At 54.3% G+C, this 140,343-nt stretch overlaps 3 protein-coding genes across 12 annotated transcripts; 1 reads left to right on the forward strand and 2 right to left on the reverse strand.

Annotated features, from left to right (window-relative positions):
* Positions 1-707: 707 nt before the first annotated feature.
* Positions 708-20,717, reverse strand: CBS (cystathionine beta-synthase). 3 transcript variants are annotated; one of them, XM_081026807.1, is made up of 17 exons: positions 20,610-20,717; positions 18,881-19,094; positions 15,656-15,762; positions 13,729-13,863; positions 11,714-11,793; positions 11,468-11,602; positions 10,859-10,928; positions 9,611-9,702; positions 9,030-9,155; positions 8,609-8,693; positions 7,077-7,182; positions 6,456-6,530; positions 6,181-6,315; positions 5,525-5,633; positions 3,258-3,342; positions 2,920-2,961; positions 708-1,574 (listed from the first exon to the last, which is right to left on the reverse strand). In XM_081026807.1, exons 2-17 carry the CDS (start codon positions 19,084-19,086, stop codon positions 1,414-1,416), a joined length of 1,749 nt encoding a protein of 582 aa, XP_080882933.1. In that variant the 5' UTR covers positions 19,087-19,094; positions 20,610-20,717; the 3' UTR covers positions 708-1,413. The 3 variants fall into 3 exon arrangements, with proteins under 3 accessions (XP_080882933.1, XP_080882934.1, XP_080882935.1); XM_081026808.1 differs by lacking the exon at positions 20,610-20,717 and adding an exon at positions 19,873-20,003; XM_081026809.1 differs by lacking the exon at positions 2,920-2,961 and having other exon boundaries at positions 20,610-20,691.
* An 8,028-nt stretch (positions 20,718-28,745) lies between these two features.
* U2AF1 (U2 small nuclear RNA auxiliary factor 1) lies at positions 28,746-41,120 on the reverse strand. Of its 3 annotated transcripts, none has more exons than XM_081026864.1 (8): positions 40,970-41,120; positions 37,830-37,917; positions 34,042-34,108; positions 30,867-30,916; positions 30,612-30,710; positions 30,068-30,201; positions 29,885-29,977; positions 28,746-29,020 (listed from the first exon to the last, which is right to left on the reverse strand). In XM_081026864.1, exons 1-8 carry the CDS (start codon positions 41,011-41,013, stop codon positions 28,879-28,881), a joined length of 717 nt encoding a protein of 238 aa, XP_080882990.1. In that variant the 5' UTR covers positions 41,014-41,120; the 3' UTR covers positions 28,746-28,878. The 3 variants fall into 3 exon arrangements, with proteins under 3 accessions (XP_080882990.1, XP_080882991.1, XP_080882989.1); XM_081026865.1 differs by lacking the exon at positions 34,042-34,108 and adding an exon at positions 34,936-35,002 and having other exon boundaries at positions 40,970-41,108; XM_081026863.1 differs by lacking the exons at positions 37,830-37,917; positions 40,970-41,120 and having other exon boundaries at positions 34,042-35,002.
* A 185-nt stretch (positions 41,121-41,305) lies between these two features.
* Positions 41,306-73,556, forward strand: CRYAA (crystallin alpha A). 6 transcript variants are annotated; one of them, XM_081067398.1, is made up of 9 exons: positions 41,306-41,851; positions 44,222-44,331; positions 54,579-54,771; positions 65,492-65,670; positions 67,118-67,309; positions 67,673-69,319; positions 69,940-70,220; positions 71,407-71,529; positions 72,758-73,556. In XM_081067398.1, exons 7-9 carry the CDS (start codon positions 70,032-70,034, stop codon positions 72,965-72,967), a joined length of 522 nt encoding a protein of 173 aa, XP_080923524.1. In that variant the 5' UTR covers positions 41,306-41,851; positions 44,222-44,331; positions 54,579-54,771; positions 65,492-65,670; positions 67,118-67,309; positions 67,673-69,319; positions 69,940-70,031; the 3' UTR covers positions 72,968-73,556. The 6 variants fall into 6 exon arrangements, with proteins under 6 accessions (XP_080923524.1, XP_080923526.1, XP_080923522.1 ...); XM_081067400.1 differs by adding an exon at positions 70,465-70,551 and having other exon boundaries at positions 41,331-41,851; positions 65,489-65,670; positions 67,118-69,319; XM_081067396.1 differs by having other exon boundaries at positions 41,331-41,851; positions 65,489-65,670; positions 69,148-69,319.
* The last annotated feature ends 66,787 nt before the right edge of the window (positions 73,557-140,343 follow it).

The following is a 140,343-nucleotide window of genomic DNA, read 5'->3' on the forward strand; positions in this document are numbered from 1 at the left end:
TGTTGTGCACCAAAGTTCATTATCAAGAAAGGGAAAAGACACCCAACAGAATGGGAGAAGATATTTGCAAATCATAATTCTATGAGGCTCGAGCATCCAGAATACATAAAGAGCCCTTACAACTGAACAACAAAAACCCAATTTTAAAATGGGCAAAGAACTTGAATAGACTTTTCTCCAAAGAAAACATACAAATGCCCAAGAAGCTCATGAAAGGAAGCCCAATATCACTGGTCATTAGGGAAACACAAATGAAAACCACCAGATCCTAGGTCACACCCACTATCATGGCAAAAAATAGAAAAGGAAAATAAGTGTTGGTGAGGACACAGAGAAATCGGAATCTTCATGCATTACTGGTGGGAATGTAAAATGGTACAACCACTGTTCCAGTTTGGCAGGTCCTTAAAAAATTAACCATAGAATTACCACATGACCCAGCAATTCCAGTCCTGGGGATATACACAAAATAACGAATGATTGTTATACACAAACTAACAGTCACTCAAACAAGTACAGCATCACAATTCACAATAGCCAGAGTGGAAACAACCTAAATGTCCATCACCTGGTGATGGACAAACAAAATGAGGTCCATCCACGCAATGGAACAGTATTCAGCCGTAGAGGAGTGGAATCTGTTACCTGCTACAATGTAAACGAACCTTGAAAACATTTAGTTAAGTGAAATAAACCAGACACAAAGGTCACAGTTTGTATGATTCCCATTTATCTGAAATAACCCCAATAGGTAAGATCCATGGACAGAAAGCAGATGAGAGTTTGCCAGGAGAGGAGGGATGAGGAGGGGGTGGCTGCCTAGGGGTGATGAATGACAAGAATTTGGAGCTCGATGGACGTGGTGGCTGCAACATTGTCAATGTCATAAATGCCACTGAACTGGACCTTTCAAATGTGTTCACTTTAGGAATGTGAATTTCACCACAATTTAAAAACCCCCAGACACTCAAGCCACTGTAACCAGCCCAACCCCAAGCAGACAACACTGCTGCGAGCGGGTCCCTGTACTGCCCCACGCTGCCCGAACTCCTTCCTGCTGCTCCCATTCTGGATTCTTCTCTGGAAAAGGCACTTCCTTCTGCTAATGTCCCCTCTGCCCCAGTCATTGCATGGGTTCATCACCTGGCGAGTTCTCTTTTAATAAGATTGTCTTGTAGAAACATTTTAAGAGAAAGTTAAAGAAAAGCACATCTAATCTACTAAATCAGATTCCTTTAGGTCCCAGGTGTTTCTAAAAGGGAAGCTGCACCACTGCCGCTGGCCCCAGGCTAAGCACCCTACACCTGCTCCCTGCTCCCTGCAGGACCGAGCAATGCCCAGCGTCAGGTGGTGAAGCAGCACTGTGCTTGTTTGCCAGTGTTCGCGAAAGCACGACGGCAGGTGGCAGGGGCCTCAGAGCTGGGCCGCGGCCCCGCCGGCTCTGGGTTCCAAGGCACTTGCTGACTTGCTCGTCTTCTGGTCCCGCTCCTGGGCAGCCACGAAGTTCAGCAGGTCAATGGCAGTGACAACCCCGAACACCGTTTGCTTCTGACTGGATTTCCCATGACTGTGGTCTGAGGAGGGAAGAAAGCAGCAGGCTAAAGGCATGGCCACACGGGCCGGTGGGGGCTGAGCCCCAAACCACAGCCCTCAGCCTGTCCCAGTGCCTACAGGCACCTGTGTGCTGTGGGAGCCAAACAACAGATGCCATTTTCTCCCCACAGGAGTCGTCTGGGCGAAGCCACAGAGAACAGCTGCTGACCTCTCAACCGTGTCCAGTGGTCAGACGCCCAAGGGCCTTGCCAGTTCACAGCAGCCTGTGGGTCTGCCTAGGTGCCCAAAGAAGGACATTCCAACACCACTCACACCCACGAGCTGCACTGGCTCACACCTCTGGCTTGTGATCGTCTTCAAACCCACGCTTTGCTCTCAGGCTTAGAATGAGAGCTGGCCCTGGCCTGCTAAGGGCAGACAAGGACGTTGAGGTTAAATACATGTGTCAACTTGACTGGGCCACAGAGAGCCCACACGCACTGAGAAATTCCTCTGGGTGCTTCTGGATGAGATCATTTGAATCGGCCCACTGAGGAAAGCAGATTGCCCTCCCCAGTGTGGGTGGGCCTCGTCCAATCAGTTGAAGGCCTGAATAGAACAAAAAGGTTGATGCTCCCCGAGTAAAAGGGGACCTTTCCTGTCTTTGGACTTAAACTGAAACATTGGCTCTTCCCAGGTCTCAAGACTGCCCAGCACCCTACAGGTGCTGGGACTCGCCAGCTAATCACGGGAGCCACTTCCTACGGCACATCTTTCTCTCTACACACATCCTGTCAGTTATCTGGAGGCCCCACCGCTGCTGTAAAGTGCACAGAGGGCCAGGCAGAGCTGAGGGGCCCAGGTTACATTTCATCCTCCAGGCCCCCTCTCAGCACCTCCACAGCCATCTGTCCCTAGGGTAGGGGTGGGGGACACGGGGCTGGGCACCATGGTGGCCTACTCTGAGCACCTCAAAAAATCAAGGGGAGCCTGGAGACCAGCTACCAGCATTTAAGGGACTTCTAGGCACAGAGGCACTTTGGAGAAGAGTGACCCCCACAGCCTCTGCCACGTGGCCCTGCAGACCCCTGGGAGGTTCGGTTTGGGCATAGCCAGGACCCGTCTGTCACAACCCTGTGGCTCTGACAACAGCAGTGTCAGGCGTAGCTCTGTCCAAGGACACTTTATTTATAGACCCTGAAATTGGAACTCATACCCCTATTTTGGAAATGTTCAAATAGGAGTAAATGTGGGAGGAAGCAGAGGGACCCTCCCACCTGCGCTTGGGGGTCTGGGGATCTGGGACCCTGGACACTCTCCACGGCCCTCGGAGCCACAGTTCTGACTGCAGAGCCATTTCTGAGATGGGACAGTGGGCGTACATACCTGCAGGCCCCCCAACCACTCCTGCCAAGGCCTGGTCCTGCGCTGTGGAGCCAAGGACGGGAGAGGGGTTAGACTCGGCCCTCAGCTGTGGGGGGAGAGGACGGTTCCAGGGTGCTCCCAATTCTCATTTCTACAACCCTCGCCCTGCTGGGCACCTGGGTCGACCCACACAGGGGTAGCTCTGAGAGCTGTGCCCAAGCCTAGGGGTGGCTGACAGTCGGCGCCAGGACTCCCCAGCGCGTATGGGGGAGAAGGGCCTCGCTGCAAACCCGAGCAAAGTGCACATGGAAGGAAGCCTGGGGCGGGTCTCCTGCTTCGCCCCGGCCCCGCCCACTTACACTGGATCTGCTCGTGGATCACCAGGGCGAAGTGGTCCATCTCCAGGATGTGGGACAGCTTGCCCAGCGGGTCGGTCAGGCGGATCTAGAAGGGAAGCCACGATCAGTGCCCACTGGGCATCCCAGCAGGCCCTCCGTGGAAAGGCGCGTGAGGCAACAGGAGAGGGGCCTGGCATCGCTAAAGGAGGTTCTTCTGTAGCCATTTGCTGATTTAGAAACAATGCAGAAATCGGAGGGCGACGTGACACCCAGAGAAAGACACTCGGATGAGCTATCTACCCACGGAAAGACATGGAAGAAGGCTCCCTACATATCGCTAAGTGAAGGAAAGGCAGCCACCAAATCCAACTCCGGGACATTCTGGAAAAGGTGAAACTCAGAGATCAGAGGCTGCCAGGGTTGGTGGGGGGTAGGGAGAGAGAAACAGGCAGAACACAGGACACAGGGCCATACAAAGTGTCACCCAGACGCTGTCATGGGCACATGTCACTACACTTGTAACAGCCACAGGGCTTTAGAACACAGGTCAATCCCTCGTAAACGTGGGACTTCACTAGTGACCCGGTAATGGTGGCCACCAATGTTAAATGCAACCACCAAACGCCATCACCTGGGAGGGGGAGGGGAATGGAGGACCGGCTCTGTGCTACCTGCTCCACAGACAAATCATGGGGCCTCCTAATAAAAAGGAAAGAAGGCACTGAGGGTCCTGCTTTCAAGGATGAGTACAACTGCACTCGCCCGCAGTGCCATGGGAAGGGAGTTTGGGGGATGCGGAAAGGCGAAGGCCCAGGAATCAGTTAAGTGGCAGTCAGGGACAACAGCCGATGCACAGACCTCGGTCCTCCCCGGGTGGAGGAGGGGCGAGGGTGACCATGGTGGCTCCTCTCCCGGTCGTCACCCCACTTGGTCAAGTCGCCACCAGCTGACCCAGAGGCCCCGCGTGTCAGACCCTGCCCTGCTCCCTTCCGCCCAGTCTAGGTGGGTCCACGTGTAGCCCCCCCACTTGAGAAAGGATGCCTGGACCCCCTCCCACCACATCACCAGTGACCGGCCTGCAGTGGCACCTGGCACAGCTCGTCTCAGGGAAGACCCTAGAAATGGGTGGGGACGACCGCGGGGCCCCTCTCTCAGCCCGGAGCTGGAAAGGGGACGTTTGCTATGGGCAGGAGGCCTAAAATGGCCCCAATCGCTGTTTCCCTGTTCTTTCAGAAGTCACGCTGTGGCTCCCTGGCCCCGGGGGGACTGGGCAAAGTCACTGCTGGCAGGCACCCCACGTGTCAGAGGGCGCGGCCGGCAGCTGCACTCAGGTGAGGACAGAAACGCCTTTCCTTGGGGAATCTGGCTTGGGGCAACAGGTTGAACTCATGTGAGGCCATAATTCCATTTTCAAAGGTCTTTTCTGGTTTTTACACGTTCAGAAATTTCAAAGACAAGGTTAAGGGAAGAGCAGAGAAAACGGAGCAAGCTCACTACACACCCCCTTAGCTTTTTAAAAAGTGCCAGCGACCTGCAAGATTTGGGTGGCCCAGTCCCCTGCGGCCTCTCCACTTTTGGGGAGTTACGGGAGAGGGGGTGAGGCACAGGCAATGGCCACAGGGCTGCAAATGGTGAGAATATACAGATTCTGGTGACATTTCAGCTGTGTGTCTGTGACAGTGTGACGCGTAAAGAGGAAGGTCAAGTTCATTCCTAGGTTGGGGTTAGTCCCCCTCACCGGGCAGTCGGACAAAGCAGGGATGGAACCTGACCCAGGGATAGGGGCTGACCCGACGGCACGGCCCTCAGGGACATTGAAAGCGCGTCCAGTCAGCTCTGCCCAGACCCGTCAGACAGTGGCCACCTTTGTCTCAGGACGACCAGCCCCAGCACATAAGGGGCAACGCGGTATTTCTCCCAGAACATTCTGGTTCTTAGCACATCACTAAGCGTGCCAGGCATTCTTAAACAAATGCTGCACAGGAAAAACTGAGGGCCCGAAGGCGGGAGACGGAGCAGACTGGCAGATGCTCAAGTCCGCTGAGACGAAGGTCTCTGCGCTGGCTGCTGACCCCAGTGGCCAAAACTCAGTGGGCACTGACGCGCCCTCGCCAACAGGGCGTCGCCCCACCTGGGCTTTGCCGTTTGCGAAGCTGGGGTGAATTCCCGGATGTACGGTTCGATGGGGTGCAGCCAGCTGACAGCCGAAGCAGCCCCTCACTCCATACCCCGCTTTCCAGAACAGAGCTGGGTGTCAGCACCCACTGCTCCAGCTGCAGAGCCCATACCTGCTTGAACTGCTTGTAGAGGACTCGGTGAACCTGGTCGGACGGCTGAACCTTCCCAGCGAGCAGGTACGACAGCATGTTCCCCAGGGTCACCATCCCGACGACCACCCTGGGCAGCGGGGGAGGGGCGGGTCAGTACAGAGCATGCCCGCCTCGCCCTCACCATCCATGCGGAATTTTGGCCAAATGTGCTGAGTGCCCACACGTGGCAGGAAGACAGCGGTGACCAAATGCCCTGCCCTGGATGTGCCCATCCCACCTGGGCAGACAATAAAGCAATGAGCCCACTGGGTACTTTCTGTCTGAGAGGAGTCATGGGTGAGCAGCAGCGGTGTCCTGGGACATGGGACTTTGGGTGCTAGAAATGGGACATTCCCAGGAGAACTGGACGGTTGGTGTGCCCACTGGGGCATGTGTGCCATGCCTTCCACTGTTAGACATGTCCTCAGAGCAAGGCCACATCTGTCCCCTGCCTCCCGTGCTCACACTGCGGGGGAGGTGAAGGACACAGCGGTAAGACCCTAAGGGTCGCTGCGGCCAGCCCCCTGCTCCAGCGGTCCAATGCTCTGGACGTTTCTATGCAAAGTGGCCAAGGCCAGCTGGCCAGCAGTGGGGCCCACTCGGTGGCCCTGTCCTGGGGAGTGGCTGAGACTGACCCTGATTCATCGACGACGGGCGCCTGGTCGAAGCCCTTCTCCCGGAGAATCTGGATGGTGTGCTCACAGGTAACCGTGGGCAGTACAGTCAGCGGGGCCGACAGGCTCAGCTCCTGGACCCTGTGGTGCCACCACCTGCGGGAGGAGGGGGCAGCGACGGCCGTGAGCTGGGCGGCAGGAGCTGAGAACACACGCTCGCAAAGGGCAGCACCACACAGGGAGACCACGGGGACGCCAGCCAAACGCGGGCGGCACGGGTGGCCGGGACCTCTCACCAGGGCTTCTTCACTGCGAGGTCCTCCTTCAGGAAGCCCTTCTGCAGCATCCACTTGTCACTCAGGAACTTGGACCTGCGGGCATCAGGGGGCCGGCAGCACCAGGGAGAGGGTGTCAGCACTGCCTCTGCCCACACCGAGGGCTTGCTTCTCGCAGCCAGTGCCACCCCCAGGCCCTGCGGGACCAGCACAGACCCCACGTGGCTGCAGCTCCAGGGACAAGCTGGGAAAGACCGCAGGGGACTGCGTGTCGCTGGGGCACCTGGCCCACCAGGGCCGAAGGCGCTCAGAGCACAGAAGGTTCTCCCCGGGGCCCCTGCTGTCAGCCCCCCTGAAGCTCCCTGGGCGACGTCTCCAACCCACCCAGCGTCCAAGCCTCCACACCAGGCCTTGGTGGCTGCCGGGGACCTGCGTGGACTTTAAACGCGTCTAGAAGACCCAGATGAGGCAGTGAGGCCGAGAAAACATGAGCTCGTGACACGTGGGCGGAGCCCTGGCCCAGGAGGTGGAGCAGAGCTCAGTGCCCCTGGGACCCCCCCACCTCCCTGCTGTCAGCGGGCAGGGGACGCCCAGCGGGAAACAAGGTGCCAACGGGGGGGACAGGAGGAAGGAGGTTCTCACATGTAGTTCCGGACAGAGTCGGGCAGAATCACCACGCAGCGCTGGCCCTCCTGCAGCTCCTGGGCGGCCTTCACAGCCACCGACATCGCACTGCCCGAGCTGCCACCTGCCGAGGGCCAGAGTCAGACCGTGTGTCAGTGATGGGAGGAAGTGGGGGGAGAGGGAGGGGAGAGGGAGAGATGAGCGAGGGGGAGAGACGGAGCACGAGCGCACACAAAACGTTCTGCAAGGATCTGTGGGAAGCCATCAGCAGTGGCTGCCTCTGGGGAGAGGAGCTCCATCCAGGGTGCTGGCAGCGTCCCCACTTCTCACTGTCCACCCCCACTCTCTTGCACCACTGAGTATCCTACCTGCTCAGGGTTTCACAACTGAACCCTGATCATGGAAACACAAGGACCCCGAGCAAGCGGGGTTCCTCTGAGCCAGGGTGGGGCTGTGCTGGGGAAAGTGCCACCATGGGCCTGAGCCCCCAGGCAAATGCCCCAGAGACCGAGGCCAAGCACAGGGACAGCCTTGCTGAGGGCGCCCCAGCACGGTCTCACGCCACTGACCACGCAGAGCCACCCACTAGGCCGGTGCCGCAGTTCCCGCTTTACAAAGAGCCGCCGAGTTAGAGCCAGAGGGTGGGTGCTGAGAGGTGGCCCCCATGGCCCCGCTGGGCTGAGCTCATGGAAGTGCCATGTGGCCACGGAGGGGGCCCCCCTTCCAGCATCGAATGCTCACTTGTCACCCACTGAAAATGGGGACCAGGGGAGGCCTGACACTAAGTCCAACGATTCTGAAGAGAAACTTCCTTCACAGGACATTTTGGAAATTCCTTTTCAATCAAAAGCGGCTTGCTTCCAATCTCTAAGCGGGGGCCTATTTCCTCCCATTTCCTCTGTCCCAGCCCCAAGGTGACGCAACACAGGGCAGGCACATTTCAAATGACTGCATGTTGTTTCCCCACATAGGAGTTCTAACGTGGGTGCGGGTGTCCCTTCTCTGCACGGTAAGTCCCCTGAGACCTAAGGGAGCCTGGACAGGCCTCAGGCCTCCAGTGGAAAGTGAGCTGGCAGGAGCCTTGTCCCGTCTCAGACCCCCATCGATGGGGAGCCCCCACCCCAAGGACAATGCTGGTCTTGACTGAAAACCCCAAGGGGCCTCAGAGCTCTGGCCCCAAACACAAGTGCACAACAGTGCTGCAGGCCACCGGCCCCCACGGCCAACTCTGCTGGTCATGCTCTCGGGGCTCCTGTGTCCCCACCCCTCGCATCTCAAGCTCCTCCCCTTCCGGGTTCTCAGTGAGGCCATCACACAGAAAACAAGACACGTGGGCCACAGGGAGCCCAGACCCCGGACACTGACCCAGAGCTCCGGCCAGTGCGGAGTGGCAGGCCCATCGGGAAGCAGGCAGGCGACCTCCTAACAGCCCAGCAGGCGGACGGCGCCGGGAGAAGCGCGGCCACAGCCGCCACACAGCCTCAGTGGAGGACGGCGCCATGCGTCTGCACTGGGAGCCCAGGTGCCCGGGCAGCCTGCCCGCCACTCACCACACAGCAGCCCCTCCTGTGCGATCAGCATGCGTGCGAAAGCGAAGGACTCCTCATCGTTGCTCTTGAACCACTTGTCCACCACCTGAGGAGGACGGATGGTGCGCAGTGTGGGTGAGGGCCCCACGGCGTGTCAGCTGCAGACGGCCTTGGCCTTGTTCTCCGGCTCCCCCGACCCTGGCAGGGGCCTGGTCTGTGAATACCACCCAGAGCTGGGCCTGTGCGGCCCGGCCCAGCCCAGCGGGGTCACAGCGCAGTGGGGTACTGTGCCCTGTGGTGGCCAGTCTTGACTTCATGACTACGCAGTCTCTCCCTGCTTGTACAGGCGCCGGAGGAAAGCCAGGCCGGCTCCTGTGCTCAGCGGGCGAGCGGCTAACGGGCGAGACCCAGGGGCTGCCAACATCACCGCGGCCCCACCTACCGTCCGGTCCAGCACCGTGGGGAGGAAGTCGTAGCCGATGCCTTCCACCTCGTAGGCGGTCAGCTCCGTCCGGTTCAGCTCCTCGGGCTCTGCGAGGATGGAGCCTTCAGGGTCCACCCCGACAATCTGCAGAGGAGCCATGTGAGCGCTGGCGTCTGGCAAACCTCACGTGGACGTGCCTGGCTTGCCGAGTGGCCCAGACCACCCTACTGAGGTGCCCGCAGAATGCCCGCAGGGGAGGTCACTACTCAAGGGCATGGCTGGGGAAGGAGTTTCCCAGGGAAGCCCCTCCTGCGCAGCCCCAGGTGCTGGGCAGTGACCTCTGGACGTCAGGGAAGAATCAGAGGGAGTGGGCTCAGCGTGACCAGCCGGCTCTCCCCACAAGCCCACCCCGGCCCACTTGCAGCTCCAAATCCAGGCCCTGCCCAGGCGGGGTGGTCACAGGATCCGAACACAAGAGCTCAGAGCTTCTTAATGGTCCTTGGGGGCCACGCAAATCCACTCCCACCTCCAGCTCATTTGAGCACCTAGGTGGTGGGTCGCTGGGTTTGGCCCAAGGGCCCACAGCCCTGCTCACTCACTTTGCACCCAGGGCACTTCTCCTTTAGCTTCCTGGCAATGCCCGTGATGGTGCCGCCTGTGCCCGCTGAAGCCACCAGCATGTCCAGCTTCCCTAAGAGGGGAGAAGCCGCATCAGGGAGACCATTCTGAGAGTAAGTGAAAACACACTCAACCAAAATGAAGGCAGGCTATCAAAACGGTCAAAAGAGAAACTATTCTCCAATTTCCACAGCCTCTCATCACCGCCCTTCATCTTTAAGAAGCATTTGGTCACAGGGATGCAGTGAGCTTCAGCTAAGTCTTTGCCAAAGGGCACGTGGCCACCGAAGCCCTCCTTGGTACAGCTCCATAAGCCCGTCTGGAAGTGTGGGCAGGACAGACGTGCTGGCTGCCTGGGCGGACGGGGCCCAGGTGCTCTCCACGACGCACCTAATATGCTGTTGGTTTTGGACGATGTAAGTGAACTGAGTGATAAAGCAGAGTCAAGCACTCGGGCTGTGCTCAGAAACCCGCTGGGCTCGCCCGCTGCCGAGCGCCAGCCCAGGCCTCCTGCAGACAAGTCCGAGCGGGCCACCGAGCCGAGGCACCGCTTTTGCCGAGTGATAGAATTCTCACCCCCGAAAACCTGGCGAGCAAATGCCTGGACTTCGCTGCCTGGCTTCTGGGCACTGAATGAGCGGGCACTGAAGCCACGGCCAACACCACCTCCAAACAGGAAGCCAGGGTGCCAGCTGCCCAGCAGCACCCCCCTAAAACCTCAGCCCATCAGAAAACACCAGAGCCCTGTGGGCCTTGGCTCTGGCTGCGTGGAAGGGTTCCAGGGAGCCTCCCTCCATACAGACAGCAAGCTAATCACTGGCATCACCACCCCAGGCACAGAGAACGTGGAATTCAACACCAAGTTGGGGTCTCATGCCCAGTGCCACTGAGCAACGTGAAACCCCAGCTGTGAGCCAGCACCACCAGCCAGGACACTCACTCCCTACACTCAGGTCCTGCAGCTCTGGAGGACAGACCACTGGGTAGACAAATACAATTGCATGATATATTTGGTGTTTAGAAGAGGCACACACAAAATCCAAGAAAGCACAACAGAGGGAGGAAACCACTCTAAGGAAATACTCTGGAAAGTATTTCAGAGGGGACATTTGGTCTGGGTTTTAAAGGATGAATAGGAGTTTACCAAGGAGCTGGTAAATGACCTGTGCATTCCCAGGCCACCAGGGAGAGAGGTGGTGCAGGTGGACAGGTTACGATGAGGTACCCACCATCACACTGCTGCAGGATCTCCTCGGCGGTGCTGTCGTAGTGAGCAAGGGGGTTGTTGGCATTGCGGTACTGCATGGTGGGAGCACAAAGGGCGTATGAGTGAAGGTCAACGGCACCAAAATGGCGGCAGCCAGAAGGCATCAGGCAAACAGATCAGTGCAAACAGAGAATGCCAGTGGCATAGGGAAGGGGGGCCAATGGCACAGGCAATTTTAGGAGCCTCAACAGACCCAAAATAGTCACCTCAGCTCTTCAGAAGATGCAATTCCTGAATTTAACCAAGAAGCGAAATGAGTGAGACAGAAGAGCTTCCCACAAAAAGGTTTTTATGCGTTTGACGCCTGCACAGAGCTTCTAGATCCTCAGCACGGGGCATTCCCACCCAGTGTGCCACGCTGAGCCTGAAGCTGGTACGGTCAGCAGAGACCAAGGCTCGGCCCATCAGCCAGCTGCCCGCTGGAGGTCCTACCGGCTGGGAGAAGCCAGCGGCCACATGCCAGAGAGTCAGTCGCCTTTGTAGCCCCCACTCCTGCTGCATGTGCGGCACCACCCCACACCCCAAGAGACCCAGGAGCATCCCACGTCAGCCCACACACCCTGAGCCTCACCTGGTCCAGGATGTGAGAATTGGGGATCTCATTCCTCAGCCTCCACGCCACACCCACATGCGACTCTGGGGAGTCGAACCTGGCGTTGGTGGGCGTCCTCACAATCTCAGCCCCCAGGGCCCGCAGGACATCCACCTGCAGAGGACAGGTGCCTTCACCCACCGCCAGGCCTCTGGCCCTGGGCGGGCGGGCGGGGGTCCCGGGGCACAGGCCCCCCCCCCCCCCCCGCGCCACCTGCCGGCCTACCTTCTCCGAGCTCATCTTCTCCGGCATGACGATGATGCAGCGGTAGCCCTTCACCGCGGCGGCCAGGGCCAGCCCAATCCCTGCAGCCGGGGATAGCACTCGGCTCAGTCCCTCGCCCTGCAGCCGGGCTGGGCCCTCGGGGCGAGAGAACGAGGAGGCCGAAACGAAAGGCAAGGAAAAGTGGGGCACAAACACAAACCCCAATGCCTCCAGCTTTCACTGGGCACCCACACCACGTCCTGGGCGCCAAGGGAGGTGACAGTAACAACCGCAGCACTGAGAGCAAAAGCGATGGAGCTCACTGAGCACAGGGGACCTTCCCAGGAGGGAGAAAGGCCCTGAGGGCGGTGAGAGGTGGGCAGGGCGGCCACTCCCACCACAGCCCCAAGGGCACAGGCCTGGGGGCAAGGCGGCCTCGTCCCTGGTTCCCACGGGGTCAGGGCCACTGTCCTGAGGACACAGCATCTGGCCGCAGAGAATTACCCTGAGCCCCAGACCCATGGCATTTGCCTTGCTGGGTTTCAGGCTTGCTGGGACAGTGACCCCTGCTCCTTCCCGACGCCTCCCTGAGCAGTGGGGATTCTGTCCTACGCCCGTCCCACCTGAGCAGTGGGGATTCTGTCCTACGCCCGTCCCACCTGAGCAGTGGGGATTCTGTCCTACGCCCGTCCCACCTGAGCAGTGGGGATTCTGTCCTACACCCGCCCCACCTGAGCAGTGGGGATTCTGTCCTACGCCTGTCCCACCTGAGCAGTGGGGATTCTGTCCTACGCCCGTCCCACCTGAGCAGTGGGGATTCTATCCTACACCCGCCCCACCTGAGCAGTGGGGATTCTGTCCTACGCCCGCCCCACCTGAGCAGTGGGGATTCTGTCCTACGCCCGTCCCACCTGAGCAGTGGGGATTCTGTCCTACGCCCGTCCCACCTGAGCAGTGGGGATTCTGTCCTACGCCCGTCCCACCTGAGCAGTGGGGATTCTGTCCTACGCCCGTCCCACCTGAGCAGTGGGGATTCTGTCCTACGCCCGTCCCACCTGAGCAGTGGGGATTCTGTCCTACGCCCGTCCCACCTGAGCAGTGGGGATTCTGTCCTACGCCCGTCCCACCTGAGCAGTGGGGATTCTGTCCTACGCCCGCCCCACCTGAGCAGTGGGGATTCTGTCCTACACCAGCCCCACCTGAGCAGTGGGGATTCTGTCCTACGCCTGTCCCACCTGAGCAGTGGGGATTCTGTCCTACGCCTGTCCCACCTCGTATTTGGGAAGCACGTGGCTGGGCAGGTCTCACAGGTTCCCAGCTGGAGAGGCGTCGCCTCAGGAGGGATGTGCCCAGTCCCACCCCTGTCTGGTTTCGATGTGGCCTCGGGCTTTAGACTGTAGAGAGGATGCCGGGAGAGTGAAGCCCCTGGGGGCTGTTGGGATGAGTGCGGGTGCTTTGCATTCGAGAAGGATGTGCATTTTGGGGGGACAGATGGCAACGTTAGGGGCTGACCTGTTTTCCCCAAATTAACAGTGTTAACTGACATCACCTCAGAGTGTGAGTGTATGTGGAGACGGGGTCTTTAAAGAGGTGTTAAGGTAAAGTGAGGTCCCTGGGGTGGGCCCTGCTCCCTTCTGACTGGTGTCCTTCTGAGAAGAGGAGATGGGGACACAGACACTCACAGAGGGACGGCCACCTGAGGACACAGAGAGCAGATGGCGTCCACACACCCAGGAGGCTGCAGGAAGCAGCACTGTGCCCAGCCCTGGACTTTACGCTCCAGACAGTGAGGGAATAAATGTGTGTTGATTCAGCTGCCGTCTGTGCTGTTTGTCACTGCAGCGCGCGGCCACCAAAATCTTACTGCCAGGTGGCCCTGCTCGTGTGAGCGACCCACGTCATCAGTGCAGGCCCGAGGGCCAGGGGTCGGCAAGTGGGGTGCAACACGCAGCTGCACGCGGGCATCCGGGCGAGCACACGGCCAGGGCAGCGGCCGGCCACCGCGGCCAGGGGGCCTGGCCCACCGCAGCACGCACCTGTGTTCCCGGATGTGGGCTCGATGATGGTGTCCCCCGGCTTCAGCGTGCCCGAGCGCTCGGCCTCCTCCACCATGCGCAGGCTGATCCGGTCCTTCACGCTGCCGCCCGCGTTGAAGAACTCGCACTTGGCCACTGGCAGCGAGAGGCGCGTCAGGAGGCGGCGAGGCCCCCACAACCTGACCCGCCCAACGCAGCCGTGGGACAGACCTTTGCTGGCGCTGTAAGCCGCCCCCTTGGCGCCCACCCGCCAGCACAGCTGGAGGACATGCTCCTCCCACGGGGGGGGGGGGGGCGAGACAGAGTCACGCCCAGGAGCCCCTGGGTGGATGGGCCGGAGCCACATCCCCTCCCACAGGCCGCCAGTCCCGCGGCGACTTGCTGGGCGTGCAGCGGGCAGCTAACTACCCTAATGCCCGGCCACACGCACAGGCCCTGCCAGCCACCCCCAATCACCCCCCAGCTGACAGACCTGCAACCCCCACCGTGGCCTCACCTGTCCTCCTCCCCGCAGACACATGTCTCCCAGGGCTCTCTCCACCCAACATGCTGTCCTTGGCTGTACCCGCCCTCGGGGCAGCTCTTTCCTGATGGGAGGACACCCGCCCATCTCTTAAAAATACATGGTGTTTGTAGAAAGGGCAGGCGCTGTACCAAACGGGATCTGAGGACCCCAGGCCAACCTACGACACCCCAAGAATCACCTCCAACCTAGTGTGTCCTGGTTTCTGAAATCCCACTTCTGCTCTAACGCTGTCCCTAGAGCCAGGAGAGGCCCCTGCTGGGCCCGTATATGTGGTGTGTCCATGTGCACGTGCGTGGTAGGCAGGGGCCCCCAAACGCCTGACCGCTGAGCAGGCCAGAACCCCAGGACCCTTCCGGGTCTCACACTTGAATTGTTTCATTAGATAAATCTAACTAGCCCCACGGGAAGACCAGCCCGTTTGTCCATCAGTAAAACAGACACATGAGAAAGTACAGTGGGGTCACTGAGACGAGGCAGGCCTGTATCTGCTGGGTACTGGTCAGTGGCCTCCACTATCCTGGCCGTTCCGAGGTGACCCCAGCACCTCTGCAGAGCCCGGGAGTGTGCACTGACCTTGCATTTCTTAGAGAAGTCTTTCCCCAGAGGGGAGGAGAGCGGAAGGTTCTGCTGTCCCCAAGGTGATGCGGCCACGTGCTGCCTGTCCCACCTCAAGCCCCGCCCCCTGCTCCCTCGGCTCACAGCCCCCCCCCCAGAAACCCCCTGAGGGCCTCTGCAGCTGCTGTTTCCTCCGAGACAAGGTGACAGTCTACTTGGGCTCTGCCTGGGAGACTGTGATAGGGAAGAAATCCCCCACCCTCTCATATTGCTGGAAACCTTCCTGCAAAGCAGCCCCGTCCCCAAATGACAGATAAGACTCTTGGAGGACCCCCGTGTTTACCTAGGACAAGGTCAGACACAGACCCCCATTCCCACTTGTCTGTCCCTACAAAACCAGCTAAACAATGAGACAACCACTTCCTGCCCAGCTGGTGACTGAGACCCTCATTACAAAAACTGTCCTGTTGTCACATGGCCCAGCGGGCAGTGTGTCTACTCCTCCCCAGAAAAACCTAAGACAAATGACTGCACTCTGCTCCTGGGAGCTGGGCCACCCCTGTAAGGGCTGGATGAGGTCGCTCTCCTTCCTGCGACCTCTACCTGCACACGCTTCCTGGGGTGCCATTCGCTGCCTGCTTCGCTCTCAGGTCACCTCCTTGCCCACCAGCCCCAGAGCGGCCCTCTCGGTCACCCTGGAGCACATGACCCTCTCATCTATTCTTCCTGATTGTATCTGACAAGGTCTTAGTCATTCCTTAGTCCCCCACAAAGGTTTCAGGGGACCACCCGCACCCCCAGACACACTGAGCCGAGCTGGGCCGAGCGCAGCATGGAGGTACTCACGGAGCTCACACTTCAGGCCGAAGTTCTTCCCGATCTTGTTGATTCTCACCATGGGGGTATCCCCAATTTTCTTCAGGATATCTGGCAAGATTTTGGGAGACTTTGCCCTAAAATAGAGGAGCCCACAAGTATTCAGCAAAAGAAAATGAAATAGTACCAGCCTTGGCAATTCAGCACATTGTTTTAAATAAATCAAAAAATAAATAAAAGGACTGGCTTTGACGAGGGCCCTGGGTGGTGATCACACAAATGTACACGCAGGATCTAAAGTCACACACCCACCCCTAAAAACCCACGACATGAATGTCTGCAGTTGAGTGAATAGCTGCACCAACGTCACGGGCTGGGTTTGAAAATGCACTGTGATAACAGAACACGTCATCAATGGACAGCGGGGTAGAGGGGACACAGGACCTCTTTGTACTGTTTTTGCAACTTGCCAATGTTAATTTCCAAATAAAGTTAAAATAAACAAACACTGACTTCGAAACAGGTCTGGTCCATCCTTTCAAAAAGGCTTTACTGGGGACTTCAATTTCTGTCATCGCTCAGCCTCTGACACCTGGGGTGCCTCCTCCTTTCCTCTTTGATCAAAAAACGGGTGCCAACCCCAGAGCAGAGACCCCTCGGGCTGCGTCACCAGCAGGCAGTGACAGTGACTGCGAACAGCCCCTGGCATCACCCCAAAGTGTCAGGCACAGGTGGTGCGAAGCGCAATGCTCAAGACAAAAGAACAGACCTCGGAGTGGCCATTTTGTCCTTGAGACCAGGGTCCCGATTCCCCCAGAGGACCTCCAGGCCCAGAGTGGGGTTTCCTTTTCATGGGTCACTGTCTCCCTTCACTCCCTTCAGTGACTGGCCCCCTTTCCCCAGCAATTCTCCTCTTGACAAGCTGGTGACAGGCAGCACTAGGGTGGGTGCAAACCACGCAACAGGCATTCCCTGTGTGGCCGCCGGGGTGTTTCCTCCCCTCACCCTCGGGGACCAGTGCCATGTGCCAAGGACATGCTCCCCAAATATCCACCCAGGAATATCCACCCACAACTGACCTGAGCTTCAAGACATGCAACAGCTTCCCGTGCCCTTAACATACCACTCTGTGGTCCTTAATCTTTAGTGAGCCTGTCACCACCGCAGGAGACCGTTAGACACCCCGCCTGCCCCCTGGTGGCTCTGCGCCCCCCCCCCAGGGGTCCTGGGACAGATAAGGAATGCTGCATTCTAGGGGGGAAGGGGAGAAGACTCGGCCACAGAGACGAGCTCCTTCCAAAGTGGCAAGGAGCTAAAAGGATCACCCCTAACCACACTGGAGGCTGGATGACGGGGAGGAGAGCCGGGGCTGGGGGCAAAGAGCTCCTGACCCCGCCTTGCAGGTTAGGTCCTCGGGGCCACACGGGGGGGGGGGGGGTTGATTCATTCACTAGTTAAAGCCAAGGCCACACAGAGGAAACACCTGCACCCTCACGTGGGGGAGTACTAGAGGGCTGGCGGGTGGCTGGGTGGCCCTGGCCCAGCAGTGGTTGTGGCAGCCAGAGCAGGCCAAGGCCCACCCCCACCGGGGCAGGCAGAGAACTCGGGGTTCCGGACTCAGTCACCTGAGAATTCTGCCTGAGGTCAGGACAGGAGCCCAGGGAAAGAATTGACTAGGGATGGCCCTGGACTCACCTCCTCTTAATTGTTTTCACTCTGACAGCACAAGAGGCCTCCAGGAGGACCACCCCACAGCACCTCAGAATAAACCCCAATCCCTGCCTGCCCCTCAAGCCCTCCTCTTACTCTGCTGCTCCCACTCTGGCCCTCTTTCTAAGCTCACCCCACCTTAGATCCATTTGGAACCCCCTTCCCCAGACACCCACTTGTAGCACCTTCTGCTTACGCAGGTACCGGCTCCAAGGTTTGCCCCCAGCCACCCCCCAGGTCACCCTCTCTCTCATCAGCCCATGTGTTCTCACCACCAGAACCCTCTAGGCCTGTCTCCTCCAGGGGACCTTGGTCTAGTGTCCTCCCTCGTAACTGGGACGAGTAGCACAGGGCTCAGGAAGGGCCAGGTGTCCCTTCGGGGCTTTTAAAGAGGGGTAATCAGGCCAGGAGATGAGGTGCTCATGTGTTCTGTCTGACAACCAGGAAAGGAGAGCGTTCTCTCCACTCAGGACACAGAGTGAGGGAGGCTGGTCTCTTCCCTGCCAGCCCCCACCCCACCCCCACCCCCAGCAGCCACACCCCAGCTTCTACCCACTGCTCTGGTTTGTTTTGGCACTGAAGGTTATCCTGTTTGGCCAGTGAGCAACTGACCTCCAGCACTGAGATCAATCTAATGCTTGGAGCTTCTGGGTTTGTAACTTTCCATTTCTATCTATCGACTGGCCCCACTTAAGGAGCGTACCCCCTTCTCACTCCCCAGTTCTCGTGTAAAAATCAATAATCAGAAACGTGTACATGAAATAAGAATCAAGCATCTAAAAGACAAGAGTCTCCCACTCACTTATTCTACTTCCGGGAGATTATACTCAGGAAATAAAGATAATCCTAAAATTCAGTTAGCTTGATTTAAGTTTCTCCGCAGGTCAAGGGTTTCTGTGTCTTTTCTTTGCACCTGCTAAATCTCCTACACCTAGACCAGGGCACAAAATACAGTAGGTGCTCAACAAAAATGCATTGACTATATGAATGCATAGTGTTTTCTACTGCAGTTATTCATAATGAGATAATTGCAAACATCTAAATACCCCCTAGAGGGCTTAAAAAAGTATGGTTTATTCGTCCAACAGTCTCTATCCAACCACAAACGAACCCACTATAGAAAAATATTTCATGACTGGGAGAAATGTTTACAGCTCAGTTAAGTGGAAAGGTGCAGGTATGATCCTGGTTGCTGAAAAAATATACCTTCACCTCAAACACGAGTGTGCAAGCAGGACCCGCGTTAGAAAGCTCCCCTCTACCGCTCACTCAGAGTGTGACGGGGGCACCTCCACTGATGTATTCAGCATCTACCCTTTTTGGGCACTGACCTAGGTGCTGGGCAGCAGCACCGACAAGCCTTGGCCTCTCTGAGCCTTGGTGGCTCATCTAAAAAGGCCCCTCCACCCCCACCCTGCAGCTCACCACCCATCACAGCGCTTACAAGGGGGAGGGTCACAGCCACATGGCTCGATGCCCTCCAGGTACCACGGTCCTCCCCTCAGGTAAGCATGGAGGGTCCTGTGACGGTGAGCAGGGACTTACAAGGCAGTGTGGTGATGAGGCGAGTCGGTGATGGGCCTGCCCAGCTTCCAGGAGCACCTGCTCGGCACATCGGGGCTGATCCACAGGCGCTCCCTGGCATCCTTGGCCCCGGGGGGCACCTGCTGCATGCTCCCTTTCTGGGAGTTAGCCTCTGACAGGTGGGGGCACCGTGCCAGCCCTTCTGCTTGGGGGGTCTCGGAAGGCATGCTGTGATCTGTCAGGGATGGAGAAGAGATGTGGCTCAGGCCCTTTCCAAACACTGCAGGGGAAGGTCTGCCAGTAGGCCCCTCCGGGGGTGGGACTCCACGCATCCAGACAGCTCAGCAAGTACAGGCACAGACACGCAGGCACCAGCAGCTGTGGACGAGTTTGCTGGTTTCTCAAAAGGTGAACCGTACAACTACCACGTGACCCCGCAACCCCACTGCCTCACATCTATCCAGAAAAACGGAAGCAGGTATTTGCATATCACATTCTCAGCAGCACTAGTCACAACAGCCAAACGGTGGAAACACAAGTGTCCATCAGAGGACGAATACACAAAACGTGGTCTCTCCATACAATGGAATATTATTCTGTCAAGCCCCCGCTGTACGGGGAGCAAAGCCTTCCCTCTGTCATGCGCCCCCAAAGTGGCCGGTGGAGGGGTGATTCTTCCATCGTGCAGAAGCTCCCGGGTCGTGGACCTCCCTCCCCATCAGACTTGGACCCCCAGGCAACGCCCTGGGGGTGGGCACGCGCCGGGTTGCGCCACCGCGGTCCTGCCGCTGAACACAGGCAGCCGGGCGCCCCTCTCGGTGGCTTTCTGCGCGCGGGACCCACGCCGACAAGGTAAGGGGCTGCTGGGCACATGGATGGAACCGCCCTGGTCTGCGGAACCCAAAGGCTCTCTCTGGGCCTCTCGCTTGGCGACAGTTCGGAACCCGCCGGCTGTGGCCGCCCCCCGAGCGCCCCGCGGGCCCACGCCCGTCCATCCCGGGGAGGGGGCTCACCTGGCCCCGCCCGCCGCACCTTAAACCGCAAGACCCGCCGGGGTCACGACGCCCCCAAGGGCAGCCCTGCACCCTGCACCCTGCTCGCTGCACCAGTCGCCCGGAGGGGGCCAGGGTCACGCGTGCGAACGGCAGTAAACTCCTTTTAAAGTGGGAGCTTCCACGGGGGAGACGGAAACCCTACAGTGAGTGCGGGCACCGCCCGGTCCCCGGCCTTCGGGAGGGCACTTGGGGACACAGTTTGGGATAAACACTGCGACGTAATCCTGAGGCTAAAAGTTTTGCGTGTCCCCCTCCCCCACCGGAGACCGTGCCCGGGGCAGGGACTCGCGTGCCCTGGGCACCCTGCCCGGCGGGCACCCGCTTCGCAGGCGGTCCCCGCAGCTGTCTCAATATTTACCCACACCCCACACCATGGCGGAAGAGAGCCATTTAAGAAACAGCCATTTTCCATCCAAAATGCAGTGAAAAGTCAACCATCGCCACCATTACAGCGCACCTCCCCCAAATGCCCCCCCGGTCCCGGCTCCGCGCTCCCAGGCGCGCGGCCCCGCGTCCGCTCCGCAGCCGCGGGAGTCGGGGTGCGGGGCCGGGGCCACGTGGACCGAAAGCCCGGCTTCTCGGGGGTCTGGCCCTGCGGGTGGGGGAAGGGTCCCGGCGCCCGCCCCGCTCCCCGCGTGCAGGTGCGGCTGACGCCACCGCGGCGTAGGGTGGGCGGCCCGGGCCCGCGGGCTCACCTGGACGGGGCGCGTCCCGGGGCGGCGAGTGGCGGCCGCACAGCTGCGGGGCGAACACGCAGCTCGGGGGGACCCCGCGGCGGCGAGGGGCTGGAAGGCGATTGGCTGAGAGGCGGGGGCGGAGGCCGGCACCTGGCCAATCCCGAGGCGCGCCCCGCCCCGCCCCGCCCCGCCCCCCGGCCGTGGGCTGGCCCCGCCCCTCCCGTCCCACCCTAACAGCCGCCCGCGCGTCTGGAGCCCGCCCCGCGCGGGTCCCGGAACCTGCCCCCCCGCCCCCATCCATCCCGGAACCTGCCCCCCCCCGCACTGTCCGGCGTTAGGACGGACCCCCGCCCCCGCGCTGCCCCGTTCCCATCCCCCACTCCCCGTGGACGCAACTGGGGCCCCGGCCCTCCGGCCCCGATCCCGGCCCCCCCGCAGGAGCCTGGCCGCCAGGGCTTGGGCGGAGCTCGCTCCCCGAGGTCCAGACGCCCTTTTACTCGGTTAATTGCCCGCTCGCGCGGTGTTGTAAACATTTGTTGCGTTTTAAAACGTGCAGTCTGGAGACGGAAGGACTGGTAAGGCCCTGAAGATGACCCTCAGCAGATGTCGTGCCCACCGGGTCCCCTCACGCTGGCCATGGGGACTCTGCGCTCGCGTCCTCTGGTAGCGGGACCCAGGAGCCTAAAGCTGGGGCGGGTACCCGGGCTCTGGACGGACCCCGGCGGGCGGGGCTCTCGGGACGTGTATTTCCTGCCCTCGTCGTCGAAGTGCGGAGCCGGGGGCGCTTCCACTGGCCGGGCGGGGCACCCGAGCTCGCGTGAGCCTTGGCCAGAAGTCACAAAAGCTGCCTAGAACAGATGTCACGCAGGCTGTCTTCATCAAGGGACGCAGGGGCTGCGGGCCAGGAGGGGCCCAAGGCGGCCACGGGGGGGCCACAGCTGACAAAATTCCCAAGAGTGTGCTCTGGGGCCGCGCGGGCTGAGTGGAGAGCCTCGCACCCTGAGTTTCCCCGGGCCCACTAGTCAAGGGCCGTGCGTCAGCTTTGGACACAGGTGGACTCATTCGGTGACTCTGCTGACACCTGTGCCTGGGCTCCCTCCGGCCACAATTAGTTAGCAAGCGGTGGCCACCTGCTGGCACTTGTCCCAGGCCCCGGAAACAGAGCTCAACGCCAGGGAGCAATGCCTCTGCCCCCCGCAGTGTTTCTATTCTAGGGAAGGGGGCTCAACCACACAGCAATTTATAATAATGAGTAGGGACGCCAACGGGAGCTAGTCTTAGATCACCTTGTTGGAAATCGGGACAGGTGACGTGGGGCAGAAATCTGAGGAGCTGCCTCTTGTTCTGGGGCAGGACATGTTCTGGCCTGAAACAGCCACTGCTAATGGCCGGGGAAGCAACCAGCTTAGGGCATCCAAGAGCCCCGAAGGTTGACAGCAGGTCTGCGTGGCTGCAGCCAGGAGCCCCTGCGGTCAGAGAGGGTGGGAGGGGGCGCAGGGGCCTCAGGGCTGTGGGCCAGCGTCTGGACGTCAGCCTCAGTGACATGGGCCCTCGGCAAGGAGTTTCTGATTGTGCTCCGCATTATTTTATGTCGGCATAATGTTAGACTGTCACAAAAGTGGCAAAGAATTCCCCGCTACTCACCCGGATTCCTAAATGTTAAACTTTTACTAACCTCTGGAATTGGTGTGACCTTATTTAGAAATAGGGTCTTGGAGGATATAATCAACTTCACATGAAGTTATACCGGTGTCCTCATACAAAAAGGGAAATTTGGACAGACAGACAGAGAGGAGAAGGCTGTGGGCCCACAGAGGCAGAGACTGGACTCATGCAGGCACAAGACCCAGAGAAGCTGGAAGAGGCAGGAAAGACCCCTCACCCCCTGGCCCCCAGCCCTCAGAGGGAGCAAGGCCCTGAGACACCTTGATTTTGGACTCTGGCCTCAAGAACTGTGGGAGACAGTCAATTTGTGTGGTTTTAAGGCAGCCAAGTTTGTGGTACTTCGTTACAGCAGCCCAAGTACTAAAATTTTTTTAAAAATTTGACTCAATTTCAGACTGTCAGAAAAGTGGCAAGAATAGTACAAAGACTTCCCAGAGGCCCTTCATCCAGATTTGGCAACTGTAACACTTTTGTTACATTTGCTCCCTCAGGGACATGTCTAGTCTGGTCGCTTCTCTGGCATTGTTAACTTTGAACACTTGGTCTCTCTACTATAAAGTTACTATGTTTGCTCTTTATAATTGATAAGTGTCTTGTGTGGAGATACTCTGAAACTGCATAAATACCCTATTCTCAAACTCTCACTCTACTTCCAGCTTCCATTGACGACTTGTATCTGAATCAATTTCCACTGAAATGGTGGTCAAGAGGCGATTTTTCTAATCCCATCATTCCTTCTGTATTTATTATTTGGCATTCCACTATGACAGAGTTTTTTTTTCTCCCCCCATTTATTCCCTTATTCATAAATAATATACCAGTGTGCATTCACTGATCCTTGTATAAGAAGCACACACATTTTACCATTAAAAAGCACACAATCCAATGTTTTTTAGTATGCACACAATATTTAGTATTCATGGAGTTGTGCAACCATCACAATTTAAACATGTTTGTCCCTCCAAAAAGAAACCCGGTGCCCATTAGCAGTCACTGCCCCTGACCCCTCCAGCCCTAGATAAATCACTACTTGATGCTTTTATTTATGTCATGTGGATTCATGGAGGTTTTTTTTTTTAATTTTTAAATTTTTATTGGAGAATATTTTAATAAAAATATTAAATTTTTATTGGGGAACGGTGTGTTTCTCCAGGGTCCATCGGCTCCAAGTAGTTGTCCTTCAATCTAGTTGTGGAGGGCACAGCTCAGCTCCAAGTCCAGTTGTCATTTTCAATCTTGAGTTGCAGGGGTCGCAGCCCACCATCCCATGGGGGAATCGAAGCAGCAAACTTGTTAAGAGCTTGCGCTCTAACCAATTGAGCCAGCCGGCGTCCCCGATTCCTGGAGTCTTGCCACACCAAACAGATTATACTCTTTTACTGCCATTGTTTTGATGCCCACATGGCTCCAGGTCAGGACTCCAACTGGATGCTGCATCTTTTTGTCATTTCTGTGTTGTTCTTTGCACACCTGCTTTTGGCACAAGCTGTTTCAGGCTCCTCTTGATTTTCTCTGCCCATCTTGGCAGCAGACATTTTTCCAATGGGTCCTTATTATGGGCTGGATTGCATCCTCCCAAAAGGCACATGCGGAAGTCCCAACCCCCATACCTACAAATGTAACTATGTTTGTAGGTAAAGGCTTTAGAGAGGTGACTAAGTGAGAACGAGGCCATTAGGGCGACCCAGACTCTCCTGGACCAAACTGGGGGCAGGTTCCTCTGAGCCCTCCTCTCCACTAGCTCTCCCACCCCCACCCCCACTTGTCTTGGGACGGCCTAGTTCAGTTTTAGCAAGAATCCTGCTAAGTCGTTTAGAAATAAGCCCCCACCCCACCCCCACCTCCTTAGCAAGAATCCTGTCAGGTCATTTTAGTAAGACTGTCCAGTCTTGATGACACCCACTCTGCTCCTTAGCTGTGAATTCCCAGCTGTCTTTGTTGTCAAGCCCCATCTCCCTGCCCTATTCCGGTCAATAGTCTTAAACTGTCCTTATTTAACAATTGTCAGATGGGGGAGGGCAAGCTCTTTCCTGTCCTGTCTATAAGGGCACGAATCTACCAGACAGCTCCATCTCATGAACGCTCACCTCCCAAAGGCCCCACCTCCAAACACCATCACCCTGGGGGGGAGGGGAAGGGTAAGATTTCAACACACAAGGTTTTGTGTGTAGGGGAGTGGCCACAAATATTCAGTCCCTAGCAGGCCAAGGCCAGTATGACTCGTGTGTTAGGGCATATTGAAGCCCGGAGCAGAAACCTTATCCTAAAAGCCATCTTGTACCTTGTACCTGCCGGCTTGTATTTGTCTTAGGCCTGGAGAAGCCGCCTGGAATGTAGAAACCATCTTATGCTAAAAGCCATCTTGTCTTGCTTTGTACTTTGCACCTGCTGCCTTGTGTTTGTCTCCCAGAGGTTTAAGATCAGTGGGTCTGGGCAGTCCAGATGGTGGCCTGGGGGCTTGAGCGTGGGGCCAGAGGGCTTGGACAATGCAACGAGAACCCCCCGAAGCACTGAAGGGGGAACAGCCTTGCTTACACCCTCCTATAAACCTCCATCCCTCTTTGCTCGGGGAGGTGATGATCTTTTCCCTCTGCTCTCGCCTGACCTCCCGCCGCTCAGACATGCCCAATAAATTCTAATAGACCAATCTTGGTCTCCCGCGACTCATTCCTCTGGCTGCACCTCACATCGTGTCCTTAGAAGCTTGAACTGAAGGAAGAGCATGAAGACTCAGGAAGAAGGCTGCCCTCTGCAAGCCAAGGACAGAGGCCTCAGGAGACACCAGCGCTGAGGACTTCCGGTCTCCAGGACTGGGAGGGAATTAATTTCGGCTGTGGAGGAGACGGCTGCCGCTGCACTGAGTCCCCGGGGCCAGCGGGCGGGTCTGCAGCTCAGGAATTGGCAGGCGCCTGGGAGATGCAGGGCTGGCGGCTGGGTCTCCCAGGTGAGGACAGTGGGCGGCAATGCCCCGCAGCCACAGGTGACAAAGCAGCAGCCAGGTGGTGCAGCCTGCCACCCCTTCCCACCCCGTTCTAGGTCTCAGGCAATCTCAGGTGTGTGGACGCAATCCACATACCACACAACTCACCCACTCAAGTGTACATTTCAGTGGTTTTAGTACGTCCAGAGTACTAAAGTGACACCACCAGAGTCAGTTTTAGAAGATTCTCATCACCATAGAAACCCCACACCCCTTAGCCATCACCCCCACATCGATCCTTCCCCACTCCCAGCTCTGGCAACCACTGGTCTACTTTCTGTCTCTCCAGGTTGCCTGTTCTGGAAAGTGCGTGTAAATGAAATCCTATCACGTGGTGCCCTTTGACTGGCTTCCTTCACTTGGTGGGTTTTAAGGTTCATCCATGTTGTACCGTGTGTCGGCACCTTCATTGTTCACTGTCGAATGTGTTATCGTGTGGGCACACCACATTTTACTTATCCATCATCAGCGATGGACATTTATGTTGTTTCCACCTTTTGGCCATTGTGAATGTTTCTGTGGATGAAGACACAGGTATAGTTTCTGTGTGGACATGTCGTCGGTGCTTTTGGGTGCACCACTGGGAGTGGAACTGCGGGGTCACACGGTGTTTAACTTGTGGAGGAACCAGACTGCCCCACTGCACCCCCCCAGCAACACAGGACAGTTCGTTTGTCTGCAGGCACCCCACCACTTGCTTCCATCACAGCCATCCGTGTGGGGGCCAAGCGGGAGCTGACTGTGGTTTGGATTTGCAGCTCCCTGGTGACAAATGATGCTGAGTGTTTTTCATGAGCTTGCTGGTCATTTGTGTCTTTGGAGAAATGTCAATTCCAGTCCTTTCCCCGGTTTGAAATCGGGCATTTGTCTTTTTGTTGCTGAATTCGAGTTCTTTATATATTCTGGATACTAGACCCTTCTCAAGAGAGAGGATTTGCAGATATTTTCTCCCATTGGGTGGAGTGTCTTTTCGCTTTCTTGATAGTGGCTTTGGTGCAAAACACTTTCAACTTTGATGAACTAGCATTTATTTTTCTTTTGTTGCTTGTGCTATATATATATATATATATATAAAACAAACCATTGCCAAATCCAAGGTCACTAAGGTTTACCCCCATTTTTCTTCAATGAGTTTTATGGTTTTAATTCTATTTTTGATCCATTTTGAGGTAGTTTTGTATATGGTGTGCGGTACGAATCCACCCTCACCCTTTTGCTTGCAGGTGACCAGCACATTAGTTGGAGACACCCTTCTCTTCCCTTTGACTGGTCTTGGTACCGTCTGGACCCTCAGTTTGACTCCATTGATCTACACGCTTTCCTTGTGCCAGTGATGCAGTTACTGCTTTCACGTTGCACTAAGTTAACTTGGCACGAAGTTTTGAAATGAGGAAGTGCAACTCTTCCACCTTTGTTCTTTTAAAAGATTGTGTTGGCTATTTGGGGTCCCTGCGATTCCACACAAATTTTAGGGTCCGCTTTTCCATTTCTGCAGACAGGCTGTTAGGACTGTGACGGGGGCACCGAGCCAGCAGACTGCCGTGGGCAAGTGCCATCCTAACAACGTCACGTCCTCTACTCCGTGACTCGGGCAGTCATCCCACTATTTGGGTCTTGGATTTCTCTCGGCAATGCCTCGTAGTTTTCGGTGCACAGCCGCGCACTTCCTCAAGTACACTTATTCCTCAGTATTTGATTCTTTTTGATTCGGGGGTAAGACTCCAGGCCACGAACGTGGGGTCTATCTGTTTAGGTCTACTTTACTTCCTCACCTTTAGAGTATCAGGTTTGCAGTCGGTAACTTCACACACTGTGTCAAATCTTCTCTGTAAAACAGACCTATTAGGGTGGCTACTTATCCCTCTGCTGTCCTCACCACCCATCTTAGCAGCAGTTCCTAGTACTTTTCCTCCTAACAAGTCACCTTTACTGAGCACTCACTGTGCGCATGCCAGACACTGTCCTAAGCACCACCTGTACTACCGAATGGAGTCTCTTAAAAAAGGTGGGTGCTCCTTAGAAGACGACGCACAAAGGCCGAGTCTGCAGCTAGTGAACGGCAGGGCCAGGACTCAGGCAGGACTCGACTCCTGCCTCTGCTCTCCCCACCTGCCCCTCCTGCAGTGGCAACCGGCCAGTCTTGGGGTAGGTTGAACCACATGCACTTGCTGTTTGATCTTTACTGACCTATAAAAAACGGCAATTTCATATGATTCACCTTGTTAAACAAAAAAAAAGCCTGGGATTTGAAGCAGGTGCCTCAATCTTTGCCTCCTGACTCGGGTGGGGGTTTTCTGAGCCTAAGGTTCCAGCGTGCTCCCCCAGGGCTCTCCGGCTGCAAGTGGGCCAAGTGCACTGGATATGCCCGGAGTCTTCCGAGCAAGTCTGTCCTGAGACAGGGCCCACCTGGGGGGGTGAGAGCTCCTGTGCTTGCCTCAGACCCCCAGGGACAGAGGGTAGGTCCCCTCCCTAAGAGCCATACTGAGCCACCTGCATGAGTCATCCAGCCAGACAGACCCCACCACCAGGGACGGGTAGTGGGCGACCTCACCTGCTGGCTGGCAGACCTGAGCTGGGGACCTCTCCTGACGGGCCACATGGACTTCAGTGGCCACGTTTTCAGGCCTGTCCACGTTCCCCTCCTGAAACCTGGCATGGGAAGGCAGCCAGCTGGTTGGCCTCAGGACTGTGTGATGGAGAAGCTTCCATTATGTAAGAAGAGACCTTGGGCTTCGTCTCTGAACTTTGAATTTGACGTGGGAGGACAGGTGCAGTTCCTGCTGGCTCTGTTCCCATTTGATCTGGCTAGCTGCTGCGGGCGCGTGCCTGGACAGTGGGACCGACCATCACGGGAGACAGGATGGAGGGGTGTGAAGGCTCGGCCTTGGCTGCAGGGCGGCCCGGGGCTTAGTTTTCGCATGCTTGTCAACTGTTCAATACCTTCTTGGGTGGCAGCCAGCTGTCCGCCATGAACTAGGAGGGGCCATGGAGGAGCAGATGAGGGCTGGTACCCTCCCCGGCCCAGTATGGGCCACTCCCAGCTTCCACGCAGGGTACTGAGACAGAACACCGAGGGATACTGGGGTACGGGGGACCCTCTAAATCCAGTGCTGCACTTCTGCGACAAAGCGGCACCCACGCCGTACGCCCATCCCCTCCCCCAGGAGAGGAGGGTGCAGTGTCTAGAATGACACGTAAGCACTTATTACAGACTAGTAAGTAAAGGGACCTCACAGGCCATCAACCCCCGTCTACTCAGCCTCAGGAGAGAAAGTCTGCATTACCTGTTAATGTGCAGCTAAGAAACAGATTTAAACTTTTCCTTTGTGAATTTTCCTGCAACTGGCAGGTGTTTTATTTCAGATCCTTAAGTTTTAATATGGCTTCATTTCTACCCAAAGTGACTGATGGACATTGAGCCTCACTTCAGCACTGAAGACGTGCAGGTCTGTAAAGCAAGAGAGATGTAAAGACATTCCACAAGAAAAAAGTCACACCAAAACTACTGTATCACTACAAATTTTATTCAGAAACCCATCTTTGTTTTTTTTTGTTGTTTTTTAAAAAAAATTCCCATTATGAACTTGTTTGGTCAATCAACTACAACACTTTCTAGCAGACATACGGTAAAAACGGCACGGCTCAGAATCGCCCTGATCGTTCCCGGTCTCTGGAGCGCCTCCTGTCACGCTCCCGTCCCCCACCGCCGCCGCCACCACCACCACCGCGGCCACGGTCTCTAGACCGAGAGCGACGCTCGCGGGACCGGGACCTCGATCGATGCCTGCAACAAAGGAAAAAAAACAACACCTTGGCATCCAAACCCAAACATGTGACATGAAACCACAGCGACCAACACTTTCCAAAACTGTGCCTCCTCCAACTGATGACACTAACACAGAGACAGGAGTCGCCCATGTAACTGCAAGCCGCACTGTAGGCTGTGCCCTGACTCCAGACATTAGTGCCAGGGCAAAGGGCACCTTACAACTGAGGGATGGTGTCCATCAGGGTGATTTCAGGGGGCGGCAGGACTCTGCCTCCCACGCTTCTTTTTGTTGCCAACAGGACAGAATACCAACCAAGCACGTCTGCCTTTCCTACTGTATGTTTAATAGGAGAGGGATGCGAGCCCCTCTGGGGGCGAAACTCCATCTCTGGAGGAAAAGCGCCACATTCCACCCTCCGGTATCTGGCCTCTCTCTGTCCTGTGACACGACTGGATGCATTTAAACACCACAACCAGCTATGACTATGCTCCATTCTGCCGGTGGTCTGCAGGGGCAATGCCAAGAAACGCGCCCAAACCAACAAAACCCAAGCAGCGCCAGTGGAAATGCAGTATACAAAGGAGGTTACAACCCCCAGCTGAGAGAGTAAAACTGCACACACGAACGAGTTGCCGGTTTCCCACTCGGCCGTTCCCTCGCTGAGTTACTGAGGTTGGACCTCTGCTTAAGTAGCGAGGTAGGCACACGAATATTCTTCAAAGAGCACGTTTTCTATTTCAATCAGGCACTACATTCCAAGCAGCGCCTTGGAGAGAACAGAAATGACATGTACGCCAAGTTTTGCTTGCAAAATAGTCTGGAACAAAAAATACACACCACCCAGACCCGAGAGTCAGGGCGGACACTTGAACACTCACTTCTTGCGCCGGCGCCCGTACAGCTCCCGCCGGAGCTCTCTGGAGATTGGCTTCAGGTGCATGAAGTTGCAGAAGCCACCCCGCGTACACTCCCTGGGGAAAGAACCGGACGACTGTCATCCTGCGCGTGCGCACAGCTCTTTCTCCACACGCGCCCCCAGCAGCCAGGCTGCCCACACCTACCCCATTTCATACTGGCGGCAGCAGGCTTCTCGGAAGTCGGTCACCGGGGACAGCTCAGCATGGATGGGCTGTCCGTTGAACCAGCGGTTGTTCAAGTCAATCACGGCCTTCTCCGCATCTTCTTCACGGCGAAACTGAGGAGACGCAACAAAAATGCTTGCCACCCACCTTCACCGCACCTTTCCAATTACTGATCCAAATATGTTGTGTGCTCATGCAGGTAAGGTAATTAAGGCGGAATAAGTTGTACAGCAATTTAACCATTAGATAACTTTGTCATGGTCCAAGGTCATGCCAAATGTTGCCTTGGTTTTGCAATTCAATTGGTAAAAGAGTAAATGTAATGCTTTGTGCAGGCAGCCAGTTTCATTAAAACCCACCCAGCCCTCCTGCTCCCACACTCAAGCTACAGCCGGAGCACCAGAATTCAAACAGTACACCAAGCAGTAGCAAGTTCAAGGTTAACGGCTAAAACAACAGGCGAGCTTTCCTCATCCCTCGCTCGTAGCCAGTCGGGAGAACCCCACTGGCGTCTCGCGCCTACCTTCACGTACACGTTTCCGACCAGGTGGTCTCCAAGGTTATCACAGACATTCATCTCCTCAACCTCGCCGTACTTCTCCTCCATTTCTGTAAAGACCTCCTGACGGAGGGACAGTGGTGTAAGGGTCATGATACACGAAAGGTGACAGAGTAACTCCAGAACTCACGCTGGAGTGTTTTTAATCAATGGAGGAGTTTTCATTCCTCCCAAACAGAGGTGACCATGCCTATCAGTTTCAAATACTCAGTATCTCACCTCAAAAAACTCATCATAGTGTTCCTGCATCTCCACGTCGCTCACAGCACCTGTCAACAACAGAGACCTCGCTGGTTAGCGCAGGGACGGCGACCGCGAACTCTCGTGCTTACATCAACCTGCCACCGTGACACACCAGCTTATCTAGAGAACCCGACAAGGCTGTGTCCTACCGAAGCACTGACCAGACTGCACCACAGTCAACTGGTACAATCTTCAAGTGTGGCGAGACTTAAATGCCCTGATGAGCCTCAACTCTGGCTACGAAAATCACAACAGCTTTTAATTGGCATCCAAGGGCCACATTTTCAGAAAGTGAGAAAAAGGTTGACTCTCAAAAATTTTTTAAGTGAAAAATTTCTTCCTTTTAAGGTTTAAAATAGAGGCCAAGTAATCACACTGGTATTTTCCCCTTTATTAAAATGAAAGCTGCATGAGGGCAGGCGATTAAAAGCCTATGTCCTGACTACTCTTTCAGATTATCAGCCACGAAGAATTCTATAAAATTCTGATGCAATTAAAACCCAAATGACCATACTCAGTAGGATAGTCACCAAGTTCAATTACAGTATTTTGAATGCTCCTTGGATCCCAGGAAAGTTCAACGCTTTGTTGAAGGAAGCATTCTTATTTCACATTCCTGAACTATTTTCTTCAAGTTTCTTCTGTTAATTCACATGCACTACGTGAAATCACGTCCCTTCTGTGGTAATTTCGCAAGTTGACATGCCGTACACATTATCGTCTCCACCCAATTGTAGAGTTTCCTTAACCTAAATCTGGGCAATCACAAAGCTGGCGTGTCAATAAGCTGATGTTCCAAATGGCTAGACCAGGGAGCCCAGGAAGGCCCGAGAAGCTTCCAGGAGGGCCAGCTCAGTCTTCACTCATCATTTCCACAAGCCACGCTCTTGGGCTGGTGGCCTCATCTGGTGCCACCCACTGAGGGCATCTGAGCTGTGGCGCAGGGCTCTGTGCAGATGGCTGCCTTTCAGCAGTTTCTAAGCTCCCTTGAAAGCATTTTTATCTTTAAGGACAAGACCTTCAATCTTTTGATTCTGAGGGTGATTTCAGTTCACTTTCTAACCCATGTGCATGGTGGTGGGGCGCCCTCCCTGCATTTTAGTTATTTTTGACTTCCCAGGAATCCACCTCACTTTAGAACCCCAAACTTAATGAATGCAGCAACAACGATTGCTCTTGAGAGCCCGCCCCAGCTGAAAAGCTAGTGTGAGCAGGTCTCCCCCCAAGGAGAAACCAGAAGAGCGAGGCCCATTGCAAAGGGCACGTCGCAGTGTTTAAACTCACTTGCGCTCCCCGTCAGAACAGTGAGGACAGACAGAACATACCTACACGCTCAAAGTCGGAGCAGAACTGAGAGCTGAGTTGGGTGGAGGTTAAAATACAAGCTGCATTCATGGCATTCCCAGTGTTACATATAACACGGAGTATTACATTTCAGTAATTTCTGGCAAGCTCGCCTTTGAAAATGCTTGATAGTGGGCGTGTTTTACCTTCTCTGTTTAAAATATTTTGAGTCAATCAAAACTACTTGAAAGGCAGAGATGAGTGATTAAAAACTAATCAACTAAAAAATTATTTACATGACTTAATATATTTTAAACACAACTTAAAAAACACCCAGTTTTCTAATAGAAACATTCTTAAACTGGGATTCATTATTTAAGTTTAACCCAAGCATAGAAAGTTTCTTTTTCTACAGATGGAAGGGTCATGTTCAAAAGAACCATTTATTTTAGGAAACTGATGAACCTAGCCGGTTAAAATTTTATTGGAAGGGTCTGTTGTCAAATATGTCAGGTTTATGAACTTAAATTGGTTTTCTTCTTAAAATGCAGAATCAGAATTTCCTTTGATTTGTGCAATCTGGACCCCAGAATTGGAATATTCAGTATAGCCAGACTTTTCTTTTGTAGTATACGCATAACAGCACTATGAATCGCAAATAAAGACACAAAGAAAACTACACAACATTCTTTTGCCAATAAAGCACCCGCAGTCCGCAAGTAAACAAGCAGGGCAAAGAATTACGAACTGTTGTTACTCCGTCACCCACTTTTCATTTATTCACCCCAGGGCAGGGTTGGTACAGAAATTATTTAATCCTCCCTGAGGGCATGGGCGGGAACCGGGAGGCCTCCGCGGGTGGGGCCAGGACGAGGGCAGTGGCTGCCACGACCATTCCACCCTGTGCAGGTCACCCACAAATCGAGGGGCTCCGGGCCAACGGTGCACTGGATGTAGGTCTGATTGCGCCTTCTGTCTGTGCTTCCGGCTTTCAAACAGACTGGTGGGTGAGAAGCACAAGCCCTGTGGTTCAGGCCCTCGAGTCTACTTAAGAGTCCAGGACAGCCAATTTATCCACAGGTGACTACATGGATTCTACAGCTCAAGGGCTCTGAAATTTCAATTTTAGTTGTGAACTTCCCCATGATACTAACATGTATCCTGTTCTCTACCCCGCAGCAAATACAATATTCGTAACTCATATCTATTTGCCAATACAGGAAGAATTGGTACTGTCTACTGAATGCCCGACTGGATCTACTTCCCACCAAGCACCCAGTATTTCCCAAACGGAGGGAGCTAGCTCCTGAAGGTGGAGGTATTTACGTCAAGTACCCTGGTTAAAACCTGAGTCGGCATAGGCTGGTTCTGGGGAAACGTGGGGGTCCACGCAACTCGGAGGACCCGCACCTGGGAAACATTCTCAGGACAACGCTCTCACAATTAAAGCATGAGCTCAAGAATGGCGTTTAAGGGGGAAAGCCTTACAAATAAAATCTGAAAAGTAATTTCGGGAGTTTAGTTTTTGAAGGGGGAGAAACTTTCCAACGCTGCTGCTCTCACAAGAGAAGCACACACTGGGCATTTAAGTGGCGTGCGCTCCCTGGGGGTGACGGCAGCCGTCCAGAGCAAGAGCAGCGCTCCAAGCGACTGCAAAGGGCGCCCTGTGCACTCATTTGCTTCCTCTTAAAACAAGTGGGCAGGGGTTCCAGCGTCCAGCAGAGGTCCCCATGGGGCAGAGGGCCAGAAGCCCCCGCCAGCTGTGGTGGAGGCGGTGCTGGACACTGCAGCGGCAGACCGGGCGGAGTGGATGCTGAGCTCTGACACGCAAGCCCAGGGCACGGGGAGGGAACTTGGATGAACTTACAGCGCAAACCGTCAGCAGACTGGGAAGAGTTTTGAGGGTTACGGTAAATGTTCAAGAGGGCAATGGTCTGAAATACAAAACGCAACAACTTTATATTACGGAAGATTGAACGTAAACACTTAACCGGCTTCCTGTGTGGTCGCTTCAGCCAAGCCTCAGTGCTGAAAAAAGAGGGAGTTATTTCCTTCGAGCAGAGACGTTTCCTTAGCTGATGGCTGTCTCGGAGCCCTACGCTGCAGCGCAGAGATCCCATGATATGCCAGCATTGTATTTCTGCTCACAGAACGTCAAGACTCCATTTCCAAGTTCCAAGCCAGCTAAGAGTGCAAACAGCTTGGCGGGCTACCACCAAAACATTCTCAGATGTTACGGAAAACTTTTAATGGACAACTGAGAAAGAAAAGCACCTGTGTAAACGATGACAAAATTATTGTATTACAGAAATACAATAATTACATATCATGAAATCTCCACTTCCTAGAGGAAAAATTATAATGGTGAAATAAAACCCACACTTATCGGGCAACTTACCGTACCGATTCCTAAATACTCCTAAGATGGATCTTACAGAAAGAACGTAATAAGTGCCCGGGGTTCCGTCACTACAAAGGCCAGTGATCGGCTGGTAACATGCGAATGTCACAGGGATGGACCCTCTCTCGTTAACAAGTGTCAACCAAGGGAAGAGAGCCAGCCCGCGACCTTCCCCAGGACAGCCGCTGGAACGCAGGCAAGTATTATGTGCTTGCTGTATATGCCAAGGAGTTCCACCACCTTGTCCTGTTTGCAACAGCTCTATGTCAGCAGCTCAGAAGCCAACATTGTTTGTCTCAATTAAGAGTGGGCTCTTTAGCACCATTGTTTTAAAAGAATTTCTCCAACTGTGGGACTTACAGTGTGAGCCGTCAGCCGTCTGTGCACTGTTTTGGGGGTTACGATAGATGTTTTGAATCAAGATGGTCTGCGGGGAAAAAAAAATAAAAAGGGGAATTCTACTGGCTGCTGTGCATATATCAGACAATTGCAAAGAGACAACTTGTTTGCAAATGGCTCAACGCTTGTTTGCTCCCCGCAAGTCAGACACTAGTTTTTCCGAGGAGTACACCCAAACCATCATATTATGAAAACAGAGTTTGAGCAGTGACTTAGGTCAAGTCAGCCAGCAACCAAGAAGAAATTACAGTTATTCTGCGTAACCCACATTATCAAAGTGTTTTATGCAAGATAAATAATAAAACATTAACATTTTCTCACACTTCAAGCTAGCAGACACTAAGAAGTCAAAAAATTCACATTATAGTCACATTGTCCATACAAAATCACTTTTTAAACCGAATGCATAACCCAACTGTATGCAGTCCATCAGCTCTCTGGTCTCGTAGGAAACAGGCACACCAAATGGGTTTCCTAACTGTCACAGACACCTATCACAGTTACATTTTCTTGGTGGGATCTCTGTTTACATAATACAATAGCTTAAAACATTTGCTCTTTTCCGATCCTTCTTTTAAGGGAAAAAAAAATCCTTTTAGCCCTTGTGCTTTAAACTGGATCAGGCAGACTTGAAACCTTACATTGTACCGTTCTTCTTAAAATCAAGTTGTCTGAAAAAACAAACCATGTTTAAGTTAGTAGGCTAATATATTACATGAATCTTAAATGTCCACATCACTGTAAGAAGCTTAAAAAGAAACCCACACTCAATTATGCTAGATTATTTACAAGCTGAACCAATAAAACACCTGATTTAGAAAAATAAATGTTCAGTTTCAACATGTATCCAAAACAGTTTTGTAAGTGGTTTTACAAAACCAGCCAGTTCCACTTCTAGTTACGTTTCAAGGGGAGTGGCTGTGTGACACTCCCCAGTCCAAGGCCTGCTGCCGGGCCACCCACCTGGGAGAACGTCCAACAGCCAGACCACACAGACACGCAGACCCTCCACTCAAGGCCCAGCACTTTCGCCAAGCCACCGAGCACTGCCCTGAGTCAACTCATCTCGGGGCTGATGTTTCCCAAAGCTGGCCTATCTATTCTCCACTGGAACTACCAGTGTGTGAATACTCTGACGAAAAGCTATATGAAGCCCAATTACGCAGCAGGAAAATTCATGTTAGGTCTCACTCAGGTAATCTGGCATGGCTGTTTAGTGAAACAGGCTCCACTTAAAGTGGGCAATGCAGTTCCATTAAAATCAGGGGTGGTTAAGATTACCAAAAACCAGCCAATTAAATTAAAACAAGATGCTCAAGTTAACACATATAACCGACCCCTCCAAACTTTAACGGAATCATTGTCTTGCTTTGATCCAGAGTACTCAAACTAAGCTTCACATTAGCCTTCTGAGGTAATCAATAATTCAGAAAGAAAATCGCCATGTGTGGCTGAGTAGCTTTAAGAAAACTGTGTAATTGGACAATTCCCCTCTCAGCCCAACACTTGGTGCATCTGTAAGTAACCACCCAAAATCAAAAAACGCAGTGGACACTTAAGATGTTTGGTTACTGCCCGACCTATGGCCACTGGCCTAGTGGCGAGATTTACTTAATAAATGAAAGCACTTAAAACATTACAATAAACAAAATTTAAAGCAAGTTCTCCAATATTCTGAAATTCGAGGCATGCTCAAAGGTATTCAAAGATATTTTTGTTATACTAACCACTTGGTGATCAGGAATAATGGGGGAAAGGAAGCTGTCACCCCACTTCTGAAAACAAATTAAATTGTGGGTTTTTTTATTGGCTTAAATTAGAAAATAATAATGTCTGTTTCTTATACCAAAGGACTGACTTCCCTAAAAACTTGTAGAAAACATAAATGTCTGTTGTGTTAGAAGTTTAAAACATGTGAACAGAAAGATGAGCTCAAAGCAGAGTCTGGCAGCTTCCAGAGGCCAGACACAATAGTTACCCAATGGTTCAGAGGCTGCACGTTCAGACTTCATGGGCGGTTAGAAGGATCTCAACAGCCCTCAGTCTGGAAAGACTGAAATATAGATTTTTCAAATTCCAAACATTCTGGTCAACATGGGGGTGTTTTCTGTTCCTCTTAGAAGTCTTTCTCCCTTTAAACCATCAGTGATCACTGAGGCACAGGGTGCCAACCCTTGCCTTTTCTTCAATTAACCAAAAATAAACTATCAAAAATCCTAATTTTTGATTGAACTGAAGCAGACCCACGCCCAAGATAACAGGCCTCTCTCAATTAATCGACTAGACTGACTACGAATAATTGAAGTAAATGCCCATCTTCTAATGTTAAGTTTCATGTTTGATGTTTGTGCCTGAGGCAACCTGCCGCTTCCCTGACTGGGGCTCTAACAGAAGGGGCACAACCAGGGTTGGAGAACCCGAACGCCCGGCACCATGGGTCTGTGGGCAGTCACCCCAGCCTCTCCCGTAAGAGGGCTCCGTGCACCAATACTGTCTGGAGAGGGCCAAGAGTGGAAAGCCCACTCTGCACATGCCGTGCCTGGAAGAGGCTGCCCCCTGGACCCACGTCTGTTAGAATGCAGAGCGGTGGCGAGGCAGCAAAGACTGGCCACAGCCACGGGCAAACACGAAAAGCTTTAACAGGATTCTTTAGTGACAACAGGGAATGGTGGTGCTCTCAGACCTGCCTCATCCTCACTGGAACGAAAGAACACACTCACTTATGAACACAAATGGAAAATGCAACAAAGAGAGAACAAAATAACCTGCCTAATACATGGAAATTGCTTCTGTAAAGTACATCAAATTTTGACAATTTACGTGAAAGCAGAAAAAAAGAAAAAAAACAAACAAACCTGGCTAAAGGTCGGTTTATTGTGCAACCGAGAGCATCTGTCCCCATGACGACATGCTCCAATTTTGAAATAAAATGAACAGTTGACTCTGTAACGGAAAATAAGAGTGGATTATTTTGATGAGAAAAGATCAAACAGATGGAAAAACACGATCCATGCTATCAAACTACTTTTCTTTCATTTCGCAAAAACACAGGCACGTTGTTTTTTATTGGTGGCACTTACCGTCCCCTTCCTGACAATATTTTAGGATGACTTAGGCTCAATTTGCCCCTCTATAAATATATGACTCTTTCAATGAAGGGCACGCTAACTCTCCTGATTCAAATCTCCTCTTCTTTCTCTGGCTCTAGTGTTTTCTTTTAGTGAAATATCAGTCTAACTATAACTTAAAACGTATCTGTTCTTCAGCCTTCTGCGATGAAATGCTCTTGGTCGACAACAGAGTATAGTGAGGGTCAAGATTCTGACTGTAGCTGCCCGCGCTCGGACATGTGCCCCTACCTACCTCCCAGTGTCTCCGGGACCACATGAAACAGGAGGAAAATGCCAAGCTGGCACTGTCCCGAGAATCAGATATAAGGCATGTGTGCTTTATACACACTACTCATTCCACACAACCATTATCTAAATAAAACAGAAAACGAAGTCCAGGTTCTCTCACCCACCAAACCAGACCAACAAGGAAATTTCCAAACACAAGTCTGAAGTAAATAATTCTGGCTTCAATGCCCTGAAGATAAGCTACTGGGGGAACTCAACCTGTACGTCCAGTGCCGATCGCAAAACCCTCCCCTCAATACTGTTCAAATACTTGGATGGTCCCGATCAAATCAAAACCAGCAATCCAGCCAGCGTGACAGCAATGCTAGGAAGCTGAGCAGAGCTGTGATGAACTATGAAATCTTACTAGATGGGTCTCATTCAAATTTAGACATGCAGAGGTGGAAGGAAGGTTACCCTGTAGGTACATTATTCTTAGCAAGTGCCATATATTTAGACAGTGAACCCCAATCCAGAGTTAAGGTCGAAGGGCCTCAGTGGAATCTGATGGACCATGAAGACTGACTAGCCACTGATGTATTATTAGGTAGCGATAGTTATTAAAGTCTGAACTTAGAGGAGGAAAGTGGTTATACTACCACATATGTCTGCAAACTTACAGGTCTTAGATCCTCTAACTTGAGTATATAACATTTTACCTTCAGAGTCACCTGAAAACGGAAGAGCTTATTATAAAAATCTAAGAACGGGCAAAACCCTGGTCTAAACAATGAATACTCAAGTATTCCATATAATTCAAATCCTTATTCCTATCCTTCCAGAGGCAGCTTTTATTTCATGGTGCCCAGTTAGAGTTTAGTATATTAGTTGGAACTTATCTAGCAGTAAACTTTGGTGATCTGCTGTTTAAAGTAGCCAACTAAAATGAAAAAATGTGAAAGAAAAGGTGACTTACTATCACAGAAGATATCAGAAAGGCTAACCCTACGCTTGGATTTAGACAATGTTCGTAACTTCAAATGTATCATAGTTAAATATCTTAGAATGGTAGAGACCTACATTTTATTTGTAGTTCAAATTGAGAAAAAGAAAAGTAGAAATCGTCTTCATTTTTTACGAGTTGATTTTGTTTCCTGGAAACTAAAACCCCAAGTCTTCCTGAAATGATGTTATGAATAACGTAAACAAAACAAGCAAATTTCTTGAATTAAACCCATGACGTTTACAATACGGGCGGTAAGTTATTTGCAGAGTCACAGAGAAGTCACCACCGATGGAACTTTTTACAAGAACCAGGAAACAACAGTGAGCGAGGCGGACACCGCCGGACGCCAGTGCAGGATGCCCCCGCTCCCAGAGGCCTCCTCCTCCGGCAGAGCCGCCCGCCCTTCAAGACCGTGTCACCGGCACGTCGCCCCCGCGACCTACAGCATCGCCCCCGCGGCGACAGCGTCGGGCGCCCCCGTCCCGCAGCCCGTGACATGCTGTATGTGCCAGTTACCCTTTCCGGGACACGCGCCCCCCGCTCCTCGAGGACAAGACCCAGGTCTTATCCGCCTTCGAGTCCCCAGGGGCTGGCTTTGGGTTGACGCCCACGTGACTCGGGCTGATAATTTCACCCGGTGCGTTTTGCCGGGAAGGAAAGGACCCCCCGCACCACAGGAGACGCCCCCGGGTAAAGGAGGGCGTTTTGCAAGACAGGCTGCCTCCTGGAAGAGAAACAATTGAAACAGCGTCTGAACAAGTGGTGGACACCGTGCCGGACGAGCGGGGAGACCCTCACCACGCCCACGTGTCCGCGCGCGGGCGCCCGGCCCGAGGACCCGAGACCACGCCTGTTCCGAGCGCGGAGTGAAGCCGGCGCGCGGGCCTCCGTCTGCAGGGTGCGACCCGCGCTCTAACTGCCCGACGGCGTGGCCGCGGACCCCGTGTCGGCGCGGCGGGGGCGGCTCCACGCGGGGCGGGGCGGCTCCACGCGCGGCGGGGGCGGCTCCACGCGCGGCGGGGCGGCTCCACGCGGGGCGGGGCGGCTCCACGCGGGGCGGGGCGGCACCACGCGCGGCGGGGGCGGCTCCACGCGCGGCGGGGCGGCTCCACGCGCGGCGGGGGCGGCACAACCAAACCTCTGGCTCGCAGCCTAAGACTCGATGGGGGGCGCGCACCTCGGCGCGAAGGGCCCCCGGACGCGGACGCGTCTGGGGAGGGGACTCCGCCGTCTCACGACACGTGCTCCCACCGAGCGTCCCCGTGACCGGCGCGACCACCATGAAACACGCAGGGCGCGCGAAAGGCAGAAACCCCGACGACCGGGACCCGACGTCATCCGACGACGTAACGCGGGCGACCCTGGGGTCACAGCTTCCCCGCCGATCGGAGGCTGCGACTCGGAGGGGACCGGTGAGCGCTGACAACGCAGCGCGACTCAAGGCGGCTCCCGACAGCCGCGGGGCCCGCGCCCGCCCGGGGCCCATCGCCCGCCCGCCCGGGCGCCCACGAGGCGGCGGCGGCGCGCGGCTGCCGAGGCCGGAAGGCCGCCGCGCCCCTCCCCCCACGCGCGGGCTTCCGCGGCCTCCCGGGGCCGGACGCCGCGCCCGCCGCCTCCCCGGCCCGAGCCCCGGCGGGAGGCGCGCACTCACTTGTCTTTCTCGGTGCCGAAGATGGAGGCCAAGTACTCCGCCATTTCCCACCCGCCGCCGCCGCCGCCGCCGCCAGTGCTGCCGACGCCGCCGACCCTGCCCGACGCCCGCGAGAGACGTCACCCGGACGCGACGACGCTCGTCCCGCCCCGACGGCGTGTCGGCGCTGCCCAATCGGGCGACACGTTGCCTGCTGGTGGGCGGGGATTGGCGCGCGCGGGCGGCTCCGCCCCCTCCGTTCGCGGCCCGCGCGCCTGCGGCCCGCGCCCTCTGCCGGCGGGTCCAGGCTCCGCGCCCCCGCGCCCCCGCGCCCGCCCCCGGCCCCGGCCCCCGCCCGGGGAAGCGGAGCGCGCACAGCGCGGCCGCGAGCGGGGGCGGCGGGTGGCGGGTTTTGTACACAGTGTGTGTGCGGCGCCCCTGGCTGCCCCCGGTCTCAGGAGGAGCGCAGCGCGGGGCGCGGCCGTTGTAAGGGCTGCGGTCCCTGCGCGGGGCCCCCCTGGGCGCCCCGGGAAAGCCGCCCTATTCACACCGGCTGCTGGTCTGCAGCCCTATTCACACCGGCACCGGCTCCTCCCGCAGCCCGGAGCCCAGAGGCGCAACAATCAGAGACGAGAATCTTGGCGCGTGTGTGGGGACGTCACTGCAGCCCTGCTTGAATTTCAGGGTGACCAGACCGGAGGGGACAGGGTGCTTACAGGAGCACTTCTGTGGGTGACAGGTGACAGGTGACGGGGCCGGGCTGCGGGCTGCGGGGGCAGAGGTGGTGCCCCGAGCCCCGGCGGCAGGCCGCACACACCGGCCACTGTGATGGCTGAGCTGTGTCCCCTGTTCACGTGTGGACGCCCTGGCTGCCAGCACCTCCGCACGTGGCTGCAGTTGGAGGTACGGCCTCCATAGAGGACTTTTGGCTAAAACGCGGCTGTTAGCACGGGCCTCGTCCCCTCTGACTGGCGTCCTTGTGAGAAGGGGACAGCAGGGCACCGACACACAGAGGGGCGCCATGTGAGGGCACGGGGACAGGGTGCCATCTGCATGCCAAGGACAGAGGCCGCAGAAGTCACCGGGGACCCCTTGATCTCAGACGTCCAGCCTCCAGGACCGTGAGGGATACGTTTCTTTTGAAAGGGGATTTACGAGGAAATTGGATAATGCATCCCATTGCTGGGGGGGCCGGAGAGCCAGGCTCCGAGGTGGCGCGGTGACACGGGTCTGGGGAGGAGCCCGCCCCCCTAGCTGTGGCTGCACGCTGAGCCCCCCCCCCCCAGTGACGCCTCACTCCATGTTGCTGTACCCCTCTGCTGCCTGAGTGGGGGGTCACCGTTGTTGCCTCTGTGTGTTCCTGGCGGGGCAGTGACGTGGATCCTCAAGGGCATGGCATGTGCTTCTAGACTGTTCCCTGAGTGGCCAAGGGGAGCTTTGGCACCTGCTAAGGCAGGAAATGGCTGAGGAGGAGCTGCTCTGAGGGTAGTTCTGGCCCCTGGGCGATGGTGTTATTTGTTCACAGATTGCCCTTCCGCCTGCCCCTGGGTCACCATGGTCAGAGGACGTGTCGTGACCCATCCACTGCTTGGGCTGGCCCTGCACCTCACTTTGACCCATGCAATGTGAGCGGGTAACGTAAGCCTCTCCTGAAAGAGCAGGTTCCAAGCGTCTGCCGCCCTGCAGTCTGGGCCTGAATGAGAAGCCTGGGGCCCAAGCAGCCCAAATCAGCCAGCCCAGCTGCCCTGCAGGCAAGGGGGCCGGGAAGACACACGTTTGTAAGCCACTGAGACTTGAGGGTGGTCACAGTAGCAGTGCTGACTAATACAGCATGGTGTGAACGCCTGTCAGACATTCGAGTGGAGTGAGCGGCCACCATTTGTATATATCAGACTGTGCAATAGAAGGTTCCGTGACGGCGGGTATGCTCCATGTCTGCACTGTCCAATGATAGGCTAGAAGGTTCCGTGATGGCGGGTATGCTCTATGTCTGCACTGTCCAATGATAGGCTAGAAGGTTCCGTGATGGCGGGTATGCTCTATGTCTGCACTGTCAATGATAGGCTAGAAGGTTCCGTGATGGCGCGGGTACGTTCTATGTCTGCACTGTCCAGTGATAGTCTGGAAGGTTCCGTGATGGCGGGTACGCTCTATGTCTGCACTGTCCAATGATAGGCTAGAAGGTTCCGTGACGGCGGGTATGCTCTATGTCTGCACTGTCAATGATAGGCTAGAAGGTTCCGTGATGGCGCGGGTACGCTCTATGTCTGCACTGTCCAGTGATAGTCTGGAAGGTTCCGTGATGGCGGGTACGCTCTATGTCTGCACTGTCCAATGATAGGCTAGAAGGTTCCGTGACGGCGGGTATGCTCTATGTCTGCACTGTCAATGATAGGCTAGAAGGTTCCGTGATGGCGCGGGTACGCTCTATGTCTGCACTGTCCAGTGATAGTCTGGAAGGTTCCGTGATGGCGGGTACGCTCTATGTCTGCACTGTCCAATGATAGGCTAGAAGGTTCCGTGACGGCGGGTATGCTCTATGTCTGCACTGTCAATGATAGGCTAGAAGGTTCCGTGATGGCGGGTATGCTCTATGTCTGCACTGTCCAATGATAGGCTAGAAGGTTCCGTGACGGCGGGTATGCTCTATGTCTGCACTGTCAATGATAGGCTAGAAGGTTCCGTGATGGCGCGGGTACGCTCTATGTCTGCACTGTCCAGTGATAGTCTGGAAGGTTCCGTGATGGCGGGTATGCTCTATGTCTGCACTGTCCAATGATAGGGTGGCTACTGGCACATGGCTAGTGAGCATTGAAATGCGGCTAGTATGATGAAGGCACCGAGTTTTATTTTATTTTAATTAATTTAGATTTAAACTTAGGTAGCCACACGTGGCCAGTGGCCCCTGGATTGGACAACACAAGTGTGTATGCATTTAAGTTCAGGGGATGGGCCCCTGGCGGAGTGGCATATTTGGATTCATTAATAAGTACAGAGTTAACACGTATAAATATGTGTGGAACCCTGGCACAGGTGTTTTCCTGGGGGTGGATAGCCCATCATTTTGTCAGATTCCCAAAGGGGTCTTAGCCTCCAAAGTTAAGAGGACCCCTAGGTCCTCCAGGGTCCTGGATATTGCCTGATAGTTAAGACCCCTGCTTTGCTTTTGTTTTGGGAGGCAGTAAAAGTTATGCCCAGAAACTGAGTCTGTTTCAGGCAAGGGGCGTTGAAGGAATAAAGTGCAAATTTCATGTCAGGTGTACCCTTTTATAGGAGGAAATGCTCAGGGAGTCAGCGACCAACCAGAAGCTGATTTCCAGCTGCCAGCGCAAAAGTCCCCTGTTGGTAGAGCACGTTGCTAGGGAACAAAGACGCCAGTGTTGGTAAGTAGCTGATCTCTTTCACGGGGCTCCTATGTGGTTTATCAGCACTGTCCAGGAGCAATGCCCCAAAGGTCTTCGGAGAGTTTTTAGATTACTAGGGAGGGGTCCCTTCACCCAAACCGAAACTTGCCAATGGCCCTCACAGACTCACAGTATTTACAGTGGCAATGTCCCCTGGCCATAGTGGCTTCTCCACTTGCTCTTATCAATGGACCCCCAGCGGGGGCCCCCAGCAGCTGGGCTGCTGACTGCTTATCAATGACAACAGATGTAGAATGAGGACATCTTACTTTATACTTGTATCAAAGCAATGTTTTTTGGTTCTTGTCATAAATAAGAGGATTAAAACACCTTCACTTAAGTCATAGACAAGTGGCTTTGAAATCATATTAAACCTACACACAACAAACTCCAAGAATTGAGGGAGCATATCAAGGGCCAGAGCCCCTCGGGGCAGCAGCATGTGGGGCTGCAGCAGGATTCCCCAGAGGAGACTGGACAATGCCATCTGGAGGAAGAGAGCCGGATTCGGGAAGCCCAGGGAGCAGACAGTCTCAACAGTAGCGGTCACAGCAGAGAGGGCAGCAAGATGTGGCTGAGAAATGGGCCACAGGGCAGGACCAGGCTCACCTTGGGCAGGATGGGGCCGTATGCTGAGGGCCAGCATTGGGATGAATTCACCTGTTAGAACAGCATCTCTTGACAACACAGCATCCCCCACCTGTGGAAGTGCCGGGTCAGCAAGCAAGAAACATCTCTTAGGAAGAGCCGGGATTCTGAGGTGAGACCAGATAAGTGACAAGACAGAAGCCAGCCCTGCAGGTGGTATCATGTCTGGAGGGTACAGCATCAGGACATGGTCCAGGGAGGATGACTGCTGAAGAATTGGAAGCTGAAAATCGTGTGTCAGCTGTGGCGTCCCTGGGAGCAGTGGCAGAAAGCAGGGATGAATCTATGTATGGGACCTGAACTGAGGTCCACCAGAAGGAATTAATGTGGTTACTAGAGCCAGGCCCACTAGAATCATTCCTCCATCTGTACACCCATCCATCCATCCATCCATCCATCCATCATCCATCTGTCCACCATCCACCCATCCATCTATCCATCATCCATCAACCATCCATCCATCCATCCATCCACCCACCTACCCAGCCAACCACCCATCCATCTATCCATCAACCCATCCATCATCTATCCATCCATCCATCCATCCATCCATCCATCCATCCATCCATCATCCATTCCACCCATCCATCATCCAATCCATCCATCCATCCATCAATCATCCAGTCCATTCATCCATCCACCCATCCATCCATCCATCCATCCATCCATCCATCCATCCATCCATCCATCATCCATTCCACCCATCCATCATCCAATCCATCCATCCATCCATCAATCATCCAGTCCATTCATCCATCCACCCATCCATCCATCCATCTATCCATCCATCCATCCATCCATCCATCCACCCATCCATCCATCCATCCATCCAATCCATCCATCCATCATCCAGTCCATCCATCCTTCCATCCATCCATCCATCCATCCATCCATCCATCCATCCATCCATCCTTTCATCCATCCATCAAGCATCCATCATCCATCATTTAATCCATCCATCCATCATCCAGTCCATCCATCATCCATCATCCAATCCATCCATCTATCATCCATCCATCCACCATCCACCCATCCATCTATCCATCATTCATCAACCATCCATCCATCCATCCATCCATCCATCCATCATCCAATCCATCCATCCATCATCCAATCCATCCATTAATCATCCATCATCCATCCATCCATCCATCCATCCATCCATCCATCCATCCATCCATCCATCTATCCATCCATTCATCCATTCGTTATTTTGGGGGCATATCTGATATGCCAGACTGAGGCAGGTGCACAGACACAAACTGGGAAGACAGGTCTCTGCTTAGAAGTCTGCCAGCCACCTTGAGGAAATGTGCCTCCAGCTGATCTCATTTTCTCATCTTACCTCCAGACCTCCTGCTCCAGCATTTAGTGAATATCAGTCATCCATACCATCTGCCCATGTGGGTTGTCCTTGGGTTTCTGACTCTCTTACTCACATACATTCTAATTCCTGGCTTCTCTCAACCATCTCTGCGTCCTTCCCGCTCTGGGCCTGGCCTTGAGGCCCTGCATCCCTGCAGCAGTCCTTGCACTATTGTCTGAGCTCAGGCTGCTGTAACAAAACACCACAGACTGGGTGGCTTGTAAACAACAGACATTTATTTTTCACAATCCTGGTGGCTGGAAGTCCCAGATCAAGGTGCTGGCAGGTCTGCTGTCTGCTTCCTGATTCATAGGCAGCTGTCTTCTCGTGTGTCATCACCTGGAGAAAGGAGCAATGCCCCTCCGGGGTCTCTTACAAGGGCACTAACCCCATTCACGAGGCCTCTGCCCTCATGACCTACTCATCTCCCAAAGGCCTACCTCCAACACCACCACACTGGGAGGTAGAATTTAACACATACATTTTCGGGGGACCGTAAGCATTCAGTTTATAGCACTTGGTTATGAACTCTGGACTCAATTTCTATTTGTTAATGGGATCAGTAGTAGTGGTTGGAGAGTGGTGCAGAGCTTGGTACTTAGTAGGTGCTCACTAAACGATAGCTGCTTTCATTGTTCAACTGCACCCTAACTGGATGTTCACATCTCTCTCCTATTAGACTGTGGGGTCTTTGAAGAGCCTGGTTTTATCTTTTCTTTGATTCTCTGGTAGAAAAGACCCACAGTCCCTTATCTATAATTTGGAAATGCAAAATATCTCTGAAAACGGAAAGGTTTTTTTCTATAAGTTTGGTGCCAAGATTCCAGTTGCTGTAAAATGCGACCTGACCTGAGGTGTTGTGTCCAAGGGCTCCCAATGGTACAGGCACCTCTGCTGGTCGCCTACAATGTGTGTGGTTTAACTTCTAAAATTTATTTTTCCATCTGTGACTTTGGGTTCAATTGCACTACGAATGCACCAAACATAGTTAAAGACACCCCATGGCTTGCTGTGACTGAGGCACATTGAAACTGTCCTCAGTAAGAGTGGAAAGTCAGTGAACTTGGAAACACCGTGACACATGACTCAGGAAATCAAACAAGCAGTTGAAGTTTTACTGTATTGGTGATGAGCACGACCCATTGGAAAATGGAAAACGCTGCTGGGGGAGAGGAAAAAGGAGCTGCCCCCCAGGATTGAGTGGTCTTGGTGGTGAACACGCTGGCACATGCCAAGGAGTCGTTTGTTGGTCCTGAAACAGCTCACAGCTCAGGTATAGCAGGAAGGACTGATCTTTTTTTTTTAGGGCAACACTTTAGGAAGCAATATTATTTATTCTCAGGTTTTAATTATCCATACATTTAAAAAAGATTTTTATTAAAATATGGCTAGCATACAATATTAGTTTCAGGGGTCCATACAATAGTTATTCAACACATGTAACTAAAGAAGTGATCACCATGAGAAGTCCAGCAGCCATCTGACACTGTACCAGCCGTCACAATATTGTTGACTATATTCCCCGTGCTGTACATTACATCCCCATGACTTGTTTTATATCTGGAACTTTGAACCTCTTATTCTTTATCTCACCTCCCCTTTTAATTTTTCAATTATAGTTGACATTCAATATTATTTTATATTAATTTCAGGTGTACAGTATAATGGTTAGACATTATATAATTTAAGACGTGATCCCCTGGCTAGTACCCACCTGGCACTAGACACAGTTACTACCATGTTATTGACCATATTCCCTGTGCTTTACATTCACATGACTATGTTGTAACTACCAATTTGTATTAATGACTTCACCTTTTCACTCTGTCCCCCAACTCCCTCCCTCTGTCACCCCAATAGATCTAGTCCCCATCTGACATCATAGTTATTACAATTTCATTGACTATATTCTTTATGCTGTACCCTACATCCCCATGTAATGACGAGCGGGGGGGAAAACGGGGTGGGACACACGCTAGAGTGGAGCTCTAATGAATTTATTTGGCAATATGTAATCTATTTAGCAATATGCAATAGTAAAAGGCAATTAATAGAATGTGCTAATGACAAAAAGTAAAGGTGGTTAAGGCTAAACTATATACATTGATAACGTCATGTCAAAGGAGTACACATACGTATAAGTTTAAGAGATCCCAACACATGTTTACTATTGATCAAAAGTCACTTGGCTAAATATACAAATAACATCAGTAAGGAGGATCCAAAAGCAGTAATAAGCTTTATAGGATAGTAACTATTACAGTAAATGCCAAAAGCTCACAAAAATGTGGACGGGGGTGGGGGGAGCAGCTCTGGAAAAGTCATAAAGCAAAACCTTACCAGGTCTGTAGCTGAGAGACACTCAGGCGTCTCCCACCGCTGCTCGCTAGTTCCCAAGAATGCTGCTGCTGTTGTTGTTAGAAGTTAGGAAGTCTTTTGATAACTGCAAACTGCATATAAGTTCCCAAAGATGCTAGAATGATGACAATTCACCAATGAAAGTCTCTACTGTCCATTGAGACAAGTTCTGATCTCTTACTCTGAAACAATCCAATCCTGAAAAGCAGTTCTGAAACAGTAAATCTTCTGAATAGCATCGTCTTGAAACAGCAATCAATCAATCAATCCACCTGAGGTTTGTCTTATATATCTCTTTAGATGCACCCCAGAGCCAAGTTTTTTTGTGTTCCTGCCTCCCCTCTCAAAGAATAGCCAGTTCTGGGAGGGTCCAGCAGTCAATGATAAAAATAAAAAGAAAATATATCCGGCTGAAGGGCTAGTTCATCCGGACAAGCAATATCTACTGTTCTTGCTTGGGACCATCAGCCCAAGTTCCTCCAAAGCCTGGCAACGTGCCTGTCACGTCGTCCTGATATAACTTAGCTACTTCTTCACTTTACCTGCTGATGTGGGCGAAACAGACAGAACAAAGAGGCAATTCTCTCAATCCCTGATCAAGAATTCCTTTAACCCTAAGTTAACCATCACCTCACAGCACAGACAGAACAGCAAACCTCATCTCATGTCTCCCCTGCTCGGGAGAATGAAACCAGAGGGGGAATTTACTCAACCCCTGATCACAGCACAGAAATCACCTCACATACAGGAACAGACAAAAGCTAACAGACAAAAGCTCACATCAACCAATGAGGGCAAATTTTCTTCAACGTCTTCCTTACACTCCACAACTACTTTGTAACAACCAGTTTGTACTTCTTAACCTTTCCCCTTTCACCCATTCCCAGCCCCCTCCTGTCTGGTAACCATCAAAATGTTATCTGTTTCTGTGAGTTTGTTTCTGTTTTGTTTGTTTGTTTTTTCTTTAGATTCCATGTATAAGCGAAATCACATTGTATCTGTCTTTCTGTGTCTGACACCCCACTCAGCACAACACCTTCCAGGTCCATCCATGCCGCTGCAGATGGTAAGAACCCATTCCCTTCCCTGGCCGAGCAATATTCCCCTGTACATATGTACCAGCTCCTCTTTATCCATTCGGGGACACCCAGGCTGCCTCCACATCCTGGTCATTGCAAACAGTGCTGCAGTGAACATAAGGGTGCACACGGCCCCTCGAAGTAGCGTTTTGGGTTTCCTCAGATAAATACCCAGAAGTGGGATTACTGGGTCTCTTGTCTCTTGTTATAGCCTTTGTTTTAAAGTTTATTTTGTCTGGTATAAGTATTGCTACCACAGCTTTTTTTGTTTGTTGTCAATTTTCATGAAACATCTTTTCTCCATTGCTTTACTTTTAGTCTTTGTGTGTCTTTTGATCTGAAGTGAGTCTCTTGTAGGCAGCATATGTTAAAGTCTTGTTTTCTTATCATTCAGCCACTCTATGTTTTCGATTGGAGCATTTAATCCATTTACATTGAAAGTAATTGTTGATAGATATGTAGTTGTTGCCATTTTATTAGTCATATTTTTTATTATTTATTTTTTGTCTTAAAGAAGTCTCTCTAACATTCCTTGTAATACTGGGTTGGTCGTGATGAACTCCTTTAGCTTTTTCTTGTCTGGAAGCTCTTTATATGTCCTTTGATTCTAAATGATAGCTTTGCTGGGTAGAGTAATCTTGGTTGTAGGTCCTTGCTTTTCATCATGTTGAATATTTCCTGCCAATCTCTTCTGACCTGCAAAGTTTCTGTTGAGAAATCAGCTTATTGACTTATGGGGGCTCTATTGTAAGTAACTAACTGCTTTTCTTTTGCTGCTTCTAAGATTCTCTTTTTGTCTTTAACGTTTGGCATTTTAATTGTGATGTGTCTTGGTGTGGGCCTGTTTGAGTTCATGTTGTTTGGGACTCTCTGCACTTCCTGGGCTTGCATATCTATTTCCTCTGCCAGTTTAGGGAAATTTTCAGTCACTATTTCTTCAAATAGGATTTTAATTCCTTGCTCTCTCTCTTCTCCTTCTGGCACCCCTTTGATGTGAATGTTGGTATGCTTGATGTTGTCCCAGAGGCCCCTTAAACTCTCCTCATTTTCAGGGGTTCTTTTTGCTGTTAGGATTGGATGTTTTCTGCTACCTTATCTTCCAAATCACTGAGTCAATTCTCTGCTTCATCTAATACGTTGATTCCTGTAATGTATTCTTCATTTCAATTATTGTGTTATTTATTTCTGACTGGTTCTTTTTAAATGTTTTCTATCTCCATTTTTATGTTTCCTATCTCTTTGTTGAAGTTCTCCCTGAGATCACTGAGCGTCCTTATAACCAGTGTTTGGAACTCTGCACCTGGTAGATTGCTTGTCTCCATTTTGTTTAATTCTTTTTCTGGAGCTTTGTTCTGTTTTACTATTCGGGAAATGTTTCTTTGTCTCCCCATTTGGCTGTCTTCCTGTGTTTGTTTCTATGTATTAGGTAGGGCTGCTATGCCTCCTGGTCTTAGTAGAGTGGCCTTATGTAGTAGGTGCTGTGGGACCCAGTGGTACAGTTTCCCTGGTCACCAGAGCTGGGTGCCCCAGGTGTGTTCTTTGTTTGGGTTGTGTGTTCTCCTGCTGTAGTTGAGCCTTGATTGCTGTTTGCATCTCAGTAGGAGGGACTGACCCTCAGGCTGATTGGTTGTGAGGACTGGTCGTGACTACAGTGGAGGAGCTGTGGTGCGAGGGCTGACCCTACAGAGCAGGACTTACTTTAGCAGGGCTCTGGTTCCTGCCCAGCCTTCCCATTGGGTGTGTGGTGCTTGGAGGTGACCAGGTGATGCTTTGGCTCAGTCTGAAGCTGGCCACTGAGCCTGCCAGCCCTGGGGCCTCTTGGGAGAGGATGTGCTGCAGTCTGTGCCCTGCCTGGGGCCACCTGGCATGAGCCACAAAACAATCAAAAGATGACCACTGCCTGCACTGTGCTTGGAGGTGTCTTGAGAGGCCAAGCCATGAACCAAGGCTGGCTGCCGCTAGTGCCGGTCTTAGGGCTGCTCAGTTAAAGGCACAGGACATGCCCAAACCAGATGCTGCTTATTTGGGGTTTGTGAACCTTTGAGAGATTTTAGGAAAGTCTGCAGCATGAGCCAAGGCAGGCAGTTTGTACAAAAAAGCTTCTGGAAGTGGCTTGGGTGGGCCTGAAAGTTGGGTGGGGTGTGGTCTCAGGGAACCACTAGGGCGGGGCAGACGAAAAGTGATAGCCAGTTGGATGGAGACTCAGATATGATGTCTGTGTGTGTGTGTGTGTGTGCCCGCATCTGCACGCAGGGCAGCGGAGGGCTCAACAAAGAAACAATGGCTTCTACCAGCGCCTCTGCCTGGGAGAATGCTGCCCCTTCAGCCCTCAGCCTGCAGCCAGACAACTCAGTTCCTCTCCATGTGTACCTGGCGCCTTTCAGGCTGCTACCCCAGCACTGGAGCTCAGAGCGAGTGAGTCCATCATCAGATAAGTCTCTGCATGGGCCTTTTAAGAGAATCACCTGGGACTCCAGCCACCCTCATCTCACTCAGCCCCAATCTCTGCTGGTTATTATAACCAGAAATTATGGGACTTCGCTCCCCAGCACTGAAACCCTGGGTTGGGGAGGGTCTGGGACATCCTTACTCCTCAGTGGGATGATCTCCACAGCTGAGATATCCGTCCTGATTTTTAATGGTCACACACAGTTGTGGGACCAGCCCGTTCTGCATCTGTGCACCTCCTACCAGTCTTGAGGTGGCTTCCTCTGTATGTCCTAAGTTGTAGGGCTTCAGTTCAGCCAGACTTCAGGCAATTCTCAATGATGGTTGTTTTGTGATTTAGTTGTAATTTAGATGTGGTCATAAGAGGAGGTGAGCACAGCATTTACCTACTCCACCATCTCGACTGGAAATCCTACCCATACATTTTTAAAAGGCAAACCTGATGGCCACGCTTTCACACCATAATTCTGGGCATGAGAGAATTGAAGTCTTATTTGGTGCTAGCTCAGGTGAGTGTAGACTGTAGTGTATGCTCTTGGTTGTGGAACTTTTGCTGTCTGTGGACTACCTCTTAGCAAACCACAAAAACAAAGCAGAAGGTTGCCTGGATCACCTTGAGAGGTGTCTGTTAGCAACTACTGGCTGTTACATGCTTTCATGCTTTCTCTTTAAAGGTGAGTATGAATATTCAGAAGGTTGGCTGTGGCAATTTAAGAAGCGTCATGGTCTAAAACAATCTGAATCTCTGTGGTGGAAAAACCTCCGATCAGGAAACATCTGAAGATGATCCTGGTGGATCTTAGTCTGAAGCAGCCTTCAGTGCTGACAAGGCAGCTGGGGACTGTGCTCTGTTTCGAGAAAGGCATTAGAATGGTCGAGGACGGTGTAGGCAGGGGTTTCAAGATGCAAAGCCCAGGCTGAGTCAGGACAAAGCTGGCTGTGACTGGAAGAAGCCCCAGGTGTGAAGGGTGAATGGCCTGTCCCTGTGTCCCACGATGCAAACAAACACATGTTGGTAACCCAAGAAACGTTCTCTGCCCCGTTGGACAGTCCCTTTCATGACTTCACTGCAGAGAAGCTGAAGTGGAAGAAAACTAACATTTATCATTTCTGCCCAACTGCTCCACACATTCCGTTTCTGAATGTCTTTTGGAAAGTGTGGTTACCCTCCCTTATCCATGGTGTCAGTTATCCATGGCCAATGGTAATCTGAAAACATTAAAAGGAAAATTCCAGAAACAAACAATTCATAAATTTTCAGTTACGTACTGTTTTGAGTAATGTGATGAAATCTTGAGCCGTCCTGCTGTGCTGCGGCCAGGACGTGAATCATCCCTTCGTTCAGCGTATCCAGGTGCAGCCCAATGGCTTCCTGGAGGCCCCTTAGGTCACTGTCTGCCTCCTTGGAAGTGGCATTCACGTAGCAGCCTGTGCTAGCACCGCCAGCCCCCGTGGCTGAAGGAGACGGGGCGCCAGGCCTCTGGGTTGAGGAAGAGCGGCTGGGGCAGTCTGCGGGTGGGGATGTTTGGGGGGTGAAGACACGCAGAGAACTTATGCAAGATTCTTCCCCGGAGGAGGGTTCAGGAGCTTGGAGTCGGCTGAAAAGGGCCCTGCAGGAGCTCTGTGCTCCTCCCTGGGGCAGCAGAGGTGTCGCTGGGCCCAGGGAGACAGTTGTTGTCCACAGACTCCAGTGGCTCAGGTTCATGCAGGAGAAAAAATAAATACAGAGGGCGGTGTGACTAGACCAGGGGACAGGGGCCCTCTGAGGGGCTGTCTTCTTTCAAGAACCTTAAATAAAACCTGTCGCCAGCCAGTGCTGTCCCCACACAGATCTCTAGTAGGAGACCGAGTCCCTCGTCAGCCAGAAGGTCTTGGAAGGAGACCTGGTTTGGTCAGCAGAGAAGTCGGAGCCTCAGGGCCCCTCGGGGTTACCGTTAGGGATGGCTCTCAAACCCTATGGGCATTTTTCTGGGAAGGTCCCTGTCTCTCACAGTGGCTGGAAGGGGGCTTCCGAGACCCAGGATCTGAGCTTCTTCCAGTAAGGCGGAGTTAGGAGGGTTTCAGGGCCTCCAGCAACCCTGGGGGAGTGTGTACCGCCCTGCAGCTTAATTCTTCGTCTGCTGGGACTGAATGTGTGTCTTCAGTGCAGTCTCCCCTGGGAGCAGCCGTTGCCTGGCCCGTTAACCACTCCAGGGTCTGGACAAATGGAAGCTCTTTGCAGTCACACTTGTCTCAAAGCTTCTCCAGGTGGTTTGTTTTCTGGCTTTAAATGGATGTCCTACTTACGTTACAGGGTCACAATTTGGTCACACTGAGTTTTATTTCAGATTCTGACACCCCGTGCTCCTAAGCGTGGCTGCAGAAGTCACATGACTGCCACCACCAAAGCAGACAGATGATGCCACTTCATACCGACGCCCGCCACACAGACCCCGCCAAGCCCAGCAGACCAAGCCCAGCCGTCCCATGAGACACCAATACGGGTGGCAGCAGGGTGAAAGCGGTCCTGCTGGGGTATTGGTGAGTCTCTTAACCTTTCTTGGGTCACAGGGCCCTTTCCGATTCTGAGTAAAGGCTTTGGTCTTAGAGATGAAAGTTTGCATGACTTTCCCGGGGGTTCGTGAACGTCCTGCCCGTCTGAGGACTGTGGACCTGGCTTGAGGACCATCAGTCTGGATCTGTGTCTTTTGACATGTGGTCAGGACCCCTCAGGTTGGAACAGCCCAGGCCTCACCCCACTGAATTAGAACTGGGGAGAGAAGTTTGCAGCTTGGGGCGCACATACCTCTCCCGCTGCTCCCACTGCTTCAGCACGCTGGTCCCATGGGAGCTTCTGTGCAGACTTGCTCACTCTGTGCCCCTTAGAAAAGGGCTTTGCAGCTCCCTCCTCTCATCGAGAGGTGCGTCTGTCTTCTTGCTCCTTGAGTTAGGTATGTCCAGGAGAGTTGCTTTAAGCAGGAGAGTGTGGCAGACAGGATTGTAGGGCGGTTCAAAGCCTAGGTCCCCAGAGGACATCACACTTCCTGTCTCAGAACTACCCACGTGTGGAGGTCACCCTGCAGGCGCTCAGAGCCCATGGCTCCCATGCCGACTGCAGATATGCGAGGGTGCCCAGCTGAGCGTGGACAACCCCGGCGGGGCCAGCGTCAATGTCCGGCCCCCAGAATCGTGATCTAAAAGAAGGGTTGTTGTTTCACGATGGTCTGTTACGCAGCTTCGAATGTGACAATAGATAAGGGACACAGTGTCTGCACCATGTTTTGCTTTACAAACTGAATAAACACTAGTTCCGTCATGGTAACGATAGTTCTACCCAGTGACTGGTGTCCAGCTGACCCCTGACCGCTTGACAGCCATCTCTTAGAACTGTCAAGGAGACAATGCCACAGTGTGTGTCAGCCGGGCCAGAGCTGATGGCAGACCCATTAGCAAGTTGATGCAGCAGAGACGGATGGATGGAGAGCCAAAGGTTCCTGAGAGCTGGCCGTGCAGCACCGCCTGGTGACGTGCAGGCTTGGGCACAGCAGCCAAACGTTCTGTCCCCTGGGTGGGAATGGCCTCCTGGTAGAACCAACAGGCTGCTTTGTGCCTTTCATGCTTCTGCTGGCCAGAGTTGTTTTCCATCCCAAAGCTGGCATGATGTGGGCAAGAGTCAATTGCTCACGTGAGTGTCCCCACTGATTAAATGGGGACAACATCTGTCCCCATCTGTCCCAGGGTTTGGTTGGGATTAAGCCAGTGCAGTGCTGAGCCAGGCCTGGGCGTGTGAAAGCCGCGGGTGGGGGGGAGTACTATGCTGGGAAATGGGGGGGGCTCTGAAAAAGTCGATTCCTTCATCTGGGCCTTGGTTTGGAGGTCTGTGCATGGACGGGGCTCGTCGATTCCTGAGGTCCCTTCTCAGACTCTGTGATTTTGTGGCACAGAACACTCTGCCCTGGTGTGAGGAAAGCCGTGACCTCACTCCCTAGTGAGGTTTAAATAGAAGACAGTGTGCAGTGCCCCGGTGGCCCTGAAGCAGAGCCGGGCCTCAGGGCGCTGGACGTAGGGCCAAGGGGCTTGGACGGTCCTGCTCGCCCTCCCCTGCCAGGCTGCTCTGATGTAATGTGATGACACATGATGGGTTACCATGAACTCTCACCAGGGGCCAGTTAACCTGCTCCCAACAACAGAGTCCGGATTTGTGTTTTCTTTTATAAACACGTGCAAGGATCAGACCATGTGGTTAAATATGTAAGGAGGCTTGCGGTCTGCTCTGGGCCCCTGGGACGCCTTTATTTCCAGCAGTAAAGGCGGGCAACACATATGACTTTCCATCGTGCGCCCTATGTCTCTACCCCTTGCATTTTCACTTGAATTAATACTTTCTGTGTAGCAATACAGTCTCATGCTTCTGCGGGCTCTGTGCCAGCCCCCCCACACCCGCACCCAGATCAGGCATGTCACCCGCTTCCTACGGGTCCCAGAGACCATCTGTGAAGCTACCAGAAGCTGCATGTGTATTTGCCCTGTTCTGGCATAAATGTTAGCACGATATGCGTTGTTCCTTACCTTTTTTGTGTAATAACTTGGAAGTATTTCTTTATCACAGCATAAAAAATTTCCGCATTTTAAATTGTGGTAAAATCCAAGTAAAATGAAGCTTTCCGTTCTAACCATGTGTCAGCGCATGGTTCAGTGGCATTGGGGACACTCACACTGTCGTACAACCATCACCACCATCCATCTCCAGAACTTTGATGTCCTCACAATGAAGCTCTGCTCCAATTAGACTCTAACTCCCCATCCCCCATCCCAGCCCCGGGCCCCCATCTTCCGTCTGTCTCTGTGGATGTGACTACCCTAGTCACATATAAGTGGAATCATACAGCGTTTATCCTTTTGTGACCAGCTTACTTCACTGAGCCTCATGTCCTCCAGGGCCACCCACGTTGTGGCATGTGTCAGATGTCCTTCCTTTTTGGGGCTGAATAATTTTCCATTGTGTGTATATTCCACATTTTATTTATCCAGCATCCGTTGACAGATATCTGGGTTGTTCCACCTTTGGCTGTTTGAGTAACGCTGCCATGAACACGTGTGTGCAAATTTCCTCATTTGCTAGAGCACGGGGAAGTCAGTGCACTGCCTTCTAGAGATGACCCTTAGCTAGTAACCGGTGTTGCCGTCACAAACGCAGCTGCGCCAAGTAACCCCATGCACAGGCTACGCCACGCACGCGCGACTCCATGTTTGTAGGGTACATTTCTGCAGCTGGAACGGCTGCTTCCTCTGGAAGGTGCTTTTGTCATTCGGTAACCCTGTGTCTTTAAATCATTTCCATCTGGCAGCTGTTGGCAGCTGGTTTCAGACGAGCCAGTTCTTGTGAGTGATGGTGTGAGGGCGTGGGTGTTTACCAGGCAATCGTCAGGGACCGACTTTGCAGATTTCAGACTTTTGCAGCAACACTTGGAGCTACATCTCTGACAGAATTGTCAAAACATAAACTGGATGCAGAAATGCCCTGATTGCTGAGGGATGGACACTGGGGCCACGATTGTCTCTCCTCTGGGCAGCGGGAAAGGGCAGGCTGCCGACGATTATTACGACCCTTGAATGGAGAAAAATTCTGCCTTTCCTCAAGTGACGCGACACAGGGTTTGTTGTATAGATTTTGGGTAGCGAACAAGTAGGGAGATGGAAACCCACTTGGGGGACTTGAGGGTCCCTTGTCGTTGTCCTGCCTCTGTCCAGCACCTGCTCTTCAGCCTCTCCCAGGGCTCCAGGGACACAGGGCCCAGGGGTTGCTACTTGTAGTTCTTTTAAACACCCACCTCCTCTTCCATTGCCCAGGACTGGCCATTTCCCCGGCCTCGCTTCTGCTGGGTGGCCTCTGGCTCAGCTCAGGCGGCCAGCTGTCCCGGGCGCAGAGATGAGCTCGGAACTACCTGGTGGGCATGGTCGCTGGGGGCCATAGCCTTGCAGGGAGGCTGTGAGAGAGGCAGGTCCAGGTCCTTGCTCCCTGGTTATCAGCGGGGGTCAATGATGTGGGTTTTCACTGACAGTACAGTCTCCCCTTCCCTTCCACCTGCCAACATAAGTGTAGGGGCTGCCCTCCCACCCCAGGTGTCCAGGGCTTCCAGGTTTCAGCATGTTAGGAGGAGCTGGGAGGGCCAGGGGGCTGCCAGCAGAGCTGCTGGGGGTGAGTGGCAAAGAGATGGGGCCGCTAGGAGGCTGGCAGGGGTCCCACGCGGCAGGGCTCCTGGGCTTACAGGGAGACCTGCTCAGTCCACTGACCAGCCCCCCAGGGCAGCTCCTCACCCACCGTACTGCCTCTTGCATGGGTCCCAGGCACGCAGCCCTCTGTCCAGCACCCCAGCAAGAGTGGACGTCTCCACTCCTCCCTCCGAGGACTCCCCGGTCATCACGTAAACGACCCCAGTCACTGCACTGGAACGGTCTGTCTTCAAGCAGGTTTGCATGTGGTGATGACAAGCTGCACTTGCTTTTGTCCTTCCCTCACGAGGGCAACTTGTCACATAGGCCTGCCTGTTTGGTGGCCCCGTCACCAGGGCTCCCTGTCACTCTCAGCTGAGCCCCACAGATGTGCTGCCCATTGGCGGGCACACGGCTGACCCAGCCTGGCTGCGCTCCCTCACCAGCCACGCACCTGCTCCTACGCACCGCTTGCAGGGAAGCCATGTGACGCCTGGGCAGCGTGGGGCCAAGCTCTGTGCTGCGCTGAGCCCCGACAGGGGGTCTTTCTGTCTAACTTGCGCTGTGATGTGGGTGCTCCCCGTGAAGAACACACGTCTGTGTGTGTCACCAGGGAGGGTGTCTAGGGACGCTGACCTCTGAGTGCACAGAGGAGCAGGACCTGCTCAGAACGGGGCTGGAATGGAAGGGACCTTCCAGCTGGTGGTTTCACCCCTTGTTTTATGGATGAGGAAAGAGACCCAGAAATGGAGATGGAGCCTGCCAGCCAGCTGGCCGTGTGTGGGGCCGAGTACGGACTCAGCTGTCCTGGCAGAGCCGTCCCCTTACCGTGCGGGGCCTGCCTCTCAGGACAGCCAGTCCCGGGGAGCATGGGGGTGGTGGTGTCTGAAAGAGGACAGCAGAAGGGGCTTGTGTTCATGTCCTGGGGCTGCTGTAACAAAGTGCCGCCGCCGCGGTGGCTCAAACCACAGGCATTTGCTCCCTCACAGTTTTGGAGGCTGGAAACCTGAAGTCAAGGTGTTGGCAGGGCTGGGTCTCTCTGAAGCCTGGAGGGAGCCTCTTTTGTCTCTCTCTGCTTCTGCTGGCTGCTGGCAGCTCCACCGCGATCTCCGCCTCCGTCTTCACATGACTTCTTTCCCCGTGTGCCCGTGTTCAATTTCTCTCTTTAAAAGAACGCTAGTCATTAGATTAGGGCCCACCCTACCCGATATGACCTCATCTTAACATGATGACATTTGTAAAGACCCTATTTCCACATAAGCCCCTGCTCACAGGTTCTGGGGGAGGCTGGCCCAGGCCATGATGGGCGCTGGCGGGCGTCGAAGTTAGAAAGAAGATGGTGCTGTGAGCTCGGTTTCCCAGAGGCCTCTGGCTACTGGACTGACAGGTGCTGGTGGCCCTGGTCACACAGCCCCCAAGGGTGAGCCTGGGGCAGAGTGAGAGCAGGTGGATAAACACTGGGAACGATGGTCCTGGACTGGCCCCCCTGTGACCGCCTGCCCGTGTCCGTCTGACCAGAGCTTTCTCTCCCTCGTTGTCCAGGTCTCATGGGAAGGTCCTCAGTGGTGAACATGCACTCAGAGAGGAATTCAAAACACATGCACTGACCAATGATGGGTGTACTGACCACGTACTCTGCGCTGGTCCCTGGGGGTAGAAACGTGAACAGGACTGTGCTAGCTGAGTTTCTGCGCCCAGACCCCTACCTGCATGTATGCTGATGTGGGCCCACCTGCTGCACAGGTTGCCTGGAGCAGGGAGGACCCTGCACCACGGTCAGCCGCCTGCTCCCTCACCTTGATGGGCGGCCCTTGGTTTTTGAGAGAGACTCAAGGTACAGGGAGAAGATGCCCTTTTTGTTCACATAGCCCTAAACTAGGTCCCAAAGAGGGTCCAACACTAGGGCAGGCCGCCCCCTGCCAGCGGGCTGGGTCTCAGCGGGGAGCTGCCAAAGCCGGATGTAGGCACCAGCTCTGGCCACTGGCCACCAAGGGTGCTTCTCCTTTCTCCCTTCTAATAGGAGAGCATGTCGGATAAATCCACAGAAAGCCTCGTGGGTAGTCTCATCTAGTCCAACACGTGAAGGACTCCTCACGAGTATCTACCTCGATTTAGAGAAATTTGCTTGTACAGTTTGCCCACGAGGAACAAGAGAATGTAAACATCATATGTGTTCATTTCACAACTGCTTTTATGAATTTATAGCGAGGCCTAGGGGAAGGCTGCAGTTCTCAGTATGACTGGACTGTGATGATTGGATTCAGCCATTTCGCTTCCAGGAATTTGACCTACAGAAGCGCGTGCACAGGCCCATGTGTGCAGGGAGAGCTGCTGGGACATTACCTGTAATTAGCTCAGCTGGGGGCGTCTCCGGGGGCTCGCGAGACCAGGTGTGGGCACTCTATACGCACGCGCAGCGCAGTCTCGATCGATGGGCAGTTAGAGGGCCAGGCACGTGGTAGCAAAGCAGGGCTCTGCATGCTGCGGTCCCCTCTGTGGGGCCAGAGGGGACTCCCACAAAGGCCGCGTGCGGTGCGGCCCCTCCAGCATCACACACACTCGCTAGTTGTATAAATAATGCTGAAAACATTGATTTCTCACAGTTATGGAGGCTGGAAATCCAGGTCAAGGTACCGGCAGGTCCAGTGTTTGGTGAGAACCTGCTTCCTAGTTCGGAGGTCTTCTCACTGTGTCCTCACGTGACAGAAGGGACGAGGGAGCCCCTTGGAGTCCTTTTTACAAGGGCACTGATCCCATTCCTGAGGGCTCCGCCCTCACGGCCTAATCCTCCAAATACCATCCCCTTTGGGGGTCAGGATTTCAACATATGAAGTTTGGGGGCACAAACCTTCAGAGTATGGCACATGCAACCCCCCTTTGTGTCCCCAGCACAACACGATGGCTGCTGAGCTGGACACAACAGAATGGTGAGGCGATCAGCAGGGTACGACAGCATTCACCAACTGTGTTGGCGCCAGTTTAGATGGTATCAGTGAATTCTGCTTGTCTTCAGTTTAGTCTGAATTTTGGTCCGATTGCCTTTTAAATCTACTTCGATGATTTTCAAAGTTAACATATTCTTATGAAGTATGTGGAGACCACTCCTGACTGTGCTTCTTACGGTTCTGGGGACAGAACCCTCAACGTGACCGAGGTCCCCTAAGCCCTGCAGACAGGGACGTTGGCCAAATGCACGAAGTGGAGTGGGGTCTGAATTAACACTCTATCTCACACAACGGCATTGGTTTCCTGTGGCTGCTGTAACAAATTGCCCCAAACTTAATGTCTTAGAACAACACGAATGTGTTGTCTTACGGTGGAGCTTGGGTGTCACAAGGTGCAAATCAAGGTGTTGACAGGTTTGCCTTCCTTCGAAGGCCCTAGAAGAGAATCTTCACTATTTCCAGCTTCCAGAGGCACCCACATTCCTTAACTCGTGGCCTGCACCCTTCCCGCCTGTTTTCCTCGTCACATCCCTTTCTCCAGCCCTCCTGCCGTCCTCTTTCCCTCATGAGGATCCCAGGACAACACTGAACCCAGCTTACGAAGCTTAATCAGAGCTGCAGTGTCCCTTCTGCCTCATCAAGTAGCAGATTTGCAGGTTCTGAGGATTAGGGCACTGACGTCTTGGAGGGGCCATCCCTCTGCCGACCACGACAGCTAATTAAAAACGGGAAGGAGAGCTGGAAATGAGCCTTGTGCCATTCTTTCAGTTTCTACAGCTGGAGTGGCAGCTGTGGCTACACTTGGGAGAGGGAGACAGGGACAGCCTGGGGCTGCTGCACACGGCACTGTGCCTGAAAACAGCTCCGCAGTTTGCCAGTTGGAAATGACTTTGGCCACAGCCACCCCTGAAGGGTCGGAGCACCTTGTCGGCCTCCAGGTGACATTTGTCACACCTCCTGCATAATCTCCAGGCATCCACATTTACCCTAGTCACAGCCTATGATGGTTAGTTTTTAAAAAATTGTGGTAAAATACATGAAACATAAAATTTGGTGTTTGTGCCCTTTTTAAAGTGTATAGTCGGTGGCATTAAGTACTTTCACATTGCTGCTGGGGTGGCCTGGCCGGCTGCCCGCTCCTTTCCGAGGGCTGTGGTGGGGTCAGCAGTGCGCTGTACACGCAGCGTCCCGAGCTCACGGAGAGTCAGGGCACAGACTTAGCTGGGCACATTCCCGCTGAGCCACAACAATGTCCGGAGGCCTACATAGTGTGGATTTGTGGTTAGCCCTGTTGGGCTGTGGGGTGGAAAGTCGGGGTGCCGGGGCTTTGTGCCTTCGCTGGCAGGCTGCTAGCGTCCTGGGAATCCTGCAGATGAAGCAAATACTGGCCTTTGTGTAGAAAGGGCTGGCATTCAGCTCACGCCAACAGAATGCCAAACTGCTGGCAACAGGCTTAAGTGGGGCCTCAGAAACAATGTGAGAGCGGATGGTATGTCTGGGAGCTCGTCCTCAAGGCCGCATTTCCTGCCGACCCAGGGCTTTGCAAGGGCTTGACGAAAATTCCTGACAGGTCCCCATCTGTCTAGATTGTAGAGAGAGATGATCTCAGGAACTGTGGCTCACACTTCCCAAACACACACACGGCACACAGAGACACACACAGACACACGTACACACCACACACACAGACACAACCAGCCAGGGCCTGCCTCGGCAGCCACCACTCCCCCCACCTGTCTGTCTGGTTCCTTCACCCCAGGACCCTGTCTTGAGCCCAGCTCGTTGATCCCCTTGGGGAACCCTCCTCTCTCTGCCTCGGGGTCACGCACTTGTGTCAGCCTGAATCTCTCCAGGATGAAGGTGCCATACAGGCAGCACTGTCCCTCCAATTTGTGGGTGGCCTCTGTGCTTCTCATGGGCATGGCAGGACCTCAACAGGTGTCTTGAATAAACGGGGTCACCTCTGGATTCAATTTCTTTTCTTGGCTATAGGAGAGATATACTCTTTTCTTTGATTTTTAGGAAATTTATCCTTTTTCTCTTCAACCTATAATGCCTGCCACACACCCTGGGCTGAAGGAAATGCGTTGGGTTGCAGACATCCGGGTGGGGTCAGGGGCCGCAGTGCCTTTGCCGCCAGGGCAGCTCTTGGCCTCTGCGCCTTGGTCTCCTTGGGGCAGCAGTGGAGGTGGTGACATCAGAGGCTCCTCAGGGCACGTGAGAATTAACCGTCTGCATGCACGGAACCCCTCGGCCTCACAGAGCCCCAGGCCTGGTGCCTCATGGTCACCTCATGGTCACCCCAGTTGCGTGTCCCATTCACCTCTTGCCAGGGGCAGCTGGCTTTGCAGGCCCCTCCCCACCCCAGGCCAGCTAACCTGTTTCTCAGGCCAAGGCGGCAGGATCAGTCGGGTAGGGGCCGGCCTCGGGGCCAGCCACACACACAGACAGCTCTCTCTGTCTCTGTCTGGTGCACAGGTGGAGGGTCATGGCTGCTCTCCAGGGAAACTGGCCAGGGGCTAAGGCATGGCGAGTGACGATGACACGCGGGCCAAGGCTGGCTGCGACCCCACAGTCCCTGGGGAGAAGAGAGCCGCTCAGAGTCACCACAGTAGCAGCCTGGGGCCGCTCTGTGACTGAGTGAGTGCCACCCTCCTCACTCAGTAGCCAACTTGGGCCTGGCCCCCATCCTGGGGTGGGACCTCCAGGGTGCCCCTGCCTTTCCCCACACAGGCCCGGCCCAGAAGTCAGAGGTCCACAGTGCACTTCCTCGGCTCCCCTGTCTGCCCTGGAGGTGGCCCAGGGCTTAGCTCTGGGGCCTTACATGTGCCATGCCGCGCCAGGTGTGAAGACCTCTGTTGGGGTCTCTAGGACAGGCCAGAGGGACAGACCTTCAGAGCACAGCCTGTCATGGCCACTAGGACTGGCACAAAGCAGGAGTCCGAGGGGGTGACAGGGCCTGGGATGATTGGACTCACCTCTCAGCGTGAAGGCAGCGGGGTCTTGTCACCAATCTGAGGCTGGGGCACCTGTCACCGAGAGGACAGGTGGCCTAGCCTGGGGCCTGACAGCCAGCACCCCAGCCGCCCGGTGTGTCCTCAGCTGGGCCCAGCCCTCCACAGTGCCTGGTGCACTGGGGTTTTGTGGCTCCGCCTTCTCTTGCACCCACCTTTTTATTGGCCCCCAGCATCCTAAGAAATAGCAACGGGTGAAGACTCGCCACACCCCCTGAGACAGCCGTTAATGACTACCCAGGATGCGGGAGGGTTCTGGGCACTTCCCCCCCACGTTTAGATTTATTTGCATTGTCCAAATTCTGCAACGATGTATCACTTTTACAATAAAAGTGTTATTTAAAATAAAATAAAAATGGCAGGTTCCAAAGCTCCTATCCATCCTCTTTTAAAACCTTAATTCACAAAGACCTTCTTACAAAAACTCATCAAAGTCTGCTTTTCCATTTGGAAATAAGAAGCAGAGAGGCTGCCTGCAGCGAGGGGCGTTCCTGGAGCTGTGTGCTGCTCAGCGTTGAAGCCAACACAGAAGGTCAAGGGCTCGGGGCCAGAGCCTGCCCCAGGGTGGTTCACAAAGGCGGCCCTGTCACTTCTGTCTCCCGGGTCCTGCAGTGGGGACGCCTGCCTCGGGCCATGCGGTCCCGTCCACTCTTGTAGGATTGCAAGGAGCTCTGGATGCCAGAGAATAGGAAGGGAGGAACCCAAGGCCAGCAGTGTCCCTCGTGCATTTGACACCCGGACCAGGCCACCAACCACTTTTTGAATACTCCCCCCTCCATAGGACAAACTTATTTCTAGTATAATCGTGCGAAACCGAATCCTATTCTTTAAAGCAAACAATTAACAATGAAAAAGAAGAACACATCTCAATCTTAGAGTTATTTGAATTCAGTGAAACAGTTCACACATGAACTAATGTTTGCACTGAAATGCGACACCTCACAGTTTGCACTTGGTGTCACAGTTTTACATTTTAAACGCCCAATAACAGTACCAGGAAGTCACAGAGAATTATAGAACCGAAATAACTCCAGCTCTGAGTCTTCACGTGGGCTGCCATCGTTGATTTGAAATCTCCTATTTAAGCAGGAAACACATCTGACCACAGGGTGGGAGGCAAGGACCTGCCGTGACCCTGACCAGTCCCCAGCCTCTGAAGCTTCCTCCAGCGCCAACGCCTGGGGCCGAGCCCCCGGGAGTTCTCTGGATGACTCCACATCACCGGTGTTTCCAAAAGGAGGAGAAGGGAAGCTCTGCCAACTTGAAGAGTACGTAAATGCCGCTGTCCGTCATCCTTTGTGCATCTCGTGTTGGCGAATTTGCTTACGGCATTAGTCTGTCCCATGGTCTGTGCGGGCTGCTGCAGCACAGCGAACACACAGGCTGGTTTCAACAACATGAATTTATTCTCTCCAAGCCTGGAGGCCGGAGGCCGAGACCCAGCTGTCCCAGGGCTGGTACCTCCTGCGGCCTGTGTCCTGGGCGTGCAGACGCCGTCTCCTCCCTGCGTCCTCACGTGCTCGTCCCTCTGTGTGTCCCGATCGCCTCTTCTCATAAGGACAGCAGTCCTACTGGATCAGGCCCCACCCTACTGACCTCGTTTTACCTTAAACACCTCTTTAAAGGATTACTCTCCGAAGATGGCCACATTCTGCGGCACTGGGGATTAGGATGCCCACATATGAACTTTTTGGGGTCTCAGTTCAGTCCATAACACCTACTCTCTAAAATTTATTTGTGACCCCAAGTCAATACTCAGCCCTTTCTCAGTCATGCACCGACCAGAGAGGCAGAGAGGTAAAAACTGTCACCCCCCGGGGACATCCCGCCACGGTTTCACTATCAGCCGGGGTCCTTCCCAGGGTCTGTATAGTGCCATGTTTCCCCATTTCTGTGTTTTTATTTTTGGTGGTGGTGACTTCGTGTCTCAGATGTCCCCACAGCATAATGCTCACATGCCGTCTTGTACCCTAAGCGCTCAAAGGCTGTGACGTGGCCCATGGAGCACATACGTGTGTTAGCACCACTTCTCTCAGCTGTGAGCGAATGCCGTTGGCTGTGAGTTCAGGGTTAATGAATCAACACCTTCTATTAAGTTAGATGTCTTTAAACAGAAACACACATCCCACCGAGGTTATTTATCGATCAGTTGGCACAACTATTGGGACCAGAGGCTTACGGGGACCTGACCCTGTATTTCCCTCGGGAGCGATGGTCCATATTTCCTAATTCAGGGGCCATGGCACCTTCATAGAACAGAACTACTGAGAATAAGGAGAATGGGTTATGTTCTTTGTACTTCGATTGCTGAGAACTTAGATTAACAAGGAGGAGAGGTGTTTTGCAGGGGCATTATTCAGAACCAACAGTGCCGGGGATAGCGAAAAGTACACAGAACTTTAGTTGGCTCCGGACCTTTAGTTGGTTTTACGATTGTTTTGAATCTCCGCAGACACCACACCCTTAGCGCGTGGCCATGCTCCTTCCCTCACCTTTGGTACAGTTGTGGCTTTGAAGTGGCGTCTTCAAGGTGACTTCAAGGAGGAACGCAGGCCCCGAGCTAAAGGGCCTTGTGTTCCCAGAATCCAGGCTGGGGGGGGCTGGCTGTGCGGAGGCTGGTTCCGGCTTCTGTGGCCCCGCCACTCCCCATCCTGCATCTGTTTTCTGACGTGCTCCTTGCCACCTGTTGTGGCACATTTTGTCTCTACCCGCTAGAACGTCAGCTCCACAGAAGCAGGGACCGCTTCAGTGTGTGGCGCGTAGCGGGACGCTACCAGGATCGACCCGTGAAGGAAGACATTTTTCAATGCAGCACCCTCTGGGGCAAAGTGACCTACAGTGTGGCCTACAGGAGAGGTCAGCAAACCCGGAGATGAGATGGGGTGGCCTCGGACAACTGGCTGAGATGTAAGTTGACCTGAATGAGGTCATGCATTTGAGCAATGTGAGCTGCTATTGGTTACGACTAGCTGGCATTTCTGGAAGCTGAAGGTCCCTCCAATTACCAGGTGTCACGAGGGAGGGCCCCTCCCTGTGGCCTGAGGAATAACAGCCTCCCGTGTCCCAATTCTAGAATCTGAGAGTGTGTTTCCTTATGTGGCAATGGGGACAACAGGTTCCTTAACATAGTGGAACTTAAGAGGGCGAGAAGGTCCTGGGTTGTGCGGCTCGGCCCAACAATCACAGGCTGCTTGTAGAGGGAGGCAGGAGGGGGACAGCCAGAGGGACATGATGCGACAGAGACTCCACTCACCTTTGCTGCCTTTGAAGGCGGAGGAAGGGAACGCGAGAGTCGAGGGACGCAGGAAGCTCCCGGAAGCTAGAAGAGGCAGAAATGGATTTTCCCCTGGGACCCCCAGAAGGAACCAGCCTGACGACCCCTCAATTTGAGCCCAGTGAGACCCAGTGTAGATTTCTGAGCTCCAAACTGCAAGTGAATACATCTCAGTTTGAATGGCAGCCAAGGGCTCTGCGGCCATCCGCTCCCCTCATCCGGGTCTCACGGTTCACTGTGCGGCCTCTCTCACTGCGGCTCGCTCTGAGGCCGCCCCTGCAGGCTTGGCCAGCTCTGTGGCAGGTGCCTGCCAGCCCACAGCACATGGAGTCCCAAACCCACGAGGGGGCGGGCGTGAAAGGGCTGCGGGTGAGAGCCTGCGCACCGTGCATGCCTGACGGACGTCGGCAGACCCTCGGCCCCCGAGCCGTCAGCCCATAGGACGATGTTGTGCCCAGCCCCAGGTTGGCACCTCAGCCTTGGTCCCTGCCTGCGGTCCCAGCCTGTTTGAATGACCTCATGGGGGCCAGGTGTAGGGTGAGGAGAACAAGGCACTCCCCTCAGTGCCAAATGTCAGGGGACACCAGACATATGCAGTCATCAGGCTAAATCATCTCTTAATGCAATGTTTTTAAAAATCAAAACAAATGCAAAAAAAAATCTGCGATGAACAAAACATCAAAATAAAGACAGGATCAGCACCACCGACTTTCCTTCTGTCTCGAGCTCCAGGGTGGCTCTGCCCAGCGCTGGTCACATGCCTGGCCCTGCAGGACCCTCTCCACCGAGGACCCAGCCCAGGAGCCGGCAGCCCGGCTGCGACGAGCCACCATGCAGCCCGCACCGCTGCTCCCATGCTGACCCCCAGCCTGGGAGCCTGCTCCCCTCCTCCAAGCCTAGTGACCTGGGCACATGGGTTAAACGTCCTAACCCCACTTTCCTGGTCTATGAACTGGAGGACATTGCGACCTGCCATCTAGGGTGGCATTTCCAGGTTTTCCAGGGCCCTTTACCACCTGGCCTGTGCCAGTCACACAGTAGGTGCTCAGAAAGGCAGGAGGGAGGCTTTGCTACCAAGCACCACTGGTTAGGGAGGAGGTGTGTCAGGGACACTCTGAAATTCCCACTTTTAACACCGATTCCATCTTAGATGTGTCACATAAAATTTTGCTTACATACCAGATAAATGTGTTCTTTCCTGACCAGCCAAGTCCAGGGGCTGGAGATGAATGTGCAAAGACCCCTGGGTGCTGTGAGGGTACACGTATTCCACAAACCTGGTATGCACTGGGGAGGTACGAGGATGAACAAGGAACTTCTCACTGTCTGGATTGTGCATTAAAAAGAAGCTAGCTTGTTTTAGGGGTGTGCGAACAGGCATTTCCGACGCTGTGGGTGGGTGTAAGTACACTGCTGCCCGGAGGCCAAGCTACTGGAAAACATCAAAAGCCTAAAAACTGGTGGGTGGCAGGTCCGCTCTGGGAATACGTGCCGAGCAATAACTGGACAGGGCCCCAGAGAGAGGAGCCGAGAAGGAGCCAGGCCTTGCTTACAGCAGTGACCACTTGGATGAGTCGCAGGTCCCACAGGGGCGCCTGGTTAAAGAACCATGCTGTCATCATGCCCAGGAGGGACAACGCCAGGTGAGCTCACAGGGAGAGCCCAGGGGGCGGGTTCCGTGCTTGTAAAACCAAACCTGCCTGCTTGTCTGGACACACACAGACCCTGCAACCGGGACCCAGGTCCTGAAATGATGGGTGCTTTTTATTGCTTAGTATCGTCTGTCTTTGCCGGGATTTTTACAAATACGTAGAATTTTTACTATCAGAAAAAGTAATAGAGGCAATGCTGTTCTGAAGAACAGTGCACCCTCACCTAATAGCTGTGAGGTTTGGGGTCTACTTGCCCAGCCTCTGTGCCTCAGTTTCCTCGCCTGTGGTGTGAGTGGAGTGCCCACTGGTTGGGAGACCGTGGGGTCACATAAGACCACATCGGCAGAAAGCTGACCCCATCCCTGCACACAGCATCTGGGGCATGAGTCTTCACCGTCCCCTAGGCGAGTGGGGACAGAGCCATGCAGAGGGATGGTCCTTGGGGATGCCGTCCTTCTGGCGTCCATCGCTCTGTGCCGGTCAGTGCTTGGGGTGGGAGTGGCGGGCGCTCAGCCCTGGCCACGTTTCTGCTGACTGGGCAGCCTCCCTCATGAGCGCACGCTTTCCGGATGAATCCCCTAATGCCTGCATTCTGCCCTTGGCGTATATAGGCAGGGCCCACACCTCAGCTCCCCAGCTGCCCAGCCCGCTGCCCAGAGGCCCCGCCTGAGTCACTGCCAGCCCGGCTCCCTGCAGCACCACCATGGACATTGCCATCCAGCACCCCTGGTTCAGACGCACGCTGGGCCCCTTCTACCCCAGCCGGCTGTTTGACCAGTTTTTCGGCGAGGGCCTCTTTGAGTACGACCTGCTGCCCTTCCTGACGTCCACCATCAGCCCCCACTACCGCCAGTCCCTCTTCCGCACCGTGCTGGACTCTGGCATCTCCGAGGTAAGGCCGACTGGTGAGAGACAGGGCCAAGCGTGGCTGGAGGGCCAGCAGGCTTTCTGAGGGCAGAGCGGCACCCCATGCTCTGGGCTCTCATCTCATTTCATGGAGCAGATGGTGACAGCACGGGACCACTCTCCCCTCACCCCAACCATTCCCAACTCCACGCAGAGCCCTCCCGCGCATCAGGGGAGGGGTCGGGGAGGGAGTCCGCCAGAGCCCGACTGCTGTCTTTTCCTCCTATCAGCTCATGACCGATATGTGGTTTGTAAAGCACCAACCACATCCTGGAAGCCCCAAGAGCAACCCCACCAAGGCAAGTTCAATAACAGGCGTGAGCTGTGTATCCACAGCCGTCCCCCTTCCCTTCCAGCAGAAGCGCGGGTGGGGGGCTTGCTGCCCGAGGTCCCCAGAGGAGAGCCTCTGCCCTGAGCTGCAGAGAGTGGAGGGTCCCACGTCTGCCCAGGTGCCCAAGGCCAGGCCAAAGGGAAGGCAACGGGAGCCTCCAGCCTTTCCTCCCTGCGCTGAGACTGACCCCAGGCCCAGAGTTCTGGAGGGCCTACGTCGTTCCCACTGCCTACAAACAGGCCTGGCCAGAGCTGACACAACGCCAATCCCCTCCAGGGGCCAAGAGGGCCTAAACGAACGGTTTCGGAGCAAGTGAAGTGAGGAGAGGCGTGGGAAAGCACTTCCTGTGCAATGCAGGCACAGCCAGCCTGGCTGTTGATGGAGAGATGAAGGGAAGCGAGGGCAGCGGGCTTAGTCCAACTAGGTCCAGCAGCCGGCCAGCCAGCCCCTAACCAACGAGCCACCCTATAAACAAGCAGTCAACCAACGCTAACCAACTAGCCAATCTGTAACCAACGCCTAATGAGCCAACCAACCTACAGCCAGTCACCTAACTTATAACCAGCCAGTCAAACCATCACCAACCAGGCATCAACAGACACCACTGCCTTGAAGCCCCAGGTTCTGGTTGTCAGCTGAGTGTCCACACAGCCCTCAGTCAAGGGTCCCTGGGACTCTGTCCCCGGGGTGTGTGAAGGAGAGGTGTGAGCAGAGACCACAGGTTCTGTTCAGTTTCTGTGCTCCACACGGGCACTCTGGTCAGCCCCGCAGGGACCACAGCCAGCTCCCTCAGGCCCTGAGCCATGGCTCCGGGAGACCCACACGAGTGTCTGGGTTTCAGGTCCGATCCGACCGTGACAAGTTTGTCATTTTCCTGGACGTGAAGCACTTCTCTCCAGAGGACCTGACGGTGAAGGTGCTGGAGGACTCCGTGGAAATCCACGGCAAGCATAACGAGCGGCAGGTGAGGGCCGGCCGCCTTCCCGGGCCCTTCAGCCAGTGAGAAGGACGCTGGTCACCGACGGATCCAGGCGCTTCTCCTGGAATGGACACCACGTCCACCTAAGTGTAGCTGCCTTCCACCGACAGGGAGGCCGCTCCTGAGCTCTCTGGCCGCCTGGCGGCATGGGGAATGGCTGGGGCTGTCCCTCGCTCGTCTAGATGACCTGCGCGACGGGTGGGATTAGGGATGAGCCCTGGAAACGCCGAGCACCAGGTGGCAAGCTCCAATCCCACACCGGTTGTCACATGAGTCCAGCTTTGGAGGGTGGGCTGTGACGACAGTGTAGCTGGCATTTATGGACACTCCAAACACTTTGGGTGTGTTGACACATTCACCTCTCAGTGGTCCTTTGCGACCAGCGGCCCATTATCTCGAGTTGGCAGGTGGCACGGCCAGGCTCAGGGTACCACAGCTGGGACAAGGCAGGCGGCGATTGTGAGGGAGCCGGGGCACTGGAGCTGGTGGAGGCAGGTGTCAGGCAGAGCCGGGGAGAGCCCGTGGCTGGCGGCCGGCGTGTGATGTCCCCGTGTGATGGGATGGGCCACGGGACTAAGGGTGCGGTGTTGGCAGAGTCTGAAGTTTTGTGGCCGTGGCCAGACACCAGGCCTTTCTTCAATGGTTGGAGGAGTCACGGGTGTGGCGTGGGGGTGGGGGGCTCCAGCTCTGTGCCTGTGCCCTGCCACCCAGGCAGCTGCAGACACAGAGGCCACGTGATGCTTTAGCCCACTCAGCCCAGACACTCCCCCCATCTTGGCCCTTCCTGGACAAGGAGAGGATTGGCCCAGGGGCTGAATCTAGAGTGGACCTTCCAGGAGAAGTGTGAGCTCTTGGGCTCAGGTGTGGCTTCTGACCCCCTTAGATGGACCGCAGGGACCCTCACTGAAGCCTGAGTGGTCTGTGGGGTCACAGTTAAAGAGTAACCCTGACCCAGGGCCAGGAACAGCAGCATTCACGAGATTTCAGAGTGAAATTAGACGGAAGAGCCAACTGCATGGCAGAGTGGCCCCAGGCAGGCCAGGGCGGCTGTGCAGGGAGGCAGAGGGGGGAGGCCCGCTGGGAAACCTCGGCAGGAGCCCTGACAGGCCCAGCCCTCCTGCCCTCACCACCCTGGGAGGGCATCGTGGCCCTTCTCCTTGTGGGGCCAGCGCGGCTGTGTGTCTCTGACAGCGCCCTCCCCCGCCCTGCCCAGGACAACCACGGCTACATCTCCCGTGAGTTTCATCGCCGCTACCGCCTGCCTTCCAACGTGGACCAGTCGGCGCTCTCCTGCTCCCTGTCTGCCGATGGCATGCTGACCTTCTCTGGCCCCAAGGTCCCGTCCGGTGTGGATACCGGCCACAGCGAGCGAGACATCCCCGTGTCTCGGGAGGAGAAGCCCAGCTCTGCACCCTTGTCCTAAGCTCGGCCCCAGCCTTGGCTGCCACCCGCTGCTGCCCCTGCAACCTATCCGTGGGGTCCCCGAGAAAGTGGGGCATTCGTCTTCCTTTGCTTTCTGCCTTTTCATTTCCTTTTCTTCTTCTCCGAGGGAGTGAGGGTTGAGAGAGTAGCCTGGAGGGCTCGGGACCTCAGCCCGAGGTGCTGTGACCTCAGGGTGACCCGAACCCCGACACCAGCCAGCTGGTGGGAGTGACAGCCACCCCAACTTGTCGAGACAACAGTCTCGTGCTCCGGGGGATGCAGCCTGGGGTTAGCTGAGTGTGAGGTCAGAAGAAGAACACGCCCACTGAGCCAGCCCTGGGTGACCCCTGGGTGTCGAGGCCAGCCCGGTGCCTCTGGCCCTGCCGTGGGCGCCTGTCTCAGGGCTGAGCGCATGCCTGCCCACGTGTGTGTGGCACCCTGACGAGGCTCCATGTGCTCCGGCCGTTGGCGGCCTGCTTCTCTCAGACCACCCTCCCTCCACTTTCCTCTCTGTAGTGTCACTCTTGGGGCGTCTGGTCACCCATGAGAATGCAGTCCGTGGCAGTCAATAAAGAGCAGGTGACACAAGCAACGTGCTGTCTGGTGGCCGTGCTGTCTCCATCGGAGACATCTGGAGAGCAGTGCAGAAGGGGTGACGTGGCTCATGTTGGGCTGCAAGGGGGCAGGGCACTAAGGTCTGCCTGCTCCTGTCCCATCTCTAAGTGACTGGGTCACTTCTGTGTCCCCAGTCCCAAGTGCCTCCCTTGACCAGGCTTTGCAGGAAGGGGAGGGTTTTGGGGGGATGGAGAGAGGAGGAAAGAGGGTGGGGACGTGCAGGAGACCACCGGGCCCCCTCCTCCAGCCCAGTGGGGACTGGGGTGCCAGGCGCGGCTTGGCCTCCTGACCCGGCCTCCGTGGGGGTCTTCTCCCCCTTGGGCTGCCCGTTAAGGGTCCTGCCCCATCGGTGCCTACGGAACGAGAAATGGACATGCAGTGTGTTCAGAGCGCGTCCTCCTCTGTTAGGCATCAGCGTCACCCCTCCCCTGTGAGTCAGGAGGCTCCTATCCCACCGGAGACGTGCTGTGTGACCGCAGGCAGACTTAGTCACCCCTCTGAGGACGCGATCCCCGTCCTCACCAGCTTACGAGGGTGCGGGCTCCGCTCCCCAGAAGCATCAGGCGCAGGGTCCCCTGCGATTCCAGCCTCACCACCAGGGGGCAGCAGAGGCCTTGCACGCAGGCAGGAGGCACCCGCCTGTTTCTAAGGTCACCTTCACGGGCCAGCCCGCGGGAAGCAGCCGCAACACACACCTGCAGAGCGCCTGGCGGGAGCTCTGTGCGACCCACGCTGACCCCAGGCAGCAGTGTCTGTCCAGCGCAGGAGACTGGAATGGGGAGGCACAAAAAGCCCCACGGGGAGCCGGCGGTATTTCTTTACAATGAGCAGCTTTTGTCTCATTTGCTTGTTTGTAAAATCACTTGGAAAAGAAGAAATCACTACAGGGAAGGTCAGCACTGCGCGGGGGTCCCGTGGCTCTGGCAGACCCCATGCAGAGTGACATAGTCCATGAGCCCTCCCGGGCCAGCAGCCTCCCTGCTCCCAGAGCAGCTTCCTGTCCTGTCATGGCCGTGGCGGCCTATGTGGGTCAGGGAGGGGTGGGGAAGCGGCCCTGGCGGGCAGCCCTGGAGCCTGGCACAGGTGGCGAGGTCACGGGGGGAAGGTCCTGCCATCCAGACGCCACACGTGACTGCCTGGGAGCAGGCCGAGACCCCGAGGATTATGCACACGTGTCAGACCAAAGTTTCAAGGGAAAGGCACAACGAGCCTAGGAGCTGAGGGACAGGCCGGGACGAGGCTTCCAGAGCGCAGGGCAGGGCAAGCCTGCCACCCAACACCAGCCTAGCCTTCAGGATGGAAGGGGCATGGAAAAGGGAGCCCCACGGGCTTGGGGTGGAAAGAGGAGGTGGCCGGGTCAAGGGCTGCAGCCCCCAGGTGGCAGCTGCCAGGACAGCTCCCCAGCCTCTGGGGTGCCAGGCTGGGAGGCTCTGCTGCTGTGAGGTTTCCTCCGCAATCGGGGACTGAGTTTGCAGGCGCAGGAGAGGCGCCAGCCTCCGGGCCCATTTGTGCAGAACAGAATGGAACATCTGCACGCACACACAACACACACGCACACACACACGCGCGTACACACCCACACACGCTTACACACGACACCCACACAGTGCAACACACACACTCAAACACAGGCACATGCCCAACACAATACACACACGCACACACGTGCACATGTATAGTAACACACGCACACAATGGCACACACGCACACAGTGCTGTACACACATGTGCACAATATCCCCCCGCACACACACCGCACACATACACATGTGTTCACATACACATACGTATTCTGCAGCAGTCACAGGCAAGCTCCAGGCGCCATTCCCGCCTCTCCTTGCACTGGCTTCCTTCTGTGTCTTACTGCACTTGAACTTGAAAGACACTGTCACACAGACGCTTGCTTCCTACCCGTTTCTCCACCTCGAGGAGGAGCCTCCCCGGAGTGCTGGTGGGCAGAGCTTCACATCGTGTGCTTTGAGGGAGACCTGACATTCTGTGCTACTGGGGGCCCCTGATTACTTTCCGGTGCTCAGGGCTGGTAAGAGACAGTGTGGGGCCTGTGCTCAAGGGCACCCCAAGGTCATTGGGAAGAAGTGCTGCGAGGAGCAGGGGCGGCTCCTTATTCCTCAGAGCTGTCAGCTACCCGGAGCCCAAGTCGGTGAGCACTTTGCCTTTATACCCCCAGGAGCCAGAAATCAACACAAATAAATAAATGTGGCTCAAAAGCACAGGTTTCCAAAGCAGATGGGGCCCTGCTGGCATTTAAAGGCGAGTTTGCAGATCACTAACTGGGGACACGGGGTGGGGAGACCTACCAGACTCGAAGGACGCAGGTGGGAGACAGAACCCCCTCAGACCCCACCCGCATGGCTTCAGGACCGTGGACGCCCTATGCTGGCCTGGCAACGGCTTTCAGACGGTGCCGGAAGGGGCGTGGTTCCTGGAGGGCTGGAGGCTGGTTTCTTTCTGACACTGACATGCTGATGTTTGGGGTTCAGGGTGAGGTCCGTGCTGAGAGCCCAGGCCTGGGCTCCTTCGTGGGGACCCACAGGAGACTGCTGCGCTTCTGCCTGTTTCCTGTGAAAAACCGAATTAAATGCGAGGTCTGAGGACACGTGGCCCTCCTAGGGGCAGCGGGATGTGAATCCCAGCTGTCTCCTCCTGAGTCCGGCCCTCACTCTCTGACTGCCAGTTTCTGTGGCCGTAGTAACACGTGTTTCCTGGGATGGGCAGCCTGTGGACCGCAGGCAGCATTGGTGTCCTGGGGCGGCTGAAACAGATGACCACACACTGGGCAACTTCATCAACAGAAATTGAGTCAGAGGCCAGAAGTCTGATAGCAGGTGTGGGTAGGGCCGTGCTCCCTCTGAGGGCGCTGGGGTGGGGGTGGGGGTGGGTCCTTCCTGCCTCTTCCAGCTCCTGGGGCCATAGGCAATCCTCCCCATGTGGCTGCACGGCCACATGGCTTCCTTCGCCCTCTGTGTGTCTCTGGGGCTCTTCTCGTCTTGTAAGGACACCAGTCATTGAATGTAGGCCCCTCGCATAATCCAGGGTGACGAGCTCCATCCTTACCATAATTTAATCTGCAAAGACACTTTTTCCAAATAAAGTCACATTCAAAGGTCCCGTTGCTTGGACCTTAGACATGTTCTTTGAGAGCCAGTCCTCTACCCCCCACTAGGCCTGTCACCAGTGTCGCGCCTTCACCTGCTAGGACGGCAAATACACACCACTGTGCTTGTTCCTTGAAGGAAGCCTCAGAGGGCAGCAGGACCGACGCCAGGTCATTTTAAAGATGAAGAAACTGAGACCCAGAAACGTAGAGCCAGAGGGGAGGAGGCCTGGGCTGGGAGTGTGGCGTGGCCTCTGGCCAGGTACACCGGGGTGGAAATCACTGCCCGTGCGGTGCAGGCCAAGGTTCCTACGGCCCCTTCATGGGGAAGCTGTGGGAGTCGTGGGTTTTGTGATAAATGGAAGAGAGTGGTTTGTGATGCATTTGATGAACCCCGACAGGAATGGCCGGCCCACATGCTTGGTCACAGCGAGTGGTGGCACCTCTGCTTAAGCTGGGTTTGGACACATCCACTGGCGTCCACTGGGGGTGGTGGTGGGGCCAGCTCCTGGCTCTGAGCGCCGAGCCTGCATTCTAAACACTCAGAGACCTGTGTTTCTGTTCTAGACGTTTCTATGGCAATGCACAGTTGCCGCCCACAGATGACCCAACATCCAAGGTCCATCAATGATTCACCTATTAACAGACTCATGGGGCAGCCGCTGACCCGACCTGGAAGTGCCCCACATGCTGCCCCAGAACCAGGACACTGGGTGCCACTTGGGGAACAGAATGCCACCCTGCCAGTGGGACAGACCTGGACCGCGAACCTTGCTCAGGGCACCCAGCCCACAGGGCCATGTGCAAAGGAGGCCTCCACCGGGCCCTGGGCACCAGGAGGGCAGGGAGGCTGAGGGACAGCCAGGGGCTGAGGGGGTCAGGGCCGGCCAAGGGGCCTCTGGGTCCCCCCACCCGGGACAGGGCACAGCACCCAGCTTCCCAAAATGCTCCACCCTTAGTCTCTGGTCATAAACTCTCAGACCGTGGGTGCCATCCTGGGGTGACTTGGTGCTGGGTCCCTCCCCACTGTGGGACCCGCCCCATGATGAGACCCTACCATTGCATGCTGGGCCCTGAGGCTTTGCTGGCTGGTTTTAACCATGAAGCTCATTGCCATGCACCACGCCAGCCCTCCAGGGATCACGGGAGGCCCAGAAGTTGAGCAGGGAAGGCCTACAAACCTGGGAGTGATAGAGCCAGAGGGACCCCCAGCACCGTGGTCCAAGCTGGGACCCTGGACCTGGTGTGCCCAGGCAGGGCAGGCAGGACTCTGCTGTGGCCCCACCTGGGTTCCAGGGGCAGCAGCCGGGGCCTCTGTCTGAGGGCTCAGCCTGTGGGTGCAGACAGAAGGTTCTGGGCCAGGCGGAGAGCATGGCCGGTCACCGTCCCCCTGCAAAGCAGAGCCAGGAAGTCCCTGCAGCGTGGGTTTTCTGCCTGAGGAGGAGGCAGAGGCTGGTCCAGCTGGGTAGGGGCTCAAAAGAGGCCCCTTGGGAGGGAGTCACGAGGATCTGAACACAGAGCATCCACCTGTGTTCAGGCCAGTGAGCCTGCAGGTGATTGGCCAGGTGGCGCCGCGCTCGCCTGGAATGAAGGCGCCAGGCTGCTCGGCAACTTCTCGGGCCTGGGCCCCCTTCCTCACCCTCGGCCCTGGGCTTGTACTTCTGGATTTAAGCTGCTTCAGCTTTGAGCAGCAGCTCAAACATGCAGGCGAATGTGCTGTGGGCTGGGCCCTTCTGTGACTGTAGGGTCTGACGGAGTGGGGGCTGCCGCACGCCTTCCTAACCAGCCCCCGGGGTGCCAGCTGCAGTGGAGGACAGTCACAGGTAGGTCCACGGGGCTGGACTTTGTGAAGCAGCACCTCGTGAGCCCTGCTCCAGCCCCCAGTGTGCTGTTTTCTCACACCACGCAATGGGGGTGGGGCTGTCAGGGCCTGACAGCGCGGCCCTGGGGGAGGGCTGTGCAAGTGGGGGCTCACACACCTGTCTGGAGCCCTGCCCCCACCTCAGTGATCCTCCAGCAGGAGACGGGGGTGGGGTGGGGTGGGGCCGGGGGTGAGGCTGCCAGGGATTGGGGGTCCTGGGCTGACCTGCGTCTGGCCAGCTCTTCACATGCCTGTGATCCCCATTCCCTAAGCTCCAGCCTGGGAGGCCAGTGCTCTCACCAGCCCCACTTCACAGACCCCAGTTGACATTTGGAGAGGACGGGAACGTCTGGGTCACATCTGGCTGCTAAGAGGCAGAGGGGAGCATTGTGCGGCCCTTGCTGCCCCTACGGGGCTCCTTCTGAGTGGCCTGGTCTGTTAGGCCAGGTCTCTTCTCTGAACTTGATGGGGGTAGATGACCTCAGCCCGGGTCTGCGGAGAAATCCCCGTGGCCCCTCCCAGCAGGGGTGGCGGGAGGGGGCCTGACTGAAAGGAGGGAGGTGCCCTGGACACCCCCAAAGCTGCCAGCCAGGAAAGCCCCGACTAAGAAAGGGCTGGGGACTTCACTTAGCAACTCCTGTGGCCTCCCTCCCCGGTCACTCTGACAGGGCAGGCGGTGGCGGAAGTTGTGGCCCTGGAGACTTCGGACAGTGGCTACACTGCAGCCTCCACATTTCCTGGCTGGGCAGCCCCACCCACTCTGGCTTCCCCTCTCTCCCCCAGCTCTCCTGGGACTTGGCTCCATAGCTGAGCTTTGTGCCTGGGGGGCTGGGGATGGTTGGGGGGTGACTGTCACCCAAGGGACAATGGGCTGTTAGTTGCTGGGTCAGTGTGTGCCGTTGGCCCTTGTGACAGGAGAGGTGGGGGCTGGAGGCAGGGACTGGGGCACCCTCAGTAAGGACATGGTGGGAGTGGGGGTCCTTGCCTTTGAGGCCGGTGGGTCTGGGCGAAGCTGTAGCTTGGAGCGTTGGCCTTCTTGCCTCAGGTTTAGCATGTGTCAGGGGGGACCATGACACCTCCCTGGGGAGCCTCCTTCACCCTGGCCCTCCCGGCACCCAGTCTCCACCCAGCAGCTGGAGTGGTTCCCCACCAGCTAAGAAGGGTCCCTGTCAATCTGTGTTGACACGTGGGCAGCCACATAATGCAGTGAAGTGATGGTTGCTTTCTAACTCTCCCTCCATGGCCTCACTGTCAGAACTCAGATCAACAGAAGCTCTTAGATCCGAGAACAGATCCAAATGCCTAGAAGAGCTGCTGGAACACTGCGAACACTGTGCAAGTGTTTGTTCAAGGAACCATTGAGTCTTGCTAAACACGAGTGGGCCCAATATTGTCCCATGGCCCCGTCTGAGTCTGAGGAGAAAGAAAGCCACAGCTCGGGCTTGCAAGGTCTTCGTGACCTTAGCTCAGACTGTTCGCACTGTGCCCCAGCCACCCTGCTCCAGCCACCCTGCCCCGGTCAGGTTCCTGCCCCAGGACCTTTGCACATGCAGTTCCCTCTGGCTCTTATGCACAGCTCCCTGTTGCTTGGCCCCAGCCCGCTTGCTGGAGGGGCCTTCCCTGAGGCAGCACCCCTCCCAGGAGCCTTCTCAGATACGTGCTCTGACAGATTTTACGTCCAGGTGTAGCTGCTTATCAGGCCCCTCCCAGTAGGACATAAGCCCCATGAGGGCCTCAGGTAGGTCTGTCTACTCCAGGGCCTTGGACAGAGCCTGGCATGGAGTAGGGGAGTAGGTGCTCCATAAATATTGTGGAATGGATGAATCGATGGATAGATGGGTGGATGGATGGATAGGTAGATGGATGGATGGATGGGTGTGTGGGAACAGAGGCCCAGAGAGCAGTTTCCAGGCTCTTGGCCTCACATGCGAAGGTACTGGCTCAGGTGGTGCATGGCCATCGGCTGTGACTGGTTGGCCATCAGCTGTGACTGGTTGGCCATCGGCTGTGACTGGTTGGCCAATTGGCCACTGCCGTGGCTGCTGTGGCTGCGTTGGTTGGGTGGTTGACAGGCAGAGAAGTGGACGGCGGATTGCGTATCATGTGGATCCTACTTCCTGTGTCTCACCCGGCTGCCAGTGGGGCTGGGGTGCAGGAGGACCCCTTATTGGGGTACAGGCAGATGTTTGCTCCCTGTGTCTCCAACCCCGCCGCCAGTGAGACTATAGTGGGATGACTCCCCTACCTATGGCTCCGTGGGTGTTCCTGTTTGGCCTCGCCGTATCCTGCGTTCTTATGTGGGGAGCGGGACCAGAGACCCCGCCTGCCACCCTGCATGGGTGGATGTCGTAGTGACTAGAGATGGTGCCAGGCTCAGTGCATGAAGCTGCACAGTTCTCGTAACTGGCCCTGCAAGAACACCTTCCCCAGGTCTCCCCCTGTCCCGCCACTGCATACACTTTCCCCCAACTCCGTGCTTCTCAACTTTGGAGGGACATCAAATACTTGGGGGGCTTTTAAAACTGCTGATCCTACATCACTCCTTCCCCATCTGGAAATAGTTTGGGTGGGCCTTTGCAGGTATGTTGTAAAACCTTCAGGTGATTTTAATGTACAGACAAGATCAAGGACCACGGTTTGGCTGGTGGAAATTTCACTTTTTTGCCAATCAGAGGGGCATTTAGGTTAATTGGCAGGTTCTGGCGATGCCCATCAACCATTCACTCTTGAGTGTGAATTAGAGGAGGAGCCTGATTTTTTTTCCCTAACGCTTTGCTGGGTTAGGCAGGTCTGGGGGAGTTGGAGAGAACATTTTCTGGGTGTGACAGAGAAAAGTGGAAGGTAGTTTAAGGACAGACAGTTTTTGGGGGCATCTTTGAGTTGGAGGAGGATTATTTGAGAAGGAAAGGAGGCAGCATTTAGGAGATAGAAGGAGGTGGATCCTGCTTTCTGGATGTTTTTCAGGGCCAGACTTAGGATGCAGCCTCCTCCCCCAAAGGTAAGTCTGGGTTTCACTGCTGCCCTCTCCCCGCTCATTGGAGGAATCTGAAGTGCTCCGGGCTGAGGCTGACGACCATTATGGTCCCTGCCTAGCCCATGGGACCCACACTGATTCCCCGCCTTGAAGCTGTGCCTACAAGGCCCTTGATCACACGTGATTTGACCTTCCCAATGAGCTACAGCTGTGGTTCTCACCGCCAGCCGTCGTTTCTGAATCTGGTTATAACAAGCCCTCCAGGTGACTGTACTTGCTGGTCTCAGAACTCTGCCCAAGAAATGGGTGTTACTAGCCCATTTCACAGAAAAGGAAAAGAAAGGCTGAAAGAGATGACTTGTCCCCACAGCCGAAGGCTCCCAAGTACTGAGATGCTGGCACCAGGCCCTCCTCGTCACTCCCCATCTGTTGCCCAGGTAAAGCCTTTCCCAGGGGATTCCCTAGGACCAGACAAGCCACATTCCATCTCAGAGCTGGGATCACATGCCTTAGAAGTGGGTGACCTTGAGCATATCCAAGGTCACTGTCAGTAGGAAGGCTAACTCTGAGGCCTTTCAAGAAAAGAAGCTGTTCAGGAGTGAACACTCTTGCTTCGTCCTTCAAAAGGGGGAAGGGTGACAACACTTAAATGGAGTTTGAAAGTGACAAATCAAAAGCAGTGAGTTTAATGAATTTCATCATTTTAAAATTCAGTAAATGTTCTTTAATGTGTTCTTTAACTTAGTGTTAACCTAGCCTGGCAGTTGGCACACAGCTTCCTGCGCGCCAGACCCTCTCCTGCACTGCTGGTAGAGTGGAGGGGCAGCTGGGGCTTGAGCCTTGCCCGCTGGGCTCAGGAAGGCGGTGTGGCCAGGGGCCGGGCATCTGGACCGGTATCAGAAAGAGCCTGAGTTTGGGCCTGGTGCAGGGTGAATATTCTGTGTGGGCAGAGCTGGAACCCCGCCGGTTCCACATACTGAGCAGGGGTGCTGGCTGTGGACCCAGAGCCCCTGGGGGTCGGATCTCTAAGGTTCTGTAGTTCTTTCCTGCAGCTGGTCCCAGGTCCCAGGGCGCCCAGGCCAAGGCAGGGCTGGGGCCAGGAGGAAGGGGGGGTGCTGGGTGGGGCAGATGCCCCAGTAGAGATGAAGAGGGTAATCACAGGGCACCCTGACGCCTGAGCTGTGCGCCTTCCAAAATCACTCCTGTCTGTGGGAAGTTGGGGTGCAAGGTAGAAGGCAAGGAGCCCCCAGCGGGGAACCGGCTTACAGCAAGCCACAGCAGCTTTGACGCTAGAACTAATGACCCCGCGGACAAGCTGGACTGATAACCCATTTCACAGCTCAAGAAACAGGCACCGCAGGAACCAGGCAGTCCTGGGGGGTGGGGGACAAGAGAAAGTCTGGAGGGGGTGGCGACTAAGCAGGGACGCACATTTCCCCCGCGCCCTCTGCGGAGACTGGCTTTTCTCGCCAGCACTGGAGCTCCGAGTGGTCTTGAGAGGGGCGGGGGTGGGGGCGCCTGCCCCCGCCTTTCCGGCAAATCGCCTTCCCCAGCGGGCGGTTGCGCTGGCTGCCGGCGTCAGCCACACTCCATTTACGCACATCCCTGCGGGGGCAGGTGGCGGGGGCGGTCCGGGTCCTGTCGCAGCGCTCCTGGCACCAGGGGTCCCATACCCAGGCCTGTGTAGAGTTTCCAAACCCCGGGGAAGGAGGGGGCGCGCGCCCGCTCCCCCAGCGGATTTCCCACATCCTGTCCTTCCCTGCTGGCATAAGCAGCCTCTTCCCTGTACCCCCCTTTCACCCACTCCAAGGTCACCCACTGCCTGGTAAGGTCATGACCCTGCGCAGAGGAAGGGGTCCTACCCACGGAGCCTGATTTCACTGAATGTCACGGTGACAGAGACATGATAACCCTGGTTCCAGGATGGGCGACTCTGAAAACAGCCCAGCCAAGCCACCCCAGCACTGGCACATGGCCACGTGTGTAGGCTCTCTGGGCACCAGTCTTTCATTTGACCAGTGGGAACCCCGATGCCCAGTCTGGGGTTGTTGGGGGACCGGATAGAACTGTACAGGGCAGTGGTGATAGATTAGGATGGGGGGTGCCTTAGGCCAGGAAGGAAGGGGCACGGACCTGCAGTGGGAATGCAGATAGGGGTGACAGGAAGTTCTGGGACCAGGCTTAGTTCTCTGGGCTCACCCGCACTTTCACGTGCCACAGGGGCAGAGCTGGTGTAACTTTCATGGCCTTTCCATCACTTTCTCTAGTCCCAAGACTCCTGTGTCCCTAGGACACAGTGTAGATACATGTAATCCAGGACTCAAGGAGACAGTGGGCAGACACCAGTCCTGCAAGAGCTGTGAACTCAGTCCCTTATTCACGTCCTGAACTCAGCCTCCTCCCGTCAGCCTGGCCCAAATGAGGGTCTGTCACTGGACACAGGCACGCACTGTATGTTGAACAGCCACATGAGGAGCTCTCTGCAGAAAAAGCCAAGTCACCTGATAGGGTCACCTGAGCCCCACGTTGCCAAGATCCATGCTGATTGTTGCTCAGCAGAGTTGTCACAGATCTGCCTTTGGTTTACCAAAGCAGGGGCTGAAGGCCACCGACACATGCAACATTTAGTAGGGGCAGATGGTGCCACACCTTCACGTCCACGGAGGCGCCGTCCCCGGGGCCTGGGATCCTGTGTGTGTGCGCACGTGTCTGTGTCATGTGCCACGTGTGTGTGTCTCCTCGATGCCCGTGTGGGCACACGCATGCATGAGCACACATGGTTGTGTGTGTGTGCATAGCATGCCTCTCTACGTGCGTGTGCATGTGCACACATGTGAATGCATAGATATGTGTGCGTCCCCTGAGTTAAAATGCACTTCTTCTAATGACAATGACCAGACCTCCTTCTGAGCTCTGTACCAGGAACGGCTGATGCCTGCGTGTCCCATGGAGTGTCCCTGGCCTGTGAGTCCCCCTCAAGGTCAAGCTGTGCTTGTGCGTGTTCTGCGAGCCCGTGTGCAGAAGGCCCAGCACGCTCAGTACACACAGGCTTGGGCCGCTGAGGAACGTGTGTGTCAGTCAGCCCACGCTGTGAACAATGGGGTCTGCCCGAGGGCAGTCTGTGGGTCTGTTCACTTATCACCTGTGCGTCATCCATCAGTGATTTATTGAACATTCACTGCACTGTGGGCTGGCCTGGGTGTGGGAAGGCTGGTCCTCGTTCTTGGAAGCTGCTCTGCTGGGACAGGGAAGGAGGTGGGGGAGAAGGGGGGCCCGTGGGTCATAAACGGAAAGATACAACTACAATGTGGAAAGCGATACTTTAATCAGACCCAGGGTGCAGGTGGACAGGCGACCTCCCCAGCACCCACTCTGGCAGCAGTCAGGGAATACTGGCTTGTGCTGCATAACACGCGTGCCCTAAATCTCAGCTGCTTGTAGTAGCCTTGTCTCTGACACTGGGCGGAGGGCTTCAATTCTGGTTGACCCTGTCTGACCTCACAGTAGGCTTTACAGACATCCCTTCATTTTCAGTGCCTCCTCCTAAGAAAGGGACTCTGCCCTGAAGCAGAGGAAAAGTAGCACCTGCCGGTCGGTGCCCTGAGGGATGCTTGGTTGTATTATCTCGTTGGTCTGCCACAGCCCTGGGAGGTGGGGGTCACTGTGACTGTTTGGGGAGGGGGCATGTGGGGTCGAGGGATCTCCCTTGAAGAATTGGCTCTGGAAAAGCACAGCAGGGCCCTTGTGACTTCTGCTGAGGGAACGTGACTGAACCCCCATGCACAGGCCCACCCTGGGGGTTTCCCAGAGGTGGCAGTGGGTGCTTGGTGGTCTCTAGACACCCTTCTCTATCCTCAGGGAGCGAAGGGGACATGCAGCAGCCTGCACGTTGCAGTAATCAGGCAGAGGGGAGGGGACCCTGTCCCAGAGTCCCAACTCCTTTCCTCTAAGAACTGAGCCACTAGGCCTGCTCTCCCCAACGGCCATTCACTCCAAAATGTTTATTGGGTTCCCACTGTAGCCTGCGCATGTAAAAGGGGCTTGGTAAATGGCGGCTCCGATCATTTCTAGGTCAGAGCTGAGGGCTTGGGCACAGCCACTCTTCAGGATTGTGTGCCCACACTCATAGCAAGTACACTTGTAAAAGCCCCAGCCTTTCTGTTGGGAAATATGACTGTAGAGTCCATAGGGCAGGCTGGCAAGTCCATCGCTGGACATTTTGTTATGCTGCCTTCCTAGATCATCTTTGGTCCCAGAATGGACTCTCAGGAAGCTGCTTGTAACAGTTAGCTACTGCTGTGTAACAAATTAAACAGTCCAAAGAAGACAATTTATTTAGCCCATGATTTTGGAGGAGTTCATTTGGAGTCAGCTTGGTGGTTCTGCTGGTCGTGGCTGGGCTCCCTCACGTGCTTCTGCCTGTCTTGGCTCCACCTGGTCTCTCTTCCTCTAGCAGCCAGCCCGGGCAGGTTCTCATGGTCCAGATCAGTTCCAAGAGAGGGACTGAAGTGCTCAGGGTCTCTGGAGGTCTAGGCTTGGAGCTTGCCACCGTCACTGTCTCCTATTGGCCAAAGCAGTTGCAATGCCAGCAAAGGGAAGGGGGCTAGACTGCATCTCCTGATGGAGGAACTGCAAAGTGACACTGCAGAGTGTCTGGATACAAGAAGGCCTGGGACACTGAGGCCTCAGTCCACCACCGCTGGGCTCTTTTCACCCCTCCATGCAGAGGGATGGGCCTTTATCACCTCCCCCTCCTTCGTTTTTACAGCTGAGCTGGTAGCCCAGCCATGCGTGACATTTCTCCCTGCTTATGGGGCGCTGCAACTGTGACTCCATATCGTGAAGTCATTTGTCTGGGACTTTCCAGACACCCCCTCCCTCCGCCTTGCCCCATGCTGGTTATAACAGGAGAGTTCTGTGTTCGGGGAGCACTGTGTTTGGTGGATTTTCCTTTTCAAGGTACCTGTGGACTTGGAGTGCAGCTGGGTGGAGGGGCTTGCCACTGCTGGGACCCTGGCTGGGCTGGGCTCAGAAGCCTGTGGCCTGGTTCCAGCATGCCGCATCTCCGCTCTGCTTGTCACTGTTGGCCAGAGGCCTGCAGGTGCTCTGCCCACAATGATCTGTGTGTGGCCACAACATGCGCAGATGGTGGATGGCAGGGCGTGGGGGAGAAGAGGGCACAGTTGAACACATCGGCGGGAAGTGGGCAGCATCGTCCCAGATGGCTCACCAGCCCCACCCCGTTGGGTCTTACTGAGATTGCCCCCAACCTCCCACCGGCAGGGCCTTCAGTACCCCTGGGGTCCCCCACAGCAGGCCCTGGAGGCAGCTTTCAAGGTGGGTTCTTGGGTCAAGGCCTCCCCTTCTGGGCCTTGCTCTGGCTCAGAGCTGAGTGTGCATGTCAGGGGGGAGGGGCATGGCCTGTTGGTCCCTGCCCTTTGGGAGACCCCGTGCAGCACATGGCTGATACCCCCCACCCACGGCTCAGGCCCCTGGACTTGCCTCACTGGGGGAGACCACCATATGCAGAGGATGGCCCAGCCCCTAAATGCCCAGCTGTGGGGGTTTGGGGCGCTCAGCCCTGGCTGCTGCCATGAGGGCAGCACCCTCAGGTTCTTGCTAGCTTCTTTTCTCTGAAGTGGGTTATGGGTGGGGTCCCTCAGTATTAGGGGTTGGTGAGGAGGTTGTGGATGGCCATTCTGCTCTGTGGACTGCCCCATCACCCTTTCACACAGACACCGCCCCCCCCCCCCAGTAGTGTGAACTCCCCTCAGGACCTGCCCTGTATCTAACCAGGTGGATCCCCTTCGTAATGCCCAGGACGCATGGAGGGGCGAGGGGAAGGGCGTGGTTCTCCAGGTGGTCCTGCAGTCCTGCCTGCAGGCAGAGGGTAGGGCTGTGCCTCTGGGCTCTGACACCCAGAACTTGGGGAAGGGGTGGGGCTGCTGGGTCAGACACCCCTGAAGCTTTCCTGTCCTCTTCAGATAAAAAGAACAGACAAATAAATAAAAAAAGGAAGGAGAGAGCCCAGGAAACCAGCTGTGAGAGAGAACGTGCCTGCTGTTGTGCTCCACCCTGGCAGCTCTGATCCCCCCACCCTTCCGAGGGGGTGACCAACATGGGTTCAGAGCTGCAGCCTTTGAAAGCCCAGCAGGTACAAACTTGCAAATAGTGGATAAATAAGCCCTGGAGATGGAAAGCTCAGCACAATGGTTGTGGTCTACAACACTGGATTATAAACTCAAAGTTGCTAAGAGACGAGGTCTTACTGCAAAAATATAATAAGTATGTGACGTGATGGAGGTGTTAGCTAACACCGCAGTGGTGATCACATCGAAGCATGTAAATGTCAAATCAACACCTTACACCTTACACTTACACAGCGTTATATGACGATTGTGTCTTAATTAAAAGAAAAAGAAAGCGAGCCCAGTGCAGCGTGGAGTGGGGGCAGGGCAGGGGCAGGCAGGGCAGGGTCTCTGGATCAAATGGTTCCACGGGCATTGGCAGATGAGGAGCCACGGGAAACTAAGAATGTGATTCCTTGCAGAGAATTCTGGAAGGCCCAGGGCACTAGAGGGCACTGATGGAGGGGCCACCTTGCAGTCATCCACGTTTTCCCCAGGAGCGTGCTGCAGGGCTCCCCTCTTTTGGATCCTAAAGGAAATTTCCTGGTCTCTTTCCATTTAGCTGAGTGGGGGTAGTGGCATGAACATGCACTTTGGGGCAGACAGGCCTGTGTTCCATCATTGCTAGGTATAGGACTCTGGAATGCTGTCAAAGCTCTCCTAAGTCTGTATTTTCTTTTCTGTAAAATGGGCTTAATAATGCCTATCTCATATAATTGTTTTAAAGATTAAAAAAGGATGTAAAACAATTGGCGTACTTATTATTGGCCCAGAATAAGTTCTCAATGAATTGTAGTAACATCATCACAATCATCATCACCATCACCATCACCATCACCATCACACCATCACCATCACCACCACCACCACCACCACCACCACCACCATCACCGTCACCATCACCACCACCATCACCATCACCACCACCACCACCACCACCACCATCACCACCATCACCATCACCACCACGACCACCATCACCACCACCACCACCATCACCACCACCATCACCACCATCACCATCACCACCACCACCACCATCACCACCACCACCACCACCACCACCATCACCACCATCATCATCATCACCATCACTATCACCACCATCACCACCATCACCACCATCACCACCATCACCACCATCACCACCATCACCACCATCACCATCATCATCATCATCACCATCACTATCACCACCATCACCACCATCACCACCATCACCATCATCATCATCATCACCATCACACCATCACACCATCACACCATCACTATCACCACCACCATCACCACCATCACCACCACCACCACCACCACCACCACCATCACCATCACCACCACCACCACCACCACCACCACCACCATCACCATCACCACCACCACCACCACCACCACCATCACCACCATCACCATCACCACCACGACCACCATCACCACCACCACCACCATCACCACCACCATCACCACCATCACCATCACCACCACCACCACCACCACCATCACCACCATCATCATCATCACCATCACCATCACCACCATCACCACCATCACCACCATCACCACCATCACCACCATCACCACCATCACCATCATCACCATCACCATCACCATCACTATCACCACCATCACCACCATCACCACCATCACCACCATCACCACCATCACCATCATCATCATCATCACCATCACACCATCACACCATCACTATCACCACCACCATCACCATCACCACCATCACCGTCACCACCACCATCACCATCACCACCATCATTATCACCACAATTACCATCATCATGATCACCACAATCATCTTTGCCATGATTGCTGGGTCAGACTGCCTAAATGCTTAATACTCCTTTGGTGATCTATGCATAGGCCAGGGCACAAAAAGGAGAGTGCAAAAGAGACAGTAGGCCCAAAGACTGATTTCTACCAAATCTGACCACAGATCGATCGCGGATGGGGCGTGGGGTAGGTGGAGATGAGGAAGAAGGAGGTGGTGGTAGAATGGAGAGTGGATTCTGAATTCCATCTCCCAGCAGGGATCGTGTGGGCTTCTTGAAGTTTAGGTGGCTGCATTCTACATGCTGGGCAGGCCCGTCAGAACCGTGGCTCCCTGAGGTGGGACACAGTGAGTCAGGAGGACCAGGAAGGACTGGGCTGCCCAGGGGTGTTGGAGATGGTAGAAGGATAATTAGGACTCACAAGGCAGAGAGTATCAGACCAGAGCACAGGGAGCTGGCCGTGTGTGTGTATCTGTGCATGTGTGTGTGGTGTGAGGTGTGCGTGGTGTGTATGTGTGTGTGTTGTGTGTGGTGTATCTGTGTGTGTCTCAGGGTTGGGGTGTCAGGTGAAGCCCAGACAGCAAGGAGGGAAGGTTGTGATGAAGGCAGGGCAGTTGGGAGTGAGGAGGCTGATCTGTGTCTGGCTGGTTCGGGCTGTGTGCCCTCAGCAGGAGGCAGGCCCACCACGGCCCAAGGGCTGTGGATAGAGCTAGGGGCGAGGGCAGTGTCCCTGAGGAATTCTAACCTGAACACAGCAGGGATGGCCGGAGCCAGGATGGGCAAGAAGCCCAGGAGGCGAGAGGAAACTGGACAGCATGTCTGTGAGGGTGGACACTGGAGTGTGTGCTGGTGCTCAGTGCAGGTACTGGCCCTCGTCCACCAGTGACCCTCCCTGTGACCAAGCTGCCTGCATGACAGGAGGCTGCATTTGTGCTTTCTCTCAACTGGGCCTGTGGGTCCCTCACACCAAAGTAAGACTAGCTGTGCAGTCGTTTGTGCATGGGAGTGTGTGCTCATGTTCACCAGCATGTAGGGGTGTGTGTGTGTGTGTGTCTGTGTGTGTGTGTATGAGGGTGAATGGACTGCAGAATAGAAAGTGGGCACAGGTCCTGAACTCAGGCACTTGGTCTTTGCAAGGAAATCGCTGTCTGTGGGCTTTTTCATGGCAAACACCCAACACTGACCAAGGCAAGCTGTGTCAGCAGCCATCTGGGAAGGTTTATTTGAGGGCCCACCATGGTGGGTCCCTTTCCCTGTGGGAGGCATCCAGGAGTAGGCCTCCCATCTCAGTGGCGCAGCTAGGTGCCTCTGGGCTGTGCTCCCTCTGGTCCCCCATTTCTGCGTCAGCCAGGGGTTCTGGCTTTGACCTCTGCTGGTCCACTGGAACATGCACACTTGCCAGGTGGTGAGGACCCCATCAGGGTACCTTTGTGGAAAGGAGGCTGTCAGGGGCTGTCTCCTCTGACAGATGCGAGTGGAGCAGCAGGAGGGGGCTGGGACCCCGGCACGGTGGGGGCACTATGACAAACGCTCTTTGTAGCTGGTTCCGTTGGCAGTGGTGCCTGCAGGGTGGTGTGAGCACAGGCTGTGGCTGCCCCACCAGTCACATCACAGGTGCCAAAGCCGAGTCTGACTGTCGCCTCCGTCCAGCTTCAGTCTGCTTGCTGAACTCCCAGCTTGTCCTGCTGCTGACACTGGGGTCTCCTTGGGCCCTGGTGGGATGTTGGGTCAGCTGGCAGGTGCTTTCAGGCCTTGCAGTGACGGCTCTGGTGCCAGGTAAGTGCAGCAGCCCCAGGGCCCTGGGGATGGTTCCGTGCATACATACATGGCTTCATGACCAGCAGTGGCATTTAGGGACCCCCGCTGAACTCATGGAGGGCAGAAACATCCCCGTGGTATACTAGTCATTCCTCAGGGGTTCTTGGCTCCCAGTGCGCTGACGAGATGACGATGGGGACAACCACGGCGGTGCACGTGCTGTTTTCTCACTCTGTGTGTGCGGACAGACTTGCTGCATGATTTATGTCAACCACAGGCAGGCAAAACCTTTTAAATGAATCCTGTGCACCCCTGGCGGGATCTGGCCGATACTTCAAATTGCCTGCTGGAGCTGCACCTGCTCCTAATTGTGACCAGGCTAAATTAGATGGAAAAACATGCAAATGCAGTTGGAGGTTTTTGGCAAATTAGATGCAAATGGCAGAGGTAAGGACCACTTGGAAGGGGGGAGCGCCCGTACCCCGGCTGACAGCTTATTGAGGCAGTCAGATGAAGACAGTGGGCTCTCCATGAATGTACTTTTAAAAGGGGGAATTATTTCAGCTACATTTTCTAGTTTTCTGAGGTTGCTTAGAAAAACCAAGAAAAGATACTTCCCTGCTGTTTTCTTTCCCCAAATCCAATGGGGAAAAGTGTTCTTACTGCCAGTCTGGAGATTTTCCTTGGTCAGCTTTGAGTGATACCAGAATATAGAACCCCACAATGTTTTAAACTGGGGGTGGTTATTTTGGCTAAACTTGCTGAAGATAGAGCGGTCAGGGCCCTGAATCCATGCTCATCCATATTTGGGAAGAATTGTTGGGCTCCGTTCGTGTGTGATGCAATGCTGGGTGAAGTCTTAAAGGTACAGATTGCATCCAGATGGTGCTTTAGGTGTTAACCATCTGGGAGAATCCAGAGGTGGGGGACACACCCGCAAAGAGGACCCGGTGATTACATGAGACGAGGCACTCGTGTGGAACGGGGCCACGTGCAGCTGTGCAACTGGCATCCAATTCCTTGCCTGGGTCCTATGACCTAGAGTCACTGTCAAGACCAAAGCCATGTCTGGGAGGCCTAGAGGGCAGTTGTCATTTGGGACAGGGACAGGGCCCATCCCACATTTCTCCGTTCTCTGTGACCCCATCCTTCGGGCATCCGGAGCACCCCATTCCCAGACTGATGTGGCCCTTTTGTTTTCTTTCCTGATAGTTTCAGTGTATTATTTCTTAACTTCCTCCATCTGATGGAAGGGCTTTGTTTCATGCCTTCCTGTGTTTTGACTTTCCCTTCTCTTCTCCTGCCCTCAAGGTCACTGCACACAGCAGTGCTGGAGGGGTGAGCTCCCCTTTGTGCAGTTCAGGTGGTCTCTCAGATGAGGACTCCATGGCTTTCTGAATGTCCGAGAGTGGTAGCAAGACATCCTTGGTGCCCACCAGTTGGGGTAGATACAGGGATGAGAAGCCCAGCTGAGCTGTGGGTGTTCAGTCTCCCTGTGATGGTGTCACTATGTATGTATGTCTGATCTCAGAACTCAACTAAGTTCCATGGATCACACTTATTTCCAGATAACTCAACAAGCAGCCTGTCTCTGAGTCCCCAATGGTGTGCACACCTGTGGCTGAAGGGGCCACCAGAGCAGGTGTCTTTGGGAACTCCCTGTGCCTTGGCCTGCACCTGTGTGCGCCTGCCTCAAGCATGGCTGGGGAATTGGCCATGTTAACCGTCTCGCTAGTGAAGGGTGGGACTGAATCCAAGAAAATATTTTTTCCTGGGATGGAATTTGGAGGTGGAAAAAAAACACCACATATACAGGTTACTGTAGCTAATTATCAAGTATACAAGGAACAGTTTTCATCATTTCCTGTGTCTGTCATCCTGTAGCAGGTACATAGAGGTTACAAGCGCAGCAATAGTAATAACAACACCACACAACACAGAACCTGCTGAGATAGGATCCTGTCCTAAGTTGTCCTCCCAGGTTGCTGCCATGGCTGTGGAGATCCATGGTATCATATGTACACTGGAACAGACAAATTGGGAAACCTGGGACCCTGGAGCGATCGGACCCAAGACATACCAAGTTCTTGATAAGCGGAGATGAGAAAATGGTTGGCAGTGTCTTTTGCACGGAGCAGACTCTCATTTGCCTTTGGGGATGGATGGCTGCCCACTTGCTCTGGGTCCCTTGTGCTCCTGTGGATGTGTAGCTAGGCGCTATGTTTTATTCTTGGAAGACCTGGAAGCTTTCGGCCGTGCGACTATGTTTTACCAGATCTGTGTCTCCGTGGGTTATGTTTTCTTTATATAAAATGCTTCTTGCCCCATTCCTCATTTCCCAGGAGACATGCTGGTCATTTCCAAGCACTGGGCATTGACAGGGAAACAACAGGAGCTGGAAGGAAAGACATGAGGGAAGGTATCATGTGAGTCTTGAAGGTGTGCCATGCCAGGCACTGCCCCGAGATCACAGAGTCCATGCAACTCTGATGAAGTGACACAAGGTACCGCTTTAGGTTAAATAAACTTGACCAAGGACTTCCAGAGAAAGTTTAGTTTCAGAGAAAGTTTTGTTTCACTAAACTTTCTGCTGATTATATACTTCAGACTAAATAGAAACAATAAGTATTTGAAGGCATTGAAAAGTGACATAGAGCAGGAGAAAAAAAACCCTAGAGGTGTATCAGCTTTGAAAGGAGGGAGCGCCACTTAGCCTGCTTTTCTTCTGAGGGCCCTCTCCAGACTCCACAGTAGGATGAAGTTCAAGCAGAAGGCAGTAGTCTTGTTGGGGTAAGAGGTCAGAGGCTAGAGTTTAGAATTGCTGCAATGTCTGTAAATTTAGGAAGAAATCTCAGTAAAGCCACATAGAGAGATGCCCCTAAGTATGACATAATTTTCCCTCAGATCCTTTGGGCCTGATCCCTGAAGTGTGCATTTGCAGAGCAAGACAACAGAAAGACCAGAAAAAAGTGACAGCTGGAGGGTGGAAAGAGCTGGCCAAAGTTTAGCATTTGGCTAGTGATGGGAAGACAAAATTTGGGGTTTATGTCTCACCAGGTGGGAGAAACTTGGTAAACATCTTGGACTTTTCACCAAAAGCCCTGAAATGGAATGAAATGTGCTATGTGCTGAAATAAAGTGAGTGTTAATTATACAGTCAAAAGACAGAGAATACTATATTTGTACTGACAGAAAAAAACTGTTAACCTAGAATACTATATCCAGCTAAACTACCATTCAAGACCAATAGCAAAATGAAGACATTGCAGATACAAAAACAACAGAATTTCACCAAAGGACTTTCTATGTGATGTTTTTTTAAAAGACCTAGAACATTGGTCAGAAGTGGGCCAGGTTTTTGTGTCACTCAGGAACAAGGGAGGGAGTTAGGGGTGCACCTGGCATTTCCCTGGATAAAGGGCTGGGTCAGGACAGGGTCGTCAGTCCAGCCCTGTGAGCTGCAGGGAGGGTGTGCTGGGGTTCCAACTTGCCCTTGAAGATCACGTCCAGAGGGCACCTTTTTCCCTCTTCCTTGGGCATCATCACATATGGACCTGGCTTGCTATAGCCACCTGACGTCCATTGTGAGGATAGAAACTACACGTGGAGAGAGCTGAGCTGGGGCACCTTAGAGAAATGGAGCCAGGCCTTGACAGAGCTGCGCCTGCCTTTTCTCTCCCTCTGACTCCCTGTCCTGCCTGAGCCAGTGGGGTCAGCTTTTCTATTACTTGTACCTGACCGTGTCCCACCTGGCACACAGGTATGAAAATGAAGTAATAGATTGTGTCACCCAGAGGCAGATAAAATTTAGTGCTTATGATGGCCTGACCTCAGGTTTTATGAAGGGTTTTCCTGTGGGATCAAAATAATTCAATGGGACCAGCCAGGTAGCAGGCCTGGGCCTTCTGCTATGCCCCGCGGTCCTGCATGGAGGAGGCCCAGTGGAGGGGAAAAGGGAATGATGTACATTGATCCTGAGTGCTGGCCAGGCCTTGAACAGTCTGAGGAGACAGGTGTCGTTGTCACCATTCCACATCCCAGGAAATGGGTTCTCAGAGGCTAAGGTCAGTGGGCCAGGGCAAAGCTGGAATTCAACTTAGAGCTTTAATTCTGCGACTAGGAGCCAGTAGTTCTTTTGGGACTAGGACCCGGTGCTCTGTGGTCCATTAATCATTAATCAGCCACTCCTGCTGCAGCAGGTACTCAGGGTTCAGGTAACCAGTGCTGTTTTCTGTGAAGACCTGTTAAAATATTCACGGCCTGGTGAATTCTGCCCATGGGGGTTCCTTACTGTGGGCCTCCTGTGCCAACGTGCTTACTTCTCTGAGCTGGGACCACACTGTCATCCTTGGTCCTGCCAGCGCCTCGTGCTTTATTTATTGCTTCAGTCCTTTGCGTCATCAGTCTTTAGCTCTGTTTCTGCCCTGCTCTGACCCCCACTGGGATGGGAGCTGTTCCTGTCACTGTGGGTCCTTGCAGTGTTCACAGCGCTAGTGACGCTTAAAGTCACAGAGGGTGCTGGGCCCAGGGCCGGTTTCTCAGCGCTTTCATGAGTCAGGGCTCACTTGTAGGACCCTCTCCAGCCTGTGGTCCACCTGGGCTGCTGTTCTTGCCGCTGTGCAGGGTCCCAGGGTGGGAGTAGCCTGGCAGATGTGGTCAGTGCACGACCAACCATCAGGTCAGGGGAGCAAAGTGCAGTCTGCTAGGGACAAAGAAAACAGTCCTGGCTCCCCTTCCGGTGACACAGGTAGCCACGGACTCACTGGGCACCTCAGAAGGGACTGGGCTCAGCCTTGGGTAGGAGTCAAGAGGTGGGATTTCTTCCTTGGCTTGGCCCCGAGTCACTGTGAGCCTCCTTGGACCTATTTCCTCGTCTGTGACATATGGACCTGGGCGGGTTCAGAGGACTAAGGGTATCTGTGATAATGTGATCACTCGTTTCCAGGAGAAGTGCACACACACGCACATGTGCACACACACAGACACACACACACACACATGCATATGCACACATGCTCACACACAAATGCAACATGCACACAGCACACTCATGTGCACACACACACACACACAAACACAATACACGCACTCTCCAGCAGGCTCATAAGCTGCTGGAAGCCCGTCCATGGGCCTCCCATTGAAAACCTTTAGATGGACCATAGTTTTCAAGCTGTGGTCACATGCTATTGACTGGGTTAGGCAATGAATTTAGTGGACTGCCACCAGCATTCCTTTACAAAAGTGGAGTGGAGTGATGGTGGCACTGTTTCATGACCCTGTTATTTCAGTGTCACACACAGGCAGCGCGGACTGGATCATGGTGTACAATGCAGTTCTCCCTGCAGGTCATGGTCTTGGAGTTTGGCAAACACGGAGCCTGGCCATCGACCAAATTCCTCAAGGCTCATGCTGGGCTTGGAAATTCTTGTCTGTAGGACTAAGCACTGGGGCAGGGAACCAAACAAAGAGGAAAGGTACTTTCATTCCCTGATGTTTAAGGCACGGTCTTACCATCTTCCTTTTTTATGTTTTTTTCAAGGAGGCTATTTTTGAGAGTGGCCAGTGTCCCCCCTATTCTTCCCCCGACCCCTTAACCTCTCCCACCCTCTGCAGAAGTTGGCCAGAGGGGCCCTTCCAACCTCTCTGGTCACCAAATGAATTAGATCACTTGCTTCCGTCCCTGTGGGGAACTTGGCAGAATTCCTCGTGACACAGCCAGGTCTGGGGGGGGGGGTGTTGAACCTCACAGAGGGTGCGTGCCAACCTCCCTCAGTGAGCCCAAGGCATTTCACCACTTTTGCCAAAAAATCGAGCAAAACCCAGCTCTGTTTCTTGAGCTCTTTTGGGCCATAAAAGAAAAAGTAATCATGCCATATTTTCCCCCCGGAACTTTCTGTGCTCATTTTTCTTCTGGTATACTTGTCCATTTCTGCACAAAAACCACTGTGCTTTAGTTATTCTGCATCATAGATAGTGTGTAAATACAAATTCTCCCCTCACTACTGTTTTTTCCAAATGTTTTTGTGATTTAAAACAGTTTAAATTTTTTATTGTGAAATATGCAGTATAGCTGACCCTTGGACAACACGGGTTTGAACTGCGTGACTCCACTTAGACACGGATTCGTTTTCAATACACAGTCGGCCCTCCTTATCCCTGGGTTTGCCCCCGTGGATGTGGAGGGCTGACTGCGTGCATTTCTCTACAGCATTTTACATAAATAAGGTCCTTGAGCATCCAAGGATTTGGGTATCCACGGGGACCTGGAACCAATCCCCCTTGATACCAAGGGATGAGTAGTTAAGTTTTGGGTGGATTTTTGACTGCAGTTGGGGGGGTTGGCACCCCAAGCCGTGTTGTTCAAGAGTCACCTGTACATAAAGAGGAATATATACATTCTAGACGTATTTTTAAAAGACAATGCAGCCTCTCTCCAAATTAAGAAATAGAACATTCACCAGAACCTTAGAAACTGCCTGTGCACCCTCTGTGGTCATATGTCCTTCCTTCCTTCCTCCCCTCCTCCTTCCCTCCCTCCCTCCCTCCCTCCCTCCCTCCCTCCCTCCCTCCCTTCCTTCCTTCCTTCCTTCCTTCCTTCCTTCCATCTTTCCTTCCTTCCTTCCTTCCTTCCTTCCTTCCTTCCTTCCTTCCATCTTTCCTTCCTTCCTTCCTTCCTTCCTTCCTTCCTTCCTTCCTTCCTTCCTTCCTCCCTTCCTTCCTTCCTTCCTTCCTTCCTTCCTTCCTTCCTTCCATCTTTCCTTCCTTCCTTCCTTCCTTCCTTCCTTCCTTCCTTCCTTCCTTCCTCCCTCCCTCCCTCCCTTCCTCCCTCCCTCCCTTCCTCCCTCCCTCCCTTCCTCCTTTCCTTCCCTTCCTCCTTTCCTTCCCTTCCTCCTTTCCTTCCCTTCCTCTTTTCCTTCCCTTCCTCCTTTCCTTCCTTCCTTCCTCCCTCCCTCCCTCCCTTCCTCCCTCCCTCCCTTTCTTCCTTCCTTCCTTTCTTCCATCTTTCCTTCCGTCCTTCCATCCATCCATCCTTTCTTCCTTCTTTCCTTCCTTCCTTCCTTCCTTCCTTCCTTCCTTCCTTCCTTCCTTCCTTTCTTCCTCCCGCACCTCTGTGAGTCCTTGCTTGGTGCCAGGCATCGTCCTGTGTGTGGGACACGCAATGAACCCCAGACCCGCACCCGTGGCCCTGACGTGGTCCTGCAGGTAAAGGCCACCTTACCGTTTGTGGTGGCCATGCCTTCAGAGCACTGTAGTTGGTGGGGCTGAGTGCACCCCTGAATGACCCTCAGAGGGTGTGGTGGGCTGTGTGGGTGGCTGGTCATCGGATGTGGTGACTCCCGCTGGTCTTGCTTCCCTCCCTCGCCTCGTTTGTGACATCCGTTCCCATTGATGTGTGTGACTGTCACTTGCTGGTGTGCATGCTGCCCTGCATAGTGCCCCGCTCTGTGACCACAAACCAAACCCCCAAGCCCATGACCCCAGTCTGTTGTGAAAGGACGCCTGGGGGGTCTCTGATTCGTGGCTGTCACAGAAAAGACTGCCGTGAGCCCGGCTCTGCGTGTCTCCCTGATCCTAGGAATGGAGTCACTGTCACACCAGATAATGGCACTCGGGTCCATGGTGACCTAGACACGGGGAAGCTGTCCACTGGTTTGCACGACCCTGGTTATAAGCGAAGCTAAGCGTCTTTTGTGTTGCATGGGTTCTTTTTGAAGTCTTGGCCCATGTTTTTCATGTTTTTGCCTTTTTCTTTGACTTCTAGGCATTTTTTATATTAGCAGTTTGCAACAGGGGCAGTTGTGCCCACCAGGGGACATTTGGCAGAGGGACATTGGTGGGAGTCCCTGTCCCCGCCCCTTTGGGTCCCATGTGGCAGCTTTTCTTATGAGTGCTGACACGTCCAGCTGTCACCCCCAAGTGTGGCTGCCATGCATGCAGTGGGCCCAGCTTGCCGTCCCCGTGTGCGTCTGAGTTTCGGGGTTGGCCCTGGGTCACTGCTGGTCAGGCTGCCTCTCCTCGAACTTTTCTCTGCTGGCTTCTCATCCTTCGTCACAGAGGGAAGGGTTGGGAGTCACATGTCCTTCCCCATTCTCAGACTAGCTCAGCCTGCGTGGAATCTGGGAGAGGCAACTCTGCCAGGCCACCTGTCACCTTGTCCGCCCCTCCCTCGGGGCAGTGAGGGCCTGCTAGGGGTCACTGCTCATGCATTGGTGTTCCTCCCCCAAGAAAAGGGGTCCACTGTGACCTGCCATGTCGCCCCATGCAGCATCTCCGGGAATGCTGGCACACCCGGGGGCTGCCTGTGGCCTGGGACGGTGTTCCCAACACCACCTCCCAAGGGGTTTGTGAACACGGAACGCAGGTGGCACCTGTGCACGGGACGGCGACACCCCTGTTACTGCCCAGAGCCCCAGGGCAGGCCGTGCACGATGCTGTGAGTTTTGGAGGTGCCATGGGGGCTGCTGTCCAAACAACCCCTGTCAGTCAGTGTGAGATGTGAGATGCGGGAGCTTGTCGTTGAGAGGCGTCTGTCACAGACCTTTGGTAAGTGGGAGGAGTTTTCTTTGCAGCCTGGATTTTCAGATGTCACTTTGCTTACCGTCTCATCATTGAGTAAAAAGGGAGGGGGCTGTGGTGGCAGGAACACTGACGTCAGGTCCAGCAAGAGTCATGACGTGTAAGGGGAGTGGGCAACAGGGGCGGGGTTGGCAGGAGGGAGGGTGGGGGGTGTTGACACCAGGGCACCGTGTGCTGGTTCACGTGTGGGTGGAGGAGGTGACCTCCCCTTCATCACAGGGAGCATCTGAGACCCCCACTTTGGGCTCTATCCCATAATTACCAGCAGCCGAGGGAAGCTGGCATGGCAGGTTGGGGGGGGGGGTCGGTGAGCTATGCCTTTGCAAAACGTTAGCAGTGCCTTTAATGTTTTCTTTTACACCTTTGAGTCATTAGCCATAAATTCCCTCCCCACAGCAATTAGTTCTATGCTAATGTGGGAAGTGCTAATTTGTCTACTGTATAAACCTGCCACCCAGTTCCGTTTTGTGCAAGTGGGTGCGTACGGAGGGCAGGACTGGGCACTCAGGCCTTGCTTGTGGAGTAAGTCCTGCCCCGGCTCCTCTCTCCATCAGTCATCTTGCCGGGGGCACTGGCCTCCCCCCCAACACAGAGATCACAGCTCTGTCTCCTGAGAATTATCCAGGCGTCTGGGAGCGAATGGGCGCTGAGCTCAGGCTGCAGACCTGACGCCCTCTGCCCCTTCCTGCAGTGGCCAGGGCCACCACTTGGCTCTGGGGTCCTCCGAGAACCGTGGTGATGGTGGTGGTGTGGGAAAGGGTCCTGGGCTGCAGACCCTCGTCCAAGAGGGCTGCCATCGCCAGCTGGGGACCCTCCCTCCTGTCCCTCCCCCAGTCTTAGCTCAGACCTCAGTAACAGGTTATCAGACTCAAACTCCAGACAGCGATTTCTCCCAGTTCTGGAGGCAGCGAGTCCAACATCAAGGCCCCTGCTTCCTGGCTGGCTGTGTGCTCACATGGCCCAGGGCTCTGCTCTGTTCCTCTTCTCCAGAGGGCTCCAGCCTTATAAACTCATTTCACCTTCACCACCCCCTCCTGGGCCCCTCCACAGTCACGGTGGAGGTCGGGCTTCACTGTGTGGATCTGAGGACACATTTAACCCACAGGACCCGCCCTGCAGGGAGCAGCCAGGCTGCTCACACTTTGCTCAGTTTCTCAGCTTGTATAAGCTTCTATCCCTTCCAGAAGATCTCACAATGATTTGGCCCCAAGGAACCTCCAAATGTACAGGCCCAGGCTAACCCAAACCCAAACCCGTCCAGGCCCTCTCTGCTCCCCCATCCACACAGGTTCCTTCTAGCCTTGGTCACCCCTCCTCCTCCAGCCCCTCAGATGGGGCTTGCAGGTACCACGGTGGGGGCGTCTGCCTGTCACCATAGTGCCCCGCCCACCCCGGCAATACCCTTGACTAAGGTCTCTCCTCACCTAAGTCTACCACGTTTGTTTTCTGTTTGACGCCTGTCAAAGGCCTTCTCCTGTCCTGGGCCCTGCCCCAGGCGATGCAGAGCTGGCTCTTCTCAGGGTCCCCTGCGCCACCTGAAGAACTCAGGAACCCATATGTTCTTGCCTTTCATGCAAACCCCTGCCCCTCTGGAGGTCAGATTGACACCCCTGCACCCGGGACTCCCCCTCTCCCTTTCTCAGGTCTCCTCATCTGGCTCAGGGTGGGGTGGTGGGACCAACTAGCTCCTCGTCAAGCTGCATGTGACTGGAAGTGACATTCGGGTCTCAGCAGGAGCCTGAGGCTGATGAATTTTGGGGAGATTTGGGCTTGCATTCATGCTATGGGGAGGAGGGGAAGAGAGCAGGGAGCCTGTCCACCTGCCGAGGGCCAGGAGGGCCCCTTCAGCTATAGCAGCAGTCATGCCAGTCGGAGGGACACGGCAGGGGGGTGCTGGGCCTGGGCCTGGCTGCTTCTGGTTGCTGCTTCCATGGGGAGGGCTAGACACCCTGGATCTATGCATTTGCACAAGGCCAGCCTTCCCCCTGCAGACCTCCAGTTTGGTTCTGCTTACTGTTTTCAGGCTGCTTTCCCTCCATGGCTAATTCCCTGGGACAGGCTCCGGCTGGCTCCCATGGGTAGCTTGTCAGGGCAGGACTCTGGAAGCTTGATGCCAATAAAACAAACATCTTGAAATGGAGCTCGTTGCTGAGGCCTGTCTGTCCCGGGTGAGTCGGGGTTTCTGGTGGCCAGGGCCTTGGGAACCGTCCTCTGTTGAGTTCACCTTGGGGGCAAGCCTTGGTTTAACCTCCGTGCGTGAAGGAAAGGGGGTGGATCACAACTCCTTGATGATGGAAATGGACTTGACTTCAGTGGAGCTCAGCGGCGCTCTGGTCCCTCTGTGCCATCTTCGGTTACCGCTCCAGGGAAAGCTGACGCTCCTTCCCTGCTGAAGACTGCTCGCCCTATGAAGAAATGGGTGTCTGGGCAAACTGGGGGGTGGGTCATGGAGGCAGACAGAGGCCAGGCGTCCTGGCTGGGGGTGCAGTGGGTGGTCAGGGAGGAGGAGGAGGGAGAGGAGCTGCCCGAATGGTGCACAGCCCTGGGGCAGCCCCGGGGACTCCACAGTGAGGCGCTGCCATCACCGAGGCTGGCATGAGCTCCATGGGGCTGCACTGTCTCCAGGCACCACTCACCGTATAGTGTTTCCCGTTTTTCTGTCTTATGGTGCTCACTTACTTGTAACTTCAGCAGCCAATAGCCCCTCATGGCCCTGTGCTTCAGGGTCCCGGATTTAACTCATGGCTCATGTCTTTAAGTACATTGGTGTCTCAGCTCTCACTACTAAATGTCTTGTTCATTGGATGTGTATTAGTTCACATTTGTTAAGTAAAGGAGTTATTTTCCTGGTAGGCCATCGCACTGGCCGCTGACAGCACGGAGACACATTATTCTGGTCAGGTGTCCACTCTAGTCCAGTCAACTGGAGAGGGTCAGCTCAAGGAACATGGGGCTGAAGCTCGGCCCCTTGGCGGGGCTGGTGCACGGTCACCTTTCATTAGACGGGGCCATGGCTGCAGGCTGATGTCCAGCAGTTCTCATCACAGCTGGTCCGACTTTCCTGAAAGTGGCTCTACGAGGATCTACTCCCTCCGAAGAAAGCTCTTTAATCCTAGAAATAAAAAGCACTGTGTGGGTGTATGGTGACCACGGACCTAGGTCACTGTATTCAGAAATGAGACGTATCCAGGAGTATCATCCATTGGGAATCCCAACTTATCCCACGTAAGTTGAGTCGTGGGCTTGCAGTCACATTTGACGCTTGTGTTTTTGAAAGGGAGTAAAGAAGTTCACATAAAAAGCTCAAGAGCACAGGTTGAATTAGAGTTAGAGGCAGCTCTGGCCCACACCCTCATTTGTTCTGCTCTGGACATGACTTGGCCTCTATTCCCGGGTGACCATACCCCGATGTGTTCCCCTCTTCCTGGACTCAGGGACTCTTGCTAAAACCAATTGGCCTTCCCGGGGGTCTGGTGTGGGCAGGTGCTTACTATATATCTGTGGTAGTCAATTTATCATCTGCTTGAAGCTTCTCTAGTTCCTTTTCTAAGGGTTCCCAAGGAGAACACCGAAAACAGTTCTCAGTATTTCTGCAGCCAGCCTTAATGGTCAGAGAAGATGGAAGTCCCAACTCAAGTAAAAAGAGAGCAAATTCACCCTTCCTTCACCTTTTTATTCTATCTGTGTTCTCACATACTGGGTGATGCCCACCCACATAGGGGAGGATTCCCCACATAGGGGAAATCTCTGAGGATTTCAAACATATGTAATGTTGTAATGTGTCTTTTGACTGCTTTGTGGCTTCATTTCTCCCATTTGTTGAGCATATTGTCTGGGCTTTATAGCATTAGTTTTTCTAATGTGTCTGCTTTACTCAGTCTACCCATCCAGATGCCAGTCTCTTCCAGAAACACCCTCACAGACACACTCAGAATCATTTTACCAGCCACTGGGCATCTCTTAGTGCAGTCAAGGAGACACGTAAAATTAACCATCACATTACTATGTAAGCTTCCACTGAATCCCCCCATTTTCAGCCCTGTACCTCACTCCTGACATCCTCTGTACTTGATGTTCCTGGGTGCAGAGAGCTAATGCTTTAATCTTTCACGTAGTGAAACTGCAGAGTCTTGTGGGGAAATGCCTGGTGTGGGGCCTGGAAGGAGACCTCCACGCTTTCAACCAAGTGCCCTGTATTAGCTCACCCGACCCTCCATGGTACTGCTACATACAACGCTTGAGCTGTTCTAGAGTTTTGGAGACCATCCTGTGGACTTTCACTGAGTATCTGTGAAAAATAAACACGTCTCATCTTTGTTTTTCTGAAAGACTTTTGTATATCCTCATTGTGAAGAACAGGTTAGCTGGGCATATGAGGTCTGACAATTAAGTTGGAGAACATGCCAACTGACAAAAACATTGCAAAAATTCATTGAATTTTGTGTTAAAACCATTGGCTGACTGTGAAAAGCATAGTAGACCAGGTAAACGTTGATAGAGAAACAGTTAGGAAAATCTTAACTGAAAATCTTGGCATGAGAAAGGTGTGTGCAAAAATGGTCCTGAAGGAGCTCTTGCGTCATGACAATGCCCCAGCTCACACGGCACTGTCTGTGAGGGAGTTTTTAGCCAGTAAACAAATCACTGTATTGGAACACCCTCCCTACTCACCTGATCTGGCCCCCTGTGACTTCTTTGCCTGAAGATAAAGGAAATATTGAAAGGAAGACATTTTGATGACATTCAGGACATCAAGGGTAATATGAAGACAGCTCTGATGCCCATTCCAGAAAAAGAGTTCTAAAATTGCTCTGAAGGGTGGACTAGGTGCTGGCGTTAGTGCATAGCTTCCCAAGGGAGTACTTTGAAGGTGACCATAGTGATATTCAGCAATGGAGTATGTAGCACTTTTTCTAGGATGAGTTTACAAACTTAATTGTCACACCTCATAAAACTTGAGATTGACATTATTTTTCACCCAGCCTTTTGGAGATGTCACTTCCAAGTCTTCTGGCATCTCTTATTTTTTATGACAAGTCGGTTGGAAGCTTAACTGTTTTCTTCTTCATAGGAAATCTTTCTCCTTAGTAGCTTTCGAGATCTTTGTTTGTTGTGCTTTTTTATCTGGCACTTGATGTACCATCTATCTGAGTACTCATGTCTTCAATTCTGAAAAGTTCTGAGCCATTACCTCAAAATTTGCCGCAGAATCTCAGTGCCAGCTGCAATTTCCTGTATTTTCTGCTATTGGACTTTCCAGTAGGCATGTGCTGAATCTTCTCTTCTGGCTTCCATGTCTTCTAACTTTTCTTTCATATTTCCCTTTCTTAACATCTCTATTGTTTTCTTGGTCAGTTCCTCACTGCTAACTTGCAATTCACTAATTATTTATGCTTCTGTGTAACATTTATTTTACCCATTGAGATTTTTAAAAATTTCGTGGCTATAGTTTTTATTACTTGTATTTTAAATTGCTTCTTCCCTATATTCTTTTGTTCTTAACTGATAGTCTTCTTTGCTGTTGTGTAATCTCTGAGGATTTCAAACATATGTAATGTTGTAATGTGTCTTTTGACTGCTTTGTGGCTTCATTTCTCCCATTTGTTGAGCATATTGTCTGGGCTTTATAGCATTAGTTTCTCTAATGTGTCTGAGGGTATACTTTGTAAGTTCATCTTGAGTAGGTGTTTTCTGTTTTATTTGGCCCCACCTTGCCCCCACCACCACCTTGCTCACCCCCGTGGGGGTACTTTTGCAGCTACCTATAATGGGTTCACATTCACAACCAGGTCTGACATCTCCAGGCTGGGATTTCCTCCTGGGTGGGTTGCAGTGCCATGGCTAAGGTGGCTGTGCTTCTGGTGGCACAGCTATCTCTGTCCCCTGCAGGTAGCAGCTTCTTTTGGACCCCCATTTCCTGGCAGAGAAGCCCCACAGCTGTCCAGCCCTGTAAGCATCTTGGTCCATGTAGCAAGGCTGGCTTGCCCAGCCCCCTGGCTGGGGATGGGGTATCCACTGGCTGCTTCTTGCCTTTTTGCTTTTTTGCCTATCTACTGGCTGAGCCCGTGGCTTCAGTTTCTGATTCCTGTTGAGAATTTCTATTCTCTTTCAGGATCCCCAACATGTTTAACTTTTGAGCTCAGTGGTGCCCTTTTAAACATGAAAAATCTACCATGAGCAGGAGTTGGAGTGGGGGTGACTCCAGCATGAACCTAACAGGCAGTTAGTTCCATGACTCTTTTCTTCACTCTCTGCTTGAGGCCCCGGTCTTTTCTGTTGGCCGCTGGTCTCCCTAACACCTTTGCTTTAGCGCAGGTCTCTGTTACCTCCTGTCTGAGCTAGCAACACGCTCCTCTATCCACCTCCAGGCTGGTCCATGCCCACCCATTCTTCACGTTGTGAGAAGGCCACGCCTTGTTCAAAATGTGGAGAGGCTCACAGGCGCCCTCCAGACAAAACCCTGACCCTCAGCGGCCTTTGTGTCCCCCGTCCTGGCGCTTCCAGCCCACTCTCTTCATGCCCAGAGCTTCCTTGACCTGGACTCTTCCCTCTGTGTCTTCCCTGGTGTCTGAGTTTCGGGCGTCTCGCTCAGCCCCCCACCTGGGTGTCCCTGCAGCAATTCTCCTACCCCAGCAATGCTGCAGGGGGTGCCCTGATGTGTCTCACTCCCCTTGAAAGCTCGGAGCAACAGGGTTTATCCTCCCGTGCCTGGGGTTTGGCACAGGGCGATGTTCAGTAGTGTGTATTCAATTAATGGGAGGAGGGCTCGACCAGCTCTGCCTTGGCAGACAGGTCTGTCAGCCCCATCACGAAGCTGATCTGCCTCTGGCAGGGGCAGGGTTGGGAACAGCCATGGATCAGAGTCTTCATTCAACCTCAGCACCTGTGACCCTGCTAAGGGGGAAAACAGAGATTTAAAAACAGCCATGTTGGGGAGAAGGCAGAGGCTGAGTCTGAGCGGTTTTCTTAAGAAGCAAATGAAAGTCAATACCCACCCAGAAGTCAAATCTTGTGCAGCCCGTGGTGATTTCCAATCAATCAAATCCCTTCATCATTTCTGTTCCTCCCAGTAGAGTTTTCATGCCTTGGGCCCCTAACTCACAGATCTGTTTGTCTGGGCACGTCACCCTCCCTGTTGTTCATAAAATCTACGTGCATTCAGAAAAAGGAACACCCACTGCTCGCTCAGCAGACTCTGAGGTCTAGGAATTATCAGGAAAACAATCTTTACTGCAAAATAAGGCCATCACACGGCAGGGTGGTATCGATGGCACCCAAGAGAACTTACGAGGCAGGAAAACTTTCCTCACTTAGATGAAATCAAATCATCATCGACCAATGGGAGGCACTTGATCAAACCTTGTCAGTGAGTCACTGGACAGCCACAGGATGGCCACAGAGCCGCCATGGTGGGGACTCTCACGCTGGCCTCAGACCAGTGCAGGGCCGGCCAGGGTGGGAGCCCATTAGGGCCTCGAATAAGCTTGAGAATGCATGATTAAATTGGGAAAGCAACTCTTTTACAAATGCACTTACTATTTGGGGGAAAGGACACTTGCTTTTCCTGGGCTCTGCAAGATGGGCTGAGTTCTCTGTCTTCTGAAGGAGAAAGCTTTTTCTTAAGTTCGTGTGCACATAACTCTTTGTCTTTGGGTTTTCAAATTCTCCTATGGGGAGATAGTTCCCCGATTTCAGTTCACTCTGCTTTCCTTTCTCTCTTTCTCTGTCTCTCTCTCTCTCTCAGACAGCACCTCCTCTAAAATGCTCGTTTGTGTTGGGGACTTGCGACTTTTCCGTAGGCCTTTGATTTGACCCCCAAATGACTGAACAAATCAGTGGAGGAGGCTCGGGCTTCAGGGACCATGGCTACTACCCGTCTCCTGTGCCCTCGAGGCGGTGGCTCCTGGGAAAGAGCAGGCAGAGTTGTTCCCAGGAAGGGGCACAGGTGTCACCCAGGGGGACTCAGCTTCAGCAGCAGCTGGATCTTCAAAAGTAGTCAGAGCTCAGGTGGCGTCCAGGTTGCGTGCCGTCAGGTGGAGAGGAATGCTGGTGTTGGGGTACAGACCCCAAAATCCAACTACTACCCCAATTCTGGCGACTGTAAATAGCACCTGTGTGTGAGATAGGGGGACTTCCAGGCTGCAGGATGGCGCTGTTGGTGACCTCAGAGGCCACGACCCCGTGGGCCCCTCTGCTGGGGTCCAGGGCCTCCCCAAGGCAGACGAAGTCAGCTTCAGGGGATTGTGCGTGGCACTCAGGTGACCAGTGTCAGCAACCGTGCCAAAGGCCTTGTCTGCTTGGCTCTGCCCGGCGTCCTGCCCTGGAGGCCGCCTCACATGCTCTGGAGCTCATGGGCCCTCACGCTCGCTGACGGGCTTGTCACAGGCAGGTGCTTTCATCTCCCTCCTGCAAGCAGGCTGACTGAGCTCCCTGAGGAAATCAAGTGTCTTTTGTTCAACTTTGTCTCCTACCGTCGGTCTTTATTATTAGCTGAGGGAGTGGGGTGGTTGGGGAGAAGTCTTCTGTGGGTCTGGAGGAAAGCAGCACGTAGCAGCCGCATGGTGGGAAGCCGGGAGCTCAGGGAGCATCTGTGTCCTTTGTCCCTTTGCGGCGTAAGCTTGGCCGGTGAAGAAAAGCCACCTGCCAGTTTAGAAGGGTTAGAAAAAGTTCAGATGGATGAAGAGGGAAATGTAGCTGCCCATTTTAGCACATTTGTCAAGTTTTTCTTTTCCTGCCTCTTGTGCGGGTTAATGGGACTTTGCAAGTTGCCCAAGCTCTCCACATGGCCTGTCCCTTCTTCATGCCTGTGACATTGTCTCTGAGTAGGGAGGGTGTCACCTGCCATGTCACCTGGTGGGATGACTGAGTTAATGCCCCAAAGGCCAGCCCATCGCAGGTGTGCAGCCAACAATGCTGAGCACCGTCGCAGCTCTTTCTGCAGCAGCGCTCGCCCCCTTCTCCCACAACCCTGTTGCCCGGTGGAGCTGCAGTCGAGAAGGCTGGGCTGGGCTGGGGTCCTTGCCCTTCCAGAACTCACTTCACCGCTCCTTCGGCCAACTATTTCCCCCTCCTACTGACCATTGTGATTCTCTGGTCCCTTAGATGAGAAAGACACTCCCTGGGCCTTCAGGTTACATTGGTTCACTTTGGAATATTCTGGAATTTTTTTACTGCCCTGGGTGTGTTATTTGTCATGGCCTCCTCATTTCCCTGCAGACATGACCAGTAAATCTGTTCAGATGAGACAGGTGCATAGACTTAATTTGGGGAGCAAGGAGTGGTGCTGGAGACACAGGCCTATTAGACTTGATCTTGGGGAGAAATGCTGAGATGTTCTGCAGGGCAGGTGACCCATCTGTTCCCTGCAGGGTGAGTGCTTGGCCAGTCTTCTCCAAGCACAGCTAGCTACCTGGGAGTCCCAGTTCTGGCCTCTCGTTCCCACCCAGGACTCTTAGACTTGCTTCTAGGGGGCCAGCAGGATGAGAGTGCCCCCATCCCACAAGCACCATTTTTGGGGGCACTCCTTCCAGGGCCTGCTCATTTTCACACTCTCCAAGCTGCTCAGTTTCAGAAGCCTTTGGCAGCTTGGGGACGTCCAGGGCCACCTGGGCTCCTAAAGTTGCAACCACCCACGTAGGGGAAGCCCTGGAGTCCTGTGACCCTGGAGGAGGCGGCATCAGCTCCCTCCCTCTGGGTCCCATGGATGGCTAGGCTGCTATTTGCAAACCACTTGCCACAACAAGGGTCCCACGTCACGAGGGCGGTGGGCTGGGGGCGGGTGACGCTGTTGGGCCATGTGGAGGAGGCTTCTCAGAGGGGAGGCGACTTTCAGTGACTTGATGGTGAGATTTTTTGGGCTGCAATTTTCTAAATTGATCCTTCAGCTCAGAAGTAAAAGAAAATGACAAGTTCCTGCAACGTGCCAAGGTGGGGGATGGGCTGCCATCTTTTCAGACACTGTCATTAATTTCTTTTCAGCTGCTGCCAGTTAGGTGCCTTGAGACCCCCGTTCCCAGGCAGCCAGCCTGTCGGTATCTGTCATTAGGAGCTATACTTGGCAGAAGGCTTGAGCACATAGGTTTCCAGAGCTGTCCCAGAGGGCCACACGCCAGCTGCATCGCACTGCAGCATTTGGGGCCTCCAGGCATGTTCGGGGCTCTGGGCGCTCATGGGGTCCTGGGGATGGGGCTGCGGACCCTGCTTTCTGAGGAGCTGAATAGGAAACCACGGGGCCGGGGTCCGTGGGAAAACCCTGAGAGTGGCCACTCCCCAGACAACAAGCTTCCAGGGTCAGTTAGAACATCAACATTCTTTGCTTCTAGAGGAGTTTAATCATCTTTGCTTAAGGGGAAAAGGAATTAATTACTTCTTGGTAAATACTGTTTGCTTAAACATAAGTGAGCAGAAGTGAACAGCTGTCACACGGCCACATACTGGGCACCCACCCTGCAGGGGGCTGACCTGGGCCCAGTGGCACAGGAAGCAGCTTTCTCATGCACCCAGTGACCACCCTCACTTTCTGGAGCATGGCCGCCCCAATCACAACACCTCCCACAGTCTCTTGAAGCCAGGCATGGCCACACGGGCTGAGTAGAAGGAGTTAATCCAATTTCCAGAATGGGCCAGTAAAGGTGGAGACGGGGCCTCCCCTCCCCTTTGTTGCTTCCAGCTGCCTGAGTACTAGACATGAAGAAAGGAGCTGCAGTAGCCGTCTTGGGCTGTGAGGTAGCAACTGCTTTGTGAGGATGGCAGAGCAACAAGATGGAAGGAGTCTAGGCCTTCTGTGCACGGCAGCAACACCAGGACGTGTGTTTCTTCTGAAGGAGAAATCTCTGTCTTGCTTAATTATGCTACTGGGCTTGGGGTCTCTACTTACAGCAGCACAACCTGTGCCTTCAGGCATCGAGCACTCCCTCCTCTTCCCATATGAGCCGTGACCCCACCTGAAGGCAAATGTTACTCTAAAAGTCTTCGCTTATGACTTTATTGTCAGTTGAATTTACTCACTTGATGAGAGATGACATTTACGTTGCCCAGTACTCCCCTGTCTTAAAAAATTCTTTCTCCTCTTTCCCTCTGCTTTCTTAGTTTCTTGGCTTCTCTTTCTGAGAGCTAGGGGCTGATATCAGTCTGATAACTCCCCAGCTCTGTGGAATCTAAGGCTTCCCCACAGGGAATGCATTTAAAACAAAGTTGTGGGGTGTCTATCCCAGCAGCCATGGGAACTCGGCTGTGGAGGCCCTGGGCCCCGGATGTGCCCCGTTTGTTTGTTGGGAAAACCACTGTTGGCCTGGAATCTAGAGAATGAGCCAGAAATTCCAAGGGTCATTGCCTTTCTTTTATTTTGCGTACTTTCCCCCTAAACATTATAGGCCTTAGGTCTGCTTTGTTTTCTTTCACTTTCTAGCATTTCCGCTCCAGGCTGAGTTTAATCAAATCCACATTTAAGTTCAATGAGTTTTCTCCTGATTGTACACTCACCTTCCACCTCCATTCCCGTCTTACAGACGTTTCTGCTGATCAAATAGTTTCTTGCTAAGTGGCACCTCACACTTAATTCCAGGAAGAAGTGAGGGTGGCGGGAAGAAGGGAAAGATGCTTGCTCCCACCCCCACCCCCTCCCCAGGCTAAGTCTCATTAGTGGAATTCTCTCCTTGCTTCATCGGCTATGCGGTCTGTGGGTGACGCTTCCTTCAGACTCATGTCGCGCCAGAGACCCTGTACAAGCAGCTCAGCAAACTCAGAGAGGTCTCCAGGGGCCCATTTTAAATGTCAGTCTATGCAGAGAGGGGGCCTCCTTCCCACAGCTGGAGGTAACACTGGCCTCTCCTAACCTCCCACCCTGTGAGGCCCCTGCACCTGGCCACCTGCTAATGAGTAGGGAGGGGTGGATGGAGGAAGAAAGGGGATCTCAGCAGACACTTCCTTGGCTGAGGGCAAAGTCTTGGGGTGGCGAGAGTCCTGCGCAACAGGTGGGCTCTGGAGCCTGCTGGGGCTGGCTGTGGGTTCTGTCTCGGGTCCGGCCTGGGGCCTGGTGGGGTGGTAGCTGGCTCTCTCGGAGCTTGGTTTGGGCCATGGGACTTGGGAGGTGACCAGAGGATTTGGAAAGGACATGGGCCCCCTGGCAGGCGTGGCAGTCCCTGTTGGTCTCCGTCAGGAGTTGGTAACAACATTCAGTACGGCAAACATCAGCTCTAAAGGATCTCAGGCCCACATGGCCCACCCCTCAGGGAATGAAGAGTGGACGCTGTCCAGAGCCCCCTGCAGGCTCCAGAGGTGTCACCAAGAAATGTGTGAATGGATGAATCCCGTGGCTGTTCCATCCGTCACCCAAGATCCTGAGCTCCTGACTGGAGTGCCCACTGTCAGTGGTGCACCTGGGGGAGGTGGGGTCTGGAGCCCTCCGGGGACGACACTTTAGCAGCAGAGAGCACCACAGCCCACCCCAGACAATGGTACAGGGGGGACGCACCCCACACCTGGGGACGGGGTGCCCCTTGGCTGCACCAGACTTTGGAGGACAAGAACGATTACTCCATGGGGCAGAGGGAGTGTGGAGCTTCGCAGAGGGAGTGAAGGGCGTCAGTTAGCTGCTGGGCCCTTTGGTGCAGGACCCCGGGCGGTTGGCCCCGCCCCCTCTCCTCTGCCAGAAGTAGGAGTCTGGCGTTTCAGCTGGAAATCAGAGGGCAGGGCTGCTGAAACTTGTGGTGGGGGGTGATGGCAAGGACAGCCCCTTCTCACCCCACAGACAGGGAGAAGACAGTCTCTGCCGCATCACGAGGACGCCCTTCCTCCGGCAGCTCCATGGTGTTGTTTTGGCCCTGGGAATAGCGTGTCGGCCTCTCTGTGCACCCGGGGCCTGAGTGGGGGCCTGGGTGCAGGATGGAGAGCCCAGCAGGTGGGGCTGGAGCCCAGGGCCAGCATGAGTGTCGATGAGTCACGTCCCGTTTTATGATCGGTGCCGCGATGACGTGAGTCACACGCAGTCAGACCCCAGGAATAGAACCTCCAGGGCCGGCTCCACTCCCAGGATGCCCTCTGCAGGGTCTGTCTGGGTCAGTGCCGTGACCGAAAGCTGAGGGGCAGAGGCAGCTGTCCCCAGAAGTGAGATGCGTGTCCCCTGCTCCCTGCGGCAGATGCCACCCCCATTGGCCTCCTGTCCTCCCTGCCCTGAGGCTGGCAGTCCCCCCACACCACACACTGGAGGGGCAGACGGGGAGGCTGGGGGCGGCTCCTGGAGACGGCGTTAGGCACAGTCATCCACGGGGCTGGGATCCCACGGCCGACGACTCTGGTGTCCAGCACCCAGGCCTGTGGTCACTTCAGTTGACAGGGTGCAGCCTGAAAAATGCTTCCAAGTCCATGGGGGAAAGCCCTCAGCTGGGCCAGAGTGTCACAGTTTGAATTCTCTGGAAGGGAAGAGGTACTTTTCCTCTTATCCTCAAGTTGCATTGTTTGTGCAGATTCCGGGAAATTCCATTGTCTCCCTCTCAGGCAGATGGCTAGCTGTCCCCAAACTGGCGGCACTTGGCTTCCCCTGGGGTGCCCTCCCCCACTGTCCCCGTCTTCCTGAATGGAAGAATCCGCCGCCTGGAACTCACCCTGTTCAGCGGGATACAGCCCATTTGGGGTTTGTGACACACCCGGCAAAGCTCTTTTCCGCCTGTGGCAAGGGGTTTGCAGAGCAAAGAAATGGTGTCGGCAAGACCGAGGTGGCCCTGTGACCAGTTAGGACGGAGCTTGCTTTCTTGACAGCTGGGCATTACTGCCCGCGCTGTAACTGGAAGGGGCCGTGGGAGGATGTCACAAGGCTGAACTCAGAACAACGGCCGCACGTGCCCCAAACCCCCAAACAAAAGGTTTACGCCAACAGTTTTGGTTTTAAAAATAATACCAATGCCAGCTTCCATTTGCACAGTCCCTGCTTTTCTCTGCGGCCTCACCCGAGCCTCCGTGGGGATCCCGACTGCTGTCACGGTGTGGGCACAAATGTGAGCCCTCCCTCCATTCTTCACTCGGTCCTTGTGGCTGCTCCAGTGTTTCTAGAAGCCTCGTTGTATTGGCTGCAGCAGATGCTGACTGACTGTGCCCCAATTCGTGTGTCTAGCTGTCCCTCCGACACCTGGGGCCGTTCGCACTGTCCCCTGCACTGAGGGACTGTCTAAAGCAGTCCTCCCGACTACCCTGTGACTTTGGGGAGGTTTCCTTGGAGTAAAGTCCAAGAGGGGCAAGGGTCCCGCCCCCCCAGCTCTGTCAGCATGGCGTGTGGTCACAGAAATGGGCACCTCTCTCAGCCCCAATAGGAGGGTCCGTCTTTCCCAGGTCAGGCCAGGGTGCGTTCATGCTGCTCGTCATTCTGTTGAGTCCAAAGGTGTGCTCGGCATTCCTTCCGTCGCATTTCCTCACTGGAACATGGAGCGTTTCCCCGAAGTTGGTTTGTAGTTGCGGACACATGCAGCTCTCCGACGCAGGTCACTTCTCTCTCCTGCAGTTCTGAAGCGTGAAATCATATGGCTCTCAACTTTTTCTGTCTGACTTATTTTGCTTAGCATATTTTCAATATCCATCCATATTGTCATGGTTACCAGAGGGTAACCCAAAGTCAAATCTCCTTCTATCACCATATATTTGACCCCCTTTATCCTTTTCTACCCTTTCACGCCACGACTCTGCCTGGCGGGGCTGAGGGTGGAGGGAAGTGGCTCCCCAGGGCCCATCCTGGTCCCTTTCCTACTAGAGGCACCAAGCTGTTGAAGAAACCGCCCCAGTGCCATCTACCCAGCCCCAGCTATAAGCGCACACTAGTTAGTAAAGCAGAGCACAGGGAACGAAAACTATTTATCGAGAGTGGAGATCACGTAGCAGGAGAGACAACTCCTGTCTCCCACCACTGCTTCCTTGGCGAGGATGGGGGCCTCGGCTGAGCCCCTTCTGTGTGCAGGCTTCTGCCCCCCGACTCCTCCAGCTGTCTCTGTAAGGAGATCTGAAGGCGGGAGTCTGACGGGAGGGAGAGCCAGGCGGTTGACCCCCATTATTTGTCAATTCCGTGTTTGTGAATTCGTCCATTTGCTAAAATTCATTTGTAACTCCAAACCCAATTGCAGCCATTCTTGGGTATGTGCAGAGGTGACAAATTTGAGTCACTGATTGATGCCCCCATTCCCAGGTTGACACTCTGCCTTCTGGTCTCAGCTCTGATGCTGCAGACAGTGTCCTTCCCAGTCAGGGCCACTTGGGTGCTTTTTTTAAATTAGCATTTTTGTGCTTTTTGTCTGTGATTTTGCTGTATTAAATGGCCCTCAGCGTAGCGCAGAAGGGCTGGGAGTCCTAAGGGCGAGAAGGCGGGGCTGTGCCTTGCAGAGAAAACACGCGTGATAGACCAGCTTCCTTCAGGCACGAGTTAAAGAGCAGGCACCAACAATACACAGGAAACAAGGTGTCTTTATATAGAAGTACACACCGTACAAGGTCATGCATCGATCGATTGGCAAAGATATTGTGACCAGGGGCTGTCGGGAAGCTAACCCTGAACTTCCCCCGGGAGCCAAAGGTCAGTGTTGGCTGCAGCTGCATGGATTCGACTATGTGTCAGCTAATGTTAGCACGGGGGGAAGGCAAAACCCCAACTGTCGTCCAGTTTCTAAGGACCCTGGGTTGTGTGAGTTGGGGGCTGAAAGGTGAACATTTGCAGCAGAGATGGTTTTGCACTTGGGGCATTTCTGTTGGGTGAGTCCCCAAAGCCATCACCACCTTCTCTCTAGCACCAGCTACAGGAGCTGGAAACTAGTTACTCACTTTCCTGCCTCTTTGGCAGCTGGAGGTGGTCCCGAGGCCGCAGTTTGGCCAGGAGACATAAGCTGATGTCTGCTGGGGTGGAGTGACTTTAGGAAAAATTTTTCTCCCCAGATACTGAGGCTCTGGACGGCCCTTCCACATGCTGCCCAGCACAGACCTAAGAGTCCCAGTCCTGGCATCGCCTGCTTTGGTTTCTCTGCAAAGTGTTTTGTTTACTCTATGTCATTGACTAGCTCACCACAACACATAAATCAGGTTCTGTTGCAGTTCCCACTTCACAGATGAGAAAATTGAGCCTCAGAGACGTGTGTTGACTCCAAATGCAGTTTTGGGCCCCGCGTAACCTGTTCTAGCCTCAGACTGCAAACGTCTCCCGAGGGCCTCATGTGTAACTGTGCTTTCTGAGATCCTCACGGGTCTGCAAAAGAGGGCAGCCATCGTGGTCCCCGCCAACTACACTTGTTAGTCGGGCTGCCCTGGCACGCCAGCTACAGGCTGCGGGCGTTCTGGTTTGATTAGAACGGTGCTGCCAGCACCTGGACTGATGCTCAGCCCTGCTAGGAGTGCAGTAAATATTTGGAGAATGAAAGACTGCCTTTGGTTTCATTGTATTAAATGGCAGAACCCATGAAGACCTCAGAACAGTGCTGACAATGAGTGCTCCATCAGTCATTATTAGCGGGATCAGAGTTCCGATCTGCATTTGCTTTTTATAAACTAGAGACTCATGAAATGGACATGTCACCTCCGAGAGGGAGGCCCTGCCAAACCCCGTAGGCCTGCGGCCCCTGGAGATGCCAGTTCATTTGGTTATTTACGATGAGAGCCTTCCTCCCATGGCCCCAGCCCTTCTCATCCTTCTGCTCACAAATGGATCCCTTTAAAAGCACCTCCCTTCTGGGGCCTCAGTGCAGCGTGACGTCAGGGTTAAAGGCAGTTCTTCCCACACCTCAGCCCGACACTTCACATGAGACCATCACCATGCGGGCAGCGCCATCCCCAGGAAGTAGAGGCAGGACTGGGTCCACACCCTTCACACGAGCAGATCGAGTTCCTCACCCCCATCATTAACAATGAAGGAAAGAGGGTTTGGGTGACGAGGGAAAGGAGAAGACATGTGGTGCAGAAGGTGTGAGGGGGAAGTGGGCCGAGGGGAAGGGCTTTGGACAGCTAAAGACAGGCAGGCGTGGGGATGTCCGGCAGGAGACCAGAACAGAAGGAAGGACACGTTTTTCTGCACAGTTCTGCCTTCACTTACTCTGCCGGCCCCTCCCCCTGCCATACTCTTCCTATAAATGTCATGTGATGAGGGTGGCAGTAGACGAGATGGATGGCGGGGTCCCCTCACCTGGGAAGCAGGCAGCTGCTCTCCTCCCTCGGTCTGTGTGGTTCCCCATCCCTCACCTGCTGCTGAAAACTCACCTTGTGGTGGTTCATGTGGGAAGCTGGGGCGATTGCCAGGGCAGGTAGGGACTCAGCTTTTTGCTGCAAATTGAAGTTCGTAGAGATGCTGAATGTCACACATGGCCCTGTACATACTACGTAGCTGCGACTCTTAAACAAGCAGTTGATGTGTTATGTTTGCACCTGTATACAATCAGTTGGTAAGTGGGAGAGCATGGCTTTCCCGCTCCTCTCCGTAAATAGTCAATGATGTAGCTCGAAGTCCCATCATGTCCCAGGGCAGGAAGACAATTCGAGCTAAAACAGTGCAGAGGTTTCAAGTCTTCCGACAGTCAGGAAATGAGAGGCTTGGGCTTCGTCATCTCTGCAGACGGCTGTCGTCCACGGGCCTTTTAGAACCGTCAGTGACAGAAACCCCTTGGAGCGGGGTCTGGCAGGGCCTCTCAGAGGTGATGCTTCCAGTGGATGAGTCTCCATTACATAAACGCCGAAACAAGGTTTCTGAAATTGTGGCATATGCTTATATTTAAGGAATCATCTGTTAGCTCATAAAAAAATACCAGCTAATTGTGCTATTCAAAATATAATATCAGGATTTATTAAAAATTACTTTATGGTGCATATGCCGCCAGTCCCGATGGCCAGCACTTGGGCTCTGCACAAACCCAGCCCCCTCCGGACCCCCTGCTCACCCCGGGGCAGGCCTAGGCCTGACCTTCTGTCTTCCCGTCCCCGACCAGGACAGTAGCCCATGTTCCTTAGTCCAGAATTCAAGGCCCCCACAACCCTGCCTGGAACAAGCTGGCCAGCTGGACTTCTCTGACCCGTCATACTCCCCAGAGCGGTTTGAGTCTTATAGGGGCTGGGCCTTGTCCCCAAAAGGTGTGTCCATGTCCTAATCCCTACAACTATTAGTTTAGGTGGCAAAGGAGGTGATTGAGTTACAGGTCTAGAGAGGAGGAGTTTATCCTGGATTAGCAGGTGGCCCCCAGTGCCACGCCATGTGCCTTCTAAGAGAGAAGCAGAGGGAGATCAGATGACACCAGGGGGACAAGGCCATATGAAGACTGGGTCACTAGAGCCCCCAGAAGCTGGAAGAGGCAAGAAGGCTCCTCCCTTAGAGCTTCTGAGGGAGCACGGCCCTGCTGACACTTTGGCCTCAGGCTTTTGGCCTCCCAAACTGGGAGAGAATCAATTTCTGTTGTTCTGAGCTGCCAAGGTTGCAGTAACTTGTTTTGGAAGTCCTAGGAAACGAATACAGGTATTCTCATCTTTGTGCATTTGCTCTTGTCATTTTCATACATGGAGTTGACTTCATCTCTCCCCACGTGGCCCAGCGCAGTCTCTCAGGCTGAGCTGAGAGCGTTTTCACACCTCCCCTTTCTCCCTGGAACCCTAGGGCAGTGGCTATCAGGCTTGCTGCACCGGGAGCACCTCAGGAGTTCTGACGGACTTGTCTGGGGTGCAGCCCGGGTGCTGGGGTTTTGAAAGCTCCCCTGCAGGTCCTACCTGGGTGGTCCAAGCCCAGGTTGCTTCCGCACTGGTGGGAGCAGTGTGTCCGAGGTGGGTGGCCCTTTAGCTGGGAGCAGAGGTGCTGGCCCACCTTGGCTGGTGTTTAGCACAGCGTCTGTAACTCGTCAGACAGCAAGCTCAGGCAGGGAGCCTGGGCACCTGTGATGAACAAAGCTTTCAGCACCTGCATCTTAACTTTCCTGGACTTTCTGAAATACCGCTGAGCCAACCTTAGACGGTATCAAAGGCCCCTGTCTTCTCTATCTGCGTTTACTTAAGGATTCTCATTTGCATGATTGTTTGATGGAAAAGGAGGACAGATAATGGCTGAAGTTCTCTAGTATTGAATGGAGCCAGGAACAAAGCCGTAGCTTAGCAACCAGCTGGTCCCTCATTTTGATTTATGAGTGGTCAGCCCCAGACCTCAGCTCATGGGGGAACCTGCCCATCTCGCCACAGAGGCTGTGAACGGGGCAGCCAGGTAGACCATGAACCCCAGAATAGCCTTCTGTGCCCCAAGGCTACCCCTTGGTGGCTGCCCTGCCTCGGCAGAGAAGCCAGCATTGTCCACACACCAGACTGAGCTGCCCCTGTCCCCAAGTGCATCTCGTGCAGACAGGGCGGAGTCCCTAGGAGGCTTCAGGTTCCTGAGCTGCCGTCTGCCTGGTCAATTCAGTGGAAAATGCCCTGTTCCCTTCTCCCTCTGTGATCTGTCTTCCCAAAGGTAAACCTAAGAAGCACACTTGCCATTGGGCTCAAATCGTCCTCAAATACGACTCTCCATGGGAACACCCCTCCTCGCTGGCAGCTGTTGAAGGAAAAGGCTGTAAGAATAGAACATTCCCCACATCTTGATTTTATTAATCAGAAATGTTCATTTCCTCACATTTGGATGGGTAATACACACATAGGGTTCAAAATCCAGAAGGCACGCCTCCCTGTGTTAAGGCTTGCTGTGAAATGACAGTGACCCAGACAGAGGCGTTGGCAGAGGGACAGACACACAGATCGATGGAACCGCGCAGACACCCCAGAAACCCACCCACTGATTGGAGGCAGAGGTGCAAAGCAGTTCAGTGGATGGAGGACAGCCTTTCAGCAAATGGCGCCGACCAGCTGTACTCCTGGGCAGAAAAGGAACCTTAAACAAAAAATTAACTTGAGGGATCACGAATTAAATGTAAAACACAAAACGATAAAACTTTCAGGAGAAAATGGAAAATCTTCAGGATCTGAGTTTAGGTGACGAGCTCTTAGACTTGACTCCAAAAGCAATACCCATAAAAGGGAAAAGCGATAAAACCGGTTCATCCTAATTAAAAACTTATGCTTCGAGGAAGGTCTTGTGAAGGCGGTGGAAAGACAGACGGGGAGAACACAGTTGCAAGCCCTAAAACCACGAGTGCCTGGGCTACACGAAGAGCTTCAAACTTAACGGTAAAAACGCAGACTGTCCCGTTAGGACACAGGCAAAAGACGTGAGCAGACATTTCACCGAGGAGACACAGAGGGCAAGCCAGCCCATGAAGAGATGGGCTGCATCCTTAGCCATCAGGGAGACGCGAACGCAGGCCACATGAGGTAGCACGACACAGCAGCAGAGTGGCTGGGACACCGCAGTGACCCCCCCAAACGCTGGATCCCTCCCACAAGGCCGGGGGACTGGAGCAGCCACTCTGGGAAGGAGTTCGGTGTTTGTTACAGAACGAAATATCTGCACTTGTCCCTGGGAAATGGAGATGTTTGTTCACACAAAGGCACGTACATGACTGTTTCTAGCAGCTTCATTCATCATCGCCCCAAATTGGAAACAACTCAGATGTCCTTCCACAGGCGACGGCTGAACTAAGTGTAGCCCAGGCACAGCGTGGGACACAGGAACAGGAACAGGAATGACCCACGACCCACACACCCACGTGCGTGGGTCTTCAGAGAACCATGCTGAGTGGAAATGGCCCATGTCAAAGCTCATGTGCTGTCTGATTCCATTTCTACTGCACTTATGAAGTGAGGAAATTACAGGCTGGAGGACAGGTTAGTGGTTGCCAAGAGTTAGGAGTGGGGGTGTGTGCTGTGGCTGCAGTGGGACAGCACGAGGGATCCCTGTGACGGGACAGTGTGGTCACATGAGGTTACAGGTGTGCTCGAGTTGCATGGAACCAGTCACACACACACAAACATGAGTCTGCGTGACACTGGTGAAATCTGAATAAAGTCCTCGTAGATGTCATGCCCACTGCTTGCTGTGGCCCCCCAGAAACCTCACGTGTGTGTTCAGCATACTATAAATGAGGAAGACATAAAAACGGGCCTCCAGACCTAGCCGGCCGGGGCCACCCTTTCTGACGCCAGCACTGTGGACGGGGACACTGGCTGCAGGGTACGAGTGCCGTGATCCCAGCACCGCGCTGGGTGTGCAGCACCCAAAACTCGGCCTCTGTCCTCACCGCCATCCCACCAGCGGCAGGACGAGGTTCCTTCGAGATTGGGGTGTGGCCTGTGGAAGTAACCGAGCCCATGTCACACTTATCTGGCTTTATCCCAGGGAGACCCCAAGGCCTCAGTTTATGGCTTCAGGTGGTGCCCTTTATTCCAGGCAGGACAGCACTCGACCCTGCCCTGAATAGAAATACCAATTGTAGGGAAATGTTCACCATCAATGAACGTGAGAAGACAGCTTCGTAACTCATGTAAAAATAGACTTAACGTGTAAATTTGTGTGAAGGGTTGGAGGAGAAATCTCTAACTAAGGTCCTTATGAAATAGAAGGGCTTCTGTCACCGGGGGTCCTAAGTGCCCTTGAGGACAGCCATGGTCCAGCTCCTTGGAGTCTGGTCACCAAGGATGGCAGTTAGCGGAGTGAGTGTGGAGACTGCGGGCACCCTCTCCCGCAGGAAGGGAATTCACTTTCACTATCCACTAGTTCTGTTACAGCCTTGCTCTCTGGGCTGGTAATTGCTCTCAGCAGTAAGCACTGTTCCGTGTTGTCTGTCTATTGATCCAGGTGCCACCGTGTACCCATCAACCTGTGCCCCTTTGGGCGTGCAGGGCAGAGAGGTGCAGGACGAACAGGCCGACAGGTTGGGAGGGCACTGATTGGTTCCGGTTCAGGCCCAAAGGCAGCCGGTGGGGTGGGTCTGTGGGCCCCAGCCCCCCAGTCACCCCTTGGGGTGACTTCAGCTTCCTGCCACCTTCTGCTTTGTGTCCCCCTGACTCCCACCAGGCTTGTCTCACACTGACAACACATCCAGGCCCTTTCTAACTCTCACAGCTATGACCTCTGGACCCTTGCACACTTCATGAGGTAGCCACGTTACTGTTTGCATTTTGCAGGCAGGGACACTGAGGCACAGAGAGGTTAAGCATGGCACCCTGGCTCACACAGAGCTGGATTTGAGCCCAAGCAGTCTTGGTCGAGAGTCTGGTCCTGCCCCTCCCTTGGGGAAGTGTGTGGGTCTGGGGGCAGAGAACCTGCAACCTGGACTTGGGAGCCCTGCCTTCAGGCCGGCTGTGACACAGTTGGCTGCGAGAGTGAACAGCCAACCGGCCTCTTCCAGCTCCCCTCCAGGCTCTTTGTGTGCAGCTCCTTCTGTGGTGTTTTTGTTTCCATGCACGTGGCAGGCACTGGGATAGATGCGGATTGGCTGCCTGAAGCATTCGCCAGCCCCCACCTGCCTGTGGGATGGAGGCGGGGAGCTGAGTTGCTATTTCAGAGCAGTAAGCCTGACAGGGACAGGGCTGACTGTCCCCGAGCTTTCCACAAGGGCAAGCAAATGTGAAACCAGGTATGCCAGACACATGAGGTGACGCACAGGGCGGTGGTGTCCAGAGGGCAGGTGACCATTTGACATAGGATGGGGGAGGCCTCCTGCCAGTGTGACACTTGGGCACAGACCTGAGGGAAATGAGGAGGCAGCCACCTGGAGGAAGAGCCATCCAGCAAAGGGGACGGCACCTGCAAAGGCCCTGGGGCAGGGGCCTGTTTGGGTGTTCCCAAGGGGCAGGCCAGTGAGCTGGAGAGGAGAGGGGGTCATGGAGAGTCTGATAGCGATTGGCTTATTGCCTCCAAAACATTTACATTATGTACATCCCCACCAACAAAAAGCAGAGCGGTGGTTGCCTGGGGCAATGGTGGCGTGGTGGGGGGGGCTCATAGGCTGCACAGGGGCACAGGGAAACTTTGGGGATGATAGAAATGCTCTGTGTCTTGACTGTGGTGGTGGTTTTATAGGTGTAGACATCTGTCAAACACACCAGTTTGTATGGTTTAAGCGGGCGCCATTTATTGTACAAAAACTACACCTCAACTGAAAACACACAAAAGAACAAAGTTCCTAAAAAGGGCCAGTTGGCTCTGGACAGACCGGGCCACTGCCTGACAAGAGCACAGTGCTGGTTGGCGCGGCAACCCCACAGTCCCCTCCCTCCCGGGCACACATGCCGCTCTCACATCAAGGGGTAGAGCTTGATTCCCCCCCTGAACTCCAGCCGCCCCAGGGACCTGCTTTGGCTTCAAATAAGGCTTCTCCGAACCAGGCTGCCATCCTGTGAGGCAGTGCAAGCAGCCACGTGGAGAGACCCACACAGTGGAGAGCCAGGGACCCCAGCAAACAGGCCTGCCCAGGCTGCCAGCCGGCCCCAACTTGCTGCCATGTAAGTGAGGCTGTTTTGGACCTTTCGACCATCTCTGCACCCCAGTGGCACCATAAAGAGAAGCCCCAAACAAGCCCATGGAATTGTGAAAGACAATAAATGGTTGGATTTTATTCTAAGTCACTGAGTTTTGGGGTCATTCATTATTGACTGAGTAATAGATAACCGAAACAGAAATTGATATGGCAAGGCTCTTTAAAGATGTAACTAAATGCAGGATTTCAGGTGTAGGCCCATGTATACGGGGCATTTGTCCAGTTTTCAGAAATGATTCAACCAGAGTCTGGAGTGTGGGTACGGACAGGCCAAGTCCACTCACTTTTGAAGCAGAGATTCTTTCCTTAACTCAGAGCCATGTTCATAGAAATCACATCTGGAGAAGACGCAGTGGTCCCTGCCGCGCTCCCTGGGGTTTCTGCTGATTTCTGCCTGCTTCCCTCTGACCGTGTGTTCCTCCCAGAGGAAGCAGCTTCCCCCGGAGCTCTTCCATAACCTCAGGCGGATCATTTCTGGGGTGTTGACCTGAACCTCTCAGGTTGGGAACATCTGTCCTTTCCTGGGGAGGGGGCCCCACAGCAACAGGCCGGAAGCAGGGACTTCTTTGCTGGCCCTGGTCAGGAGGAGGGCAATGTCTTCCTGGTGGGACGTCCCCGTTGTTCCTTTTTCAGTTTCCAGGCCTCTGGGGAAGGGTGGGTGGGGGAAGGGACAGACACCCAGGTCGGCAGCAGCTGTAGCATTCACACAAAAAGACTTTCATCTCGACCCCAGATGTCCAACTCGCTGAGAGGTTCTATCTTTTGCAGAAGGTGCTTTCCAAACATGACTTGCCTGTCCATTTTGCCACGGGGATACAAAAGTCAGTTTGGGGAATATAATCAACAAGGTTGTAAAGATTTTGTAGAGTATCTGATGGACACTTGTCCTAGTAGGGAGACCATCTCGTGGGTGGTGTAGATGCCTGACCACTGCACTGTACACCTGAAGCTGAAGCTGAACAGTAATGAATGTAAACAATAATTATATATATATATGTATATATATATATATATATGTATATATGTATTTACAAGAAGCGGAGTACAGCATTAGGAACAGAGACAGTAGAAATGTAATGGCTGTGTGCGATGTCAGAGGGATAGTGGATTGGAGGATGAGGGTTATCATTTTGTGAAGGTTCTAAATGATAAATGTATAACTATTACATTGTTTCATACACCTGAAGCTAATAAAAAATAATAATAGTAATTTATTCTCATTCTTCCTTATTTAATAACGCAAACATTTATAGCTGCGAATTTCCCTCTATCATGTTGGCCATATTCACCAAGCTTTGATATGTAGGATTTCATTTTACAAATGGTATGAAATTGCATATTAAATATCTTTCAATTTCCTGTTGGCTCAATTGTAGTTTGAGGAGGATTTTCTTATCAACTATGTAAGCAATTGGGCTTAAATTTGATTTGACATGGATTTTTAACTTTCTTACATTTTGATCAGGGAATGTATATAGTCTTATTTTGTGATTTAAAAAATATATTGAAGTTAAATTTTGAAAAAAAAGACACTTTTCAGAGCACGGTTCCTCTTCCTGCCCACCCGCCCACTCCCAGCAGCAAGACCCGGCAAGCCTGCCTTTGATCTGTAAAGGCGAGAGAGGAAGCAAAGGGAGGCGTTTTCCACCTGCTGGTGCAAGACAGAGCCACCTGGCTTCCTGCTGGCTGCTTCCTCTGTGGTCCATTTTCCCAGCTTAATCCTCTGCTCATCTGTCCTCTTGGAGTCAGACATTGGCCTCCCCTCTACCCAGTGTCCTCACTGTGTGTGGGGGCTCTCCCGTGGGAGCCAGACAGGGCCTGCTCCCTGTCCCCCTGAGCACAGACACCTGAGGCCACTGCTGCTGCTTGCTGCTGTCCCCATTTTAGAGGAAGCATGCATGGGTGTTGCACATGGCAGGGCACACGTCCCCGTGACCAGAAGTGGTGGGGCCTTTGGGCTGCTCCAGCCTTCCCTCTCAGCAGCTGGTCTCCTGGCACGACCTTCCGGGTCCCTCTTGGACGGATACCTAAGAGTGGCATTCAGATCATGGGAATGTAAAATTTTAACTTGACAAGATAATGGCTGTTTTGCAAAAGATGGAAAAAGTGTAAGAGTTCTGTTGACCCACATCCTCTCCAACATTTGGGATTATTAAGAAAAATTTTTTTTGGTCAATCCAATGTGTGCAAAATTGTATCTCGTCCTCAGTCGTGTCCCTGAGAACGAGGTCGCTGTGTGGTCGCAGGCCGTGTTTGCTCTTCTGGGAATGCCCGCTTGTGACCTCTGCGCATTTTTCTGTTGGGCTGTTTGCTTTGTGGGGCCCCCAGAGTCTTCTGTCACTTCGTTGGTCTTGTGTGCAGTGAGTGCTATCTCCCAGTCTGCAGCGTGTCTTGTCACCTTCATGAAGGTGGAGTTGGATGATTTTAATGGAGTCTTTTCATGCTGTTAAGGTTTCCATTGGTCTCGATTTGGAAATCCTTTTTCATCCTGAGGTCACGGAGATATCCACCTGTATTTTCTTTGACAGTTTTAAACTTTTGCTTTTGATGTTTCTTTTCTTAATCCGTTTGGACATGCTCTGTGGGTGTGGTGTGAAGAAAGGACCTGGTTCTTTGTCCTGTGCTTTTCCTGCCTCATTTATTGAATGACTCTCCCCAGGGGCCCAGCGCCCCACCTCCCTACTTATCAAAGTCCGTCATGCGTGGGTGTATTTCTACATTCTGTTCCATCGGTCAGTTTGACTGTTCCTGAGCCAATCCCACACTCACACTTGATTACAGCTTTACAAGTAGCCTTTTCAACTGCCAGGCACCTCCACCTCCTTCTTTTTATTCTTCAGAAGGGTTTGGATGTTTTTATTTTTTAATTGAGTTGTAACATGCACGTAACAAAGTGCCCAGACCTCAGGGTACGTTTCAATTAGTTACAATAAATATGTACCCCAGACCAGCCACCAGTCTGCCTCACAAACCTCTCCAAGCCTTCAAATGCTTGGGGCTCGGGGGGTCCCCAGGCCGGCTGAACATCCGGAACAGCTTGTCTCAGCTTCGTGAAGTCTGCACGCACCTGGAGGCTGGGACAGACCAGTGGCTGCATGTGCTCCTTGCAGGATGTGCTCCATTGCAGACCGCCCTCCGTCTTTTGGTTGATGCTGGCTGGACCTCAGCTGGGTTGTGGCCACTCCACGTGGTCTTTCCTCGGGGTGGCTTGGACTTCCCCACAGCGTGGCGCTGGGTCCCCCAAAGAAAGTGCACGCGAAGGAAGGACCCACGCTGCTCTGTTGGTAGAGGGCTCACAAGGTGCGTTCATGTTCAAAGGGAAGGGGTGTAGAGCTGGCCACTGGGAGGAGGGCATCTCAAGGTCACATTGTAGCAGCCTTGTGGGATGGGAGGAACAGATGTAGCCGTGTTTGTGAAATGCAGCCTGCCACTTCTGTGTAGCCTCCCCCAGATCAATGTGCCAAATATCTCCAGTGACCCTGTGGCTCCCCGGGCGCCTTCCGGTCCATACCAGCCCCTGCAGGTAATTACTCCCCTGATCTCCATGATGTAGGTTAGTTCCACCTAATCTGGAGTGTCAGTGGGTATGCACATGCAACCACACGGCGTGTATCTCTGGGGTCTGTGCTCAGTGTCCTATCACGTGAGCCCGAGCACACTGACAGCCCAGTGCCTTGCTCTTCCCAGTGCCTTGCTGTGCAGCAGTTTCCTGTATGAATATGCAGTTTGTCCCTTCGACTCTGCACGGACAATGGGACAAAGTTCTGTCGGGTATTTACCCAGGAGGGGGTTTCTGGGTCATAGGATGTTTGTATGTGAAGCTGTGATAGATACTGGCTAGCGATTTTCTAAAATAAGTGCACCATTTTTACACTCAGCAATGCAATGGAGTTTCATTTCCCCACGGCCTTTATTTACATTTCAGCCATTCTGGTGGGGAGGGGGTGTAGTACTTATAATCATGTATCCTTATAATAATTGGCATGGCCCTGGTGACAGATGGCCTTGAGCACTCTTTCATATGTTTATTGGCCATTTGGATAGCCTTTTGGGGGAGGTGGTTTCTCAAGTCTTTCCTTCATTTATTGAAAATTAGGTTGTCAGGGTTGGGTTTTTTTTTTTTTTCCTTGTTGATTTCTGAGAGTTTGTTATTCTGGATACAAGTCTTTTGCTGGTATGACCTGAAGTTGGCCAAACTCAAGGTTAAGGGCACTGCCCTCTACAAGACTGCTCCTGCTTCAGACACCAGTTCAGGGTCTCCAGGGCCACCCTCATTTCTGAGCAGCTGGCTGCTACAAGTTCAGGAGTCCCCATCCCTGTGACTCTCAGTCTTTTTAATTCACCAGAACAACTCACAGAAGTAAGGGAAGTGCTATAATTATGATTGGAGCGAAAAGCCAGTACAACAAAAGGTCAGATATGAGAGCCTGCCAAAGGAGAGACAACAAATTTCAGATGATCAGAATCATCTTCTTTAACCGCAATACTGTGAAGCTGGAAATCAGTAACAAAAAAAATATCTGGTTATATGCGAGCATGGGGGTGGGGTGTAAATGTGTCAGTCAGCGTGTGTCAGTGGTGTGCAGGGGTACACATGAGCCACAGCATGTGAGGGTGTGTGTGAGTGTGTGCTGGTATGAGTGTGAGCAGGAATGTATATCGTGTGTGCGTGTGCATGCTTCTCCCCAGATACAGAGGCTGTCCTGCAGCCCAGCTTGACCCTCTAGCCGGCTGGTCCTGTGGACAGCAGCCTGCACCCCCAACACCGAGGGCCAAGGGCCCCCCTAAAGCCCCTGGGGTCCATAGCCCATCACCAGAGCTGCCATTGAACAGAACGCTCCCATGCCATCTCCACCGATGGGCATTTCTCCTGCTTTTACAAAGAAACTTGTCTGTGTCCCCCCAACTCCCACTGGGAGAATTTCTAGCCCCTCGGTGGCCGGCCGGGCGGGCCCAGGTTCCTGAGAATCAGCAAGGCCAGCCCAAAGCACAGAGAGGGGACCCCAGCCTCCTGCCTCTGCTGGTCCCCAGGCAGCTCCTCTTCGCCACGTCTGACCACTATGCACCATCTACACCAGAGAGGAGGCTGGGATCAGCCAGCAGGCATGTGGTGGAAGCCGGGCCAGCTTCTCCCAGGGGCTCCTGGAGCCCTCAGTCCTGTCCCCTCAGCCACAGGGTCCAAAGTCGCCCAAGAGTGATCTGTCCCAGGGTGAACAGAAGCAGGGGCCATTGCAGGAAGGCAGAGCCCTGCCCACGCCTCTGCTGAGGTCCCAAGCCCAGGTCCAGGGGGACAGCCATCCGTCCCAGCCCCACCCAGAGGCATCTGGGGGCCTCTCCCTCCCTGAAGTTGAGATCGGGTCCGGAGGTCCAGGGTAGAACAGGCGTGAGAGCCCAGATCCCCAGGAAAGGCAGCAGGCTGCGGGAGCAGCAGGGGTGGCTGTGGCTTGCGATGGCAGTGCTGGGGAGGGACGCCTATGTCTGCAGGAAATCCGCTTGCAGACCAGGTAGCAGCCTCTCCACCGGTGTGCTTGGCAGGGATGTGAGTGTATGTGTCACCACAGGGGGAGGGGAGGAACATTGTAGGATTAGTGGGACTGTTCCAGCATACCACACCCTTTAACCCCCACCCCCACTCCCAAGTACATAAAGAGTGACTCAGCTTGGGGACAGAAAGCATGGGCCATCCATGCATCAGGGAAGGGACACTGCCAGGACCAGTTGGGCATCCCTACCCTCAGGCCCCTGCCCGTGTCCCCCACCTCATGGCTGAGGTGTTCCTGACCTCAGGACGGGGTTGGGGGGATGCTGGACCCTCTGGGTGCCGCAGAGAGGCTGAGAGGGTCCCAGTTGCTGGGGTCCAGGGGTCCTATATCTGATAATTTGTGCGAACAAGGTGACTCAGGATGGGACTGGCCACTTGAGAAAGACTAAACGTGATTAGAGCCAGTTTTATCAGCCTATCCTCTGGCGAGCGGAGGGCGGGCGAGACACTGAGTTTCAGCACATGGGCAATGATTCGATCACGCCTGCGTAAGGAAACCTGGTAAAAACTCTGGGCCCTGAAGCTCCATGTGCATCGGGATTGGAGTCCTCACAGAATTGTCACACGTGGGTGTGCCTGGAGCTGGGAAGGGTCCTGCGTCTCTGAGGACCCACCCAGACCTCGCCTTATGTGTCGCATTCATTTTCTGCTTTCTTCTTTTTTGGGGGGCGGGAGGGGAACAGGACTTTATTGGGGAACAGTGTGCACTTCCAGGCTTTTTTTCCAAGTTGTCCTTTCAATCTTAGTTGTGGAGGGTGCCATTCAGCTTCAAGTTGTTGTCCTTTCAGTCTTAGTAGTGGAGGGCTCAGCTCAGCTCCAGGTCCAGTTGCAGGGGGCGCAGCCCACCATCCCTTGCAGGAGTCGAACCAGCAACCTTGTGGTTGAGAGGACGCGCTCCAACCAACTGAGCCTCCGGGAGCTCAGCGGCAGCTCAGCTCAAGGTGCCCTGTTCAATTTTAGTTGCAGGAGCCTCTGCCCACCGTCCCTTGCGGGAGTTGAGGAGTTCAACCTGCAACCTTGTGGTTGAGAGCTCACTGGGCCATGTGGGAATCGAACCGGCAGCCTTTGGAGTTAGGAGCACGGAGCTCTAACCTCCTGAGCCACTGGGCCGGCCCTGCTTTCTCCTTTTTTTCTTTAAAACACACATTCAAACTAATAAACTTTCTACTAAATACTGACTTAGATGCATTTCACCATTTTTACATGTTAATATTTTTATTTTTCAGTTCAAAATATCTGATTTCTATTATGATTTCTTCTACAGACTTCATTTCTACACGTGGGATTTTACCGACTTTTTTTGTTACTGATTTCCAGCTTCACAGTATTGCGGTTAAAGAAGATGATTCTGATCATCTGAAATTTGTTGTCTCTCCTTCAGCAGGCTCTCATATCTGACCTTTACATACCAACACACCCACCACCAACACACCCACCACCCTTCTAGGTGAGGGTCCCTCAGACCCGCTCCCACCCCGCTCAGGCCAACCTGTTCTGGGAAGCAGACGGTTCTGGGTGATAGCCCTCAGAAGTGCCCATGGCGGGCGGCTTCTTCAGTCAGGTGCACTTGTCCCCCGTTCCGACGTGGGCATCATGCCCTGAGGCTGGCACTAGGCGCTCCCAGCTGGGATGGCCTCCTCTACCTCAGCAAGCCAGTGCTGGCCGATCGTCAGCTTTGGCCACAGCTTCCTGCCTCTCCTGGTGTCTTCAGAGCCGCGCTGAGGAGGGGCAGGTCTCACATCCACTCACAAGTTTGGGGGTAGCATGTCGGGTGTGTGCACAGCCCTGGACCCCCCGTGTCACCTCACTCTGTGGCTTTAGGCCCCAAAGCCTGGTGAACAGACCTTCGGATCCTTGGCCAACTCACCCCAGAAGTCTTGTCACCTCCCCAGGGTGTTGGAAGGAAGGCGTCCTGGCTGCCACCCCTCAGGCCAACCTGTGCACCCCTTCCTTCCTCCTCGGGCTTGACCTCCTCCCCTAAACCTACTTAATGTCTGTTTATTGTTATTTTAAAAAATACTTCTTTCCAACAAATCTACCGCACTGGAAGGAGTTTTTATTTAAACTCTTGAAATATATTTACTTTTGGCCCAATGTCAGGTGGATGGTGGTTTCACATCGAAAGTAAGACCCTGGAGTCTGAGGGAAATAGGCCTTTTGCAGTGTTCGCACACACACCTCCGGGCATGTGGGGTGACCCCAGTGGGCATAGCTGCACCCCAGTGTTTAGAGACGTGTCAGTGAACCTACAGGCGCACCCACAGATCTGACCATGCTGGCCACTGCTGTGCGGTGATGAGAAGTTCACAGAGGCTGACGGCTAGCAAATCTGTCTTCTGAAAGAACGAGATTGTCTATTATCCTCTCACAGGAAAGAAATTTGGAAGTCGGAAGTCCCAGCCTCGTGGGTGTTCACTGATATGGGGGCCTGGCTTCTTGTATCCTGCTGAACCCCCGTCCTAGTTCACGAGAAGGATGTCAGCTTCAGGTCCAACATGGCCCTGGCCTCCAGCCGTCAGAAGTCTGAGCCCACGTGGCTGGGCCCTCGGTGGGAGCTGGGGCCTCCTCCCCTGACACTGTCTTCTTCCCCAGGTCGTAAGCCTGGCCTGCGGGCCGCTCATTCAGGGCCTGGGTCCTCTCAGGGCCCCTGGAGGCATGAGTGGGTGTGCAGCACCCTGGAGTGACGTCCCAGGGCCTGAGGGGTGCCTCCCTCCCATCACTGCCACCCCAGAGGCAGCTGACGGTTAGTGGGGAGGAAGCGTTCGGTGCTAGGACGAGAGGTAGACAGGAACATAAACCCCCGGGGGGGGGCCGCGTGGACAACCTCCTACCTGCCTGGCACTTGCACCGTTTCCTTACTTCCTTTCCTGACGTCTCGGAGGGGTGCTGAGTCATCCCATTTTGCTGGTGCAGAAACTGAGGCCCTGACAGCCTGTGGTGTATCAGTCAGTGACTGGTAAGGGAGGGAAAGGGGCAGGAGAGTGTAGGTGGCAGGAGGGACCCTCTCCTGAGGGCCGAGGACCGGGTCCCCTCCTGACCCAGCTGCCTGAGGCTCCTCACGTATCCGGGGCCCCTCGGGTGCTCCTGCGGTGTTCTAAATTCCAGTGCACAGGCCTGGCTGTCCCACAGGAAGCCAAGTTCCGTCACTGCCCTGTGGACAGCACATTCCAGAGGCCCCTGGGGAGACGGCCCCGGATCTCCAGGCTCGGCTGCCTTCCCACGAAGGCTCGGCTGCCTTCTCTTGCTACGTGACTGCCCGTGTGTGCATATGCCTGGCCGTGTGTCACTGTGCGGCTGGGGGCCTGGAGTATAGCAGCAACGCTTTGTGGACTTGTCATCTGAAACAAACCAGCAGTCAGAGATGTCAGAGCTGGTGGCAGTGCAGCCCGTATGGGGAGAACGTGCTGCTTTTTTTAGCCTCACAACCTGTGAGCAGCAAGAGCTTGGAGAAGTGACACAGGTGCTGTGGCCCCTGCCAGTTGGTGGAGGGAGGTTGAGCGTGCTGACGTCTGCAACGCACAACCCCTGCCTTGGAGCCTGGCCGGTGGCAGAGGGGTCCCCAGGTGGGGGGAGGGGAGCTGCCCCAGAGAGCCTGGCACTCAGCCACCTGATTTCAGTGGCTTGGACTGTTTTCAAACTTGGGGTTTCAATGACAACTGCTGATGTTGGAAGGCTTTGGAACTTGAGGTGCTTAAGGCAAGTCACACGATGTAGGGAGTTTGCCTGCACTTTCTTCCCTAGGAGGACTCAGCAGGAAGTGAGTAGGGCCTTGTCCCTGGGGAAATGAAAACCAAATGAGGAGAACCACGGAAGGCCGCAGACTTCATCAGGGCCAGGGTCTGTCCGAGCCTTCCAGCCCACGAGGAGGGACCAGTGGGCAACAGCGCGTGATGTGGATACAGCCTTGTCAGTCAGCTACTGCCACGATAATTCTGCAGAGCGGTGTCTACTGGGGAGGCAGGCAGGGACAGCTCGTCCTGGGAGGAGCCCGAAGCTGTACTGGGCCAGAGTGAGTTCCGATTCTTGGTTTGGCCCGACTCCCATGTCCCATTCCCGGGGACATGGCTTTGTGTTGGCAGGAAGAACCTTTTGTCAGGTGACTGCTGTGGGTGGGAGGCGGGTCCCTTACCTGTTTCTGGTTTGGACTCGGAGAATTGATGAGGTGAGTCATTGCGTGACGGATGTGGGGCTGACCATGCCCAGACTTCCCATTCCACCCGGAAGTCGCTTGATGCTGCAGCCTTGCCTGCGGGGGGTTTTCTGTGCAAACACAGCTTGGCACACGGTCCTGCAGCCTGGGGAGGAAGGCACAGGCTCGGCTGCTCCCTCGGCTCAGTGGACGTGCGTGCCCCTTGATGGTGTCACTTTCTGTTTCCACGCACCTGCCAGGGCCACTCACCCGTGCAGCCCGGTGCTGACGTTGAAGTGTGGTCTCTGCCCTGGCATGCCTGCCGTGTTGCTGTGGCAGCTCCACTGCTCTGCCACTGGGAATCTCTTCCTGGGCCTCACCACCTTAGCCTGCTGGCCGTGGGGTCCCCGAGAATCCACCACCTCCCCAATGGTGACAGGATCTGCCCAATGTCTGTGGCTCACACACAAACCAGGTGTCCAAGGGGGTGGGTGTGCACGTATGTGTGCGTGTGTGCCTGTGTATGCACGTGCATACATGTGTACATGTGTGTGTCTGTATGTCGGCCTTTATTAACCTCCAAAGACACATTTTTGTGTTTAATCTGATTTTGATCATTTCTTGCAGCAATGTTTTTCATGGACACCATTGTTTTGGGCCATCAACTATAATTGGTGCATGTGTGATATTTCTGAGCTACTGCTGGTAGGTTCGGGAAACACTGGCATAGACCAAATGTTGCATTGCTCAAACTCTTCATAATTTTGCCAAACGATCCATCACCCCTGACCCCTACCCTCTCCCCAAACAAGAGAGCATTTCATTTGGAGAATTCTGAAACTCTCCCTGAGGTTGGGGTGAAAGGTCCCAGAAACCAGGCTGGAAGACCCTGGGACAGGGCAAGGGACACAGGAGTGAGATTCAGAGCAGCCTGTCGGGGGCACACCTGTGCACACACGGCCCCTTTCGAATCAGAGCGTGGGACAGGCCCCATGTCTGCTTTGCATCAGGTCTGTCCTTCCCCTGACTCATGGGGAGTGTCTGAGCACGGCCAATGTCTAACAGGCCATCGTTGTGAATAATGTTAGGAGACGCAGCAGCTGAGAGGAGATTCCTCTCACGGGCAGTGACTGTGGAACAGAGACTTGCGGTAACACGAGCTGCATTTGGAAAAGCTATGGCGATGCCCCAGCCTCAGTAAGTGGGGGCCCGATCGTTGAGAGCACCCCACAGGCTGATAGGTGCAGAGCTTTGGCCCAGGAGCGCAGGAGGAGTCGTGGGAGAGTTGTGCCCACCCCCCCAGTCCCCATGCTGAAGTCCTTACCCTCCCCCCACTGCCCAGTCCTCAGAAAGTGGCTGGATTTAGAGATGGAGCTTTCACAGAGGTGATTGAGGTTAAATGAGGTCAGTAGGGTGGGTGCTGATCCAGTAGGACTGGTGTCCTTATAAGAGGTGAAGGTGAGGACACAGACACACACAGAGGGACGAGCACGTGAGGACACAGGGAGGAGATGGCGTCGGCACACCCAGGAGAGGCCGCGGGAGGAAGCAGCTCTGGGCCTCCGGCCTCCAGACGGTGAAAGCGTGACGCTGGGGTTTGAGCCCCCAGCCTGTGACACTTTGTCACGATGGACCCAGCAGACTAAGACAGCAGGTGTTCAGTAGTGAGAGCCACCACTGCCGTGGGACTCTGGTGCCTGAAGTGTGGCTCGCCATTTCTGAAGGGCCGTGAACCACATTTCTACACGCTGAGAACTTTTCTTGTGCATATTTGAAAATGTGTTTTAGAAAGGTAAATATGAGCAAGTTTTGCTGCTGTTAGAAGTACCGTGGCAACTGTTTCGAAAACACGTGTGTGGTTCTGCTCCAGGAGCACTGGGCATGGCCAGTCCCAGCCATCGCCCCAGGGGAGCGGCTGGCAGAGCCCCGGTGAGTCCCACAGGCAGAGTCAGCATCAGGTGACCATGGGGTCCTGCCTCCCTCCCACTTGTCCCCGTGCGCCACTGGTTAGTTTGTGCTGGGGGCAGAATGAGCCCAGTGTCTTTGTTAGTGGATTTTATTCGGCTTTTCCTAGGAATCAGTTACCAAGTGGCAATATCAGTGAGACATGTTTTGGGATCTTATATGCCAAAGGGCAGACAGAGGGGCTTGTTTGTTCCTGCCAGTGTGTGGGGCTCTTTGACTGTGAGGCTGCGATGTCCACGTGCCCTGGTCCCTTAGCTAGCCTGGCCTGGGTGCCCTGAGAAGCCGGGTGGTCTCCATCAGTTGCTAAATGGACCAGGGGTCCCTGTTCCTGAGCATTGAGGAGAGGCCCCAGCTGGGGGCCGAGAGACAAAATTCTGCCAACGGCACTGAGTACTCGGGAGCTGGCCCCCACCCTCTGTGGGAGTCCCCACTGTGTCCCGGAGAGTGGGAGAGGTGGGTGATGCTCTGGTTCCAGAGTCTGGCTGCTCACAGGGCCTCGCTGTGTCCCCTGTGACACACTCTCTGGCCACATGGGGAACAGAGACCAGGAACAGGGTCTGCAGGTAGGGCGAGGAAGAGAAACCACACCAGGAAAAGAGAGCTAGCCAGGTCCTCGAAGAAGCCAGTCCAAATGTCAGCTGGAACTCACAAGCACAACCTGCTCTGCCTTCAGCAGATTAGAAGCCAGATGACACTGGAAAAATGGTTCAGACTGACTGCGTTCCTGCCGGGGGCTTTCGGGAAAGTCAGGAAGGATGAGCAACAGGAAACGGAGGAATGACGTGAAGCCATGTCCATCTGTACACATTCTGGTGTCGGGGCCAGTTAGGGATTTGGGCTCGGTGGAGGGAAAGGCCCGTCAGAATGAGCAAAAGTCCGAATTATGGAAAGTTAAAAGCAAAGCCATCTGAAGGACTTGCCCATGAGTCACTCTGGAGCACTGGCTTCACTGGGCACAGGTATGGGGGTTCCATGCACAGGGATTGTAACTAGCGCAGAGCTGTAATCACCCGTTCCCAGCGAGCTGCAGAAAACGTGCTCGGAACGGTGTGTCTCATTACTGGTCTGGTGGCCGTGTCCCCAAGGCCACTCTAGTTGGGTAGGCAGGGGTAATGGCCAGCGTTACAGGTGAGGGACTCCTCAGGGCCTCACTGGGCCTTCCCAGGGTGCAGAGGCCTGGGAGGGTTCTCATCCAGGCCTCTTCCGGGAGAGGAGAGGAGGGCTCACGGGAGTGGCCTCTGCCTGCTCTTGCCTGCTGGTTGATGGGCTTCCTGTGATGGCAGTTTTCATTGGAGGCTGATTTGCTCATTCATGTACTTATCCATTCATTTGTCTGCTCGACAAGCTTTGAGTAGGGTCCCCATGTGCCTGGTCCTGGAGCCACACCAGGCACCCCAGCTGTCTCCAACCTCATGGGGCTTAGATCCCAGGGAGAGAGACCGTCAGCCATGTACTCACAGTCAAGTAATAAGAGGGGAGGGCAAGTGCAGGGTTGGGGACAGTGAGTGATGAGGTGGGGATGGTCAGGATGGCGCTGGGAGGTGAGCTGGCACCCGGATACCCTCTGAGCAGAGGGCAGAGCAGGTGCCCAGCCAGGCATGGGTTGAGCCAACGTGATTGTAGGGGTGTGAGGGGTGAGCTGGGCGATCAACGGTGTGTGTGTGGGCGGGGGGCGGGGGCAGATCCTGCACAACCTGGAAGGTGCACAGTGGACCTGGGGGGCACAGGGCCCACATCCTCGGGAGTCTGCTGGGGGCGTGCAGCAGGGTGGGGGCCTGGCATGTGGGTAGGGAAGGGCCTGCCCCAGCAGGAGGCCCCCCTGGGTGTCCCTCTCTAACCCAGGGATCCTCCCTCCCCTTCCTCCAGCCCCAAGAACTGCCTGTGCCGGGCCAGGTGGTGGGGCAGAGAATGCCTTCCTCCCTGCGGGCCTCTCCCTCCTGTCTCCTGAGTGGGTCTGCTTACTCTCCTCCTTTCATCTGCCTGCTCTGGTGACGCACGCAGGCAGCAGCCGCCCGTCAGGGCTCACGTCCCTGTCGTTGTCTCCATACTGAGCTCCTGGCTAGTCCCTGGCTTTTTCCTCCCAGGGAGTCCTGTCCCCTTTTCATGCCATGGGGGCATGGGACACTTACAAATCCCTGTCCCACGGATGGCATAGGGCACCTGGTCGGGGTGAGAAAGGAGTGGTGGCAGGGGTGGAGTGGCGTTCTGGGAGCAGAGAGGAGGGAGGTCTAGCTGTGGAGGGAAGGGTCAGAGAAGACCACCCTGGGCGGTGGCCTCTAAAAGGGTCTCCATGGTGAACTCTGCCAGGAGACCAGCAGGAGGAGGCAGGAGGGGGTTGTCTGGGACAGAGCTGCTGGGCTCTCTCAAGTCCTGGCTTAGGGCTCCGTTGCAGCCTGTTGTTAGAAAGCTCTGTGGCATTTGTGGTCCCCTCCAGGCCTGGGGGGACGAGGTTCAGGTGTCCCAGCCCTACATGGCAAGGGCTCAGAAAGTTTCCATGAGAGCACTGATGGGTGCTGGAGGTCTTGTGACCTGTCAGGGAAGTTTGGGAGAGTAGGTAGGGGAGGGGAGGGAAGCAAAGGGAGGGAGGGAAGAATAGAGAGTCCTTCCTGAGGGCCCTCCCAGGGCCAGCTGGTCTCAGGACTGGACATAAATGATGGCATGTTAGTGTCCTGGGGCTGCCGTAATACAGGACCACAGACTGGGGGCTTAAAACGTGAATTGTTCTCTCGCCGTTCTGGAGGCTGGAAGTTCTAAATCAAAGCGTCAACAGGCCGTGCTCCCTCTGAAAGATCTGGGGGACAGTCTGAGCCACATCTCCTGGCTCCTTGGCTTGTAGACATATCACTCTGACCTCTGGCTCCATCACTGCATGGCTGCCTCTCCCTGTCTGTCTCTCTGTCTCTTCTCCTTGTAAGGACACCAGCCATACTGGATTAGGACTTACTCTACTCCAGTCTGACCTCATCCTTACTCATTACATCTCCAATCGACCCTATTTCCAAATAAGGTCACAGGTACCAGAGCTTAGGATGTGGACATATCTTTTGGGGGGAATATGGTTCAACCCACAACAGATGGCAAAGTGGTCCCCTCCCTTTAGGAGCCAGACTGGGCTAAAATGCAGAGAGTGGGCCACGGGGTTGTGGCCTGTGGCTTGGTCCTCGATGACCAGTCACCCAGGCATGGCCTATGCTGGCCGTTTTTCAGCAGCACTCCAGCGGAACGTCAACACAGGTGTGCCAGCCCCGTGCCACACAGGCCGCACATCTCTGACTGTCTGAGGACCAGGGGCAGGGGTTGGCATGGTGTTGGGGATGGAGGGACTGTCTGCTGTGCAGGTTGCTGCAGGTTCCGGGACCTGAGAGAAGAGCAAAGGCACTGCTTGGTGAGCCTCTGTGCGGACAGACGCCAAGACTTGAACCCTGGCCAGAGGGGTCTGGGGTCCAGTCCAGGCGGAGGCTGCTTGGAGCTTCCAGGGACACCTTCCAAATGCAGCTGCATAAACCTAGGGAAGCCAGTCGGAACTCCTGAGGGCCGAACTCGGGCTTTTCTCACAGCGGAAGAAGAGGAGACCTGGAGGGGGCGTGGGGCAGCCCCGGCACCCTCCACCAGCTCATGGACCCTGCCCCGTGAGTGTGAACAAGGTCAGGCCCTGTTGTCTGTGGAGGCTCTGCCTACTCTGCCCATGTGTTCACAGCCCATTCACCAGGAGCCCCATCCCAACCCCCCACAGGGAAGGCTAGAGCCAGGTCCCTGCCACTGGGCCCTGCGTGGGCTTTCATTGCTTGGGCAGTCAGGTTCTGCCTGATGGACCTGCGGAGTTGAAGCAAGCTCACTCCCCAGGGAGCACTGCATCGCTGAAGTGTGTGTGAGGCCGTCGAGGGCACCTCCCTCCTCCCTCCCACCAGTGCCACTGTGAAGGCCCCTGAAGGCAGGCTCAGACGATCACCCAACACAAGCTCAGCACCACAACTCCAGAGGTGACAGCTTGGCCTTCCAGAAGGATCTCCAGACCCTGAGAAGTCCTGACAGCATCTTGGGGAGCTCCTAGCACAGAGGTCAGCTCCAGCACCTCATGCACATGCGCCCCTAGGAAACCAAAGGCAAGTGGGAGATGCTCCCAGACAGGGGTGTGTGTAAAGTGCGTTCTCATCTTTAAAATAGATGCTAGCGTGCCCGATTCCTTGCGAACTGCCTGGCACAGAGAAGGGAGGGGCCTAATGAATGCATATTGTTATTAATAAAAGCATTGTGCCGGTTGGGTGTGCAGGGCGGCGGCTGGCACCCAAGGTGACCTTGAGCCATGGTTACCAGGGCCTCCTCTCCCAGCTGGGGAGGCCGGGGCGTTTGCTGAGCCCTGGAGGGTGGCCAGCTCCCCCACGGGTCTGGGGGCCCTGGTCCCTGATGCTCTCCCTGGGCCGGGCTTCCTGGGGCTCCCTGGGATGGGCTGTCACAGACCAGAACCACACCCTCCAGAACTGGTTCTGCTGAGTACAGGGCCAGGCAGGACAGAAACTGAACACGCTGTACTCAGGAATGCAAATGACCCTGCCCGAGGAAGGGAAGGGCACAGCCACAGCCGGGACCTGGCAGCCCTTGCACATCGGCTCAGCTGGCGTGGAAAACTCCTGTGCCCCAGAGTCAGCTCTTCTTGTCTTATTTTTGGAGGGGGGAGGGTGGGGGAGTCCCTGATTAGTAAGGCCTGTGGGACAGCTGCTCTGTCCACCCCCAACCAGGCAGACCTCTCTTCACCATCCAGCCATAGCCAAATAGTGTGCCCCCCACCACGGTGATGCTGTCTGAAAGCCCCAAATTTGGGGTCCAGACTCGGACAAGACAGACCATGGAGGACAATGCCAGCCACTCCGCCACGGACCACAAGGACCGGACACCAATATGCTGGGGTCTAAGGCCTTGGGCAGCCAGGGCAGGGCTGGGGGAGGGGAGTGAGGGGTGTCCCTAAAGGAGGAGCAGCGTTCTGTCCACCCCCCAGCCCTCGGGACAAACCAGCCTCCTTCAGGGGAAGCCTGAGCACCTACCCTGCAAAGACGTAGCTCACGCAGGAGGGGGGGCTTGGTGTTTCCAGGCTGACCGGCAGGAAGGGGGAACGCTCAGTCTGACTGATGGCGGAGCCCTGGGACGAGCCCTGTGCCACCTGAGGCTCTGCCCATGGGCCTGGAGCTCCAGAGGCCGTGCCCAGGCACAGGTTGCACAGTGGCCACTGGGCAGCTGTGGGCAGAGGCCCTCGCGGGAAGCTGCCTTTGAATGGAGCAGCTGTAGCCAGAGCCTGGCAAGCTTGCCTCTCACCTTACAGGGGCCATGTATTGGTAAGGGGGCCGGGCCTCTGCCCACTGATGGCCGCTGGATGCTAATAGTGCTGACAGCACACAGCGGGAATTAACGTGGGCCCAGGGGCTGCCCAATCACCCCTCCACTTGTCAGTAAGCACATATTGACCTGAGGGAGGACAGGCAGCCATGAAATGGCTGTAGGGGTCCAGCTGAGACTCTAGCTCCCTAACATAGCGGAGCTC

Source organism: Rhinolophus hipposideros (assembly GCF_964194185.1).
Source record: "Rhinolophus hipposideros genome assembly, chromosome: 2".
NCBI classification, from domain to species: Eukaryota; Metazoa; Chordata; class Mammalia; order Chiroptera; family Rhinolophidae; genus Rhinolophus; species Rhinolophus hipposideros.

Coding starts and splice junctions, on each gene's coding strand:
- CBS (XM_081026807.1), bottom strand. CDS start 19,086: ATGCCTTCCGAGACCCCCCAAGCAGAAGGGCTGGCACGGTGCCCCCAC. Junction 13,864..15,655: donor CGGCCTGAAGTGTGAGCTCC/GTGAGTACCTCC, acceptor TCTCGCTGCCAG/TGGCCAAGTGCGAGTTCTTC. Junction 6,531..7,076: donor GACTCTGTCCGGAACTACAT/GTGAGAACCTCC, acceptor TGATGCCCGCAG/GTCCAAGTTCCTGAGTGACA.
- U2AF1 (XM_081026863.1), bottom strand. CDS start 34,294: ATGGGATCTCTGCGCTGCAGCGTAGGGCTCCGAGACAGCCATCAGCTA. Junction 30,917..34,041: donor GTCTGCTGACGGTTTGCGCT/GTAAGTTCATCC, acceptor TGTTGTTGACAG/GTGCTGTGAGCGACGTGGAG. Junction 29,021..29,884: donor TACGGGCGCCGGCGCAAGAA/GTGAGTGTTCAA, acceptor CCTTTGTTGCAG/GCATCGATCGAGGTCCCGGT.
- CRYAA (XM_081067400.1), top strand. CDS start 70,032: ATGGACATTGCCATCCAGCACCCCTGGTTCAGACGCACGCTGGGCCCC. Junction 70,221..70,464: donor TGGACTCTGGCATCTCCGAG/GTAAGGCCGACT, acceptor TCCTCCTATCAG/CTCATGACCGATATGTGGTT. Junction 70,552..71,406: donor AGGCAAGTTCAATAACAGGC/GTGAGCTGTGTA, acceptor TCTGGGTTTCAG/GTCCGATCCGACCGTGACAA.